The sequence below is a fragment of the Anabas testudineus genome, chromosome 11 (assembly GCF_900324465.2).
Source record: "Anabas testudineus chromosome 11, fAnaTes1.2, whole genome shotgun sequence".
NCBI classification, from domain to species: domain Eukaryota; kingdom Metazoa; phylum Chordata; class Actinopteri; order Anabantiformes; family Anabantidae; genus Anabas; species Anabas testudineus.
This window is the reverse complement of record NC_046620.1, coordinates 6,886,796-7,018,646: the sequence shown is the minus strand read 5'-3', so window position 1 is coordinate 7,018,646 and position 131,851 is coordinate 6,886,796. Positions and strand designations below refer to the sequence as shown.

The following is a 131,851-nucleotide window of genomic DNA, read 5'->3' as shown; positions in this document are numbered from 1 at the left end:
GGAAAAGGTTAAATTGATGCAAGTAGATAAGTGTATTTTGGAAAGGGAATTTTAAAGACATCCAGTTTGATTACCTGTGAAGTACAAAAATAACCACACAGATTTGATTCTGCTGATGTCAGACTTCATTAGTCTTGTATGTTTCCATTTGATTCAAAGCGCAATCACATTTGTCCTCGTTAGACCACGTCTCCGTGTGACATAAGACGTCACAAATCTGCTGCCCTTGCGTTCCCTGCCGCACAGCGGTGATTAAAAATACTCAGAGTTCACAAAAATCGGTGTGTCTCTGTAAATCAGTGAGTATGGGTGAGTGTACAGAATTAATCTGTATCCTATCCTGGCAAACACTCATGAATAGCAGCGATTCTCAATTACACACTTGACGTCTTCCCTATTACCCGATGTGAAAACACAGCTGTACTTTATGTGAAAGTACGCCGATAGATCACGTAAACTGGTGAAGGGACTGACACCTCCCCTCCGCAAACCATTACCACACTTCCCTTCAAGTAAATGCAGCAATAACATAGCTGGCAGGAGTTGTATTGCCTGATATACCTTACGGCGCTTTCCCTAACATAGTAATCTCACTCCGTATACACAAAGCGCTGATACTAAACGCGGATGAAAGAGGATTAATTGGAGTGGAATCTGCCTTTTAAGCTAGAAACAGAAACCCAGACTCATCCTCTATCCTTTGCTCCACACAAGTGAGTCTGAAGAACACCCTCACGGTATGTTGATTGGGTGTAATACAAAACCGGAGAGCTTTATTAGGGTGTGTTGGATGTGCAGCCTAGACAAGGAGTGTTTCAAGTGATGGCGCGCCCACATCCCTTGTCTAGAGGAGAAACAAAGAAGCCTTTCTCCTCCCTGAGCAGTTTACCCAGTCTGGCAACAATAGAACCACACTCCTCATCTGTGTGTGTGTGCACTGTATATGTGAATGCTGTCTGCCTCAGAGAGTTTGTTCAAATGCTTAAGGTAGTCTGGCGCTACTCACTACTACCTTACCTACTGTAACTAACTGTCAACTAACAATATACTCAGACTAATATTCACAGCATCAGTTTAAAATGTTGGCATTAGCACTAAACACACTGGTGGAGCAGTCGTCTAGTGGTTCGATTCCCGGTCTCTCTTAGCTGCTTGTTTAAAGAAGAAACATAAAACCCCACAGTGTTGTGTAACCACCATTTACCCATCTCTAAACTTCAGTTTGCCACGCTGAAACTGCCTCCCATTTCATAACACTGTGTAAAAGCCTAATTTGGTGCTAATAGGCCGCTGTCTGTTTTTATAAGCAGTCGCATGCAACCGCTAGAACTTTACAAGGGAGTGGTTTCTGTAAGTGCCTTTGCAAGAAATGCAATTTTCTCTAAGAAGGGTATAGTTAGATGGGTGTGAGGGCGGAGGGGGTGACGGAGGGTGATTTGGTGCTGGAGCTCAGGGTGGAGTCCAGGTCCAAACATAACCATTTTAGCAATTCCTGACCTAAAACAAACATCAGTCTGTGAGCGCTGTGCCCAGACATGACATGTAACATTCTGACATAAACAAAAAAGGTGGAGCTCAGCAAAGTCATTGTGTGAAGAGACCTCAGCACTAAAGCAGCATGAAATTATTTCTTAGTCTTAGTCACAGCATTGGAAAACGCATATTAATCGTCCTGACAGAAAAACGACCATGTTTCTTATTCAAACCTACAATAACAGACTTTCCGCACACTGGAAAAGGCAGAAACCATCGTGGCCTTCGTCTCTTAGCTCAAATATGATGTCGCAAAGCTGCTAAAAACGATCACATGCTGGCCTCCAGCTTTTGAAAACTAAACCCACGAGGTAAAAAAAGATAAATGTCTGCGAGCCTGTCACAGTGAGCGACCTGTTTTACATAAAAGTCATTTAATCTGTTGTTAAAATAAAACAAAAATGATTAGACGAGCTTTAAAGTAGAAAGATTATTGCACGTGTCCTTTTGGGACACTGACACCCGATAAACCAGTCAGTCAGTGCTCTGTATTACATGAACGTGGTATCACATCATATAAGGGAACAAATAAATAATACTACATTATTACATTTCTTATCAATCTATGGCAGATTTATATCCTGAACTATGCTGCACAGTGTTTTGCCAATAACATCGCTAGTAAAAGGTTTTCATATCGGCTATCTTTGAACAACTTGGCATCCTAACATGATGAGTATTAGAGTCGTTTATTCTAAGAGAGAGAGAGAGAGAGAGGAATGGAGGGTGGCAGAGCATCAGATGATCTGATCTTCCTGTGAAATGAAAGAAAAAAAGTCATATTTTCACAAAAGCAGAAGAATAAAAGCTGATTCACATTCTAACACCCACTCTTTTCCTACACTACAAATGTGATTTACAGTCAGTCATTACGACCAGCTTTGGGTAATCAGAGAACTGGGAACCATAATAAAAAAAGAGAGAGAGAGAGAGAGAAACGCTCCGTACCTGAAAACACAGAAAAGTTGCATTAAAGTACTTGTGAGCTCGGTGACATATCTGAATAACTAGCAATAACGAAGCCAGCAGCACATTCAACTCCCATTCCTCTTCTTTATGAAATGTGTCATTGTGTACAACAACCGCTGCTCGTCAGAGTAATTGTAGAGAAAAAGGAGTAATATGGTCCAATCAGAGGAGACTCTCTTCATCTCTGTGGATCATCAGCATCCTCAGCCTCGCCTAAGAGGTGGACGTATCTATTTTTCATGATGTTTTTCAGGTGAAAAGCAATAAGTCAAAACAGGAAAGCAGCAGTAACTGGGAGTGTGTGCTGCATGTGTATGTGTGTGTGTGTGTGTGTGTGTGTGTGTGTGTTTGTGCCACTTGGTTTGCTTTTGTGCATCTTTCCTGTCTGTATCACTTTGTTTCTAAAGCAGGTTTCCCAAACCGAGCCTGAGGGTATAAGATGATTGTGTAATCCCGTCTCAAAAACCTTCTTAAGCTTTAAAGGCATTGATCAGAGACACGCTAACTCGAGGCATCAGCAGCATTATGTTGACCACCGAGTGCCTTCTTCTCACTCACAGAAAACTAAGAACATCTTAAGATGCTCTACAACCTGCAGGATGAACTAAAATTGGCATTATTTTTTATGTCTGTGGTGGATTCTTGAATTTCAAGTTAGCGTAAAGACATATCAACATAATGTCAGAGGGGAAAAAAGTACATTTTTCAGTTGAGAATAAACTTGCAATGACTTCTTGTGGCTTATATGATACTTTCCTAATGCGTGTCATCAGTGTTATTACTGATTTTTATTTATGGTGCAGCGGTAAGTGGGCTTAATGACGGATTTGATTGGTGTGTAGGCGTTTGATTGACAGGCTTGATTGACGGTTTGCTCCTGCAGCTTTCTGGAGCTCCTGGACTTTGGGAGCATCTTTTAATGTAATGTATAAAAGCTTCTTTAGTACATTTACAGTACACAGGTCGCCCACCAGCCTGTTAATTGGATAGCTGGTTACATCAGGGGCCGGATTTGTAACAGGGAAAGTTACTGTAGGATACTGATGTTAATAACCTGTGGCTACTGTTTGGACAGGACAGGGTTGTTGACCTTTCCTCTTATATAAATGATTAACCTCTCATTGCAACATAAAACCTTTAACATTGTGAACAAATTATATTTTTAAAAGAGAAACACAAAAATTGTTTACAATAAAAAAAAACATCTATATTTAATATGCAACATTATTTTCTTTCATCCATATCCCAGGTTTCCAGGTTCTCTGCCTTCAGATGGTTAGAAATACACAAAGTCAAAGCCTTAAAATAAATATTTTAAAGCATTTAAAGCACCCAAAGTTAAAAAAACTCACGACATATTTATGCCAACTCGAATATGGACACATACAGAACAGCTCACTTGATAAATACATCATTCAAAATGGCTCCAGCCTAAAAATATGACTCAGTGAATCATTTATGTGTTAGCAATCAAAGCTGTTCTCCAGGCATGAGGCTGCATGATGGGACTCCAAACCTCAGACAACTGCCTCGGTGAGCAGCTGAAGAGAGGGAATAGCAAAAGGACCTTAGAAGATAATATTCTCCTTGTGCAGTGTTTTTATAAGTCAGGTTATTTCTGGTGTGATACAATAATTATTACCACATCACAGTTGTCAGTTTTAATACAAGAGAATCCCAAGTAGAAAGTTTTCTTGAATATTGTGTTGTTACTGAGAAAAACATTTTCACTGGTTTTATTTGACTTTTAGCTGCAAAAGTTTGATAACATGCTTCATATTAAGTAGCACGACCTGCAACACGTGTGATTAGGATGTCCTTTAATTCACAGTAGAGGCTAAATCCAGGGTTTCTGAACTCTGCTGTAAACGGGAGCTACAGTGAGAGAGCGGTGAAAAAGGCTGAGGGCGGCACGCTCAAGTTGGCAGAAGCAGAGAGGTGAGCGTGAACCGAAGCACTGCGCTAATGTTTTCTTTCAACCCCATTAATCTCTCGCTGGCCATGCTGCAAAAACAGGGCCTGGATGAGAAGGGGGCTGTAATCACACAGACTAAGCTCGCCAGTGGCTGACTTACTGTCCCCGGCCTCCGTGACCCAGAGTTAAACTCACGCATTCCAGCCTCCAAACACACAACAGCACATGACTGCATTACTGTATATTAAGAAAGAAGGCAGGTATAAACCCCGAGTTTAAAAGTACCCTGCATTTTTCTTATAGATGGACGACCTATGGAAACAAAGTGGGGCCCCACTCATGCAAACACACATAGATTACTCCATGGTGCCTCTATTTCCACAGGATGCCTTTAAGTCATTTAAAGGATTGTGGAAGTGATCATTATCATTATTGGTTAGTCTGGAGATGGCAGATATGTCAGAAATCAAATATCTAGCTGGAGCAGAGTATGTACACTATGTACTCAACACAACACACCTCTTGAACTACAGATTTGCCAGATCCCAGCTCCGGAATTCACTGTAAGCCCTGCATAAACTGTTGCCACAAACTCACAAGCATACCGTTGTCTACAATATAATTACTTGTGGAGGCATTAAGAGTTTCCTTAATTATAACTAAAGGACCAAACCCAAGCAATGGAAAGTACAGTAGTACATGTAGTAAGTGGGCTAAAGCTTGCCAGAGTGTTAGTATGGTCCATTAGATGGTTTCTACGATATATTAATAGTTTACCTCACACTTAAAAAGTATTGACATCTGAACTTCACTTCCCCGCAGTTCAAGTGCAAACCATGTGCAGCACAGTATATATTTGTTTCATAACATGGGCGAAAGATTGCTTCAGGCAGACGTTCCATAACAGTGAAGTACAGATCAATTAGCTTGAGAAAGGGTTATTGTAGGGTCACTGCAAAGGAGAAGGAAGAAGATGAGGATGAGAAAGAGTGTAGGGGGGCTGGATTGATGGGTGGACAGCTGCAAAATCGCCCACGGAGCCACTTTGTTGAGATAACAGAGTAGTATCAGTGCCAGGGGATGATGGGAGGGGAATCGCTATCTCTTTCTGAATGCCAGTGGCAGGCATGTGTTTTTCTGAATGTATGCCGTTGATACATATGGACTGATGTACCCAGGCAACCGAGGCAAAACACGCACGCATTCCTTCTTCAAATACATCTCATCCAGTCTTGAAGTCACGAGCCTCAAAGTCCCGAAGCTAACAGGACGGGACCACCACGGTTAGTTAACTCGAGACATGATCCATGTCCTGATCACAGAGGACAGGAGTGGGGCTGGTGAGAGGGGAGGAGAGCAGAGCGGTGGTGAAAGGAGCCAGTCGTAGGAGAAAGAGGAAGTAAAGATCTCACGTGGAACTGACAGAAACAAAGGGAGAGAAATCAGAGAGAGAGAGATGGAAAATGTGAAGGGAGAAGGAATGACGACATGTCTTCAGAGAGATGTTGGGCCCTTTTGAAGAGGACACGGGTGCTGCTCAATCACAGCAAACTTCAAAGGGTCTTCATTAAAGCCTTGCCTAGAGCCCTCCCTCTCTCCTCTCCCCTCCATCCTCACCCCCCTTATCCTTCTTTTCTTCACCGTCTGTCTCACTCACTCTCTCTTTCGCCCCTGCCTCCGCTCAGCCATTAAAAAACAGCAGGTAGGGAGGCGAGTGAAAGGGAGGAAGAGCAGAGACGAGACAAAGGGACAGAGAGAGAAAGATCAGCCAAGCAGACAACAGAAAGCCGCGTCTGTTGAGTCAAACAGCCAGTGTCTTTCCCTTTTGTTGTTGCTGAAGCTCAATCAGCGGTGTTGTCTGAATGGTTGAGTCACAGACGGATGAAAAGGTGCACACAGGCTTGAGTGAAGAATCAGAATAGAAACAGAGGCGAATGCTCGGGCGTTTGAAGCCGAACGTGGCACTGTGGTGTGTCACCGAACTTATCAGCTGTCACATGAAAACGTTCCCAAAGAGTCAGGCTGAGGAATAAAAACCGCAGAGGTGCTGAGATATTCAAACGCAAAGTGCTCCACCATTCTCACACCGCCGTCAATTACTAATCACCTATTTTGAATTTGCAAACACGAGTATATAGAAATTGCATGTTTGGTGCTGCTGATACGTTTAATCACTGCTTTCAGACATGCCTTGAAAACAAGTCCTTTCTATGTCATGATGAAATGTACAGCAGAGCTCTGAAGAGCGGCACAGCTGATCATTAGCAGGTTGACAGCTGCACACGCTGCAGCTTCCTGAAAACACAAACTTCAGTCGACACATAGTGAATCAAAGTAAAGGGGGGAGTGGCATTTTGCTCTGATTGGACATGCGGGCGTGGAAAACTGTCAGGCAGAGTGAGATTTAAAAAATAAAAAAAAATAAAAAGCAGTTTCATTTGCAGACAGAGGCTCTGTCTGTCACCAATGATGAAAATGCAATCAGCCATGATGGGAGTAGTGACAGAGCGAGAGAGAGAAAATGATATAGCTGAATTGCCAGGAGCCCATTTTTGCATTAGTACCTGATGTTCACCGGCTGTCACAGCTTTAGCATTTTGGGTGTACAATTCAACAGCTAACTGTTAGCGCTACTTATCAGACGTACAGTAAACCTGGCATCCCTCAACATCCATTATATTATTGATGAAATGCGTTCGAGTTGCTCCTATTAAGGAGCAATCTGTGCAAAGTTTGCCGCAGCATTGCATGACACCACTCCAAAGATGAGACACGGAAGAGCTTTGCAAGAGGTTCATGAGATGCTGGTGCTTTGCAGCCTTTCAGCAGCGGGGTGGTCTGGACAGATCATTAACAGTCACCGCTCCCACATGACTGCTAATGATCTGTTCATTGTGTGTTCACCAAGAAATACTGAGGTTGCTTGCGGTGTCAGACAAACATCAGCATGTCCATCGCATTCATCTCCAGCTAATCGATGTGAGCGAGCGTCTTTGGACTCCAGCTGCTACAAAGTGCTGTCAATATGACAGTTTCACTAAAAATGAAGAAGTTGAGCATTAACAAATATTTAGTCTGACTGCTGCACTGCAGCATCATCCGGTTTACTCCACACAGATTTGACTTCAAAGACACATCCCCCTTCTTTGCTGCCTGGTTTTAACGTCCTGGAAAGATGATTTATTTGGAGATATAAGTCTTTCATCATAAAACACTGCAGTGATTTGGAGAACAAAGGCAGTAATGCACAGCGAGGTCTTTAGAACGGGTCTTCCAGAGTTCAGCAACTGAGGAGTATCCTCTTTTCGGTGATGAATACTTAATCAAACAATTGAAAAAAACACAACTTGTAACCTGACTGAACTTCTGACTGGATGTATATGTGTAAATATATAAAAGATGCATCCTTTCTCCTTTACTAGAAAGGTGGAAACCCTGCTTTACATCCATGTATTTGACTACAACAGTGGATACGTGTAGATAGAGTCTATCTTACATGCCCTAAAACTACTGGAAACCATAATTCAAACCATCACGACTGTGTATTCCAGTCCCAGAACAGAGAGCATTCCCATGTACTCTGAGCACAAATCCATATGACTTTCCCTCCCTGTAGCTTCAAATCTAATTAGTATATAATGGTTATAAACGTTCCCATCACAGGGACTCTAATCAAAAACAAAACTTCCATTTTCCCTCAGAGGACCTCCAATGAGCACGCTGCATTTAAATGAAATGATGGTAATATCATGTAGCAGGATATAGCTGTGGAAGATGAGAAGTCTAGTGATGAGAAATGTTTGTGCGACGGTGCTGAGGGAACGAAATGATTTCCAAATCCTATCAAGAGGAAGGAAGGTGGTGCATTGGCATTCATTATCAGCCAGCGTTTAATCAAGAAACTCGGTGATTAAGTGGCAAAGTGAGCAGCTTGTTGTTTCTCTAAATTGAGTTTGTCGTGTGTGTGGAAGGTTATCGGAGCCTTTTCTGTGCATCGTCCCAGCTGCAATTCGACAGTCTTGTTGTGATCACATTATGTTTCTGGTGGTTTCTGAGAGAACTTTGTTTTTTATTGAACATGCCAAACCACAGTAATATGGTGTACACAATAAACAATTATGCCTGCTAAACATCTGCATCCAGCTCATACATGTAGAGCATGTTAGCTCTGCAGCGAGCTGCACCACTGCAAACTCCCTGCTGATTTGCAACGTTCTCGTGAAGAAACAAAGATCGCCTAATTTAAAATTGAGATGATTAGTGATTCAATATGTCTTCATTTGTATGCTCTGCAAATTTGTGAAAAATGGGACGAGGGCTGCGTGTTTATTGGGAGCTTTTCCAACATTCAACACTGTAGCCTGACGGACTCAGGCCAACAGCTCTTAAGTCATGTCAGAAAAACTGGGACAGCTGGAGCTTTTGGAGCAGAATGTTTAGATTTTTTTGGCTCGAAATCTGTAAGAAAATAGTTGAAACTGATACTCGAGCTTTGTTTGAATAACCGAGTAGAACATAGTTTGTTAGGGAGTGGTCATCCTTTGGGGTGAAACACGCTATTACAGCACATACTCACAATAGGCTTTGTGTGCTCATAAGATGTGAAACTGTAAAGGTTATCTTGATAAAGGATTTATAATAATTTCAATATCCATATAGGAAAGGTGTTTGACTGTGAGTCAACAGAATATCTAAAATATCAGGTTGTTAAAATCAATCGCTGCACTGAAATCGAATTGAGTGTGATGTGAGTGAGATCAGTTGTAATCATATAAATATAAAAATACTAGATAAGAAGAAGATACATGGACTATCGTCCTTTTTCCTTCTGCCCTCGCCCAGCCCGTATGCAATACATAGCATGAACCAAGTGGATGAAACTGAATTCTGTCCTTTGGAAATAAGAGTGTCTGTTTTAGTAGAAATAAATCTGCTATTAGTTTTCTGCCCTAAATAATGATGGAACTGTTATAGAATTAAACACCACGCTGTAAATACAGTTTTCATAAAGTAAGAATCATGTTCCAAACATCTCTTGACTCACTACAACCTGTGAGTTGTTGTTTTGCGAACAAACTGCTGGAAAACCTCTCTTCTCATAAACAGAATGTGTTGGTAATAGTCATTAAACCCTCTTTCATACCAGAAATGTTGTACTGGACCAGCTCTGTTTGTACTTTCAACTAAGGAATTTAAATTGTTCAAATTCTCCTGTGAATCATCCAAACTAAGCAAAATTGTTGCATAATTAGTTCATGCTTGGCTGCCTAATGTAAAAAGCATCATTAAGCTTTAAAACCTCAAGACCCAAATTACACAAGACCCACTTTTTTTTTTTTTTTATAAATTAGGTTTTAAAAAGTGGAACAATAATAAAGGAGATGGAGCTTAGGCCCAAACAAAACTGGTAGGAATTCAATGCACTTAAGCACTTTCTTCACAACGTTCAGACATGGTTTACCTCCTTAAGCGTCTTTGAGCACTAAAACCTCTGATCCTAACAAGTACTCAGCAGAGCTCCCTCCCACACGGGGGTGAATTTCACCAGCCCTTAGACTGTTTTGCCTTTTGGAACGGAGAGGAAACACTGATCAAGCACTGTTTTAAGAGACATGTCATCATGACAATAAAGAATTCTTATCTTATCTTTGTTTTAACGCCTAGAAGTTTCTCTCCTGCACAGGATTTTGCTTGAAATTAATTTTGCACTTATTATATTTTCTCATTTTCTCCCAAAGAAGTAATCATGGAATTTAAGGCATGTTGCATTTTGGGTTATCACGTTTCCTCTTGACAGTGAGACAAAAAAGACACAGTTAGCATTTTTTTCTTTTTTGTTACTCATTAACTTGGTCCTACAGTGTTAAATTGTTGTCGGAGCAGGTTTTGTTTTATTTCAAGCTGTAAAGCTCCATGCATGCATCAGTGGCTACAGCTGGTTCAGTAAAATGAGGCTGAGGCTTGTGGCAACGACGACTACGACAAACGCCAGGCAGGAATATAGACTTGCGGTTGTCTTGGACTACGACTTGAGCTCCATCTACTATAATTGTCACCGTTTTATTTGTCAGACTTGGTCTTGGACTGGTGCTATAGCTTAATGCAGGTCCCTGTTGTGCCTGCTGGGGCAGTGAGGTATTGCGTGTCCACCCTAGTCAGGGCTGGACTTAGTCTCCAGCCATGAGCTGACAGCTATGAGGCCTGACAGCCTGTTTACCTTGGACGCCATTTCCTTGATGTTTCTGCATGGTTTGGTGCTGACTACCAGTTGAGGGCCAACAGCTTTATTGAATTAGCTCTGCAGCTACAAAGGGAGAGAGATGGAAAAAAAAAAAGAAGACAGAAAACGGGAAAGAAAGGAAGAAAAGCCACCCAGCCATCTTTGACGAAGTGTGGTTCACATGCATGCTCTCTCTTCTGACGTACGCACATCCTGACCCCTTACATTAACCTAAACAAAACACAAGCTGTATAAACCCTGGTTGAACTCTGACACAAACAGGAGACTGAAGGGCAAACACATGTAGCTGCACAGACAGAGAGGAGCACACAGATTGGGAAATGTTTGTTACTGAACAGCTTCGGTATACAGTAAATGGCTTTCCTCATTGGCTCTGTGCTTCACCACCCACTAAATAGATCCTATCCTATTGGGATGTCTTGTACAAACTGCCTCTGGGCAAATATCACATACCATATTAGAACATACTGACCCGATTCCTTAGAAAAGAGCAGAAAGACGAGTAGTCACTTAAAACAACATATCAAGAAGATGCAGCTTTATCCTGTCCCCAGTGATTCCTTTCCCCTCAGGTTGGTCACGAGAAGAGACAACATGGATGCACATGCACACAGCCGGTTTGACATGCTAACACACATGTGCATGCATGCATGTTCACATTCCCTCTGTCCTTTCTTATCTTCAAAGGGAGCATAACTAGGGGGTTTGTGCACACATGCAGGTTTTGTCGGGGCTCTTTTGAATATAAATAACCCCGTACTGATGAAGCAGCAGGTCAAATCCTGACTGTGTGGATTCATGTCTAAAACCAGAAAAAAGCTACACTCTCAATACATTTCTAGGTATATTGTATTTTGGCAAATAAGTTTATTCATCTTCTTTCCAACAGTTTCCAACAGACGAGACAGAAAAAATCGTACTGAACGTTTTATTGGTGACTGCAGCTCGCCAACAACACTTTTCAGAGAAAGCAGCTTTTCCAGAGTTACATTTACTTTTTTTGTGCATACGGCAAAATGTGGTACTATGATTTAATTATCTGTAAACTGGTTAATGAGAATAAATCCACCCCCTGAGAGTTTTGTTAGAGCCTCACTGGTTTCTCATTCCTCTTCCTTGCACCACTCAAGATGTGCTATGCTGTGCGAGATTAATCCACACCGTTACTCTAATCTCCCTCTGTAACGGGTGAGATTAGAGCATTGAAATGATATAGCACATTGAGATTACTCATCTGCACAGTGATAATCCCCTTAGACTTTAAAGTAATGTTAAGAGAGCACATGTGCTGCAGAGCGTCGAAGGCAGCCCTACATTTGAAATGCTCTCTCTTCTATTTATAGATACAGAAATACACTTTTTTTTGGGGGGCACCTTTGCTGTGAGGCATTTTAGGCCGAAAGGTAACCATAGAAAGAAAGACATAACTTTTAATCCTTAGCTAAATGAGCACTTTGTTTTTTTTTTTAAGTAGCTAATGAGCCGTAAAGACATCCGCTCTCGACTTTTTATACAAAACAGATCCCAGTAGAAGAGTTTGCGCAAAGGTACATGAAGCTGTATTTTCCAGTACATTTTAAAGACATAGTTTACATTTTAGGAAAATGCTCTCTCACTGGAGGTTGATCAAAACCATAAGCTTTGTAGCATATATCCTGGAAACAGATGGCTACAAGCAGCTAAATCTTAATTAGCTGATTTAAGAGAAACAGAAAAGTAAAAATAAGATTGAGCCAGAACACGTTTATCTTAGCTTCATGTTACCCAACATACAGACTGGAACGCTGCCTACCAGCACAGATTAACAGACAATGAATAAAGATGTATGCTATTTACTAATCACAGAAATGTGCTTTGAATAACTTCAAGTACAGTTCATCAGTTTTACTACTGAGTAATCGGTTCATCAGTTTATCTGGAGAGAATACAGATTATATCTCTGTATTTTGTGTGGCCAAAATACAGAGATATTCAATTAATCATTATCCGAGACAGGAAGCGGCAAGAGGCAAATGTTTGGCAGGTCTGCTCGCTAAATAACTTAATCCATTGTATAATCTGTTACTGACAGACTTTCACTTGGATCCCTGAAATCACACTCGGGGTTTTCCATCAATATGTAACTGTAAAAACACCTGATCGGAGATGCTTATAACCGGAGTCACACTGCGTTATTCAATACTGATTTACTATGATATCCTGAGAAGAACGAAAACTACAATTTTGAAACAAGATGGCACAAGCTGTTGGGTATTAGGCCACAATGTTTATTCAGTAGTGTTGTTTCAACTTATAGGTACAATACTGTCAGCTTTTGTAAGACTAAAAAAAAGTTACCGTTACAGTCATCCATGCTCACAGAATGTCAGTCAAGTCGTCTACACCCCTCCTTTGTGTACACACCTGCTACATGCTCACCTTGAGCAAGTACATTTCCAAATTGTAGGCACTTTGAAGGTTTAAAACATTTGTGAATATACATTTATATATATTTATATATCTTTTCATATACTAATAAGCAATTGGACTCAGAGGTCAGGTCTCTAACAGAAGAAAAAAAAAAGTGAATGAGTAAAACAACATGATGTAGCCATGAAGAGGGAGGGGGAGAAGGTGGTGGGAGTAGAAATACTGTGAGTCTTTGGGTTTTGCAATATAGTTCAGTACCTTAGGTTCTATGACAAAAATAAAAAATTTAATGGGAGAAAGGTGGGATGAAAGCGGATGAGCAAATGATGTCGGAGAGACGAAACGAAGGAGAGAGAGAGCGCAGGGAGGATGGAGAGGTACGGGGTTGAACAGCTGCATGTGGGTGGTGTTGCAAGTTCAGATGATGTGACAGCACCTACTGTTTCTACTTCACATTACTGTACAGCTGAAATAGGCAACTTCACAAACCTGCCAGTCAAAACATGCATATCTTCAGAGCAGGTACATGTAGACATTATAAAGAGAAGACAGTAACACTTGTCCTTGCGCTGCGATATTTACCATTTGATGAAGCTACATGGCTATTTAGCAGCAGCTGTTTAAGTCGGTTTGACCTCGTCTACCTTGAGTAGGCTGTAAACAACCGCATCTTTGAACACAAGGTCTTTTGAAATGTCTGCACTGACCACTAAAAAACACAACCAAGCCTCAACATGAGTGTTAAAAGTTATTAAGATGTTCAGAACTTGACCTTCCTTTCTCTATGCAGCCATATTTATCAATCCCTCTGAGAAAGTAGGTTTCTCGAAGGAGGTTCTGGTGTTTGCCGCAGAGCAATGTGCTCTGCATGTAGGGATTCAGCCCTGGCCTGGTTTGTTTGTGCAGACACTGAACTTTTAAGGGACACGCTGGGGATGGAGGTGGGTCCACGAAGAAAAAAAACTTCACCCCAAAACTCTGCATACATGCCACGCTGCATGACAGCAGCGCAGTGGGAAGCAAAAGCAGTGAATGTGCAGCGTGAAAGAGAATCCATTTACAGGGAATAGAAAAGTTCAGCGGGACATAAAACAGAAGTGAGATGTGTGATTTTTCCCTAGCCCTGACACTCTTACTGTATTTTTATCTTTCAAAGACCAGTTTCTGGTATGAAAATAAACTGCTGTCAAAAATAAAAAAAAAATAAAATAAAGGCTACACTGAGAACAAACAAACAAGACATAATGAAATACTCACATTTGCCTAAAAAAAAAAAAAAAAAAAAAAAAAAAACAGATGTGAGAGCAAATAATAAACATTGTAACCTGAAAGGAGAACATTTACATTGACCGTTAACAGCGTTAATATGACCAAAGAGCTTCTTTAAAACTACAAAGGCATTTTTTAACATCAGAGAAAAGATAAATTAATGTAATACACCTTTAGAGATCAACATCAGACATGCTAGGACAAAATAAAAAGAAAAATGAAAGTAGGATTGATACAGAATAATTATATTCAATTATTTCCACTTTAAAATTGTTTTTTTTTTCTCTTTACAAATAACATACTGCTACAGTTAAAAGTAGTCAGCGACTAAAAACAGCTCCTTTAACAGAAGACAGATGCGATCAGTTTCCTCGCCTTTACAGATGTTGTTTATTTTTTCCCCCCAACCTTTTCAAAAGATACACAAAATAATACACTGAGATTTGACATTAAATGAGAAATGCTCGGTTTTCATTTTTTTTTAAAAAAGAAAGAAAGAAAAGGTCTCAATTACAACATTCTATGCAAAAGCTTTTCTTTATGCTATTTTTTTCCTTAATTAACTTGAAAACATGTTGTTTCTTGTTGTGTTTGAACAGGTTTGCTTGAGATTCGTCGATCTGGTGACAAGACGGTGGGGTTTTATGCATAAAACTCCTTGGTTGGGGCTTTCTGATAGGCTGCGCTAGAGGGTTTCCTCTCTCCCAGGTCATAGCTGCCCTCATCCTTCTTCCTCATGCGGTAGACCAGGAGGAGGATGAGGAAGATGGCAAACAGAAAGCCGATCACGCCACCTGCAATAACAGCTGAGAGAGACAGACACAGGGGAGGTAACTATCAATGCTCAAAAGGCAACGTAGTCTTTTTTTATGTCTTACAGTATGTCGTATCATTACTTACACAATTAATTTTAGCAACGTTTTCTGCTATGCCGCAACAAACGTCAAGGAAATGCCACAGCAAATTATCCAAATTGAGGTTAATGTGGTGAAACCATCCTGCAACCTTCGAGGCTCAATGTTCAAACCAATGCAGCCAGTTGAGGTCACAGCATTGGGAAAATGAGTGTTTCAGGAGATGCTGAGTAAATCATTCTCTGCGGTTTATTTCACCTCTTAGTGAGTGTTGGTGAGTTTAAAAGGTAGTGTTCCATTAAGAGGATGTTAACTCTCCAGTCCTTGATCGGTACACAGAGCTGTGTTAATCCAAGTGTAGTTCATTCAACAGGGTCTGTATTCCAGTCAGTGACTGGGGCTTAAGAGAAACAAACTGATGGCATTGTTGACTCCATTGCTCAACAGTCAAATAAATCTATTGGAGACAAACAACCAACCAGTCCAGCATGAGTTTGGTTTCTTGTTCCTCAACTGGCCATTAACACTCATCGTAAGATAAAATATTGTTGTGTTTGAGAAGATGCGTTCAAATATTTTGTTAAACATAAGAGTACTTCCTGTTTTACAAAACACTGCAACACTCAGAGAAAGTCATATTAATAAAAACTATGGTCACAATCATAGTGGCCAACTTTTGCTCTTTAATATGGGTCAAGCTCTGAAGAAGCGGTCTCCTACACGTCCCATAATGCCACCTCAACGCCATTGAGTGTCTTTCACATTCCACATTGAAGTTTGCAACACAGTCTTAAACATTTTCTAGTCTCTATGCCTCGAGACAACGCTATGACTGGACTCTCCTCACTAATGCTCCTAACCCGCGACACAGGCTGCTTTCACTCTCGCTCCCAGTTATGTCTGTACAATTTGTTTATAGCTTCTCATTTCTGCTCAGGGTCTCTCCTGATGCCTCAGCCTGCCCTCTGCTCCACTTTAGGTTTGACTACCCCCAAAGATCCTGGCACACATGCAACAGCTGAGCTCCAGGAAGCAATAATGCAATGCAAAATGAATAAATGAAAATAAGATCATGGCGAATTATTTTTATAGACGTTATAAGAGAAATGAAGAGTAATGATTATATTCAAGAAGGAGATAGTGAAGGGAAAGAATGGTGAAGGTGTACATATATTTCCTACTTTATACTAGCAATCATATTCTTCTATCGCAATTCAAGAATATTATGCAAAAGATTAAATGATATCAATAGAAGAGAGAGAGAGAGAGAGAGAGAGAGAGAGAGAGAGAGAGAGAGAGATGTGAGGTGAGTCTGTCCTGGTTTGTCCTTGTTGATAATGTTTCTGCATATTGCCAACACAAAATGGATATCACAACAAAGTAAAAGTGTGATGCCAATCAGTGTTTGTCTCAGACAAGCAGGCAAAGAGGGACAGCATCAGAGAGAACTGTGATTTTTGAGTCAGATAATTTCTTTTTCACTTTCCTATTTTTCAAAGGAAGCAACACACACTTAAAAAGAACCACAATGCTGTGAACTCTACAATGTCCCACAGAGGGATGCAGACGCAGTTTACTAAAAATAATCATTTTGAGGAAATGGACTAAGGTGAAGACTTCTGGGAAAATATTACCTACATCTTCAGGACTTAGTGATCTACCAGAAATATGCTGACAAGCTGTATACGAATTTGAGAAACACTGAAGCCCAAGAAATCCATCGAAGACATAATGTAATTGGCTTATTGTTCCCTCTGTATAATGTGATGTAGACCAACAGCAGCACAAACTACACTCTCCAAAATGAAACATTTAGCAAACACTGAACAATATCACCTTCACAAAGAGTCTATTGCAGAGATTTTGTATTAGAATGCATATCTTTTAGCTTAAAAATAAAACCCAAACAAACACTTGGAACGCAAATTGGAGACAAATTTAAGAAGTACATGTATGTTTATGCGTTGACGTGGGTCAGGTTTATTGTGATGCATACGTACCTGCTAGCACTTCTGTTCTCTGGAAGAGGTTTTCAGTGCGGACCTCAATGGCTTCCTGTGGAGAGCCAGGAGCACTTGTTGTACTAGTCATAAAGTTCCTCTGCATGTCCTCTGTAACTGGCACTGGTGCCTGCGATAGAGGAAGAAAGACAGGAGGTGGAAGACAGAAGGGGAAGAAGAATGATTAAGGCTTTATTGCCGACAGACCTTCACATTCTGTTATTTGAATACTGTCTGTGTGACTTGAGTTTTTTTTGGGTCTTTTGCTTAATCCCTTAATTCCTGCCAGGAATTACAGTCATGACTATTAATGTTAAAGAAACTGCTTGAAACATAGGCAATTCTTGCTGCACTCGTATAAAATTACAGCCACTACTTATCTTAATGTAGCATAGAGACTGGACAGGGGGAAACTAGCTTGTCATAATGAAACAAAATCTTTCTTTATGTTGAGCTAAGCTAAGCTAACCATGTTCTGGCTGTAGCTTTACATTCAATATTCAGATAGCAGTGTGTGAATCTCCTCATCCAACTCTTGGCAAGGTAGTGAACAAGTGTATTTCCCTAAATGTTTGTATTATTTTGAGGGGGAAAGGGGGTATTTCACTAGCCCACTTAGCAAGAGGATTTAGTAAGAAGAGGACTAGGGACCAAAATGGAACCTGGCCAGTGAAACCTATAGGGGCTGGCCAGCAAAGAAAATGGAACAAATCCAGATTGCCCAAAGAGATCAGTGCAGGGACCTGGTAAAGTAGGCAATGGAAACACAGCCAATGGCCCCGAGTTTATCCTGGGAGTCTAAGAAAGGAAGCAAAGTTTCTGGAATGTATCTGGGCCCGTGCATCCCATGCCCTTTCCAATAACACAACAGAAAAGGCTGCTCAGGATCAAAATGAAACAGAGCCAGTGCATTTGGCCAATGGAGTAGTGACAGAGGTGAGAGGAAAACACATGGAACACGGCCAGGTAGGCTTGGCTTAGGGGTTCGAGACCTTGACAACTAATCCCAAACAGATGTAGCATCCAGTACAGTAAGAGTGCAGCACAAGTGAGATTTAGGACGATTCCTAAATGTGTGATTGTGTGAGAGAGAGGTAATCCTCCATAATTTGCAATGGAGCAAAAACATAGAGAACTGACGTGAGTACTTGATCTTTATCCTGAAAGCAACCCCTTGGCTTCTGGTATTACAGGGGATTTGATGACGTACTGGGTCGGATAAAGACATACTGTGGTGCTCTCACTCTCTGATAGTTACAACGTGATTATAGACGACATTGTGTTGCAATGCCAAGATATACCTGCTTAATAAAAGGACAGAGCAGGTGGTTTTTAGACTCTTATCTAGTGTCCAATCTTACCTCTGTTCTGAATGGTTTCCTGGGTACGCTGTCCCTGGCCTTATCTTTGACCGTGGCTGTGTCCACCCTGGGGGTGAAATCTTTGGTAGAGTCCTGGGTGGGTTGTGCTGCTTTGGGTTCAATATAAACCGTACTGACAGTCACCGTTTCCTCCACCACATCTTCACCTCCACCTAGCAGAAAGAGAGTGACAGGTGAGTTATGTCTCTCAATTAAAGAGCAGTGCACAAAATGTTCTTCACGGCATATAAAAAAGCTGTTTAACTGATGATGAGAATGATCTATGGGCAAGTGGCATAACAGGGGTATGTGTGTTATTGGTATTTTTAAACTGATATTGAGGATACATATTATTTATAATTCTTGTCCATAGTCCTAACCTTTGTCTCATGCTACATCACACAGTGTGGATTCAATTTTTTATGTTTTATTTACAGTCTGAATCCTCTATAGAAGCCACAGTGGCAGAGTAATAGCTGGTATATACAGTATTAGAAGGGCTATTGATCACTGTCCGGTCTCTTTTTACCTAGTATGACCTTCCCTTGCTACAGTTAGACAACTCTCTTGGAAAAGAGTTACTTGTCGCCAAGGAGTGGGTGTTGTAAAGGTGCTTAAAGCAAGTTGAAGAAAGGAGCTAATAAAAAAAAAGACATGTAAAATTTGCAGACTTGCCCATGGCAGTCCGGGTGACAAGGCAATCTCAATTCAAATTGAGCAAGAAAAGGAGAGGCAGTCAAAGAAAGGAAGTGAAAGGAGAGGGATATAAGGATGAGGGAGGTAATGATGGCACAACTTTAGTCTGCTGATGAAAAAGAAAGATTTAGCGTTCATAAAACGTACCTGCAATAGACTTGAAAATGAATGTAGATGCATAATTGCCTGCTGAGCTTGCAAGTCTGCGTGTGTCTCTTCTATTAAGTCTGTGAGCGTATGTGTGTGTTCATATGTCTTACCTGAGCCAGACCCTGAGTTGAAGTCATCATCATCTTCAGGGTAGTAACCTCCTGAGCCTGCATCATCCAGGTACAGGTCATCAGTCTGAGAGGAAGTCTTAGCCGCTTCTGCTATCTGCAAAACAACAAAATGGCCAAGTGTCAACGACTCATATTACTTTTATTACCCATCTATAGTTATAGAAGTGGATGTCAAAGTTTTCATTGTGCACCACATTACAACAAAATGACGAGCTCCTCAGTTTCCACACGCCACATATTCACTATTTTAGTATTCCAAGAGTTAAATATAAATCAGAAAGTCTAGTGTTCGAGTTTTAATTCCAGGCTTTTAAATAATTTATCACAACCTCTTTGTTTTGAGACCAGCACTTCAGTTTGTGATTATTATTGTAATTGGCAAACATAACATCCTCTGTGGTAGCAATTCAAAGCTGTACCATTAGTACATTTCAGATAGCACAAACTGCTACTAAATGTGCCATTCGGAAATGTTCAGAACAGTCCAAATAACAATCTGGCATCACGTATGAGCTATATAATAGGAATTAATGTATGATGGAGCACAAATGTTCAACTGAGTGTATCAACAGATCAGTGGGTTTTAAGCTGAGCTTCATTTCAAACAAAATAGGAGTCAAGGGTCATGCTAGGCGCTCTGTGCGCCTCTACTTAGGCACAGTGGGTTTTGAGCTAACTTACCATGCTAATAATACTAACAATATTAACATAATGATGCTAGGCAAATGTAATGTTCACCAATTTTAACCATTAGCCAACTGGCACTAAACACACTGTACAGCTGATGCCAAATCTGCTTTGCAGAAAAGTAAACTATCCACACAACAGGTATTTACATGTTTCAATCAATGGCTGTTTGTGTGAAAAGCACCTCTCCACACAAAATAAGGAAATACAATTTTCCCTTCAAGTGGCACAAAAATACAATATGTGATATGGGCGTGTGTGTTAAGTGCAACTATTTACATGTTGTGTTAAGTGTGTGTGACTGGAATAGCTGCAATGCAGCCATGGTAACATCTATTCAACAATCTGTGGTCATCTGTACCGTCTCTTCTACACTCAAGAGAGACCCCCACAATATATCATCCTCTTGTCTCAATGTGTCGCACCCATTGTACTGGTTGCTATAGCTGAAGGTCTCCTTATAGGTTGTTGTGCTGATAAACCTGGAGCTGAATGAAGCTTGTTTGGAGGCTAAAAATCAATTGGCCTGACAGGAAATATCTTTTTGTTTGTTTGTTTACTGCAAAGATTAAGTTTGCTGTGTGTTAGCTAATAAAAAGCAAGTACAGTAGGGCTACAACTAAATGTCATTTTTAGTGTTAAATTGTGTTTTTTCTTAAATATTTTAATCATGTTTTATGTGCTGTATATATTCTGCTTTTCCCATGGCTGCAATTCCCCCATTGGCTCCACTAAAAATGAAAGATAAAGAAAAATAATTGACTTCCTAGTGAAAAAACTCTCACAATTTCCCAGAGCCCAGAGTAGAATCCACAGGTCATTCTTTTGTCATTCTTATTTGGTAAGTGACTTCAGCGATGAACTGATTATCCAAGTTGTTGAAGATTATTTTTCTGTTCAATTAATTGATCAATCAAAAAAATAATTTTAGCAATAACAGAGACCAGAGTGTCTTCTTTCTTCAGTTATAACCCTGCCGCTTCACAGCATTTCCAATTACACTCCGCACTCTAATGCGTGTGTTTGTGTGTGTGTGTGTGTGTGTTCAGTGATGCTTTTAAGTAGTGTGTGAATATGTGTGCCTTTGCAGAGTCATGAAAGAAAGTCCATGCACTCTCCATAACAAAGAGGTAGGGAGTGCACACAGCTAACACCAGTGTGAAAAAAAAAAAAAAAGAAAAGACACAGGCGAGATGAAACAGAACAATACATATCTCCATCTACCCTCTCCAAACAGGCTCTGACTTCTGGAAGAAAGACCTTTCACTGCTGAGCCGCCTGATCAAAGAGAGAATTTGTTCAAAGCAACTTTATCTTAACCTTTCTTGCCTTCTTCTCCTCCGAACACAACCCCCCTCCACGACAACAGCCTGGCAAACCAATTCACCACGTCCATGTGGTCCACAGGTCTTTATGCATTGGCGATATGAGCACAATGGACCAATCTGAGGCAGGTCACAGATCAAATGGTCACAAAGGACACTAATGAGATAGAAGCCACACACACATGCATGCATGACTAGACTTGAGGGTGCAAAGGACCAAATGTATGCACACATTCATTGATTCACTGATTACACATACACACACACGCACAGAAGGAACGATTGAGCATATAACATGACACCACATTGACACACAGAAATGTGTAAAAAAGAAAAAGCATAAACAAAGAAACTTTACCTCCCCTTGAGCCTTTTAAACACAGATTCCAAAGACATTATAATTATAATGGAAACCTGACTTGTTAAATTAATAAATGGATGAATGATATGCATAGTGACGCACAAGCAGGCAGCTAATTAGAATTTTAGTTTTTCCTTTGTTAGGCAGAAAGTCCCTTAAGATACAATAGTGCAGAAACTAATGCTCAGTTTAATTACACATTAATCTAGTTATTATTTATTTAATTATTAAATTAATAATTAGGTGCATGTGAATGTTTTGTGTCAAAAACAAATCATCTGCACATCTCAAAATTTAACAGTTTAATAAATCAGGACTGTAAAGTCAAACAGGAGTTTGTCAAAGAGCTTTATTAACCCAGGCGGAAATCAGGTTACCTTTCAGATCAGCACTGCATTACACAAGTGTTTAGAGGCCCAGTTTATTCCAGACTTAGAGGCACTCAAGTCTGCTGACTCCTCTGTAATCTTCATGTTTCAACAGTCTGAACAAAGCATTTGGATTAGAGGTTCAACTGTACGAGCCACACTGCAGCACTAAATCGGTGCAGATCTGAGAGGTGGAAATGGTCTCTTTGACCTTGATAAAGTTTGCTGACTTAGCCGTCACACAGGAACACACACATACTAGCAACACTGTGTGTCTTTGAGCACATGCAATGTAAACCTAAAAAGCTGACTTTCTCTATCACACAGACACAGCAGACCTGATAGACTTTGCTCTCTTTATCAATCCAGTGACATTTACAGGTAGTCTTTGCTTTCAGGCCTTATTACACTTTGAGCAGAAACCAGAGATTAATCCACTGAAAAGTAAAGCACAGTGAACACCACAGACCAGCTGACAGGCTGACAGATGCAGCCTTGCAGAAGTCCTAGTTTTCTAAGGTTCACTTTGACATGGCTGCTGTAGTCTAAAGAGCAATTATTTAAAAACCCTGCGGTGCCATTTGCAGAATAGATACAGGGCTGGAAGAGTTACAATAGATCCTGTTGAGAATATCTAACTTAACAACTCATGTTTTTGGTAGTGAATGTTGGGTTTGGGTCCAGGTGCCTTTCTGTGTGGAGTTTGCATATTCTCGCTGAGCCTGTGTGGGTTTTCTCCAGGTACTCTGGCTTCCTCCCACACAAGTCATTAGGCTAAACGATGACTCTACATTGACTATAGGTGTGAATGTGTGTGTGTGAATGGTTGTGTCTCTATATGCAAGATCTGTGGTAGACTGGCGACCTGTCCAGGGTGTACCCCGCCTTTCGAGGTAGAATGAGGCTTTTATATCTACATGGGAAGCAGAACCTCTTTTATGGGGCTGCCATTTTGCAGCGTCATGTTTCGACAGTAGCCCAGAACGAAACTAAACACCAACTCTAGAAAGGGAATCTTGTTTTCCCTGAATTTGGTAACACTGGAGTTACAATATTTGATACCTTACATTGACCTATTGTTGAACACAGTAGCTAGGTTAACCAAATCCAGTTTCTAAACATATAGCTAACTATAGTAAAATCATCGCTTTACATCTTACTAGTTGATAAGGCCATAGAAGATGACATGACACCTCATGGTTGCCTTAGGCTCCCTTGCGCTTGTTAATGGGGTTGTGGGGTGTGAATTGTGCTCAGAACGTTGCAATCTGCAATCTCACCACTAGATGCAGCTATATCGTTCACATTTTACACTTTTAACTGCACAAAGGAGTAGGAGAATCTCACAATGATTCCCCATCACAACTGGTTTCAAATGCAAATAGTTTTCGGCAAATTCAGTGCATCAAAGAAACACTCGGTACATCCAGTTAACCTCGTGGCTTAACTTTCCACCACTTCTCCTTGAGTTCATTCTTTGAACTCAAGTCGTACACCTTGAAGTGAACTAAAAAAAAATATATGCCCTGCTTCAGAAAAGACGCCTTGAAGCACCGTAGCAGAGGGAGGTGGGTTGGTGCTCTTGAGTTACGGTCAGCGAGCAGTATACAGACGCACAAAAACAACTCAGAACAAAGGGCAAGGATTCCACATGTAACACAGAAAAAACACACCCCATGTTCCCTCTACACCACACATCCAAACACATAAAGAATGACTTTACTGTGCTTGTTGTTAGTAGTATGTGAAAACCAGTCTTCTCCAGTACCTGAAAAATAAGAACGTGCTGACCATGTGCCTGATCTCACACAGCATGAATTTACTTTAACGAGGCCACTGGTACTTGTACAGTAACAGCGTCAACAATGAAACATACAATAATAATCAAAGAAGAGAGAAAAGCAATCCATTAAAAAGAGAGAGAGCGAGTTACAGATTATTTTAACTCCGGTCGCCTTCTCAATGTCCTTGTTGGAACTGTCTCCCTCTTTTAATCATTACGATGAAAAACTGCTAGTGGTATTTGGTGCAGCTTCTCAAGCACAGTGACACATAAGGACGTGAGTTTGCACACACACAGAAACAGGCCAATTTGGACACATTAACAAACTGTCTGCAGTCTGACCAAGACAATGAAAGGAAGTGGGACCGACATGGCCCGAGTGAAAGTGAGCAAGGAGGAGAGCGAGCTGCCATAATGAGCAAGTAGCTAGCGATGTATGCCCTGTATTAGTTGTGAGAGGAGCTGCCGTAACTGGCATCTCTGCCTGCTAATGAATTAATAAGCCAATAGGAGAGCAGCCTCTACACCAACTCTTCCTGTCACTCTGCCCAAATAGGACATGAAAAGCTACCAACCAAGATTTGACAAAACACAGATGACAGAGAAGGAGGGAGTATAAGATAAAAGAGAGAGAGGGGGGGTGGACAAACAAGGGGAGAGGACGAGAAAAGAGAGGGACGGAAAATAGCTCACTGTTGCAGACAATCCTGCAGCCTGGAGGTTGCTTTACTAAAAGCCTTTCAAAATCACCATGTCCATGGCAGGCAGGGCTTGAAAGGCACTGGGTACATGTGCTTACAGTATGTCTGAGAGTTCTTTCTAGAAAAGATGGATGGAGGGAATGAAAGATACATATGGAGGAAAATAGTCATTCTCAACTAACCCAGGGCTCCCGACTTTCTACTGTTGACACATCGTCTTCGTTTCTAACACAGTAAATATTAGCTCAACTCCAAGTCTGGCCAGAGGAAATGGTGTTCCTCAAAGGAATCCAGACACATACACTTGAATATCTGCGTGTCCATGAAAGCACCCATGGGACACACATACAGTATGTGCCAGCACACACACACACACACACACACACACACACACACACACACACACACACACACACACACACACACACACACACACACACACACACACACACACACACACACACAGCAGCTCTCACATCTCAAAAGCGTGAGACGAATACACTGATGCACATCATACTTCAGAGAGAAAAAGAAGAAGTGCAAAACAAGTGCACAGGGGCTGGCAGCGTCTCAGATCCTCCTCCTGAGTCTGATGCTCTCTCTGGTTCTTAACCATTTCCTTAAGTCTACCTCAGAACTGCAAGTAGCTTAGAACGAACCATAACAGAAAGAAACAACATCCCTCTGTGCTTTCTAAGTGCAGCCACTGGTCCTAAAGCATTGTGCTCCACAACTGTCCCCTTTCTATATTTAATAAGAATACCACAGTGTTCAAGTGTTTCTTTGCCCCTGTTCCTCTAGTTGGTTTTATAATCAAGTGAACTCCTCCAAATCCAATCCTGGATTTTAGATGAGCAGATTGATACCACTTTTGTGTCAGTCCATTAAATATTAACTCAGCTTAGTTTAGCATGAAGTTCAAAAGCAGGAGGTGACAGTTTGGCTTTGTCCACAGGTTAAAAAGAAATCCAACTTACCAGCACCTCACTCAAATAAAACGACTCACCAATCACAGCATCCTAGAGGCTCTCTGTGCAAGACTAATACAAGTCACAATATCAAGGTTCTTCATATGCATATTGTTGACAGCATTACTATGCGGAGTGGACTGCATGCTTTGTTCTGACCCATAAATTAAGTCAGTTATTATCAACTAAGCAACCAAATATCTGTGAAATATATGTGAAAACTCAATATGTAAAGGGGGAAGTTTGTGCGAGAGATAGAGACTGAGAGAGCGAGTGAGAGAGTGTGTATGTGTGTGTGTGTTAATCCCTAATTAACAAAGTAAAGGTGGCAGATTGGCCTGCTGGCTTTCACTTTATCTGTTCTACTTGGCCTGCCACAGATCCATATAGAAGGTCAATACAGCCTCACAGCCAGGCAGACAGCAACTGTGCTCTGCCCTGTTTCACTCCGCTGCCGACAAACCCGACTCCCTCCACAAGCCCACACTGTTCTTCTTCCCACAGGCTCCTTCATGATTCAGACTTTATCACTGCACAACAGACAGAGCACTCGAAAACAGCAGCAAAGAGGGAAAATGCATGCTGATAGGAGCATGGAAATGTCCTCCTTTTTTACCTTGAGGGACAGGTAGAAGGAATCGAGTGAACCAAATTATAGATGAGGAGAGAAAAAAAAAATAGAGAGAGCTGAAGAGAAACCAGAACTTGTGGTTAATGTTCCAGCAGCAAGAAAAGGTTGAAAATCCAAGTCAATAAATAAGGAAGTCAAATCCCGTCTTGGAACAAAAACAGTTCTCACCAGCATGTTGTTTGTCTCACTTCATATGTTTAGATAAAAGTGATATTTGTTATAGGAGTATGAATATTTATCAGATAATTTTAATTTTTAACAGTCTCCAACAAATATATCCTTAAGAGGTTAGAAGTGCCTGTTTTTTGTGTTATTGTGATATTTTTGTTATTTGAATTTCTGAAAGTGCTGTTGTGGAGACAATGTCAAAAGCAAGATGAGAGAAAGGTTTAATGAGAGATTGCATTGAGTTACAAAAGTGTTAAACGGACGTTTAATGAACTGTGTTTAATTCTGTGCACTGTAAATATTTAGTGTCAACAAATTTAGGGAGGAAGAGTTGGGAAGAATCAAGATATGCAGCTTCAGCCATTAACTGAGCAGACAGCTGCTGCCTTCCTGGAAAAAGTATGAATAACAGCTGGGCTGGCGATGATGTTATTAGAGTCAGAAAAAAAGAGAGAGAAAAAATAAAACAGGACAGGAGGAGCTGGTGACATCCAAACATTCAATTTGCACCACCAACACCTGCTGATGACTGAACAAGCTGCTGGAGAGACAGGCAGCAAAAAAAAGGTCTGTGTGAGTCATGTACAGTACGTGGGTGGTGAGCATTGTTTGGAAAATGTAAAGAGGATGAGCAGGCAGTAGCAGCCACCTACAGTACAGACTGCACGAGAGGATGTCCTGTAACTCTTAACATGCCACAAAGGTTAGTGTGTGAGTGTGCACATGTGTGCATGTCTGCTCTTTCTGCTCTTTGAACCCACTCTAACTTTTATTGCCCTCCCGGGGATCATAATAAGGAACTAATTGATAGTCTTTGAGCCGCGGGCTGAGGAGAGGGGGAGTTCCTGCAGGAAGTCAACACAAATCAAAACTCTCTCTGAGCCCCTTAAGGTCTGGAGCAACTCCAGCTGAGTTGTGGTGGGTAGCAGTCACTTAGTGTATGTGTGTGTAGGTGGGGGAAAGACAGACTGAGGAAATATCCGACTAAGATAAAGAGAGAGCCCGAGTCTGGAGTTGATGTTTACAGTATCTGCTCGTCTAGATGCCAACTCCTTTTAGTGAAGGAAGTTCAAGTAATGTCTTTCCAAATGTACAGAAGATACGAGATGTTCAAATCCTACCTATCATCATTTGAATTGCTTGCAGTCTTTTCAATCTGATGCATGTAAAAAGTTTAATGATTGGAATAAACAAATAAAACGTCTCTCATGAACTCAACAAAAATGACAAAGTTATACAGCATTATGACAACTTGGCAACTCAGAAATATGTACGAATGCATTTCTCGGACTAAACAGTGCACAGTCCTAAGCACAATTCATTCATCCCCTCTCTTTCATTTTCTCCCCACTCCTAAAGGATTAGATCACGTTGCCTCTGTAGGTGAAAGGCGCCCCTCAACAATCTGAGCACAAGCTGAGCATGTGGGTGCTTTCGGCTCAGATTAATATCGTCTCCTATTCCAAAACAAACGGCCGCCTGACATAGAAAGGCATACGCCACATTCCACAGGGCTCAAGCCTCTCCATAAGGGGCTTGGCAGGAGCAGAAGGGGTTTCCAGCTCAGACTTCCAGGGGTATGTGCACCATAGTGCACCGTGTGCAGCGTATTGTCTACCTAAAACTGTAGGTGGGACACTTTTAAGTCTAGAAATAGCTTTTGTATTTTGAATAGATCAAATAAATTGACCCTTTCAACTAACACATAGTGATCAAATGATGAATCTTACTTAGTTTAAAGCTGTTTTCAGTGAAGAGTCAGCAACAGGTTAACTTCCTTTAGTTAAAATGTTAAAATGTGATCTCTTTATACCTCAGAGATAATAGAAATGTTTTGCTTTGTATTGGACGTGATGCTAAACAATATTTTCACACGGGTGTGAATAGATGAGTTACCCTTTAAGTCCTGTGCCACTTCATTGCACACCGTTATTAAAAGGATGAGACCAGCCTTTTATGGATGTGTTAGCACAATTTTATGTCCTCATAAAGATTAAGTCTGTGGTCAAAGACTGCAGGACAATCAAATGCAGAAAGACCTTTCTGCAAGTGAGTCTGCACAGTGGACGTCATGGACTGAAACTGCTGAGCAAACACCCCAAAACTTATGAAATACATGACAGATCAGCTACTTCTTCACTGCACAGATGATATCTGAGTGAACTAAGACTAGTGGCTGTTTCTGGATGATGCTTAGTAAAAAAAAAAAAAAAAAAAACATTAAGCCAGGCAGTCACCTTATGACAGAATACTACTAACTAGCAAATATTCCATACTATCTTGTGAAACTAATACGGTTGTATTTTTGTGGTTTTTTTTTTCAGTCCTTCATAAAAGCTGCTAGTCAAGATCCAATTTGACGACTCAAACTAAATCCACATGTGAGGATAACACTTTCTAAAAAACACAACAGAGTGCTAATGGAGTCATCTCTGGTTGTATATTACTCTAACTCATACCATGTAAACAGCACGTGGGTGTAGAATTGTATCCCTTCCTATTATATTGTCCTGCCTTTAACACACCATTGCTTTTCCTTCCCACCAGCCAGAAAGACACAACATGGACTGGATATCATTTCCTTCCTTGCAGTATTACTTCCCAACAGGAAGAAAGCCAATTTCATGGTTTCCAAGAAAAACAGACACATGGTGACAGACCACTGATGGGCAATAGGAAACAATAGCATCCACCTCACTCTCACCCTGTTGATTTGGTTGTGTTGAGAGGCTAACTGTATACATACTGTAAAAATTGGTTTAATATTCCCATCTGCAGCTTTGTCTTTCTGTAAAGAATGTGTATTCTCCCACGAGCTTCAAAATGTTGCAGCTAATTTACTCCATCTCACACCACTAAATATTTAACCACACTAATTAAAAGCCATCGGATTCTGTCAAGTGCCTCTCTAGACCCTGACTGCAAATAATGTAAACTTAATGTAAACCCTCTCACTGTGAAATTTCTCCCTTAGCGATGCCAGAACTCCAATGAGGGGAACAATGTGGAGCTCATGTGGCTTCAGCATGGCACCATTTAGAGAATAGCTCAGTGCTGTGACATCCAGCCTCATGGACTGTAACTGGCTTTCTTTCTGCACAAGAACCTCTGCAGACTCCCCAGCCTATAGTGAATCTGCGCTCAGTCCTGCCCTGTTCTCCTTCCTCCACTGCGCCTCTTTGCACGACTGTCCACTGGCTTCTGATACACACGGGAAAGCTAGATTCTTTGTCAGCTGTGAAACTCTAGACACTGGGAAATGGGCTTCACCCTCCAGTCATCTCTGGTGCTGAAGAAGGGGGGAAACAGTAAAATTTGCTGCAGCACGGCAACTTTCCTCCCTCCAGACAGAAGAGAAATATGAAGCTTAAGAGAAATGCTTGAGCTGAGTAAATGTAGAGAAGAGCGAATGCAGTAACAGAGTGAGACAGATTTAAGCGCGTTATAAAAAAGGGCTTCATATTCTGTAACTCAAATACTCCAATAACCCAAAAGCACTGATGCGGAACATGGGAACAATCGGGACTTTCTCCATTTAACTGCATGTGCTAGCACAACTCATATCATGAATACCACATATCAGAGGTTCAGACCACTCATTGTGACTTAAAATGGAGTCAAGCTATGTTTGCCCAGATGTGAGCAACTGCATGAGAAGTGACAGAGAGCGCTTGTGGAACATGAGCTGATTATTTCGGTTCAGCCCTATGCTTTAGGTCAGAACCCTAATTGGCCTAAGATTGACCACCTTACATGAATTAATAAAACCTCAAGTTCCTGTTTTTATCTCAAATATGATCATTAAAAGTTATTTGGAAAGTCTTCCTTCACATGCGTTATCCATAAAAAGCTGTGCAGAGCATGGTCGAGTTTATTGGTGGAACAGGGAGAAGGAGGGCCGGGCAAAGCAGAATAGATTGATTTCAAGTCTTGTGCTTCCCTCTAAGTTGCATACTGTTGCTTTAACTATATCTTAATAACAAAATGATTGTCATTGCTGTTGTTTTGAATATCCCAGGACTTTCAAAGGACAAAGGAACCTATGTTATGTCTCACAAAGCAGTTCACAAACCGAGTTGCGAGGAAAAGCAGTTGAAGGTAAAAGCTGATTCAGCTGACACAGAGGCACAGACGTTTCTTAGATTTCCTCAGTTTCCTCCTTTAATTAATAGACACCTTTGTCTTCCATGGCAACCTTTAGCTTGACTAAAGAGCTCCTCTGTTTCTTTCATATCCCACCTAAATCTGTCCTGCACTGCCCACTTAACCTGTGACAAGAGTGTATTCTCTCAACAAGGTCTCAGTGACCCTCCTCCATTTACTTAATAATATAACACAAAACTAATCATACATCTGGTCCACTCTCTCAGTGCAGCATTGTAAGTTCTCTCTTGGCCCCAAAATAATAGATTTTATCCCTTCACCAGCATCATATTAATACTTACTTAACTTTTAGCCCACAGGTGCAAACTGCATGAGGCCCAAGACTTTCGTCTATGGAAGAGCAGGAAATGAAGCGTTATGCTGTTAAGTTAGCAGCTATTCTCCCAGGAGCTGCAGAGCACAGTAGAGAAAGTAGAGCTTCTATAACATTCCCCGTCATTTAGGTCTTATCTTTCAGCTCTCTTATGCATTACTTAGCTCAGTGGGCAGGAATGCGTGTCTTTACATCCACCTTGATTTAAATGGATATGTGATTGTTATCTACCTGTCTGCACCAACAGGCACCCTGCTCTCTTGATGCAGGCATACGGGGTTCGGTTGGTTAGCGTGTGGTTTAGAAGTGAAGCTCTGCTGTGTTCAGCTGCTGTCGAGAGACAGAATCTTTTGGTTTAGAAGCTGGGATACTTACAGAGGGTGCCAAGACCATCTGTAATGGAGTGTAGGAGAGAAAACAGGTCTCTCTTTATCTTATGTCCTTGGATCAGCCTGCTAAGAGGACAGGAAGAGGACAGATGGAAAACTTTCTCCAACTATTTGTTGAAGCTGCTAAATAGACTGTCAAAAAAATTTGTAATATTAAAATGTTATTCACAATAATTATGTGAAAAAAAAAATCCATCAACAATGATAGTTTCATATTTTCCTCTGTGCTGATAAGACACAACTAGTAACTTAAAGAGTTAAGATATTATTAGTCACAGACATGTACAGTGATTCCATTTTAGAAGCACTGTGTTAAAATGCTGATAAGCCAATGATGGTGTGTAACTAAAAAAAAAAAAAATGCAGTGGCTTTAGTAATTGCAAGATCTGTGTCTCCTGCTGATGAGGAAGTCTCCAATTACAGAAGCTTGTCTGGTTTTCTGTCTATACCACTAGCACCCTGTGCTACACTGGTGTACATTTATGCACTTCAGCCATTTGATTTTGACTTCCTCTTTATTTCTAGAAACGTTCAGCACTCACTGAGCTGACAGAAATAACTACTGCAACTGTAACATGCTGCCAAAACGAGCCTTTAATAGTCACAGTAGAACTATACCAAACAAGTTAATGCACCTGGCCTCAACCTCTTCTGTAACAACCGTCTTAATTTCACATTCAATGCACTTTGTTTTTTGTTATTTGTACTATTTTTCCAACAAGTCGACTAAAGCACCGGATGATTTAGAACTGTCGTTTCTAGTCAGCAGTTGGAAATAAAAAGCTTGTAATGCAGGCTCCTGTATGCTAACATTTCAAGTTCAGTGTTATTAATTAGTGTTTTGCCTGCTTTATAATAATGATATCACCTGCAATGGCAGATTAATAGCGTTATGCATTCTTTGCATTATAAAATGTCTTCCTGAATAAATATAGCCACCATTATTCCACAAAAGTAAAGGCTTCAAAGTTTTACTGGGCTCCCAGCTGAGCTCCATCATGCTGTTTGTTATATAAATCCCTGCTGTGCATACACACACCTGTGTCACAGGCAAACACACACTTTCAGTACAGTGCCTTCCACGAACAAACGCATGCTCGGACATATTTACATATCAACACATGTTCATGAACACAAATTACCTTGCTTTGACCTGCACACTGGTCTGCCTTCGCATAGTATGCACATGACCTCGTCTCCTCCATGTTCACACACAAACACACACATTTCCTCCATCAGGTAGTTGGTGCGTAAGCCTGGGCTGTGGAAAGGGATGAATGCCGTCTTTCAAGCCACAGCAGGCCTGAAATATCAACCATTCCTGCGCAAACACAGGTGCTGCTGCTTCTATAGAGAAACAGATTACAGTAGTAGTAAGGTGGGGAGGTATACGGGGTCAGTCAGAGCCCCACCATCAGCATTGACTGCACTTTGTCAACAATGAACACACATGCACACACACTCACACACTGCTGGAATGTGTTTTGTTTGAACCCCATCACTATAATTAGGCTTTGTGTATGTGTGTGCATTTGTTCCATGATGCCTTTGCATGCTCTGTACTAACACTCTTTGTTCTAGAAACAAACAGTTCAAGTATTAGCAAATCCTGCTCATGTAAATTACACGCTGAATGGCACACACCAGACAACTTTGTACTGCTGGGTTCAATCTGATGGAAGAAATAACGACGTGGTACTTATGGGCATTCTGCCCTTGGTCTGCTATTAGGAGGACTGTTGAGTGCCCTAAATCTTTGAAACAATGGAATGCACAGTGCTTAGTGGCTCAAGTGGGGGTCAGTGTCATTAATTACTGCTCATGTGCTCCAGACTTAGAGCTAAGCTAATCATCTTGTCTTAAAACAATCAAGGTGCGGGGTCGTGCTCTATCAAATGCCAAACAGAAGACAAACAATTCTTTCAACATTCAACAGAAAGGCCAATTAGTCAATTGTCAGGAAACTGACTAATTGTATTCAATTCAATACCGAAGATACCTGCTGAAAGAAAGACTGTCAGTGGTTTCTGCTGTTAGTGGCTGCTGCACAATCCTCTAGTGGTCTGTGTCAGAACACACGTCTTTCACACCTCATACAGTCTGGGTTTCTCCGACACATTGTCAAGGGAAGGGCATGGTTTCCATCAACTCTGTCTTTTAAAAGCTTGTGTTTTTTGTTGGCGTTATAAAAATCCCCAGGGCGCGATGTGTGTGATTGTGTGTTTAGCATGTGTTTGCATACACTGGATGTACACACACTGGAGACAAATGCCTGTGCTTGTGTATATTGTACTACATAACCAGTTTCAAATTCACTATAGTCCAGCTTTTTTCCCCCTAATTTTGGTGTTCCTACCTTGGAATGTGTTTCAGATCAATCTGCTGCCAGAAAAAGAAAAGAAAATCCCTGAGCTCTCCATTGCCAGATCATTAACACTACAACATGAAAGCTCTCTCGAGGACTGTAGGGGTCAAAGTTTTCCCCGTGTCCTCCTTACCAAATAAATTATAAAAAGATATAAAGAGTAGATCTAAGAAGAAGGAGGAGGACAAATTCTGGGTTGAACAGCATAATACGTTATCATACATTGCAGACATGCCATGCTCACCACAACACAACACACACACACAAGTTTAAGACTGAGGTTAATCTGCCATCTTGATCTGGCTTCATATACAGTTCTCTTGTATACTTCAGCCAGTGCTCTCTGGGTCAACTAGGCTGGTGCCTGGCCTAATTGACCCAGTCAAAGGCTGGAGATTGCATCAGCACATATGTTTAGTTATTAAAACAGCTGCAGTGCTTTTTTTTTTTACTTTTAGGAGAATATGTGGTTGCTGCTAAGTCGGGCACATTCGGTACAACTTGCTTCTGCTGTACATCATCCTCTAAAGGTCCAGCTGACAACATACTGACACTAGTTCGGGCTGACAGTAGTTACAAAATTAAATATGCCACATCCCTCCTAATACGTATGGCCAGTTTTGCACTTATAAGCTATGCAGAAAAAAGTGATGATGTACCACATTTCTCCATCCAGGATGCCAGTCTCTCCCTGCTGCCAGCTCTGACAAATAGGCCTTTATCACCTGAAATGAAAGCAAAAGAGGAGAGAGGGGCAGATGGGGCAGAGGCATGCAAGCGTGGGGGAAGAGGGAGGAGAACGATTTCGCTGCTTTGTCGGCTGATCTGGTTCAATCCGTGTGGTGCAGCGATTGAATTCCCATCCAAGCCTTTTCCTTAAGAGGATTTAGACTCAGGGGAGTCAGCAGGGCCACAGAACAACGGTGTGTTAATAGCAACCCGCGATGGGATGATGGGAGTGATGTAGCAGAGAAGCATAAGACAAGAAGAAAGGGGAGGATTGGGAAAATTGCAAAAACTAAAAATAAAAAAGGTAATAGTCTAGGATAAACTCTTGTTCCAGGTTTAGGTTATCACTTCTCGTGGGGGATAGTGTGTTAGCCATTAAAGACAGGAAGGAAACAAAGGTGGTAAAGAAAGGTTAATGATAGTAGCCACACACATCATCACTGTCAGAAAGAGACGAAGGGGACACTAACAATCTAAGGAATGGATAAACAGAAGAAACAGAGGCATGCTAAAGATGAGAAGGCGGCAGGTGGTGATCTCTGATCCCATTATCTGGGGCTAATCCTGATGAGCAGTGACCATGTTTGTATGTGTACTGGTGTTTGTGCGTGGGTTTATTATTGAGATGACTCTCACTGAATCATTCCCTCAGTCAACCTGTAGTCAGATTTGAGGAACGTCCGTAAGTTAGACATGTTGAATTTTTGCCATGCTGCTGCAACTAGGCTTAATTAAAATCTTAAAATGGATCATATCTATTTTCCTTTTAATGTATGATAAACATTACATTTTGTCTAACCAGGAGTTTTACAGTTAAGCAGTATTATGTGACTGTATTATGTTAAGGTCATCTGTTCAGATGATTTAGCCGTCATGTTTGTTCTTATTAATTTTTGCTAGTTCTCCTATGTCTGCCGGCTTTTTTGTCCTCACTCACTGCTGAAAGCTTCATGCTTGTTGATATAAAAATCTCGTACATCACAGCTCATGTCCACAAAATAATAAAACTGAGGTGTAAACTTTTCAGAGACTGAGAAACAGCAGATATGGGGTGACGGAGTGAGAGTTAGCAGTTCCCTGTGCGAGTCTGAAGTGCCATCACCTACAGTACAGTATGCACAGGGTGTTATTAATAGTCGGCTAGCCTGTGAGTCTGGGTCACCATGTGTTTGTATTCAAAAACACACACTGTTCAAATTAACCGTGCAGAATGACGCATACATAATCTTAAATAGCTTTTTTTTTTAGGATTAGTAACCACAAAACTACAATCTGAAAATGATTTCATTATAAATACAATTATAGCCTATCCTATAACCAAAAAGTAACATACTGTTGCATACAGTGTTACATAAGTGTGCAGCAGGTCATAGATCAACTGGTTCATAACTCCACCACAACAAAGCCAAAGCAATGTGTGTATTATTGCTTTAATGATCCACTGAGAATTCATGCCATCAGTATACTGTTATGTTTGAAGTGGGTTTTATCTTTTGGCTCTAATCCAGTCCATCAGGCCACCATGTCACATGATAATGTCAGATGAGTGCTGCAGATGTAGATGTGCAGGTCTTTATTAGCTTCATGCTTAGATGTTAAGCCTTTAAAAAAAATGCCAGTTCAAAGACACTGTTATCTCTCTTTATTCAAACCAGGAGAAGAATGTGGTGTCAAATGCTGACGAGTGAGTTAGTGGCACATCATCACAAAAATGTTATTTATAGCTACTATTAAAAGTCAAAAGTTCACTCAGTTCACTTTGAAGTGACTTATTATCTCTACACCTGTTCTTTTTTACAAATGTCTGAGGTGTTAAAAATTAAGAGAGGAGAAGAGAAGAGAAGAGAAGAGAAGAGAAGAGAAGAGAAGAGAAGAGAAGAGAAGAGAAGAGAAGAGAAGAGAAGAGAAGAGAACAGAAGAGAAGAGAACAGAACAGAACAGAAGAGAAGAGAAGAGAAGAGAAGAGAGTTTCTATGGCAGGACATGTCTCACCAAAGATGGATAAGATGGAAATCATAGCAAAGTTGTCTTTCGTTTGCCTCCAGTATGAACAGTAACTAGACCAAATGTGGGCTAAGCATGACTCATGTAATTGCACATTAATGACACTGTCTAATTATGGGTGCAGGAGCTGAGCTGTATGCCAGACTCAGCGTAGGGCCCACAACCACACAGGTTTTTTTTAATGCCTAGGCTAAAATATATCCAAACACTGACAAAAGAGTTCTTCAATGGTACTGTAATGTTTTCTTAGCATTTTAACTGAGGTACGGGTTTTATTCCAGCACTTTGTTTGATGTACTGTTGGCCCACCAACAAAGAACTTATGAGCTAAATACTGACTATTACACTAATAATGTGCATCTATAAACTCTAAAGCATGACGGGATTTGCTTAAGCAATATAATCTACGACAGCTCTATCTTGCTTTGAAGAACTTCATGCTTCAGGCACGAAGTAGGAAACAAGAAACACAAGTCCACTTTGCCACTGTCCCACTGTATCCTGTATGGATTAATAGTGTTTGAGAGTCACTTGAGGTCTAATTAGCACATGCTGAAGATTAGCCTGCTGAGGCTCGTGAGTACTTTAGATCTTTGAGCAGTGTAGTGCAAATGCCAGGACACTGTCTCTTAATGCTGTCTTAATGCTGTCAACATCAGAGCAGGCACAGCCTTCAAGTACAGAAGAAATGTTTGGTTGATTAATTGATAAGTTGAGATACAGAGATAATTGCCAATGAATTGGCAAAAATATGCTAAATTGTCACCAAAACCTTTTTTTTTTTCAACAATTTCAAGACTGAACAATAATTAGCTAGATAGAAAATAATTAGCAGATAAATCAAATAATTGCTCAGTTGATGCTTTTAATTTTTAAATTTCAAATGAACATATTTTACAACAGCAACTCCACTTCTGACCAGTTAAAGATTGCTCCATATGCTCTAGAGAGATTTAGGCAAAACGCTAGCACTTCATTTTGTTAAATAGAGAGAGCTAATGTTTCGGCAGTGTGAAATAAAGATTTTGTTTTTTAATTTTTGTCTGTCTTAGGGGTCAAAAACCAATTCCGCGAAGACGAGGCCACTGTGATGTACATCCGTGTGTCTCTCTGCATATGTGAGTGATGTTTGACTCTAACACTACGGCTCCATCCTCCACTCAGTTCCTGTTCTCATCGTAACAAACTGCTGTACAACAAAGAGGGGGGAAAAACACCAGCTGCTCGATGCGAGATGCATTCTTCTCTTATCAACCAAATAACACAGTAAGCTCAGAAATATGAGTAAACAACTCACGTCATCCTGGACGACATCCTCCAGGATGTATTACATGTTGCACTTTAGCTTTGATAAGCCCTTAACTGGAAAGACTGTTGAGTGCCACGTTTTAAATTCTGTTGAATTAAAGCAAGACCACACTTTTCCACATGTAAGAATGAGGGGTGCATACCTAATGTTGCAACCAAACAGTCTTGTCTGGCTTTCATGGGGATATTATGTGTCTGTTTTTTAAAGTGTTGTGGCATCTGGCTTATATTTGGAAATAATGGAGTGAAATTCTTATTCATGTTCCATCCCATGTAAATAATTGAATTCTGGCAACTAAAATAGGTCCAGTGCTTCTGCCACAGCTAGGCTACATTTTCAATCTTTAATGACTGTGTGGAAGAATAAGCTGGGACTTTGAAAGCATGCCAATTTATCAAGACAGAAAATGCACTTTTAACTGAGAGAACACACAATTAGCAAGAGGCTGATCTTTCACAGAAGAGACTATTTTTTATGCTATCTCTCCTTTGGATGCAGGACAGAGATCACTAACAAAACTCCTGCAGCTAAAAATGGTTTTTAATGCGTCTGCCAAACCTCTGCTCCCTTGCTCACTACACGGCCTTTCCCTTTTCTTTCCCTGTGCTGTAACACTGCAAGTATGTGTGGTTTTTGAAGTCTGCAGTATTGCTTTTCTAAAAGGTTCCGACACAATACGAGCATGTGAATGCAAAAAGTTTAGACTAATCTCTTAAGTAAAAACAGAGAGATATGCTGAGAGAGCTTGCAGTGGTACATCCCACACTAAAGAGGACCATCTATCAAAAACCCACCAGGCACCAGAAGTTTCTTGCAGCTTTTGCACTGCAGGTCTAAGAAAACCTGTCATAAAGGCTCTTGTGGTCATAAAGTCACACATAACAGAGTGCTATGCTACCACACTAAACTAAAGCAGAGGCAGTAAGAGCAAACAATCATCTTCAAAAAGGCATCTTCAATAGACTCTTCAGAGCTGTGTGTTGACGCAGCAAATGTGTTTCTGTCAAACACATGTCAAGGTCAGTGGAGTTCATTAGATGCACACTGTACAATTTTCATAATGCAACTCAAAGGCATTGTTTGGCAGACTTTTCATGTCTGGTGAGCACTCATGTCTCTTTCTCTAACACAGGCTTTCTACTGTAAGTCCAAGGCGAGATTTTCCAACACTCACTGAAATTTATTTTAAAGTGTAAAATCAGCGAGGATCACCTTTAACTTTGGTAAGATTCAACAGAAACTTCACATCAGCTGATAAAAACACAAATTTATTTTGTTGAAATGGAAAAGCTCTCTTGTACCGCCACATTTAACAAACATTTTCAATTTCCTTCCTCACAAAAAAGCTGGAAAACAAATTTTATTATGAGCTACTCTAACGATATTGTCCTTGTTACACGCTCATAAAACATCACTCTATAGCATTATTAGTGGTCAAAAACTCATTATCATATTGAGAAAATGAAGAATCATTGCTGAAATACTTAATTGCTTACTTGTCTACAGTACCATAGATACATACCAGTAACAGGAGACACTCACTTAAGTTAACCAAAGTATTATGAGCCAATGGAAGTTAAACCTTTTGAAGATCCCACTTCCTCTTAATATACACAGTTCTTAGTGATGAATCCAAAAACCCTGTAGAGACCGTGTTAGGAAGTCAAGAGGCTGCCCGGGCAGAAAGAATATCCTGCTGGGTCGAAGGGGAGCAGCGATGCAGCCATTCCACTGAGCTGTTCAATCACTTGATTAAACAAATTATCATCATGGAAGTAATCACCCTTTGCACTCTGCCTGCCTGCCTACATTATACCATGAAAACCTGTTTAACTATAGCATGGAAACGATACGGATTATAAGTGAAGCGTTGACCTTGGCTGATGACACTGTTAAAAGGGCTTATTTCTGGGGGGTGGGGGTAAACTAAGACAGAGAAAGTTCAAGAGGAAGGATGAAAGACAAAGAGACAGAAACCCAAAAAGAGTGACGCAGAACGTGACTGAGGACAACGGAATAGCTGGTATTTAGCATGTTCAGGCTTTAAGTTGATATTTTAATATTAAACTTAAAAGGTGTGGCAGTATTAGAATTAGTGGAAGTATTGGATTTCAGGAAATTCAGAAAAGCCTGAAACCTAAACACAATAAAAACAAAACAAAACAAAACAAAAATAGATTTCCAGTCAAGAGGTCAGAGGGTTAACCGTGTACCTAACTACGGACATGACACAGTGTGACTGGCAGCCACTGTTTGTTTAGAGATCTCTGTCTGAAATTTTCCACCCATCAAGAGGTCTGTGTGGTCGACCCGAAAGGAGAACTCCGGCAATAAGCGTGTCAGCGGTATTTGCATTTAAAATGAAAATGGATTCCATCTGACATGGTTTCTCTGGTCTAAAGCCTCTCTCAGCTGAATAATAAACCCAATCCCTCGGCGTAATGGAGGACTAACTGCTGGGGTGCTGAATGCAATGCAGCGCTCTGCTGAAAGGTTTTACAGTCAGTGTTGAGAACACAGATGGCTGGTTACAGAATGCATTAGTAAAGATTAACTCGCCTGGTAGGATAGCCACATTAGTGCCTGTGATCATGTTAACAACCGTGGCAGAGAGACTGTGTGTCATGATAACACTTGGGCATAGTTAAATGTGAACGCCAAACTTGGTATCTGAAAATATCAAAATGTAATTTCACGATGAGTATCTGCTGGAGTTATGCATAACATTGTGGTTGATCAGTACAAGTACACTCGTTTTCTTAAAGAAGACTTTAATGGAAAGTTTATCATTAATTGATCATTTTGTCTCTTTTTCACAAAATTGCATTTGATGGTATCAACATCAGGATTGGACACATCACTTTTGGCTTTGAGAAATAGGATTTTAACTGCTTTCTATAAGCCGCAGCACTAATGAGCATGTAGAAACACAACAGCAGGTGCAAGCTCCTCCGCAGCGCATCGTGTCCACAACAATCAGTGAGCTCATATGTGCACAAACTCCAGTCTTGTCCAAGTTGTTGCTCTCTGACACCGTAGTGAACACTAGTGACATTGTAGAACAAAGCAGGCGAAGCCAAACAAGATGGTTCTGAACTTTACAGTTTAAATATGTAAATAAGAAAGTCCCCTGCACCAGAACTGAGTAAAGGAGTAGAAACAACATTAAGGCTTAATGTTTATGGAGGAGTTATGTTCATACTTTTTTATTCATTTATTTTAATTTTTTTTTGCTGTAAATCTAATTGAAAAGGAAAAGAAAAGAGACTGTTTTGTTTCACTTAATTTAGCTTAAAACTTGGTATGAGCCCAGCTGTGTCCCTACAGTATATTTGCCCCATTTTCCACCACTGTTAGCTCATTCAGTATTACTGTGTGAGTCACTGTCTGGACTGGTCTGAGGCTGTGGTCATGGTTTAGACATTGAACATCGGATATCTCCCACAACAGCACACAGGAACATCTGGATTCAGATCTGGGGTCTTGACATCATGGCTCCTCCAAATCAAAACAAGGAAATGAAGCAAACCTCAGCAAAGTCAGTAATCACCGCCTTTGAAATTAAATGGAGATTAAAACCTAGGATATGAAAACACTACTGAAGATTCAAATGTTTATTTTTGTGAGAAAATGAACTGTTGGAGAGAAATGCAAATGTTTCTATGCATGGAAAAAATTACTTACTTTTAAAATTACAGGTTATGTGCTGAAGGAAATTATTAAATGCAGGAAATACTCAAGAGTCTACTAAGGCTACCCATACGGAGAAAGGAAAGGAAACACATCAACTTCCTGTTTTTGTTTCAGATCTCAGTAATGAATATTCATGAAAACATAAATTGGGTCCTTTAAAGGCACTGTGTTTCACCAAAATGAGTTTACACACCAGCCTGCATTTAGAGCGAAAAGTGTTATCTGCTATGTAGGGAGTTCACTAATGAATTCCCCTCTCTAGCTCAGCTTTCACAAATACCCTCTGGAATCTCTGAGTTTTCTCACGAAAACAGCTCTAAATTAAGTGACTGCGTAGAGTATAATTTGCGTTTGGTGATACACCCTGCATAAAAATCATGATTTACATGCTTTAGTTCCTTCAGCGCTGTTTTGGCTCAAGATGCAGGAAATAATGGAAACGCCAGACATTACAAGTGCATTTTTTCTGCGTGGTGGAACGCCAGTGCAGATATCAATTTGGCGCCTTACAGGGACGAGTGTGCTCGTAAATACGAGTGAGCACAGATGTGTTAAATGTGCCGTGCTGTTTTCCACAGCAATCATGGGAGTTAGACGGAAAAAGTGGCTGACGTCATGGCTTGAAATACCTGCCATCGTCTGGACGGCATGCAGATGGGAAGAAATGAACCTCAGATGACTTATGATGTCTTATTCAGCAGAACAGTCAACCAGCTGTTTGTGACAGTTTCACTTCACCCTTTAACAGGCAGACCCACAAACCCTGGTCTGACCACACTTTATGCTAATGATAATAAAAATACAGCTTCAAACAGGAGATATACTGTGTGTCTTGGTTGCAATAATAGATGAAATTGTCAGAATTTCAGAGTCACAGAATCTGACATGATGCCATACAACTACAATTCTCATGATGATTGCTACGCACTTTGTCTTCTCTGAACACTAAATTGCCTGACATAGCATTTCTATAGCTTGTAGTCAGTAAAATACTGAGCTTTCACTTGGTTCTTTGCTCTTGGATAAAACATTTTTGCCTCCATCATTGGATGTGCTGTTCACTGAGATTGGGAAATTGTCACACAATTTCAGAATATCTTTTCTACAGACATTTGCAAAGTTACATTTTTCTATGAAGAGTGACAAAAACTATAATGTGAAAAGGAAGATGAAATCTCTGTGAGTTTTGAAAATTTACAGAACTGAATTCCAATGTCAGAAAGGTAGGAACATCTTTATCCAATCTGAGTCTGACTTTTATGATATGACTTTGATAAAAAAAAGCAAGAACCCAATTGACTGGAGTATTAAATAAGTTTTACAGATCTCATATCCATTCTATAACCACTATTTGCTAAATATATTTACTCCTCTTGATCATTTGTACCGCATGTCTTAATGAGTAAAGGGGACACATGTAAATATTATTCTCATTTTAGTATGTAGATTGTACTGTAACAATATCCAGAAAGCAAACACAAAAGTAGTTTGATAACAGCATGCTACATTTACTCAAAATGATTAGATCATCTTTATAAAATGCACGAAAAATGTAAAAGCACAAAGTATTTCTTATTGTAATTGGACTCTTAAAAGTATAAAACACATTCCTTATGTTCTTACACACAGTCCGCCCCAGTAGTCTCTCCTCATACTCCTTGTCATACTCTGTTTACTTCATAGGTCTGTCTTTGTCATTTCACCCCCTGCTAAGATACACACTTTTCACACCTCACACAGCAAAGCATCCCGCCAAGCATGGGAAAACCAGAACGCCAAAAGGGAGCCAGGGTTCACACTCTTCATCCAGTCTTTTTCCTTCATCTCACTCTTCGTTTCCTCCTACTTACTCAAAGTTGAAAGCAGCAGGCAGTAATGAAAAAAAAAAAAAAAGAGAGAAAGAAAGGAAGAAAACAGACGTACCGACACAGGGTTTTCCCCATTTCTCTTTGTCACAACCACAATCCCCTTCACCACAGCCCTGCCAAGGAAGTTTCCATTTGCTAAGCTAATTAAATAGAAGAAAAAAGGGAAGAAAGAGGTGAGAACAGAGGAAGAAAGAGCAAGAGTAATGTTCCAGGTCGACTGTGTCTAAATATTGTCATCCAGATTGCCACATGCAAAAGGTTTTTTTGTCTCCTGTAGCAGCCTTTGATAAGTCTTCGAGTGAAGGTGGCTGTGGCCCAACATAAACCAGTGCTGCTGTTGCTGCTGATACTGTAGCTGCATCACCCTAATGTGTTTTCCCTATGCGTCAGTAGCTGCAATGACAGTGTATTTCAAACATGTGGCATAAACTCATGCACACACACACACACAACAACAGGGGCATAAAGAGGAACGGATAAACAAACACGTGCATAATCAGAGCCTGACTGTGAGTCTTCATGCATAAATCGCTGCCAATGTAAGAGCTTCTTCCAACTCGTCAACAAGAGAGTGAAGTGGGGGGGCGGCAGTTTGTTCTCTCAACACATACGTCCTGCAGATGTTAGCAAATTCAATGCAAGCAGATCTTAGAAGACGAGGAAGAAGAAAAGGGGGTGCATTTAGTGTGGGAAAACAAATATGCATTACTGTTCCCTCGTTTCTCCCAGCTGTCTGAGAGGAAATATAATGCCACCGCTCTCAGCCTGATCTGAGACACTGTGGCAATGACAGACAGTATCTTGACCATGCTGGAAGAGATATCTGGCAAGCAGAGGGGGGCTTTATACATAGAGATAGCAATAAACAACGAAGGAGGCGCAGGAGACCATGTGTGCAAATGTGTGTTTATCTTCCGTGTGTGCGCTTGTGTGGTGACAAAACAAGAGTTCATGCGTGGACACAGATGGATTCAGTGAAAAAGGATGGTGGTAGCTGCTGCTGTGCTTTCAGTGGTCCAGCAGTCTCTGCCTCCTGCCTTCTGTGGAGTCCATTAGTGATTGCATAATGCTTGGCAGACAGGGACCAAGTGAATGCACCCCCTGAAGGGTCGAACACTAGCAAGGAGGTAGGTTTCTCTGCAGAGTAAGAAACTCAGTGTTCCCATGTTTGTCAGGGGTGGATTTATCAGAAAAAACAAGAAGAAAGAAATGCCTTTTTCACTGACAGACAAAACACAAGCAGTTGCATGCAGGGGAGGAATTCTGTGTTAAAAAATAAAAGACCTTCATTAAATATACAGCAGGAGAAGCTGCATACAAATACGGCATCTGGGCTTTGCTTCGATGTTGCTCTATATCCTTTCACCCCTTTATATCATAACTTTTTACACGCTCTTCAATTGTTAATTTTCATCCTTGCATATTATTTCGAGTTGCCCTTCTCCAGTTTCTCTTCTTGAATAAAGGAGGATAGATGGAGGGTAAATCTTTTGTCCACCCACCACATTTTACTTATTCATCACCAAGTAAATTGGAAATTAAGTGCTCTGGAGGAAGCATACTGCTTTTATTGCTGGAGAATAGACAGAAATGTTTTAATACACATACACACACACACCTTATTCAGCCGATGACAGCCTTGTGCTGTGCCACAAACACGCAAAGCGCCACATTCAGCTCAGTAGTCTTAGAGAGAACGTCAGGACAAGTTCAAAAACACTGAGAGCAGTGGAAATCTGCATGCTTTTAGGATTCATATGACCTTCATATCAATCTACTCAAAAGAAATGACAGTGTAGTATACTAGTGCAAGTTATTTATTCTTGTTTAATGTAGTAGTAAATGATGTGTTTAGATGTGCCTGGAAAGATGTACTACACACCCTGAAGTTGAGAGAAAGGTCAGTGCGTGTGTGTCGATGCTGTCCATTTCATTACCACCAAAATCAGCAGATACAAAACTAGCATTCAAGCCTAAAGATGAAACCTCAATGGAGCTGTGGGACCAAGATAATACATCTCTTACAATACGTAGCCTGCACATTCCCACGTCGCTTAAAAAGTCGTTATAAGGCCTCAAGTTGAAGTCTTGTATTTGGTGCTTTGGCCTTTTTACTCTTGAAATAATATAAGGTATTTTCAGGCTTAGTGTGTCTTTTCTTTTTCACTATTTGAGGAAAGTCTATGATAGCAGCCCACCCTGACTTCCCCTATTGAGGAAGGACTAAGGCAGCTTTCACTCTGTGTCATCCTCATGAATGGAATCAGTCCAGAGAAAAAATACCCCTCAGAAAAATGTAAACATGTGAAATCTTCTAGTTGTTGTTGCTTTAAAATCCCCTTAACTCAGACACAGACACCCCTCCATACTCCCATTTCTCTCTGTCTCGATCATTCACCACATTCCAGTTTTTCTCGACTGGCCTTGAAAGTCGGTGTGGTCTGCTGGAGCAGCAACACCAGGGAGTGGGAGAGGAAGAAGCTGGACATGGTAATCAAAAAGTCCTCCTCTGTCCTCTGGACTCAGTAAGGGAGGTGGGGGAGAGAAGAGTCCTGGGTAAACTATCATCTATGCTGGACCATGAGTCTCACCCCCTGCAGGACACCCTGTCTACCCTGGAGCAGCTTCAGTGACAGACTGAGCCACCCAGTCAGACTCTACAATGAACACTACTAACACTGTACATTTGGGATCCATCTGCTGCAATCAAGTGCAATTATTTATCTAACATCTTTCCTACTTTTGGCACTTTGCTGCGTACTTGTACTGTTGCAACAGGACAAATAAAGATCTGAATATCTTATCTTATACCAAATCCAGCCGTCTTCTAGAGCACGAAACTGAACTCAGAATCCCCTTGTAAATCACAGATGCAAAGTGAGGTGAACAACACCCACGCTTCCCACCAAAACATGACACAAATTACAGACCGCAGCATCTGGTGAGTGGCATGCACCAAAACACAGCAGAGTGGGCCAAGCACATACAGCCTGGCTTGGCCCAGGCAAACTCTTGTCTCGTCATTCACAAACGTTGGTGAGAGAGGAGTGGAAAACGTGACCAAACCAGTATGAAAGAAGAGCAAAAAACAGAGGAGATTGTTACAGTTCCACGTTCACTGTGTTTACCTCATCTAATAAGAGACGGGATAACAACACAGCCGCATGGCTCCACTGTGCTTTGCCTTCTACAAAACAGTATTTTCCTTTAACTTGAGGCTTCAACATGTGCAGGGACCTCACATGTTGCACTACTATAAAAGCATTACTCATTAAGTAACCTGGAAACCAGGCACAAAAAACAAAACAGAACATGTAGGAAAAGAGCATAAATGGTATCTAGACAACAGTGCAAACATTATATTTGATCTTATAGGCTTGCTGGTGACAGAAAAGTAAATCGGCGCTAAGTGCTGAAATAGCTAGTTTACAGAAGCCAAGAGCAGTTTGTTTTATCTGCAAGTTGAAAAGTTTAAAAGTCACAGTATGATAGTGTATCCAAGTGAAGTGATGGGGTAATTAAAAACACACACAGACGTGCCTAAAGCGGGTTATCAACCACTTGTCAACACCAATGCCAATACTGAAAATCAATGCTACACGTCAAGTTCCACTGAGGCCTTCAGGGGACACTGATAAAGCAAAGGAAGATATTGATCTGGTTAAAGTGTGTGTGTGTGTGTGTGTGTGTGTGTGTGTGTGTGTGTGTGTGTGTGTGTGTGTGTGTGTGTGTGTGGTTTGCCTTTGTAAAGTCATACTCATGCAGCCATAGTTCTACAAAAGAGCCACTTATAATTGGCCAAAATACAAAAGGACTGCACCAGACAGTGTAATGCAATTCACCATGTGTTTCTCAAATACTACCATAAACTTTTAACAGTGTCAGAGAAGGTTGGTTCAACTCTGCATGTATTGTTGAAGTTGTAATTTCTGCTAGAGTAGGACAGTATTGATGCCAGTTTCGTACTCTACACAGTCCTGGTGTAGGAATAATAATAGATAACATGTGAAATTGTACTCTGAGCACGACCTCTGCAAAACAATGAGTCATTAAAACAACAGTGTCTGAATCAGCTAATTGGACACGGGGCCCTAACAGAGGAGGAGGCACTGTTCCAAGAGACAAGTCACAACCCACAGAGAAACAACAGGAGGGAGCAATAATGACTGGCTGCACATGAAGGTGCCAAAACCTGTCATCGCAGAATGATGCAGACAAGGAGGCTTTGAATCTGTCGATAATGAGGAGGAAGCACCGATAGCGAATCGATTCGCATATATAGATCCATTGACTGCAATGCAAACCATTCACCGATTCATCTGTGTAGCAAGCGGAGAGGCTGCATCACTGAGGACATGTTGTCAGCGATGGATGCGTCTCTGTGATCGTGGACCTGCACGGACACCACAGATCCCTGTGACCCGGCTGCAGGGGCCGTGCAGCGGCTGCGTGCTCCCCTGGAGTCCGCTGGTTGATCAAACCAGTCTTGTTAGAGTTGATAAAGTCTATAATACTCCGATTTGATGTGACATTTCTAAAGCATCCATCAAACTGTGTCGCTTCTGGTAATTATGTTGCTTCTTAGCTTTAAGTCACAGGTTCATGCATGTGGAATAAACTTTAAAGCAGCTCCACGTACAAAGAAATGAAGGCGCAACATCTCAGACACAAAGATGAGAGCATGAGGAGCTGTGAGGGCTCTTTTCGAGCTGCTCCTAGTCTCCACTACGGCTCTAAACACCGTTTACTGAGCTATTTAAAGAAATCCGTGCAGCAGCCGCGGCCCCACATTCAACCTGATTTAGGTAACTACTCCCAACACTGACAGACACACACAGAGGACAAACTTCCAACTGTGTCGACAGTTTATCGCTCGGTACGTGGACACAGTCTGTCTCTGTCTGTCTGTCTGTCTGTCTCTGTCTGTCTGTCTCTCTGTCCGTCTCTCTACTTCGCTTTAAGTTTCCTTTAACTTTAACTCACCCTTTCCCCGGAGAGGAAGGCGGTCAGCCCGAGGGTCAAAATTATCCAAACGTTCCTCATAATTCCTCAGAGCGGATTAAAACGTGTAGGAAGCAGAGAAATGTCAAACGTCCTCGTCCTCGTCCTCCTCTTCTTCTTCTTCTTCTTCGTCCTCCTCCTCTTCTTCTTCTCGTTCCCTCTCTGTCCTCGCACCCTTCGCTCCGGCTCCTGCCGCGTCTCTCTCTCTCTGTCTCTCTCTCTGTCTCTCTCTCTGTCTCTCTCTCTCTCTGTCTCTCTCTCTCTCTGTCTCTCTCTCTCTCTCTCTGTCTCTCTCTCTCCCCCTCTCTCTCTCTCTCTCTCTCTCTGTCTCTCTCTCTCTCTCTCTCTCTCTCTCTCTCTCTCTCTCCGGACTGGGATCCCACCGGATACGTGTTGCGTTTTGATGATTCCTCCTCCTTCCTCCTCCTCTTTCTCTCTTTCTTTCTTTCTTTCTTTCTCTCTCTGTCTTTTATTTCACCTCTTCTCTTTTTCTTTTTCTTTTTCTTGTGTAAATCTGTTGTTGTTTTTTTTTTTTTTAAAAAAAACACCTCGCGACTAACTCGGTTTTAATGTCGCCTCGTGTCACCTAGAATCTCGCACGAGACACCTCTCTCGCGCTCCCCTCTCCGCCTCTGTGCTTCGCTCGGCAGAAACGTATGAGCGGTGGAGCGCGAGCGCCGCCGACGAGCGCGTGCGTGCCGCTCGTGTCACCGCGAGACCAGACGGGGAGAGAATGTGCGACGAAGTGGCCGAAGAGGAAGCGCGAGACTCGGCACGGACGATGCGGGTCGCTGAATTAAAGTACGACTGATTATTGTTGATGAGGGAGAAACAACTGATCCGATATCATCAAAGACTGAGATGATACGATTAGTGGTTCACTGCAGCAAGGAATGAAATAACGATAAAAATAAATAAAGCACACGGCACACTGTTGGAAATAAACTCCACAACACACAGTGTATGGAATTAAACCCTGTAAGAGTTTCAGTCAAACCATTAATGGACAAAGTCTCCCTCTGCTGGTCCAGATCGATCTCCCTCACCGTGTACTTTAAACTATTGGATGATGAGGGTTCTGGGAAATTGTATATCTACTGTGAGGATGTGCTGAAAACTTCAGATCTGTGCTTTTTTAATATGTTCATTTCATGAGTAAATTCAGTTTCCTGTTCGTGTCCGTCTGCCATCAACACACTGACATCTAGCTTCAATTAGATAATGTTGGATTCTTTTAAGCACATGATCAGGTGCTGTTTGTGGAAAGTTACCAGGAAGTCAGAAATCCCCTTGCTTGACTAATAGTTGTTTTCTTTGGCCACGATAAATGTCTGAGGCCACACATACACACACACTGTTACCTACATTTGATTGGCTTCACATTTCTTTAAATCAAGCTTGAAACTGCAAGAACAACCATTAAACTCAGTTTACTTACAGGAATCCTAATGTTCAGTTAAGGCACACAACTCTAGATGCATATCTCTACAGTTACAGTGACACAAACAAATATGTAGCATAAGTTGATTTAAATAAAATGATGAATACTAAAGTCTAAAAAAACAGCCTCCTTGTCCGCTCATGCCCACCTTGTACTCTAATTTCCAGATTGCTAAAATCAGTCAGGACATTGGAAAACAGCAATTTCCTAAAACAGTAAATGCTGAACCTCTCCTGATCAAAAGTTCCAAACTAAATTCCTCAAAGACCATTTTGGCCATAAAAATTGCTCAGATGCAATGAGATGAGTCACAGCTACGTCAGAAATGACTAATTAACAAGCAGATTTCTACATCTGCAATGAGTCATCATGGAGCAATTTCTAAAAGTCAAGAAAGTTGAAATTTTTATAATTGTACTTTTAAAACTTCAGTTTGATTAGTCTGTTGTTGAATCATGAGTTTGCAGCAAAGAGAGACAACAATCAATGGATATTGACACTCACAGCTCACAAAATCAGACGATCAGAGTTAAGTGGAACTCAGTTCTGTTGTATTTACTGATTGAGACGGTGCTGAGAATTAGTGTAGTGTGTTTTCTTTCCAGCAGGAACATTTTAAGTAGCTGATTATTTGAGTTTATCCAGCTCTAAGTTAAGCAATTGTCCCACAACTGTAAATATACAACATATCCAAAACATAACTCTGCATCTTTAAATAGGCAGTTCGGTTATTTGTGGGGGGAAATGCTTGTTTGCTTTCTTGCAGAGACTTACATGAAAAGATCAAAACCCCTATAAGCACTTAGCTTAGCATAATGACAGAGAGCGTGGCTCTGTCCAAATGCAACAAAATCCTGTTTCATCCATGTGTTATTTTGTTTCTTTAATGTGTACAAAAAAACAAAGGGTAGAAACAACGTGTAGCACTTGGGCCTGACAAGCAGCATGTTGGGCAGCTGGTTGCCTGGCAAATGTAAACTGTTATTTTCCTTTTCATTTTTTATTCTGTGCTGATTCTCTTATCTTTGGACAGAACCAGATGACATGTTTTCTTATTTCCAGTCTTGCAATGCTTCATTAACCTTCTCCAGACTTATTTCTGCTGAACCATCTACACAGTTATACAGATCTGACAGTAGTATTGTCTCATGTAATTCTGGGCAAGAAAGCAAATAATTGTACGAACTATCTCTTTAAGATGGTAGTTCAGATGATTTCCTGTAATACATATTGCATATACTCTTTCCTCCAACTGCCAGTGTGACACTTGGCCAGAGAAAAGAACCTGTAAACTGAGATGGTAGGTTTCGTTCTGTTGTGTCCAACTGCTTGCCTGGTAGTAGACACGCTGCACATTAAGGGACCAGAGAGAACAAGGAATGAGACAAGACAGCGGAGGAAGATGGAGTAAGAGAGCCCATTTGACCTGATTGTTCATCCTGTATGACCTGAATGAAAACAACAGAAGGAAAACTAAATGATGCCAGCCGGTACCGTAGAGGAGAGCACTTGAATTAGGAATGTACGAAGGAATGTACATCAAAACCAAGTGCATTTCAAATTTGTGAAAATAAATTGTGACCCATCCCCCATTCAAAGCACAAGCTTTCTCCTTCTCCTCCTCAGAGGGCTTAACTCCTGTCCTGGTGTCCCAGATTATGTAGCCAATTAGGGCAAAGGAAAAGCCCCTTCTGCTACCAAGCCGGGCTATAGAGTGGTGTGAGTGTGCAGAGCGAATGTGGCACCAGTTCATTACTGTGAGACTGGTGTGAGGCAGTACAAGTACACAGATTGTCGAAATGAAAGCCTTCACTTATCTAAATAAATTAAGCTAAACACTGAGCCTCTGTGTGAAGTCTGTATAATTCGATTACCCAAATACAAATGATGCACGTGATCATCTTGAGTTCCTGCATTTTCATGTTATAATTCACAACATAAAGAAACTGGAGACCTTCAGAGGTGTTATAGATTTCATTATATTTTATTCAACAGCACCACCAGCTGGCAAATAGGAAACCTATTTAAATTCAGATGCAAATCCCAGCAAACATGGTGTGTGTTATGACATACATGAGAAGAACAGAATGAAAACTCAGCTGCTACCTGAATTAATTTTGTTCCTCGCCCTTTGGGCTGTGCTGAGGAATGCATTTGGAAGTCTGAGCACATGCAGTGCCTCTGTTACACCAACAGAAATGCACACTCACACATCAAACATTATTTCTTTCAAACATGCGACTCAGTCAGTGTCTGAGGTCACTACCTCAGTCGTAGCTGCTGAGTTTCTAGTGTCTATGTGGGTCGTGTTGCTGTATCTGTTAAATCCTACTCAGTTTGGTCCCATCAAGGTCGACCTGCTACCTTCAACATGGATGCCAGGAGGATCCTCACTGTTATTAACATCACCGCCTGCCTCGTCTCTGCTGTTCCTCTGTTCCCCATGGGGTATCAAGGTGCTGCGGCTGAACTGTTTCAGTGGTTTGCCAAGAATCCCAAACCTGATTAAATGAATGACAAAAGAATAAACATGAAATATGTCTTATGGCACACAAACACAAAACATCAGATATACCTATAAAATATTCTCCATTTTTAGTGTAGATGAACTGATTAGATGAAGGTAGACCTGTGATGTTATGAACTGCTAACCAAGCTTTATAATAAGCTTGGTTAGCTTATTAACATCATGCACAATTAGAGGTTTAAAGCTCCACTATATTTTATATTGTTTATATATTTATATTATATATTAACAAAGACTCAAATGACTTACTAAGGTTATTAGAGCAGCACTGTGCAGCTCTATGTAGCTTTAAACTTGTGGTTTTCTGACATAGAATTGTCATTCTGAGTATGGCAGTAGTGCAACAGATACATCATATTATGAGTCATGACAAATCATCCAGAGTGTTAAATGTGACTTATTCTATGATGTCAAACACCACCTGACGCTGGCCAGCTGCTGGTTGAGCTGCTCCGTCAAAGCCTTGGTGTCACAGCGCTGAGCCTGCAGTGGGCTCTGCCTTCTGGCCCGGCTCCCGAGGAACAGATGGGGTGACCGTTCTTTGGCCGAGGGGAACAGAGACACCATCAGAGGGGAACGCTGATTAACTATGCTGCTGAGGGCTGGATGCCTCTGGGACTTTCTGGGTAAGAAGTCAGATCAAGGAGCAGGGACAAAAAAATGTAATGAGCACATTGTACACATAAACACATGCAAATGTAAATGGATGTATTGTCCTCTATCACACCCTTTTGTCCTCTATCACACTAAAGGACAGATTACAGATAAATGCAGTATGAAGACATATGTATGTTCATTCATTAACATACATCAACAGCTGTTTAAGCATTTTGAAAAAGAGACATTCCTCACATATTCTGCTTTTTCAAACACACTTATAGTACTCATGATGGAAACCTAAACAAAGATCAAGAACCTATTACTCAGAAAAGTTGCTATAGCTGCTCTCAAGATCAATGTGCTATTCCAGATTAAATACAAAAATCCACAGAGATAGTAGAAGTACACAGCTCAGGATCCTCCTCTCTTTTTCTGGTTTTAAATCTGTATAAATAATGGTATCTCAAAGTGTTTTCCTGTTATTGTTGTGCTCTAGAGAGCTTGTTGTAGTATGTGGCTGTAATCAAGTCATTCTCAAGAGACAGTGTGAGTGGCGTGTGATTACACTCATATCATGTGTTAGCTGCAGGTCTCGAACAGTTTTATATGTTAATGAACAGTGATATGCATTCAATTTAATTCACTTCAGTTCAGTTCATTTATACAGCACCAAATCAAACAAAAGTAATCTCGAGGCATTTGGCATTGTTAGGTTAGGTTTAAGACCTTACAGAATTATGTGGAAAACATATACAGTACAACTACAGATGTGCAGTTGTACTGTAACTCACATGTCGTGTCATGTGTTGGGTACACACCTTGAAAGAGCCTTTATGTTAATGAAAAGCTCTTCTCAAAGTTGATTATCACATGAATGAGTGTGTTTGTCTAATGGTATACTGTGTGTGCTGTAAACATCTATTTCAATATCAGAGTGCTTCTTTGCTTCTCCAGAGTTAGCTGTGTTTTTCCCCCACTGAGTGGGGTGTGACTACTCACATGTCATGTGCTAGGTACAGACCTTCAACAGGCCTTTATGCTAATGAAAGGTTCTTTATATATGGTAACCACATGAGTTGGGTGCATTTATCTCATGGTATATGTTTGATAGCCTTTGAAATATCAACACACTTCTTTGTCACTTTAGAGTTCACTATCGTCATGTACTGTATGGTTGCTATGTTTCTCCCCATTGATCAACGCAACAAATAAAGCAACTGCTGGCTCTAATCTTTTTAATACTCCCAATACCTTACCTAGAGACAACACAGCAGGAAATGGTAATGGGAATTTTAACCACTTTTTGTATTAGCAGCTGGTTATCCATAGTAATACATCACAATTTGTTAGTTGATTATGCGGGGCGGAAGTTACACAAAATACATTTTGTGTGAAAGTAACATATAACACCACTTCAAAATTGTATGTATTATGGTACTTATGATGGCATAATGGTACTTTACTGTTCATCATTTCTTTTCAGTGTATGTAAGACAGCTGGAAGCTGTACTAAAGCTAGTCCAAACTATGTTGTGTACATCCAGCCTCAGGAGGAGAGCAAGCTTCGAGCCCAGCTTTTGATTGTTTGGTCTAAACCTGACAGCAGGAAAGAGCATTGTGCCCCTGACAGCTTACACAAGTGCCAATCTTGCATCAGACACACAGAACAACATAAAATGGGCTGTCAGAAAGTTCTTTCTATTGGACAAAGCTATGACTCTGTCTTCATCAATCAAATTCCAGTTATAGTCCTGACATGGCGTCCATCAAATGTAGACAACTTACCGTCTGATCTGTTAGGTTAGTTGCTGTATAATATGGAGTCATGGCAGACTGGTTAAACAGGCTGATGGTTGGAATTTACAAAAAGCAATTCCAACAGTATTGCTGAGCAAGATACTGAAAACTGATCAGTTTATCATTAAGTGAGTCAGTAAATAAGAGTGATTAATAGTTTACGATTGTTTGAGTCCAATTAAATCGCAACAATAGAACAACAATAAATTTGGGTCGAATAAAAAGCATGACCTCTGACCTTTTAAGGTGAAGTCACACTGTCACCAAAGATAGATTTTAAATTTATCTCTGACTTAGTTTTAAGTTGTAGTGGAAGAGTGGGAGGACAAAAATTAATGGACATCGATGCAAAATAGCGCTCTCCAGACAGACCACCACAGAGTCTTAAAGTACTGTAGGTGACCCTTTCTGACTGGTCTGTAGGGAAAAAACCTTCTTAGGACAAATAAATAATGTATAGCTTCACAGAAGTGAGAACATAAAGAGTGCTGTAACTAAAGAGGCAAAAACGCTGTTACTTTATACCAATCAAAAATTCTTGTTCTCATAAAACATACATGTACAGTGACAGAGAGCACTACATGCCACCTCTACTGCACCTTTACTTTACTTTAACGTACCTATGCTTGAATTGGCCATTACATGCTGTCTGCTTGGAGTCAGCTTCTCCCATCTTCAGTGAACCGTTAAGAAGAGTTGAGGTCATTCCTGAGACCCCATCAGTCCTGTTCCTCGCTGCCATGTTGAAGGTGTCAGAGTACAAAAGACACCAAACCTCCTCCTGGATGTCCCTTAGGTCCTTCCTACCAAACGTCACCCAGGCCACATAGCAGAAGAAGCTGTACAAGCACTAGGTAAAGTGGGTTAGATAAAAAAAAAAAGGAAGCGTGTCACCTGCCAATCTTTATCAGACCACTTACTTTGTTAGCTCATTTTTTCATGTATTCAGTGAAAGAACATTCAGCATCCCTTATCCCGTCTAAAATCCCAGTGGGCCACTTGTTCTTCTGTGGTTTTTAAAAGGTCACAACAGCTATTTTTGTCCAAAAAGGTCACATACAGAGCAGGCAATAAGTTGCTGCTGTTAGTGTGATATTTCTCTCTCTGCCCACCCACCTGACTAAATACTGGAGAGCCTGTCAAAGCAAAGCACCTGTGTTGAGTCAACATCTCCTGCCACTGACTAATTCATTAAGGCCACCAGGCATAACCAGCACTCAGTGTCGTTCTGTTTTCTAGTCATTGCCGTCTGTATTCACAGATGGTGAACTGGCCTTCACTCTGACCTGCTGAAGGCTCCATTTTTGTGTGCAGATAAGGCAATACATTTTGAAATGTTTTAAAATGCTGCTTATGCAAGGAACAAATGTCAGGTCAGTTACTGTAGGAGCCATATTTATCAGGCTTTTAAAAACAAAGGGAGTGGTGATGGAAACAAAATGCAATTATTAACCTGTAACACACATAATAACCTTAAAAACAGGGAAAATACCTAAAATGGAAAGAGTCTACCTGAAAACTACAGTTCTGTAGCAAAAGGTTCTAATTACACCTACCGCATCTAGCAGCCATTCTGCAGCGCTTAACATCGGTCCCCTAAGAAAATACATAAACGATTGATATGCAGTAGACATTTGTGATTGTTCACTTGGTATTTTTCACTGAATGTAACAGTTTCCTTCAGCTTATGTGAGCTGCATTGCTATATGTCTAGCAGGTAGGTATATTTCAACAGTACATAATATTTGTGAGCTCAAAACCTTTTAAACTCTTAATCATGTGAGGGGTCATTGTCCGCTTTGGACATATGACACATGAGAAACAGTACACATTCAGAGAGAAGAATGGATTCCACTAAATAGCAGCAAATTTTGAATGCAAATAACATACAGCCAATCCACTACTTCATGAAACTCTCAGACTTTTTGGAATGAACAATCTCATGACTTGAACATAATTTAAAATCTGAAACATGCTGCCTGCACATGACAATTGTAAATTTTAACAAATACTCACCTGTGATATCTTGTATTTTGATGCTGTTTTATCGCCAAGTCCATGAATAGGCTGAAGTAGCAGACAGCCAGCTTCTTTTTAGCTATCTCCTTTTTGGCCAAAGTTTCTGCCATCTTCTGTTGCTCTGTGTTAATGTCTACACTGACACATCGTTTAGAAAAAAAGTGAGTATGCAAAAAGACACAACAGACAACAGAGAAAAGTGAATTAGAAAAAAACAAAAACAAATATATTGTATTGTATGCAAATGATAACTGCATATACTTTAGCATTAATGTGACAAAAAAATAACATCAATAAAGTAAAGGTAATCAACTCCAGGCTGTACTCTAACATACATGTGTATAATAGACAGGTCTCCTTAGATCTCAGTATACTTACACCATTAAAGGTTTTGGTTTATTCTCAAGAGACTTGTGTTCGAAGAAACAAGACAGGTAAAGAAAAAGGGCAGCAAGAACATCATCCAGCTCTTGACTCCTGGATACACAGAGAGGGGATGTAATACTGTGTAGTAGATCTCTTCATAAGATGTACAACAATGGAATCTGTATACATAAATAAAACCATCTGTATACATAAAATCATGTCCTTGTAGTCCTTACTTCAATAGGGCCAGAAAGCAGAATGGGATAGGAAGTGAATAATTTTCCTGTAGCAATCTGACAGCCACCTCTACAATACAGAAAGTTCTGTCACAACAAGGTCAACGGTCATCACACCTTCACAGAATTATGTGCATAATTATCTGGATAAAAACGCAATCACAAAGGCAAAAATATGAATATTTCCTGATTCATTCACATTTGTAGCAACCTTCTATTTGTTTAGTAATTGCCAATACTCTTACATAGCAGCACATAGCAGTATTATTGTTCAACAACATATTGAAACTTGCGTTTAACATCATCAATGGTGACACGTTCTCCTCGCCTCTTCAGCACTGAGGACATGTATGCTTTCAGATGAGCAGAGCTCAGAGTCTTTGCAATGCTTGGGCGCCATCTATGGTTCAATGTACAGATGTCAGCCAACCTAAGGGGACAGTAGGGATGTTTCAACAAGTGCAGGTTAGTCTCAGCTGTGAAATGCAAAACTTTTAATTATGTGTATTTAGAATAGAATAGCTCAGTATGGACCGTCATTGCGTCTGTACACACAGCTGATTAAAAATTACCAAGTATTAAAGCAAACATAACAAAAGAATAAAACTTTTGGAGGCCTACCACTCGGCACGCTGCTGGAGACCGTTGAAATTGACATTGCTTTGCCTCCTTTTCCTTAAAGCACCATCCTCTGCCGGACTATTACTACAGGAGACGACAAGAACACGTCTTATAAATGTCAGCTAGCATGCTGAGCACCTTTATATTAGCCAGGTTACACTCACCTGACAAACTCCACCGTGTGGGATTCATCACTCCACACCCAGCGGCCTGGACACGGCACACTCACCTGAAAGGTAACTAGTTAGCTGCTTCGTTAAGGTCAACCTGACGTTTAGCTTCACGACAAGTTAAATTAACCCAACCAAATAAGTCATTTTAGCACTTTTACAGTTAATTGTGATAAAGTAAGCTAGCGTTAAAGTTAGGTAGCACAAGACACGGGCAGCTGTAGTCACTGTCAGAGCTTTATAGATAGGATGCTTTATTATTACCGCTTTAAAACTAACTTTAAACCGTTTAAAAGATCACTATTTATGTGTAAACTTACATTTCTCGTCTCGTCGGCACATTTCGGCATTTTTATAGCATTTAGCTAGCACTCCTTTCTTTTTGCCGTTTGCTAATGTTAGGCTCCGTATCTAAGCAACAGCCAATAGGGAAGAAGCTGTCCCTATGACGCAACTAAAGTGAGACGAGAGTCAACATAGAGATTTTTTATTATGTGCATTATTATTATTATTATTATTATTATTATTATTATTATTTTTACATATTTAACAATTAAGATTGTGGTAATTAAAACAACTAGTAAATATAAACTTGAATGAAACTGTAGTTCTGTCAGTAATACACTAAACAGCTGTCCAACTTGTTTAAATAAAACCACAGACCATATTTTGACAAAACTAGTTTTATTTTTGTACATTCAGTTTTTCTCTTGACATGGAACTGTGTCAAGATGATGTACAAGCATTTAAAAACTGCCTCGGACCAGTGTTTGCAATAAATTATCCAAGATCAGCTTTTTCTAAGCTGTCAACGCTTTGTTTTCACTCGCTCTTTGGAGTAATGAGGTGTACGTTTTCAGTCATGTAGTCCAGCCCCCAGCCTCGCTGTTTGTCTGTCAAAGAATCCACTGACTGCAGCAGTTCAATATCACAGCTGTTCCCTGAAGAAAACAGATGCACCATAAAAAAAAAAAAAAAGATTAATATTAATCTCCAGTCTCAGCCATTTTTTTTTTTTTGCTTTGGTTTTTGATTTTCTTTGTTTTATGATTAAGTTTGAGCTCTTAACAACACTCACCAAAAAGACTGTGTACTTGCTCATTAGGCACAAAAAAGGGGGGACCTGAAAAACAAATAGTCAAACAAACAGAGGGATTTGTTACTTTATATTCCTATATGACTTTCACAGTATGTAATTTTTTTAGGCAGAACTATTAGATAGATATTTACCTTTATATAATTCTGGATTATACAGAAAAGTGTCCAAAAGGTATCTACAGTCTTTGGCCATGAGAGAAATGATAAGAGAAGCATACCTGTGGTAAGAGAGAGTAGTAAGATGACATGGAATGTATGGTTACAAAATGTGCTATATGTATAATAAATGTTAATATTATTTTAATATTTATTTGTGGGGTTATTCCATCTTAATTTAGGGTTTAATCTCATCTTACTTTTCTCTGTCTCTTGGGTTGATAGCCACTAGAGATCCTCTGTCCCAGATTGCTCCAAACTGACCTTCGATGGAACTGTATAATTCAGACAAAGTAAGTACGCAATTCACATCTTTTCAACACTTTTTTTTTTCTTGTACAAACAATTAAAGAAAACAGAGGTTATCTACCTGGAGAAGCTGTATAGGTCACATTGATACAGGGAAATATTTTTCTCTGAACTCTGCAAACCAAAGACAGTGTAAATTAACAACTTGGTCTATGTCTATAAATGCAGCATGTAGTCAGGAAGTGTTCTGGTTGGTTAAACAGATGTTCCTCTGCCTTACAATGTTTTCCTGTCAATGTATAGCAGCACATGTGAGCCACTAGTAGTATCTTTTATTGGCAGGGCAGAGCAAGGAAGCATACAGTCTCACATCTTAATTACTGAATTAATTACTGAATGTAAATACACCGAAACAGCTACATTTAGCTGACAAAAATAGTCAACAACAAATAGTATCAAAAACAGGAAATCTTATAAAAGCATAATAAATACGTACAGTGCATTTGTTGCACTCAAAACTTGGTGGTGGTCTTTGACAGGCATGATTAAAAATATGAAAAGCATGATGAGATGATCCTTCACTCTTTAGTTCACCCACCTTGTAAACCTTTGCACTGGGGATGGAAGGGACCGGCTCCTCACTGTACGTCAAGTTGTTCTCTTCAAAGAACTGCTCGATTGCCTTTTCAGATATCTCCACACCGACCACTGAATGGCCCATATCGGCTAGCCTGAGATTCACATGGAAAGGGGAAGGAATAAAGGAGCATTTTATTCTCAGGCAACACTGAGTATGAAATGTAGAAAAGTGTGTTGGTAACTGTTGTTTGTAGCTCATGGCTGCCTTAATAAGAGCTTGGCGATGACTCCTGAAAATCTAAACAACCACCTTCTTATTTCTGAATGGATTAACTAAGCTTCATACCACTTCATATCCACAGCTTTCCCACAGAGAGGGAAGAAGAAGCGAACTGCTGTTCGTCCAGCGAGAACTTTGTCAATACTGCTCTCCAGCAAACTGTCAAAAGTAGAAAACCCCTATTAACAGCAAACCAACACACATTCTTCTGTAATAAGTGTGGTTACATCATCAATCCCCTTGAACTTCTTAAACTTGAAAAGTTTGGATATTTCCAACATGCACTCACAGTGAGCTTTGACATGCAGGTGACAGTGTTTGGATTGAATAAGCTTATTTCTACTCACTGTTCTTTATTGACTTTATAAATAAGGGAGTTGTTTGTACATCTTTTCTACCATTTTCAAGCACGTTCATTACTTGTGTACATGAGGCTGATGGAAGCCAATGTTGTTCTCATGCCAGCGTCCCTCCCATTCTCCAAGTGCCATAACCCGGTCAGCCTGCGTTGCCAGCATGTTTGTTGTGTTTACCTGACATGAACAGTAGGAAAAAAAACAGAAGAAAGAGAGAGAGAGAGGGTGAATAAAAATAAAAATAAAACATACTATAACAACACACACAGCCAAACACTCCTGGAATAAACGCATTTCAAACTGCTGCAGTTAATGCATGTGTGAAAACTATGGCACTGCATTAAACAAGCATGTAAAGGAACCAGTTAACAGGTTTGTAGCCATGATACTGATCGAGGTTTTGACTCAGCTGGTTTATGATTGCAAAACAATCTGGTTTAGCTAGAACAGACAGAAGCGAGATTAAAGGTCATGTGCACAGAATAATGTGTGCATTCTAGCACATAAATATATGTTGCAAGAGTGGAAAGTTCAAGCCTCTGCTCCACATAACTTTTCTCTCATCAGTCGCCTCCAGCTTCTGGAAATACACGCTTCTATTATGTAACTCTCTGTGTTATGAAAATTATGAAGTTCTATAGGCTATTTGTCAAATGGGTAATGTGACGTGAAAGGCCTTGCATAACACAAGTCTTTGCTAATGTAGCCTAAATAAATTAAATTATGCAGCTTCAAGACTACAAAAATACATTAATGCAAACGTTTTTATATGAGGTTATGGCTAAAACATACACAATAGACGGATTACAGTAGATACAACTGTTAGAAAGTCAGATCCATTCTTACCTAGAAGCAAACTGGCATAAAACCAACCATGGTATGTTTAAGGGAAATTTTAAGACCAACATGAATGTAATTTCTAACCAAAAGCTTTCCTAACCTCACTGAAGACGTTTAATGTTAGTGCAGCCACACACTGACTCTGCGTTAGTCATATGACACCAATGATACGACAGCTGAATTTATACAATCTACGGTTTCAGTCAATACACGGGGTCTTTGTGGTTACGTGTTCTTGTGAAATGGATCTGTTAGACTGTCTATTCGTTTCCATTATAAAGTCACGCTAATCTGGAAGTTGTAGAGAACTCACCTGACAAACACCAACATCCGAAGAAACAGGTTTACTTCCGCTTGGGGAGGAGCCTAATATTGCGTTCAGGTAACCTGGGAAATATGGAAACCGCCATCCATTATCTTTTCACTGTGGTTTAGTGTTAAATGTTTAATTGTAGGCTATTATACTGACGTTAAGTATTTTCTGGACCCTATGTATATACATTTAAATTGCAAAAATAATTTAGTGGGTGTGGTATAATCTGATTCATAATATGATCAGGTCCTAATTAACATAATTCTAGAGTAGGGGATAGTAGAATAAAGCTTAATAATAACAATAACATTAATAATAATTCCTTTATTTCTGTTGTCAGGGTTTAATACGATCTATTTATACAATTATTTACTTGCACCATCATTTCCCCCTTTGCTGTAAACACACTGAAGCCACATTGAGAGTGTGACAGCTGTCACTAATCCTCAGAAAGCCTCTGCACGGTTGCTCAGTGATTAGTCTCGCTTGCCCAGCCTGCTTCTCTGCGCACACCGGTGCCAAAAGATAGATCCAGAGATAAAGCATTCTTCCAAAGTGTAAGACCATGTGAAGTCGGAAGGCATGACAGGAAGGGGGATGACTTCTTTCGGACACACAGCGGCGCAAGAGTCTCGGAAATAATGGTTCCTCTCTTGAAACAAGTCAGAGTCGCTCCCAGCTCTGTTTCCAGAGATATGATCATGCCTTTTAAATATGCAGACGTAGGCACTTACACAGCATTTTGAAAATATCCTCTTTGTAAAGACAACGTAGGCTGTGAAGTGCTGCTAGTGATGCGTTCAGTTCGTTTTCACCTCTTATTCTCAGCATCTCGTTGCTTTGCTTTTGGGTTTGTCCATGCTGAACTTTAATGTGTGGAGCGCGTGAGTTGCCAGTATAAAGAAGCCTATTAGCTAATTGTAATTGCATTTACAGTAACGGGCCTAATGCGTTACACAGCTTATTTCCATTACTGCTGGCTTATGTCTTACAGAATTAAACTGTTTAAAAAACCCATCATAAATTAATGTAGCTCATGAAAAATCACCATCATAAAGTGTTGACCGTGATGCACTTATTTAAAAGCATCCGCAACCTATCTCCAACCATGATGAACAGTAGACATGTTTCTAAAAACAAAAAAACAAAACCAGTGGAGAGTCGAAGCACCTCCATGTTGGTTCAAATCCTGTGCGTAATTCGGTGCTTCCAGCGCGCCCCAGTTGCGCGGGGTCGCATCCAGATGTGTGTGTTTTTCTTTACGGTGCGACGAAGACGTCGAGGAGCTCCTGGGCCAATCAGCACCGCCTGGGGGCGGGTCGTGCGTGGACTGTTGTGGTTATGGAAAATGGACAATTTAGCACGCACGATCATCGTTTGTATCCCAACGGGGGGAGACCCGCGCTGGCACGCTAAATTGATGGGCAAATGTCCGGCCGTGGTGTGAAAAGGAAAATAACCAGAGAGGAAGGGAGCGCGGTTCGCCACCCGGTAAGGGCGAGCTCTCTGTCGGGGAGAAGTCGGCGCGCTGCGAGGATCGGACTGGGTGATTTCTGGTGTCTATGTTTAGACGCTGCCTTTATTGTGAAGTAATAATAGATAATAGCACCGTGTTTCTTATGTTTTCTGTATTTAGATCTATACAGTATTCCTCATTTAGCTCGCGTGGATCTTATCCTCTGGTGGAAGGGCATCAGTCCCCATTGTGAGCTTATTTCCATTTAAATACAGCAAAACCCTTAATGATCCACTCACATCACGCTGCAGCGATTGTGAGATCAGGAGCATGTTTGTGTGAAGCTTGTCTCCACTGCTCCCGGCTCCCCTGGTGCCTGCGCGGCGCACGGCAGCGCACCTTTGTCCCTCACGCTGCTTAGATGTTGGAACGGGAATCACAAGTGTGTGAAGCAGCCCTCACGATGCCAGCGAACTAAAAAGCCCTTTGTGGTACTGTAGCGATCCCAAAGAGATCAAATAGGGCCGAATGACCGTTTAACCGAACTCGCTGTGAGTGCAACAGGGTCACTTTGATTCACCTCTGGGTTATCAGAAGCCTGCCGGGGACTGTTTCAGTCAATCCAGGAGGCTGGTGCCGCAGCAGAGAGCGATGCTGTGCGGTTCGTGGTGCTCTGACTGGGAGAGCTGCATGCTGGATAGTGGAGGAGAACCCTACAGTGTGAGGTCTGGCAAATTTGGAGGACAGACGTGAGGGGGCGGCGGGACACTCCGGAGTCACACTCCATTATTCCAACGGAAGGTGCATATGCGCTATGTGGCTATGTTTGAAGTGAGTGTGTGACGTTGCTCGTAAGTCGAGAACGGGATTGCCCCGCGGAGGGGAAGTGAGCATCCACAGCTGGTGTCCTCGGCGCACTCAGCTGTAGCAGCTCCGCCGGAGCAGGACCCTCCACAGTTCAGTGCGCAACTGGACTGATTCTGCTTCAGGGGCACTTGAGAGTCTGACGCTCCCTGCTCGGAACTGGATGAACCTGCTGCTGCTGCTACCTGCAACAGATCTCTGTCTCACTGTGTGACAGGTAGGCTGAGCAGGTGGGGACGATTGGAGAATAGGACGGAGTTGCGCTCAAATAACGAAGCTTTGTCAAAGACTGATGCGTTTATAGAACATAACGATAGTACTGCTGCTGTAGATAATTATTCGGTATCTGGACCGTCTACAAGTTGAGCTTTGGGGGAGAAGAGCCACTGTTTCTGTATGCAAAACAGAAGCAATATCACTGCATTATTATTATTAGTAGTATTGTTGTTGTTGTTGTTGTTGTTGTTACTGTAATACTACACAGTAGTACACAGATTACTAAATATCACTTATTTTACAGAACCCTATTTACAAATTAAACATTTAGAGGGAGTTAGACTGACTAGCATAATCACAGTACAAACCATTTTTACATAACATAGTTATATGTAACAACATCCATATTATATATGAGACTTTTTAAAATGAGTAATATGCTTTAGAGCTGTCACCTCCTCCTCTAGGAAAATGTGTCTGGCTTCAGTGTGTTTTAGATTCCCCCTTCTTTTAAGATGGCAAGAGCTAAAAGCTTGGGAAAGAGCAGAGAATGACCTGCCTTCACATCCTAGTGAAGTGCTGTGTATTAATTAATACTAAAGAAACAAACAAGGTTGTTGGAGTTTAAATTAATTGATAATGCTGCCATTATAGTGTAGTCTCTCAAAGGCTCTCTGATATCAAGGAGCCCTCTCTGGACAGCGTGGATACTGATGCCAATCTGTACATTGGCTGACTGATTTATAAAGTGACTTCATTATAATTGCAGTACCTGTCCCTGAATAGGTTTTTGCATTAAAGATGGTTCTGCAATACTCTCCCCAGTGATTTAGAGAAGCACAGATTGTAGCAGTATTACTACTGGGGTGGAGAGACAGTATTATATGTGTTATATTCCAGCAGTGCATTAATTAGAGGAGTTGAGAATTGGCAGTCTTTTATGGTCACTTTACATAATGTTCTAATATTAATATATAGTGGTTTAATATTAATGTTTTAAATGACACAGACAGAAGAAGAAAAATATTACAGAAACTTTTTCCTCACAAAATGGGCCATCGTTCCAAGCTATTTTCTGAAACGTCTGCTTTCATCTTAAATGTCAGGGACTGAACTAATTGAACCTCTTCTTTCTTATCCTTAGGTGAGATTTTATATCTTCTTTTTCTTGTTGTCAAGGTCACATTGTTTATAGCAAGATCTGATCTAAGGTCTGCGATAGGACAGCCTCCAGGCTGAAGCTGCACAGATAAGATGAGTTGCAGGTAGGATGCACTGTGAGCAGGACCAGTTAATAAGGCAGATGGATTTTCCTACATGCTGCTTCTGCTGTGTGTGTGTTGTCAGGTGCACAGCCAGGCACTGAACACAGAGTTATGCTGTATCAGTACTCTTTAGTAGCCCTTTGCTCACTATTTGCTGGGAGCTGTGCGCTAGTGTTGGCTGTGATCTTTGTCTGTGTTAGTGTGACACAGCCTGATGTGCATATTTTCTGGCCCTGTTTTCTGAGACTGTAAACAGCATTGCCAAATCCAGAGTGTGAGCTTGAACCTCCTAATAATTGTTCCTACCAATCTTGTTCATTCTGTTAATTAGCCCTTGTGGCGTTGGAGTGCAGCATATTGTTGAGACATAATTAATCAACCCGGCTTGTAATTATGCTGGGTTTGGAATGTGTGCGCTGCTGGGAGGCTGGTTGCATTGCAGGGCATTCAGCTTGAGGTAAACATCTTATTAACCGTGTCAGAGTCCCTCAGCCCACGCAGTGCAAGTATGGTTTTATTAAGGTGGAGAGGAATGTACTGTTATCCATATCCTGAAAATGGCCTCATAAAAGAACCAGTGCTTGATTAAGTTTATGGCCATTATGATTCTGAGTTGGTTGAGCTAATGGAACAATACTCAGTAGCTGCATGCACACAGTAAGAGGGATTATTTTTCATACAGTAAAAGGCAGATGGTTCAGCATGCATCAGAATGCGCTTATGCATGTGAGTATGCTCATATGTGCGTGTGCTGCATGGAAGTGTAAAGAGCACCACTGTTTCCAAGTGCAGCTAGTAAGTGAGGACAGAAAATAGAACATGGATCACATCCCGGTTGTAAGCTTTTAATGCAGGCCTGTCAGGAAACACATCCCCTGTTTTTTCACCGCAGCAGGATTTCTTTGGTACACCACAGACAAACCTCACACACTCAGTGACTCTCGCTCAGGTTGTAGATTCTGGAAAGTGATGGAATGCAACCTGTCTATTATACAGGCATTCACAAAAATAGCCTATAAAAACATACTCTGAGTCACATACACATTCCTGGCAGAGACACGTAGACTAGCACAGTTCCCATCATAGGAGTCTGGATCCCCCAAATAGTCATAAGATAAATGTAAGATGTGAGAAGAAGAGAAATAGAAGAGCAGAAAACATTGGTTCCCCAATAGATTTCCCTAATATTTACCTGGTGGAGTTACACACATACTCACAGGAAGCAATGAATCATCTAATCCAGCATGATCCTGTCTCATTGATACTGTTTTTATCCTGTGTGAGAGCCGGATGAAGTTACTGCTGTTACAAACCCGACATTTCTCACTGCTTGTTTCATATTGAAACTGGAAAAAATCTCTTTTGCTCTGAAGGAGCCATAAACTATGGGAAACACTGTGTGTTTGTCTGACTAAGCAAAGATACCAACTGTTTTTACATTACCTATAAAACTAATTGCACAGTGTGCAGCATGAAATCAGATTGCAGTTTTGTTTGGCTGTTCTATAAACAGATACACCGGTAGCTCCTCTTTTGCATTTCAAGTGGCAGTTCAAGGAGTGTTTACTGCTTCCATAATTCAGGGACCTGTGGTATTAAACTGCACTTGGTGTTGCCACAGTAACCATGGCTTTTGCCAGTTAAATAATACACTATAACTTAAAATTATTTCTAGATACATTTAATCTGAGAGGGAAGACGGGTCTGTAGTCAAACAGCACTTCGTTCAGTGGCGTATGCAAGGAGTCACAAATAGGCATAGCTTCATTTTAAGAGGTCACAAGTGAAAAAAAAAATCACTGCAATAACACAAACAAAGCCATGCAGCTATCTGCTGGTCCCGGGTCACGCTGTCACATCTTTCAAGCCTGTAATGACAGAGTCCAGGGTTTAATTTTAGCTTGACTGAGCTTTTCACCTCACCACAAGATTTGTGTTTTCTACAGAGCACTCCATTTTGCTGAACTAATACGTCGCCAGCTTTAGCACAGCAAAAACACAGATGTGTGTTTAAGTATAGTGTAGACAGACGCTCACACACACACACACACACACACACACACTCGCTCTGGCACATTCATACAGAAAAAGTCACTGAAAGGCCTGCTGCCACTAAGCACTGACATTTATACAGTATAATCGTACAGGATTTGTTTCAGAGCATGGTTGGCTTCCCTCCTTCAGGTGGACTGTCTTTGCAAGCTAACCATATCATTTGGGAAGAAATGAAAATCTCATTCTACTGGGTATTTGGCCTATTTGGCCAATTTACAACCTGCTCTATGTCACTACCCAAATCCTTTCAGACATAGTGATGCTTCTCTTACAGTGGCAATAACTCTGCTACCTAGACAATGACTGTAATGGAAGTTGATTTCATTTTTGAGTCTTTACAGCGTCAGTTGTGCTCAGAACTGCTGGTGTGGACAGAAAACAGTAGATTGAACGAACACAGGAAAACTCAAATCTGTCCCCATAACACAGAAATCCCTTTTTGAAAGATATTCAATCTTATGGAAGAGAAACACATATGGATCATTGCTGAATTTTTTGCAAAGGGCCAATATTGGTGGCATCTATTTCAGAGCATGTCAGTTTTTATTTCCTATCACAGTGTTTGTAACAACATATACAGCTAAATAACCTGCTGTGTAAACAAAATTTAAGGAAGACAGATGGGATGACACATTTCAATTTCACATCCCTGAATGACCTAATGGTTTATTTCAGTGGAAAACGGCGTCATATAGTTGAGGGAAGCCTGTGAGGTTCTCCTTCTTGTTCCATTACTCCCTTGCAAACTCTAAACAGGAAATTGTCTTGATAAATATGAAATGTTGGGTTTGAATCGAGGTAATATGTCATAAAAAGAGCCAACAGTAAGCAATATATACAAATAATGCTGGATTCAATTCACTTCTGTTAGGTTTTTGTAATTTTACTGCTACTGTAGGAAAAAATGCCTTCAAAGTGTATTGTTTTGTACTAAATGCAATGCAGGTGTTATAATGTTATTCTTATTACACCTGCCTTTGTTTATGTGAAGGTGATTTTCAGTCCAGCTCAGGAAGGGTGGACACAAAATCAAAACTATTGCATTACAGAACATTAATACACCGAATAGCTATTCCTGAAGAATACCGACTATAAATAGCTTAAAAAGCATGCATTGTGTACTAGCATTCAGCTGAATGTTAAGGGTTGTGTAGAAATGCTTCTTTCTCTCGAGCTGATGCTACATGATGCACCTGTCACTTTAAATTAGCTGCTTTAATGCAGCGTGCATTATTACATTTTTTTCCTCTTTGCCGTATTGACACAATTTTGTCGCCAGCTCAGTACACTCTAAATGAACCTTCCTAGAAGTTTCTTTACAATCACGGCGAGCAAATGATCAAAGAACTGGTGGCCTTGAGGAGTGTATCCATGTCTGTGATTAAGTGTTTCCACCTCCCCCAGCCCACGTTAGAAGATGTTACAGCAGTAACCGAAGAAGGGAAACAGTGCAGAAATGTTATTTTCAAATGGAAACCCTCCAGTGAGCTTAGGACATGGAAAGAATGGAAGGTAGAACAAGTAAGATGGTGAAATTGAAGAGCTCTGAGTCCTGCCCTGACCTTTCCTTGAACCCTCTTCTTCCACCTTCAGACCCATCTATTCAATGAGCCATGTGCTTTTTTTTTTCCAGTGTTAGTCACCCAACCATGCTGATCCATCATTGATCCAGCACAGCCGGACTCTCACCACTTAAAGTCACTTACTTGTGGATGCGTGCATCCATACGTGCGTGCTTTCTTACTTTGCTGATTTGCAGTTCCCGGATACTGTCGGGCCCGTTCAGGTCCAGGCATGCCCCGTGGCTCACATTCGTCATTATTGCTCCCTGTTAATGACCACACACTGCCGTTGTTTGTCCTTCTGCACACAGAAGTAAGATGGTAAAGATCAGCATAGCAGTTGTCAACAGAGGCTTTCAAACCCCTGGGATGAGCAGGCGGTAAGATGAGTGAATGAATTTATCTCAGGTTAGTTGCTGTATTTAAAAGGAGTAGCATCATGTCCTCTCTTCTATAATATTATCTTCAATGATTATGTTCAATTCACATATTCTGTCCCATGCCTCATTGCCTCAGACATTTCTCCGTATTTTCTAATTCTGAAATCAATTCAGTGCTTTAACCGTGAGCGGCTATTATTTGATAAGTTAAATGGAATGAGGAGTGTGTGGAAACTGCTTTTGTTGATCCATCAGTGATAGAGAGACGTCAATGGAGGTAAATCAATGGAAATATCCATAATAGTGTTCTTTTTGCACTGCAACTACAGAATGATGGACAAAAGCAACAGCACCCTTATGTGAAATTGTATGGCATTAGATTAGATAAGGCAGCGGAATAAATTCATCACGCCCGTCATCGTTACTATCATCATAATGATACCCTCCATCACTTTTCTATTACACCTTCCTGCCATTACTAATTATCTCAACAACCACAAATCACGAGGACAGCGCTCGTACACATCTCTCACCAGAGTGTATCCTGAAGAAGATTGAGGTCTAATTGTGTGCGCTGGTGGCAGGGGATATAAAGTACGACAAATATAAAGAAAGGAAAATCAATGCCTTAACTAAAGGAGCAAGTGAATTATTGATGAGGAGTGTGTAATGGGATCCCAAGTGTCTATTTCTCCCTGACTTGGACAGCTTTCTGCTCAGGCGGCTCCAGTAGCAGCCAAAGAAGTAGAAACCCACTAACCTCTCCGCAGGCAGATTAGCTCGTCTGAATTATGTGGTGCAGTATGGCAGACGCACACGTACAGTGAGAATGCACTTCCATTGAGACTTAAGAGGGCTCTCACAACAAATCAAATTCAAATGAATCGCTCGCCTCTGCTGCATCAGTAGACTGACTGTGTGCAGCTGCGTTTCACGTGTTCAACTAAACAGCAGAGTTCGTCCATCTGGGGTGTCAGATCTAAAATGCGTTCTCATGTTGCTCCTTAGATGTTTTGATGTAAAGCCTTGTCAGTTGTTTTAGTGTAAATGTTTGCTCATCACAGCTTGCTAGTTTTCCCCATGTTGTGTTAGCAGAGAGAGTAACAATAGCCGAGTTTACCGATGGATCAAAGTGACAGCGCATGTTAGCAAAGCCCCTAGCTGAAGCATAAGGCTGAATAATCTTCATCACTCTCAACAACATACATTCAACATCCATAATCATGAGGAAAAGCAGTTTACTTTAAGCATTAGTCCTTATTCCCTCTATCCTTTTAAGTTGGTACCTACAGTGCCAGTGTTCTGTTTGTTTTATCCCAAGCAGAGATGGCAGGAATCACTTCTGCTTGGCTGGAGAAGAGGCTGAAATAAGGAATGCGAATGAGAGGTATCGAGAGAGTGTGGCCAGGTGAGACCTGAAAGCTGCCTTTGTGTGCAAGCTGGCAGTAAGAACACTGGCCTTCAATGTGAGATTTTCTCCATGCACACGCACAAACATACGTAGGGGTTTTATGGGAGGGGTGGAGGCAGAAAAACCGTTGCAAGTTTGCTAACCTCACAAAAAAAAGCCTCTTCGTCTCTCCAAGGTGAACGGATGTTGTCGAGGCATAAAGTGGCTCTGTTGTCCTTCTGAATTTCCAGATCTCAATTTCAGATGCTAAATGCTCTTATTTTCTCCTCCACTGCACTTCAACTGTATCTGGCTTAGTTCAACTGGAGCTTGAAGAGCATGATAATATCTAGACCCCTTCTGCTGCTTCGGGTCTAGCGCACTGTTGCAAAAGACTGTTCCAAAAGTTAGCGTGCATCACGGCACATAGGAGCCTGCAAATATGCATCTTTTTCACAGGAATGTGGAAGTAAGACAGGGCAGAGATAGAGAAAGTAAACGTCATGAAGAGATGGTGGCTAATCAGTATTGAGGGGGTTTTGAGAGCGCACTGAGTTGTACCTTTCTCCACTTTGTCTTTATAAGCTTGAGTTGAAGATTTGGACAGTTTAAATTAGCTCTGTTGCTTGTAAAACATTACCCAGCCAAGCTATTTTATTGCTATTTCATTATGTGTTATATTAAATGTGATTGGGGTTGCAGATTGCATGTGTCTTTCCGTAATGGAAAGCTATCGAACTGAAAGCTTACAACCACTGGGTTGTCCAGAGTGTTAGTTGCGGCTTTTCAGCTCTTCAGACACAAGTTTTGCAACTAATTCTAGAGTATGTCTCCATGTTTGTTGTGGAGTGGCAGCCGTTGTGTACTGATGTTTATTCTTGTTTGTTTACTTCTCCCCAGGAGCGGCCCTGCAGAGAGTAGTCGCACCAGGCACCATGAGGCAGCAAGCTTGGCCTGAGAGAGCAGAGAAATCACCCTTTATCACTCTCAACAAGGCTGGGCAGCGGAAGAAATGTACGCAGCAGCAGCACAAGCCACTTCAGAAACAGGTTAATCCACACATCTGAGAATACAGTGGAGAGCAAATGGGGAAGGCAGAAAGAGACTAAGTGGGGGAGTCAGCACCTCGGATTGCATCACTTTAAATGGCATTCTGAATGGCAGAGTGGACTGGGCCCCACTCAGAGGCAGTGATGTCCTTTTTAACACATTGTCCTCTGTTAGTTCCTTGTTAGAAGTCACAAGTCAGTCCCCCGCCCCTGTGAGGCTACGGTGCTGAGGGGCAGAGGAAAATAAAAACAGAGGACGCGAGTGAGACAGAGCAGAAAAAAAAGTCACCGTGACAGGCCCCCATGCAGGCGCGTAAGAAGTATGTTCTGCTGGGCTTGTGTGCGTGCTGCTGGCTGGTCCTCTTTTACTGGGGTGGAGGAGTCCAGCTACGTCTGCTCCGGTTGCTGACACGCCAGCGAGGTGAGGTGGTGCGCCCCTGGCCCAACTGGACCGACAGGGCCTTCCTGCCCCGCTATGCCCATCTGGACGAGCTCCAGACAGACCCTGGGATGGCAGAGTCGCCACGCCAGCGCCGGCAAGCATGGTCTGCCATTTACAAAGACAGCCGCTGTCGCATGGAGACCTGTTTTGACTTCTCTCGGTGTCGCCGCAGAGGAAGGGAAGGATTCAGGGTGTACATATATCCATCAGAAAAAAATGATCATGTGTCAGAAAGCTACAGGAAGATCCTGACGTCCATAGGTGAGTCACGGTACTACACATCGGACCCCCGTGAAGCATGTTTGTTTGTGCTGGGGATAGACACCTTAGATCGGGACCAGCTATCAGGCCAGTTTGTGCCCAACGTTGATGAACGTATCCGTGGTTACCCGTTGTGGAATGACGGGAGGAACCATCTGATCTTCAATCTGTACTCAGGCACTTGGCCGAACTACACAGAGGACCTAGGCTTTAATATTGGCCAGGCCATCTTAGCCAAAGCCAGCCTCAACACAGAACATTTCAGGCCAGGCTTTGATGTCTCCATCCCACTATTCTCCAAGGATCACCCCCAGAAGGGTGGAGAGCGGGGCTGGCTGGTGAGGAACACCATCCCGCCACGAAGGAAGTACCTGTTGATGTTCAAAGGGAAGCGTTACCTGACAGGCATAGGCTCAGACACCAGAAACGCTCTCCATCACATCCACAATGGCAAGGACATTGTGTCGCTAACGACGTGCCGCCATGGGAAGGACTGGGAGAAGCACAAAGATGCCCGCTGTGATCATGACAACCTGGAATATGAGAGGTAAGACAAGGGTCACATGGCCAGCGGGGAGGGCGGTAATGAAGTGATGCTGAAGGTGTGAGTCAGTGTGGCACAAAACTGGGTTTTAGTGGAAATGGAGTGTAAAGTGTAATGTTTATTAGGAAAAACACAGTGGTGTTGTTCCATTTGCCTTCTCATTTGAACTTTACATGCTGTTTTATTTTTTTTTTAGATGTCACTGATTTTCTACAAGCAGCATCAGTGGTAGCTTTTGTGCCCCACTGCTTATTTTTGTCTCTCTTTTATGTCTGTGTAGGTTTTAACTGTTTGAGTCAATGATATTTGACAGTTCCTCTCCACATCAATATTTTAGACACAGATTCGATTGTATGGGAATTTAGATTTAGGTAACTATTTACAGCAAATCTCTTATTTCTCTTATTATATACTATAAGTGCACAGTTAAAAGTACTTAAATAGTGGTTTTAGTGTCTTCAACTTGTGGGTGCTAACCACTCTCCAGCTCTTATTATTCAATAAATCATATAGTATGATAGACAAATAGATTATATGATTCAACAGAATCATTATAAAACAAATATCTCAAAGACTACACAGCTATTGGGAGTTTTTTATGTATTTATAAATCAACTGGATATTGCACTTAAAGGTTTTCAAGCTTTGGTAGTTTACTTCACTTTATTACTAGACTAATTACATGGAGGGTGGAGTCCATGAAAGAGATTGTGAAATAGTAACATCTGCAACAATCCACTTAATTCCAGCATCTGACCTTTCTCTGGGTTTACAAACAATTACATACAAAGATTTCTACGATTAAACAATATATATTTCCACTTTGGCCCATCGTACTGTATAGGCCCTTTCACAGAGTGGCTTCAAGAATGCATGCGCCAGTGTTGATTTAATAATGAAAAGCTTTAGGAAACACACCCTTCTGCAATGTACATGTACAAGCAGAAGCTTGTATAACCTGTATCATCAACCTGTATCATCCTCTGAGCACCTTATATAGCCTCCTACTGGTTAGACAGGAATCATCATTCTTTCTATCAGGAAATTCATCTTGGATCTAATCACAATCTAATGCTACTCATTGCAAATGAGCTTTGGTATAAACTAAACACTACAGCTCAGTGTTGGTAGCTGATGAATTTGAAGGCAGGCGGAGACCCTGAATGCTGAGGGTTGGACATTATGCAAGTCAGAGCTAACCATGATAATAATGTACTTGAATGTTGTTTGGTTTATTTTAATTAATATAACTGTTGTAATTACATAGTTGATATAGACACACTGTACCACAGGCCACTTCCTCCATTCCTGCCTGCTTAACTTTCTCTTTGCAATGAAAGTATCTGAAGCTGAAGTGCTGACGGAGCTCCTTATTATAAAGCCTGTGCCTGTCCATTCATAGACAGATACCAAGAGCAGGATAGTGTGATGGTGCCGAACATTCACAGACAGGAGAAGATGGTTTTCAGTGAAAGCGAAAAGCTGAATAATAAAAGAATGAGAAACAGGAGTTAGATTCACCCCAGTCTGTCCGTTAAATCATGACTATATTGCAGTGTGTGCCTATAGAATAAGACATTCAGTAAGACTATAAACAGCCGTTGTTCCATAATAGGTTCTTCTTTGACTTTTTTCCAGATGTACCACTCACTCTCAAAACGGTAATTTAAATCTTAATTTATATTCCAGCCAGTGGATTTAAATTGACAGAGATTTACTTTGATTTACTTTCTATGTTTCCTGAAGTTTCATTTCAGATGCCAGATGAAAACATTGCAACAAAGCTTTTTAAAATAGGATTCACCTTACTTTGATGAGTTAAATCAGTGCTCAGCAGGAAGGATGCATCATCAGTCATCATTTTTGAGTGAAACATGACTTTAACAATTAATTTGAGTGATAACACACACTCCATCAGTTGACTAATTGAATTCATCTCAAGTTATTTCATCAAGTCTCAGGACATTTGTCTCTAAGCATGGATTGAAACACTTTCCTCTGTTGGGCTGACAGTGGTTTTATCACATTTGGAGTTTGAAGTTTTTTTCCATTGCAAGTAAATGAACACTCAAAGCCAGTGTTTGGAATCAACGGTTTTAAATATTGTTTACCCTGCGATCAGCAGTTAGGTGGCGGTTCTGATCCGTGCACACTCCTAGCTGCTGTGGCCCACAACTACCTTAGGCCTGTTTACTTTGGGCAGGGCAGCAAAGAGGAGCTGCCTCTTTTTCTGTGTGAATGAGCTCATTTATTCCACACAGCCCGCTACTCAGACACCCGGGTGGGCAGGGGGTGTGTGAGATGGGGAGGAGGAGGGGAGGGAAGTGGTGGAAGTGGGGAGGTCCCATGTGGTATTTTGCTGTGGATTTGAATACGGCAAAAGGCTCTGAGGGTGTAAGAGTGTGAATGGGGAAGCAATGTGAGAGACAGACAACTGCCATTTGTAAGAAAAATACAAAAAGCTGGATGAGTTTTTTTTTTTTTCTCTATCCCCTTTTGTATAAAATCTCTTTCTCTGGGAATGGGAGGCTTTTAGCCTTGGAAAGAAAGGTGTGAAGGAGGGATGTGGAGAGGAAGGATGGAGCGAAGGTGCTAGACTCATCTTTATTTTGCACCCCTTAAATCACTGGTTGGGGAGTGAAGAACAGGGGAACTATTAAGACAGTGAAATCAAAATGAGTGAAGGATAATGAAGAAACAGCCTGAGCAAAATCTCCCTGTCTTTTTTAATCCTCTGTTTCAATATTTTCTGTTTTTGGTAAAAATCTAGTAGCTGTACTGAAAACAGTAGTCCCTTAACAAGCATGTGCGAGTGTGACTGTCAGTGCTATACATGCTTGAGACTGGATGTGTGTTTGTGTGAGAAACTCTGTCACAGTCAATGAGGCTCTGAGAAGGTGCTACCAGATTAATGAGCATATACATCTGGTACACCAGCAGATTAGCCTCGAGGGACCTGGACAAGACGACAGCCACCAGACAAAGGGCACAAGGAGGAGGAGGAGGAAGTTAGTGGACAAAGAGTGAGATCAATAGACAATCATGACATCATTTGTCACCAAATAGGAACATGAGAATCTCACCTACATTTTTTTAAACTAAACAGAAAATAAATAGGGTTTTAAAGTGATCGCATTTGAGGTAAGCATGAAATGTTTTATTGATTTTACCTCAGGTGATTTGCAGTTACAGGAGAAATTACTTATGAGCCTTATTTCACAAGCTCAGAGCTTTAAATAGATATATAAATATATATGTGAATGTTGGTAAACCACTAAATATCTCTTTAGGACACATTGTTTTCACTTTTTGAAAGTATTGTAATGCCTCAAGGTTGTGAGCAAAATCTGTGTAAAAACATTAAATACCACTGTCCCCGTCAATTCTCTTAGCGTAATTTTATTCTCATAAAGTACGGAATGGTTGGTAAATGATATCCAAAAATCCCATTAAAATCTGCCATGGGGAAAAAGAAATATGAATAGGAACAGAAGATGGTTGGAAATACTTTGAGTCAACTGAACTGGTGTGTAACATTGTGTATGTGTGTGCATGGATTATAAATGATAGGAAAGAAAACAGGACGAAGCTGAAAAGAGACAAGTTGCAGTTAGGACACAGTTGTACCCAAGGCAATAAGAGCAGCGAGAGAGGAATGAAGAAAAGGAGGATGACATGTGATAAAGATTACGAAAAACATAGGAGAAGGACAGAAAGATTCTGCAGGCATGAGACAGAGCAGGAGGGAGGGTGACAGAGACAAAGAGAAAAAGAGGGAATTGGAAAAGAGGGGATACTTGAAGCAAGGGAGAAGCCGCGCTGCACCCTAATGGCCTAGTTTCCCTCACTTTAGAGAATTCTCTAAGAAAGGGAAGGGAAAGAAGTGTGCACTGAACAGTGAATGTAAATGAGCAAGAGTGTGAAAAACAGAAACGGGAGGAGGAGAGAGATGGATATTTAGAAGGAACAAAGGGTACCACAGAAAACAAGTCCTCAGGTTCATTTTGCACCGAGCATGTGTGTACTAAGTGTGTGTGTGTGTGTGAAGGAGAATCGGTGGTGGTTGAATAGGCATGGACAACAAAGGATGGTGTCTGCGACGGTGTGTAATAGCAAAATGCTGAATTGTGCTTCTCTCTGTGGTGTATATACTGTATGCCTTGGTGTTGGAAGGTAGTAGGTCATTATTCGTGGCTACGTAGCAACTCAAGGTTGCTAAAAGGGAAAGGGCGAGCAATCAGACTTTAAAAACCGAGGTAACAGTCCTGGATGAACGCAGCATGCTAATCAGACCAAACAGAACCGAGGGAGTGCAGGAGAGAGCGATTCAACAGTATATTCGCCATGCTGACAGTTGGAAGGAACTGCTTTAGAAATGCTCCCATGCATATGTAAAGAGGAAGAGGAAATTAGCAAACTTTTATGCTGTAAATACAGCATAATAATTCCCTCAAAGGATTTCAGTGTGGTGCATGAAAAGTGAGTCAGCACAGGAAAGGAAAACAGTATCACTGTTATCTGGTGATGAACATAAACATGCCTCCTCATTGCAGTGTAGTTACTTCTACTAGCTACTTCTGTAGATGCACAATTTAACATTGTATCTGGGTGTTTACAAGCGTGTGTGTGTGTGTGTGTGTGTGTGTGTGTGGATCTGTAAACTGCGTAGACAAGTGTGTGATTTGAAATTTTGGCAAACCAAATAAGAAACACTGCAGCCCACAGTAATTAGGCTCTGTGAAATTGTACCTCTGAAGATGCTGTGGTCTGAGCCTGTGTGTGTGTGTGTGTGTGTGTGTGTGGCTTGTGTGGCTCGTCTCTGCTGTCTCTGTTTAGAATACTTGGAAGTGAGAGGCAGCCTTGTGATTCTCTGGCACTTTGTCCGTTCTTTTTCTCCTCTGCAGCTAGTGTCTTTCTAATCCCACACATCAGCCGTCCTCTCTTGCTGTACTTTTTGTCAAATGTGGTCAAAAAATATTTAGAAACTCACTGAGTGTCTTACATTGCAGCAAAGGTTAAAGCTGCTATCATTTATATTAACATTGGATTAAATGGCATCATGTGATGTGAAATGGTCGCTCACGGGGCCTTGAATTTTTCTCCAGCTATGCATGCATTTTAGCATCTTTCCGCTAATTTGCTCTCATTATATAATCACCATCCCTTCTAGCCATTACACCCTACCCGCCAAGCACCAACAATGTACACACAAGTTAGCTGGTGAGCATAGCTGCAACTAGCAACTGAAGAGCCACATATCGTAGCCACGTATTGCTCTGAATATAGGACTCCTACATCTATTCTGAGAAAAATACTTTTTGGATCACAGGAAACCAGTTGTCCTGTTGGGATAGGTTCTCTGAGAGAAAAACGAAATGCATTAATATGTAAAGCCTACATACATTTGTGTGTCATGTCTATCCTTCGCAGACTCGCACTCTCTCCGGGACTCTTAGAAACTGTCAGAATCATTTCCTGTGACAGTTAGCACTTTCCAGAGTTTTTGAGCTCATCATCATGACAGCTGTAATTCTTGACTGTTTGACAGATTCTCTCCCTGGTTCTTTTCTGCAAAGAGGATGTCGGGAGACACTATGAGCTCATTCCAATTGTCATGAATATATTTCCTTTGGTGCAGTGAAATCTGTGCTAAGAAACTCCTGCAGGTTGAACTGGGATAATGGAAGACTAGATCTAAAAGATGCACTGTAAACGGACTGCTAACCAAGCTACATTAAAGGATACACAATGTGAAGAAGTCCTAGTTACTGTAATTATTCCTTCTGTTTATATTGACTTTGTAATGATGGGATTGCTAAAGACCTTCTAATTGAAGTGACTGGGGTCAACATATTAATATATCCTCTAAACATGACTGATTTGGAGCTCCAAAGGCATATTAAGCCTTTTTTATTTGGCATTACAGTGGATACTGGCTCTAAAAGAGTTAAATATGGCCAGAGAAGTTTTATAATCTTTGTTAGTGGTGATGAGGTTGATTTCAGGGTACATTTCTGTTAGTTTATTACATCCAAACCTCAGTTTTACATTTCCCACCAATATCATGTTTATTCCTGCAAGATACTTCAGCACACAGAGTGATGTGAGTGACTTCCATGAGCTCTGGTGAGAAGATAAACTTTTGGCAAAGTAATAATTTGTTAGGTTTTGGATCTAGTCGGAAATGATCACTATGTTTTAGCCACACCTACGAAAGAAGGAGACATCTAATCTCAGCACCAAAAGTTATGTTTGCACGGTCACAAAATCAATTTAACTTGGCTGTAATAATGACTTGGAAGAACGCTTGGTGTTGGCAGAGTTGTGTACTCTCTGTGAGAGTCTTCAGCTCCCTAGGCGACTCATCTGAAAGGCAGACAAACCACGGATTTCATTCCTCAGTCTCTGGGAAAAAAAAGTTTGTATTTTGGTCAAACACAAGCCAGTCATAACCTGCTCGTCATTTCTCATTAAATACTTGTGGCCCATTCATCATGGCTTCATTGTTCTTTCAACCACTGCTCACTGTTGAAAACCTTTAGTCATATTCGTAGCTCACCACTTCCCCAACGCTGCTATTTCAGTCCCAGTTTCTAGTCAGCCTAGCGTTTCCATTTTTCAATATAGGTTATAATTTATCTGTCTGGTGTGAGTTCATTTACTGTTACAAAAGCTATTGTTTACAAGTGACATTGGCAAAACAAGTGCCACTGGAGCCACGCCACCACATGGCGGATTTGGGCGGTGCAGGCTTTAACAAACGCCAGCAGTGTTTTCAAACATGAATATCAGAAAATGTGACACAGCAATTACATATCTGCCACACCTAGTCTTCAGTTATATTTGGGATTATTATTTTTTTATATAATTATAATTTTTACTTTTAATCCCTGAATTAAAAATGACTGCTAGCCTGTGGTATGGCTGCATGGCTGCATTCATAGATGAACATATTAGGATTTTTGCAGTTTCCAGAAATTCTCTTACTCACAGCTTTATATACAGTGGCAACCTCACAGTGCCAGTAGAAAACATATCTACATCCACTTCTTGGTAGAGTAGCCAAAGTCCCAAAGTGTCTCCATTTGTATATTGTTTGCCTAACTGAAGAATTGCTGAGTCTTTGACATCACTTGTAACCCCTTCCAGCTTTATGTAAATCAACAATTCTTGATCGTAGATCCTCTGAAAGCTCCTTTTGGCGAGGCATGGTTCACATAAGCACATTCTTCTTGTGTAGAAGCTAGTTTCTACCAAGGGTTCACATACTTTTTTAAATACATATGAGGTTTTTATGGTTGTTCTCAATAGAGACATGAAAAATCAAATTTTTATGTGTTATTATTTTAGGCACAGCATATTTGTTAATACTCTTGACTTAGATCAAGATCAGATAATGTTTTATGATAAATTAATGCAGAAAACCTCAAAATTGCACAACTCCATAATCTTTTTCTTAGCATCTTGCCATCCTGCCCTCACTTTTTTCATACTGTACTGTACAGACTCCTCCTACTTTTGAGTGCAAGCTTCCTGCCACATTTCTGAGCATCTGTATGCATAATTTATCAACACACCCTGCTTCTTTGTGAAACAAACTTTTTTTGACAGCACAGCTGTGTCTGCATGTGACACACAATTGTTTTGCACAGCATTGTGTTAGTTACATGCACATGAATGCACATATGCATCCTCACAAACACTGGTGAACAGTCCCCTCTTTGCTGTCACTTAATATATGCAGTCCTTCCTCGACACCATGTTCCCCATCCCCCCACTGACAACCCCTCATGCATGTTTTGAGGCAGACAGCATGTGAAAGGTTAACAGAGGGAAGTTCTTACAGTCTGTGAACCTCACTGTGTCAGTTGAGGTTTCAGCAATCCACTCCCTAAGTGAAAAATCAAGAGTCTTTATCATGAATGCGCTCAAGCATGTTGCCCTTTATAAGCTAGTCTTACATCAGAGAGCCTTTTTTCCTGTCAGTGGCTTATAACATATATAAAGTATTAGTAAATGTCAGTGAAGATTCTTGGTCATTCAGGTGAGGTTAGCTGGAAGTTGAGTAATGTCAACTGGACTTTTTCTTAGGTTGATTTGTTTTTTCTACTCGTGTAAGTAACGTCTGGGGAAGATTGATTAGAAACCTTAAATGTATTCTCCAGTGTGGTTTAAACCAGGAAATGGTTTATAAAAGACTAATAAAGCCATTATTTACAATATGTAAAACCTTTATAAAGGATGCTTAAAAAATCAAACAAAAATAGTCGTCAGTAGAGGTAATAGAGTTGCCTTTATATCCCAAAAACTCGTAAATTCTATTGTGTCTGGCACTTCAAGAACTTCAGGACTTTAGACTCCAACTATTCACAAGCCTGTGGCCACCAGACCAGTCCACCACATCAGCCCCAGAACTCCCTCTCTACCTTGAGCTTCCTAAAATAAAACTTGTTTTAACCAGTTATAGCCTGTCGTGTCCTCCTTGTGTCTGCTAGTGGTTCAAACCTTACAGTACAATCTGGGCACACGGCTACAATGAGCTTGGAGGGCCAACAGGACTGTGAGGCACGGGAGGAGGGAGCTCCTTCTATTTATGAAAATCACTAGCCACCCTTGTCACCTATCCATCTGTCTATTGAGAATCAACATGAAAGTATTTCTTTTCATGTCATCAGATCCACTCAGCTTCTCGTGGTCCTCGGAGCAACCAGGCACCATAAATAAAATCCCCACATTGAATGGAGCTCAGGGAGGATCTTGGGCTGGGGGGTGTCCTGTTTAACCTTTTGTGTCCTGTACCTAGTCAAGCCATTTCCCAGACTAACCAAAGTCATTAACACTATGGCAGTCCACCTTCACCTCCCCAGACCACTCGGCATTCACCCTTCCAAGTTTGCAGGATGAAGCCAGAGGTCGTATGTGCACAGGTGGATCATGCAGTGTACTTTTAGCAGACTGCAAAGGGAATGGGAGGGAGAGCTGGCACTGCTTGTGAGTAACAAGAGTATTACATTGACGGTGAGAGCAGCATACAGCCTTTCAGATCCTCATCCCTCAATTTGTCGTGGATCATGCTTTGTTTTCTCTCTAAAAACTCCACTATGTACTGAGTGGGTGACTCCAGTCTGTCAGTCTGCGTATCAGTTTTCTTAAGGAAAGCCGTTTGGCCCAAGGGCTCTCTCACTAGTGTGGATGTCCTCTTAATGGGTGCCCATTCAGCACCCTAATCGGGCCCTTTATCAACCCCCAGCTAACACCACAGCAATCATAGCAGGAAAAGCCTCTGGCAACTTTGCTTGCTTTTGTCCAGGGCAACTGGAGCGTAAAAGCTTTGACATTGACAATGCAGGTGGGAGAGAAAGACATTTCGCATTTCTTATACAGTTAAGAAGCCGGGTCTCAACTCAGCGGCCTGGATTTCACTTTTTTTGATAGTATCTATTTGACCTTTGCCCCTATCACCACACATGGAATCTATGTTAGTAGTATAGTACTGTAACTATTAGTGTTATTTTGGTATTTTCTGGTTGGTATTCTGTGATATCAGGGGAGAAAACAGAATGAGTTTAGCAAAAAAATGGGATCTAGCATTATGAACAGTTAACTGTTGTTAAAAGTGTGTATTTAAAAAGCACTCAACCTCACCAAAAGAAAGATATACAGAAACAGTTTGGGTTTAGAAGTTCAAATCATTAAGGTGAAAAGGAAACCAGCAGCCAAGTCATTACTTACAGACACAGCCCAGATTTTGATGCAATTAAGCTGCCCTAAACAAATTCTGAAGATTTTTTTTCTAACACCACGCAAAATTCCTAAATTGCCTGGGATATCTGGGGTAAAATTAGGTCAGAAAATATTGTGCAGAGTAAGTTTGCAATAAGATGAAAAGGCTTTTTAATAACAGATTTCTTCCTCTTGCTTTGATGTAGAATTAAGCACTCTGATTGGCCGGTTTTTAGATGAATGACTGATGCATAGTGATAATCCCTACCACTGGAGGGTTCAAAGGCATTACTAATATATGCTTCACTATCAGCGTTAAAATGATCTATGTATTGTGCTTTTTAATAACACAGTGGGGTATTGGGGTTAAACTGGGATTTGGGTGAAGGGGCGTCAAAGCAACCTCTATTATCTTCCATGCAAACTAATTTATAAATCTTTATTATATTGTGTAATTATTTCACTCATATTAGTACACAATCCTTTATTGGAATATACAGTATGTGGTACTGCCTACTTCATTTTCATGAGCTGCTTGATTTAAAATCTGAAGTATCCTGTTTAAAACAATTAAATTGAACATGTCAAATGACAGGAATCATGATATGAGTCGTTGAAATTACAGAAACACTCTAATTACAACTGTAGAGCGGTGCTACAGTGTGGAGCCTCTTACTCATAAAGGATCTTTGGCTGAGTACGAACACTGGCCACAGAGAGCACTTAAACAGACAACAGACAAGTTTGATTATGGCCTTTTATGATGTTGCTCACAGAGCATTGTGCATTACTTAGTGACAGCTACTATGACCTTCCGTTGCTGCCTTAACTATCACTTAAAAGTTGTACTGTATGTGGGCAGCTGTGTTTGTCTGACCTGTGCAGCAACACCTGCACTCTGCATTCTGCCTCCTGATATCAAAAGATAAAATCAAGCAATTTTCAGCCTCTTTCCATGTAAACTGACATAGTTGTTTCTTTTTTAGTTGTGCTGCACTTCTTCAGAATTAATTTGGACTGACAGCTGTGGAGACTGTCTTGTGCTCTTCTCACTTTAGTACCTCTGTGTCACTTTAGTAATGGATAAGGGATGTCTTTCATCCTATTCTCTGAGTACTTAAAGGAGCACACTGAGTACTTTTCTACACGTTATGCGAACAGCTTGGAAAGGTTTGTTAAAGCAGACTATACATAAGTAGAACACAGTCTTTTTTCTTACTTTTTGACATGTACAAAGTTAGAGAGGTTTTGAAACTGGACCTACTGTACTCCTGCTGTTGGGCTGTTCTACTTAGAGAAAGACTGGAAACTACTGCCTAAACAGTACAAAGTGGATATTACAAATGATAAAATACTTACTATATTCATTTCTGTAGCACACAGTGGAGCCTCACCTGTTTTCTTGCTTGCTTTGCAATATGATACACTCTTTGCGAGCTGGAAAGTGCATGCATGAATGTGTGTTTGTGTGCATTACTGTTGCCAAGCCCCAGATAAAGGCTTTTATTCTTCTACCTAACAAATGAAGACGTTCATGAATTACTCATGAGTTCTAGTGTTGAACTCTTATTTAATGATAGCCATGCTGGGACCGATCTGTACCTCTTGCCTGCCTCCTTCCTCATCACCTTTGATAAATTCCAAGTCAAAAGAGGGATTCAAAACTTCCCCTTAGTTGCTCTCAAAGTGTCTTTTTTACTGTAGTCTCTCAAAAACTGCACCATAGACACAAACCCTACAAGGAACAGTTTCACTTAAGAGTGTCTGATGTATGGCCTGCTGCAGTTCCTTGTCAGATGGCCTACTACACTGAACAATCACCTACAGCACACTACAAAACAGCCTTCCTCCAAATGGCACAGCACCGAATATACACACACTTTGTCAGGTCTGTGAAAAATGAGCTTTATGTTGCCTCCGCCTGTTCAACCTGAAAGTTTCCTCTCTAAATTAAAACCTCAGCACACTGAGCCCCTTCACACTACAGCAGGCCCTGACTCATTCCAATCCACTGCTTATTTCAGTCCTCATTTCCTTTATATTTTACACACCATTAAGCGTATTAAGTTCAAAGCCAGCCATTGCTCCGTCTCATGTTCTTAATGATATAGCCATCTGTGTTCATCTCTGTTCCTCAAGATCCAGGTGCTTCAATCAGATTTTCTTTTTTAAAATGTAAATGTGAGGATGCGTCTGAGATTTATTAGAATTTCAAAGAATCAAATAAATTAAACAAGACGTCTAAACAGCCATGCTAACAGCTGTGTGGTGCATAGCAGATCAATAAGCACAGTTAATATTTGTCTTGAGTAACATGCTAACCATCTTAGTTTAGTATTTTAGTAGTTTATCTGATGGTTGAGCTAGATAAAGGGATATGTTATTATTAATCTTGGCAGTGTCTGGTAGGAAGAGGTTAAAATGCATATCACATAACCACAAACCTAGTGATACTATAGACGAAGTCAGAGGAACAGTGAAGTCATTGAACACACCATCTCAGAAGCATGAACGTTTTTACAATTTGATTTTTAATATGTTTGAGTGTAGACCTATACATGTTTTTGTGTTCCTCTTTGTTCATTACTTGACCTCCTGTTCATGCCTTTTGCTCTGATATGTTTACACCATTCCTGCTGTCAGCTTGCTGTTGGCATCTACTACAACGACCTCTAACAGTCCGGTAGTGGCCTTTCACCCAGTACTAAGCACCAGATTACATGCGTACATACATATCACCCTCGTGCCCTTACACACTCTTACTCCCTTTCCTGTCGTTAATTCTGCTGCTCCTTTCATTTGAATGCCCTCTCAACACAAGATGCATGCAGACGCACACACCCCTGCTCATGTTTCTCGCTGTATGCCCGACCGGCAGTGCCCCATGCCCAGCCCTGCTTCTGTGTCCAGCTGTCCCCTGGTTATCTCTCTCTGTCCAGTGGCAACCAGTAACTAGAGCTGTGAGTCTCTGTCTGTTTCTCTGTGTAGTGACCTTCCCTGTCCTACTGTAAGATGAGTCTTCACACACTCCACTCTTCGTTCTCTTTGTCTTGCCTTCCACTTCCAGTTTTATATCCTTTTATATCGTCCTTTACTTTTATTCCTATAATTTATTTATTTTTTGCTTCATCATTTATGTCCCCACTATAATGAAAACAACATGTACTTAAAATATCAACATTACAAATTTATTTTATTCTTTATTCTGTTTTTTAGTGAAAATCTGCATGGAAACATATTGTACAGTTTTGAGCAGAGCTCGCTCTTCGAAACGATAAGAGAATCTGTAATGATTTCTGTTTGACTAGCAAGTTTTTCAGCTTCTTATTTATTGTAATTTGAAATTGACAAATACCGGAAGCACTATCCAGAGGTTAGGCAAGCATAGCAGGAGGTAGAAGAGCATACAGAGCAAGGAAAGGACTGGGCGGATCAGAGTGTCATGCCTGCTCAAGTTTAAGTCGCATATTGTGGCTCTAACCGTGACATATTAGTGCATCAGTAGCATTTTTCAGTTGTAGCTGGTTATATTTGGAGCATGCAGTTAGGTAGTTTAGTTTAGTGGTTCCCAAATTATTGGTCATAGTTTTTTGTTTGTTTGTTTGTTGACTAGCTGGGCGTTGAACAATTATTTAAACGACGTCTAATATGAAGTATAGAATGTATAATATAGACTACAGTAACCCATATTTAATTAAAATCACATACACAGTACAGAAAATGTGCACGACTTTATCAGCGTTAAGCCTTCAGATAGGAAAAGGGTGGCAGAACAATTTGTGTCTAATATTTTGTGCATCCCCGGCGTATTACTCTCCCCTTTGCTTGCACCCACTCAGCCTCTGGCCACTTACAATGCACATGCAAGCACTTAAACACACTGTCACACTCCATCATGGCCTCTAATAGGGTATAGGCTGATGGAGCAACCAGGCCTGCTCAGCAGACAGTGGTAGAGTGAATCTATATTCAGACTCTGCATTTCTTCCTACTCCTCTGGAGCCTGATGAACTCAAGGGAATCCACGGAGCCAATAAATGTCCTGTGATCTATTGAGGCACCCTCCCTGGAATGGAATCCATACTCCACAGGGCATGGACTTTTTTCTGTGTAGGCTTGGTGTATGGATGTGGTCATTTTCTATTTGTGTTCTGGTGTGTACAGTGGAGGACAAGGTTTAGTGCATGTGGGCATCCATTAGCAGTTTTCTGTGTGTATCGTATTAACAGGGAAAGCAGCAGTGCGAAGGAGAAAAAGCAAACACATTAAGTAATGAGTCTTTGTTTGTGGCTATTAGTTTGCTATAGAGCAACTGCAGCATTTGAGTCAAAATGAATAACAATGTCTGTGTCCCTTAAACTGCATCCTCCCATGAGAGTGCTCTCGCTGCCACATCACCTTAACACAATGATGATTAAACAAGCGGTGCTTTATTGATCGCTGAAGAACTATCGTCTTCACTCAGAGGTCAGGGAGAGCGACAGGACAGGTGTCAGCGCTGCTAGCATCCAGTGTCTCACTGAAAGACTTCCTCGTCTGACTCTGTTACATCGCATTTGTTTCATCTGTGCAAAAAAGAGGAATTTTAGTTTTTACGAGTAGATTCAATTACTGTGTATAAGGTTTAACTTTTCCACTGACTGCTGCTTACTCTGTTAATAAAATTCAGATTGGTGACAAAAACAAAAGGACAACATTAAGTGTAGTAGTGAGTTATTGGGTCCACAGACGTCCAGACTACCATCAGTGCATATTAGCATAGATTCTCTGGAGCTCCGCTGAGATTCATCATTTTCATACTCATCAAACCGTTCAGTGACCGTATGATTGAAGGCAAGATTGTTTCCTCCTCACATCTTGATCGTGAATGAGGTTGCTTAGTCGCATTACAATTTGGGACCGACTGCCGTGGTTATGTTTCACATGTTAGCAGTATTATGAGGCGTTCCTGGAAGCATTTTATTTCCCTTTGTGTCTGTGAGGTGGCTCACATTGTGTAGAGAGTTAATGCTGTTTGCACATTGATATGATAACTCTAAAATGCAGTGAAATAAAGAACAACCCAAAACAATGGGTGTATGTGGGCTGCTTACCACATGTAACCATTTCATTCATAATCCTGCCTTTATTTGTATTGAAATTGTTCTGCTAAGTGACTCTTGACCTGCCTGTGATCTCTCTGTTTGACTCGAGGTATCACCGGTGGAATTTTAAAGTGGAAGAACTACAGAGAATGAACGTATGTTTAAGACAGGTTTACTTTTACTTGCTGCCTCTTTTTACTTTTTCTGCCTCTGTTTCACCATCACTCCCTCTTTCCATCTCTCTCCTTTCTTACGGTAATGCTCTATTGATCTATGTTGGGAAAAGATATAGCTAATTCTCTGAACCTTGCTCAGCCTCTGCTCAGCCTTGGGCTGATTGCACAGTGTTTCCTTTTCTCTCCAAGCTTTCTCTCTTCTTCCCTCAGCTCTAACCAGTGTCCCAACTGGACACGTTTTACCCTTCAGCCTTTCAGTGCTGCAGGGTCGCTGACGGCTAATGGCAAGGCAGATTTGTCTTTTCAGCAAGTGGTGCTAATGATGACAGTGGCAGAGGACAAGCAAACTGGGTTGGTTAAAGTCATGATTTGATGTGCAGCACTCTCGGCAGTGTGTGTTCAATGTGAAAGTTGCAAAGAAAAGCAGTTTCACTTCCAGAAATGATGAACTACAGACAAATTAAATTTAACGATGACTCTGAAATTCAATGTTGTTTTTTTCATTCTTTTCATTCGGAGGCGCTTTTATCCAAGGAATCATATAAGTGTATAAATATCAAATGAGGTCTGGGTTCAATCGTGAAGCTGCTCATTACAGTAAGTCACAGGTAGCTCTTGATTAGAGTCCCTCAGTTACAACAAAGCTGTGAGTGATGGAGCAAATCATGGAAATGTATGAAAATAAAGAACGAGGGTTATTATTGCCAAGTTCATTTGACACCAGTAGCTTGAAGGCAAATGGAAAAACAACTAGCGAGGCTATAACTAGAGGTGAGAGGAACAGTAGCAACAAAAGATAAAGTACTGCAAATAGAAAAGAAAGCATAAAATTCATGTCAAAGGGAGAAACACACAATTTTAAAGTCAAATATTAGTTTTTTGGTTTGGAATCGGTTGTCTCTATTTCAATTTCTCACACAGAAACACACTAACTTATAGTTTATGCACAAACAGACCTTAGGCCACGATGCTCCCTCCTCTGCTCAGACGTCTCCTCTTCCTTGGTCCCTCTCTGTAACATAAGGATGCTCATTTATCACCTCACTGTCAAGTGGGGCATTCTCTGAAGCACAGCGGCTACAATTAAACTAAACCCATTAGAATTGCTCCTGTAGTAATTTATCCAAGGTAGTGAGTTAAAATGGAGCTTGCACAGTGGTGACTAATGTGTTATTTATTTTTTTAATGAAATATAGGCCTAATGAAAGTGTTTCTGTACACCGCAAAATACTGGGCACTTTGAAGACAAATGAAATTATGCAGGTAAAGTACAGCAGGTACAAATAAAGAGGAAAGGTGTTTAATTAAAATTTTAACATTGATCAAATAAATGTGGAAGAAAAACTCATTTGTTCAAGCCATACAAAATCAATCAAAGTGAAGGCAGATTATTTTCCCTTAAAACTGTTCACCCCTATTTTCAGTATTATGCTAAGCTAATCTAACTGGTGTTAGCTGTTACAGAGATGACAGTGGTCTCAGCAAGCAAGAAGGCTAATTATTATATTTTCCAAAATATCTTTTCTAATAACAAAAAAAAAACAGTGTTGAAAAACTACATTATATCAAATGTTTCAGTAGTTTTCAAGGAAAACATGAAATGGAACCAATGGAAAATAATTTCATCATTCTGACCTCACTCAAACCTGAACCTTCAACTCTCCTGTGCTTTTGATGGGATTTTCACAACCTGTTTGATGTTATTGAATGGCTATTTGCATGTCTTTCAGATGCAGAAGGTTCTCTTTGATAGAGCCGTCACAGGGAAAACTGGTAGTGTTTACTAAAATTGCTCGGTGTGGTTGGGCCTTTATTTCTAGAGAAATTCAGAGATTCACGTGTGCAGCTGGGTGGCGACATCTGAGAATGGTGTTTATGGTCCAACTGAGGCGTGATATTTTAAAAGCACAAGTCTCTTTTCCTTCTTCTCCTTTCATTCCGCATTTCTTATGTGTCACTTACTGTACTGCATCGTCCTTTCCTCCCTACTCCTCTCATCCTCCTCTGCATCGTTCCACACCTGAAAATGTAAATTTACACGGCTTTAAATATGCACATAGTGAACTAGGTGTCAATCACCATTTTGTTTTCATTACATATTCCTTATCTAGCCTCTCCAGATGTGTGAGAGGGATGACAAACTGGGGAGTCAGGAAGTATTCGTGCTGCTTTTGGCTACAGTCTACTTTCTTCCAGTGAGCTCTCCCCAGAGGCTGCAGCAGTTCTGCTCTTGTTTTACGACCAAACGAAACTCTGATTGGCTCGAGGGCTGTTCCCTGCATGCCAGTCAAATCGTCTGACTTAATTAACCACTAATCTCTCAGCTGTCAGCTTCTGAGGCGGGAGCTGGAGTGACTTCAATCTCTTGCTCTTCTCTGTACTTTTTCCCAAAAGCTTTAGGGTCCCTGCGGAGGAACCCCAACCCAACCCACCCCTCTCAAACCAAACAACGCTAGCGTCAAACACCCAGCGTCATCCCACTCCGACAGCCAGCAAACACCAGCCGACCACAGGAAATTGAAAGCTGAGGTTGGAGAGAGTGACAGGGTGCTCTAATTTTTTGCTAACGTGGAAAAAAAAAAAAAGAATAGTAAGACAAGCTACTCCCACCAGGCGGTAGTGGTTGATGGACAGCCGGGGAGGAATGTAATGAATTTCTGTAATGGATTGAGGGAGGGGGTAAGAGGGATATTGATGTGCCTCTGTTGTCTTTTATGGAGTCATCAACCGAAGATCTGTCTCTATTCTCTTTTTTAGGTTACACAGGATAATTAGTCTACATGTCACCCAAAATCTTTTTCCAAATATGTTCTACTTACTAAGGGATGGATGAGCTTTTTGCATGATAAATGAAGCTGCCACACATGTTGCTTTCTGCCTGCACCTTCAGTCTCTTGTCTCATGCAGGGCTGCAACTAAAGATTATTTTCATTATCAGTTCATCCTCTCATGATTTATTCATTGGACCAATTAGTTGTTTGGCTTTTAAAATGTTGTAAATGTTCAACAAACACACATCAAAGTTGAGGTCTACGAATGTCTGTCTTTGTTTGATCATCTGTCCGACCAAAAAATATTCAGTTAACACTAAATAAAACCTAGAAATCCTCCCAAAAGGAAGAAAAGCAGACATTTGGCTTCATAAACTGTCTATTTTCACTACCAGTTGGAAAAAGACAGTAAAATCAGAAAAACAGACCTACAGTATTCACACAGTACAAACTGTAAAACATACAACCCACCACACAGTTCCACATAAAACAATGTACATGAGGTGACAGCATAACAATAAAATCATAACATAACATAAAACCTGGAGGACAAGCTACTACTTTTATGTGAAAGGACACATCATGGGTGTTTAACAGTCGGGTGACAGGAGAGATAAAAGACTTTCTCAGAGTGTCAGGCCTGGCCTTTGATAATCAGAACCTTCATCCAGAATGAGGAGCTTACGCTGTCGATACAGAAAATGGAAAGGGCACTCTAAAATGATTTCTAGTGATGCCTAGTGAAGGAGCGAGGACATTATTCTGGTGTTAATTATGGAGTTCAAAACAGTAAGTCAGAGTCATATGTTATAGTTAAGCTTGGCATTAACAAAGTCCCATCTTATGTTTGTAGTTTTGACCATCACTGTTGTTGGATTTGATCAAATCTTATTCACCAAAGTGCTGAAGACCCAAATAGCACAAAACACAATAACGCTTTAATGCTTTTTAGTGAAAACAAACTGTGAAATGTTTCGTTCATCTCCTGTCAGGTTGCATTTTCATTGTTTCACATTGCACATAATGCTTTCTTATTAAAAATAAATGTATTCTTGTAAAAATTGTTGGATTGTTTCTGTTTCAGCTTTCATAGCAACACTATTACTTAAACCAATTAATTGCTCACATGGCCTGTTTCAACCTGGCATCACTGAGCCAGCATGCACCCTACACCTGCACTGTTTTAAGGGATCAAGCTGAGAGCAAAATAGTCCCACAACAGGTCGCCTGAAGATAAAGTCTGTGTTTCCAAAACAAACATTATCTTCAGCGACTGGCTATGAATGGCTTAGTTAGTTCCATGCAGTTGCTTCTTCAGTTGCTTCGTCATTTCGATCTGAGCATTTACATCTGTCCTCTGTACCTTCAGGCGAAATACGAGCTGAAAAATATTCGCACATTTGTTGGATATGTCTTTTTGTATGCTTGTACATTAGTTTCACACCTCTGTAAGCTTACTAGTTAAGTTCAGTGTGAATCTTAACTCCAATATGTTGCTCTAATTAGATGTGATGTGTCATTTTGAATGAGCTCAGTGGGGAGCAGTATAAGGCCTTTTGTAGTGGGGCCACACATGCTGCACAAGTCTTGTTGTTTAATTACTAGATATCACTTCCCCCGAGGTACTGCTGCCGCTCTTTTCCTCACTCTACTTCTTTCATCCCCTCTTCCTCAGTCCTATCCTTGATCATCACAGCCAAACACCCTCACTTCCTTCCTCCTCTTTTACTTCCTCTCCATATTCATCTTTGAAACCCCACCACTGCTCCTCATTTCTCCCCTGCACATCTTCTCCCTGTCTCCTATCTCCCCTCCCTTCATGCACCTCTCCTCCTTCCTTCTGGATAGACTGTTATCTGAGATAGCTGCTGGCTCATCCGTGGCCCAATTAGCTATAAACAAACATTTGGACATCTCCCTCCTGATCCCTTCCCCTGTTGCTTTATTCTTTTCTTTCCATTTTTCTCCTCACACAAGGACAAGACAAGTTTTTCTTTCCTCCCTCGTGTTCTCAGTGACCCTGACTGTCTGAACGAAACACGAAAAGAATAGCATATAAATAAAATTAGGCAGTTGAAAGAGAGAAATAGGTGGAACAACAGAAAACATGCATCCTTACACAGGGAGCGCGTTTTCAGAGAGAAGGAATAGGTAGGACACCGAGGGATTAAAGGGGAGAGGGAGATTTATCAGTTGAAACAGTGTCTCAGCAGCAAATGGCAACTTATACCTTCTAAGAATGTGCACTTAGCCTACATAGCCTACTTATTTCAATTAGATTGATCTGAATGTTGTGTATGTTTATGAGTTTGCAGACTAAATTCAGTAGCTCTGAATTCGGAGCTTTGGCTAAACTAAGGCTCACCTGGGCTGAGGATCACTAGATAACACTATCTTAAGAAATGTGTGTGCACGTGTGTTCACGCTCAAATTCAACCAGGAACTTGTTGGACAAAGCTTCTGTGGTTTCAGTTCACCTGGATCCAGAGAGAGAACAGGTTGGTGAAGAGGGAGAGGTGGAGAAAGTCGTATCTGGAATATCCTCCCTGCTTTGTTTATGTATCATCTGAGAGCTGTTTGTGGGATAATGATTCAACTCTGCGTATTGCTATAATTTAGGTAGTCTCACAGCAGTGAAGTGAGGCTGAGAAGTGAATCACTGTTTGTTCTCTGTGTGTGTATGCGTGCCTATCTGTCTGAGTGTCAGCTGATTTATATTTGCTGCTTCTGTATGCGTTTATGTGTGTGTTTAGATGTATATAAGCTTGTGTGTGGGTGTATTTATGTGTATATTAATGCACAAACACACACAACACACTCCCAATCCCCCTCTCCCCTAGAGGTGCAGTGTAGATGATTGTGCAGGAAGATGCTCTCTCAGCTCCATGTCTAATTAATTTTACGCCTCATTTTGTGTGTTTGTGTAACGCGTGTGTGTGGGCTCGACTGCACATTGTGGCCTTTGCCAATGCTAAAAATGAGAGCGAATAATTTAAAACGAATGTGAAATATTTAAAGGAGACTGAAATATTGGCCTGGTGTTACTGCAGAAGGTGGAGGCGGAGGATTCAGCAGCAAAGGAGCGAAGGAGCTGTGACAAGTGTGTGATCCTCTGGGTTTAGAGCCAGAGAATTGGGGGGTTGTTATTTTTGTGGGATGTTGATGTGAATCTCAAAGTGACGATGAAAGTTGTCACTGTGTGTGTGAGAGCATCACTTTTTCCTAGACATACCCCACCGACTGCTAACATCTATAATAAGACCAGGTGTTTTTGGTAGGTTTTGCCATTATTTCTAGAAAGTCATAACATGCTAGGCGTTCAATTATTTTGATCCAGTTTTTTAATTATAGCAGTTTTGTATATGATGGTATTGTTAAGATTCTGGTGGTTTCATATCTTTATTTATGCATTACCTGGCCTTTATATAAAGTTGTGGCTTATTATCTCGTCTGTGCATAAAATAAAAAATTAATAGTTAAATTATTCAAAGAGATTTAAATGTTCTTTGGCTGGGTAAGCTAATTTCAGTGCTAACACATAGCTTTACGTTGGTAGAGAACTTTTTTCGACTGCTAGCTGACTCGTTTCACTTTAATTATAATTAAACATCCTGCACAGCGTGCAACTGTTTACAACCTCTTATATGCACAGAAATGTAACTGTAAGTAAGTAAGTGTGATGTTGGGGTCACAGCTAAAATGTCAGACAGACAGAACAGATGTTTGAGTCGTAAGGGTAATAATGAGAACACGGTGTCGGTGTGTTAGTTGTGGAGAGTGTGTGTATTTGTAAGCACATGTGCATTTGCGGTAGTACAAGTGGGAGGTCCTGTCGATAGAGGGATCACGCTGGGTGGGATTATATCCTCAGTATTGCTTACTGAGACACACAAACACGGGCCATATATATCAACAACAGTAAACTCGGTGGGGTTCAGTCATTCTGTAGCACCTCCTGTTGTCACTGGTTTATTTACTCATCAATCAAATGACATGAATTCACAAAGCACCTCAAACACTGTGCTACAACACATCACCAAGTAATAAGGCACACACACACACACACACACACACACACTCCTGAGCGCCTACAAGCAAATAATATAAACACATTTTCTCACATCTACATGCATCTTGAAAAACAGGCAATAGAGACGGAAACACTCATTTACATACAGATATAAGCCTTATGACAAATAGTAGCGCAAATGTAGATAAATACCCACCAGTTTTAAAAGAAAAACAAAAAAACATGAACCCATTCCCGTGGATTTTAATGTGTTTTTGCAGTTGCACACACACGCACCACACTCCAGCTTACCATATATATATAAAATCTAAAGTTTGGATTAGAAGCTGATTTTATAGCATCTAACTGATCATATAAACACATATATGATCATATTGGATCTACATATAGTGTAGCTATAATTAATATTTGTTTTCCAGTTGCTGTGACTCATCTTCCAGATACAGTGTTATTTAGCCACGTTGTTTTTCGAAGCTGAAACTCTCCACCCACTCTGTTTTGTTTCAGCACATAATGGCATGATTGATGTGTGTGGACTAGTAGAGTTTGGTGTGGAGCTCCAGTCAGTCAGACGCTGTCAATCACGCAGAGGTCAACGAAACTAGAAATGGATGGGCGAGTGTTTGGCTCTTAGGGTCGCCTGCATTACTGATTAGCTTAAGCTGTGGAGATTTTGAGAAAATCCGCTGAATGCACAGCATTAACAAGCCCATGAATTACATTGTTTTTTTTGTTTTTTTTAAGTGAATGAATTGTCTATGTGCACTATTATGCTCATTAGATCTTTTTGATGCTGTGTAGACCTGCATTTGTCACAAAAGCTGTCACTTCTGACACAGTTGCATACTGCTGTGAATACTGCAGTCAGAGCCCCCCCGCATAACAAGCCCCCATTTACCCCATACCGCTATATCATCAAATTATCAAACAAATTTGCAGGAACTGCATGAATTAAAAACAGAAATGTGCGATTAAAGAAGAAGCCGACTGGAAAGCAATCAGATGGTGTCTGGTCAACAGCTGGCACTTGTGGAAAACACTGATAATTTATTCTGTTAGTGGCTGTGCGCTGTGTTTTTTAATAGCCTTTTCTTACAGGAATACAGCTGTAAAGTTCAGCATTTGTAAGTATTTAGAAGAATTATGCTGCTCAACTGAAAAACCAGGCAGAGTTTCAAGATTAAAATAAGCATAACATTCATTATAGTGCCTACTGTATGGTTGGGGACTGTAAAATGACTACTTATCCTGTGAAATTACCCTAAACACTGTAATAAAATCAGCACAGCAGCTCTCCACTGACAACATAATCAAACCTTTTATTGTATTTGTAAATTGAAGCAGAACTGTCAGAGATCATAGGAATAATTTGACATGCGTTAATCCTTTTTGAGACTGGAGTTTTTTCTCGCGCTCTCTCCGTTGGAATTGTGTGGAGCCGGTGTTGTTGTTTGTTGTTTAGCTTGTTTACCAGCAACCGGCTCTCCAGCCATCCAGCGGTCTCTCAGTGGAATGTTCTGGAGGGCCTCTGGAGCGAGGCCAGCTCCTGCACACTGCACCCACTGTCTCCCATCTCAATGCACTGAGAGCCACACAAGCTGAGGATGGCACGGCCAATAAGGAAGCCTGAGAGTAGGTGCATGAATATGAGTCTCTGTGAGTGAATATGCTTTTGAGATATCTGACGACCACTGTGTGCAATAAATGTAGGAAGAGGGAATGTTTATCAGAGAGACCTGCATAGAGACTAGTGTTTTTGGCAACCTGTGAATTCCTAAACATTTACAGTAGTCGGAGCTGGCTGCCTCTGAGCCTGCAGTGACAGAGTGCTGATGGTCTGCATGAAGAGAGGCTTTGAGTGCAGGTGAAAATTATTGGCTGTAGTTTGGTAGTAAAAATTGTTACTGTGATGTAGGAAAAAAATCTGCTTGTGCATATAAGGAACCTGGTATGCTAAGTATCAGCTACAAACCTCAAAGGTAGAAATCTGAAATAAATCTATGCAGAAAATTTAAAAATGCCCTGGTCATGCTTCTATAGCTCTAATATAGAGCCAATGCAGGTTCTAAATATGTTAGCTAAGGACATAAACCCTCCAACAAGTCTTAAAAACATTCATTTACATTTAGAATAATTTTTCCTAGCATTGTACTTCTTATTGTTGTCTGATCTAATTTTAAAATCAATGAAAACTTCACTTGCAAAACCAAATATATATACTAAACTACTACTAAAGTTTGTATATAAAAATCATTTCTAGCAGTAGACAGAACATAAAACCATGTTGTTGCTATTCTCAGAGGTCCTGAGGTAGAAATGAGAGCATATGGTTGAGTTACCACCAGGCTCGGTTTATGTCCGGGGAACTGACCTTTTGCTGTCCTCGAGGAGACAACATGTTTCAAATAAACTTAAAGCACCAGTGAGCTGCTACAAGTTGTAACCATAACTGCATCTTGTTGACTAGTCTCATTAAGTAATGCTGACAGTGATCATCGAGGAAAACATACATCCTAAAAATGAATCTACACAGAGGGGCGCAGATGGTTCATTGTTGCTCTGAAGTTTAGTTCTCTATAAAAGGACAGACACACGCAGAAGGTTGCAGCTGGACCCTGAAGCAAAGGTTCAGTCAGGTGGCAGAAGGTGACCCTCACCTACTAGTGATGCGACTGGAAAGAGCAGAGATATCGTGAGCTTCCACGAGTTATGTAGGTGGACAGATTAAGGGCTTCTGTGAAAAATCGTGGGGGTAGGTGGGGTTAGAAAGGAAGCTGCTTAGGGCAACCTTTTGGTTTCTGAGTCATTATAATAGAGCTGCCTGACACTTGTTGTTGGCTGTTGCATGTATGTATGGGTTGTACACCTGACAATCTGGGACTGAGAGTATGATACATGTTACTTCATGCACTTTAGCTTAGCTTAACATAAATATCTTGCTGCATTTTTAAGCGGATGTATGTGCCAGTATGTTTCTAGGGTTGGGGCAGTGCCTGCAGTCTTGTTAATGCGAGCTTGCCGGGCAACCAGTGGAGACTTTGGGATGGCAGCGCTCCCTCCTGTAAAAATCCAGTTTGGTATTTTTACCTTCAGTCAGAGTCAGGTTGTTACACAGGGTAGCACATTCACACAGAGAGAAATAGCTACTAAACACACACATCCATCCACACACATTTCAGTCCACAACAATGCTCTCTGCAAGTAAATGCTTGGCATTCCATAAATGCCTCCCAGAGAAATGTGTGTGTGTGTGTGTGTGGAGGCTGCTGATATATGGCAGGGTCGCTGCAAAACAAATAAAGTCACAGAGTCAGACAGTGTGTCCAGCTCAGATAGTTTGTATTTACTTTACAATATGTTTACTGTGTTGGTGTTTGGTTTGATGAATGAGCCGTTATATAGCTGTTTACTAGTTCTTTATCGTGTCTCGATTTGCACAGTGTCTTCATATGTTGGACTGTTTAATCACAGTGCATTGGGATTTGTGTGTGTGTGTGTGTGTGTGTGTGTGTGTGTGTTTTGTTGAGATGTAGATAAGCGGTGCCAAAAAAGTCTGAAGTGGATGGTGTTTGTACCTGGAAGTTGTAAAACTGTCACACACACAAAATCCAACTGGCCACACTGACTTGACCTCGTGTGTCAACTGTTTATCTCAGTAACGTGTGTTTATGTCAGCGTGTGTCACACACACACAGCTGCACAGACTCCACATGGCCATTCTCATATTTAAGTACACAAGCAGACAGCGATTGCCTCCTCTGTAAGAATGCCCAGACTTCAGAGAGAGAAAGACATGCATGAGGACACATTAACTGCATCACTGAATTTGCAGCACTTACTGATCATCTGCTTCAGTGTCTCTCAACCTTTCGTCAGCAGGGTCATGAAGCACACAGCAGGACATGAAAGCAGAGCAGATTTAATGCTGCAAAAAAAAAAAAAAACATCTTTAGGTTCCATAGATTCTAATCTTTAAGACTCAAAACGGTTGGGGATATGTTGATATTCTAAGTGCAGTGTGTACTCCACCTTAGGCATCATGTATACAATTTGTATGTATACAGTGATGTGTCAGGTTTCATGAGAAATGAAGTGAGAGGCTGAAAATGAAGAAGAAAGTGTCATGACAATAGCTGCGGTCTTCATATAAGTTGAATGTGTTGTTTGTTTTGTGGATTTAGAGCACACACAGCCGCTTGCAAGAGTTGTCCATTTTTTGATGTATTTTTTATGATGTTTTTACTTTATTCTACTTGTTTGGAAAGTTTCTGGACTAACATGATAGCGAGAGTGTGGAGTCATGATTTGTAGTTGTTTCTGTCTTCCAAAAATTAGAAACAAGCACACAGTCAATGAAAGATACATCAAGGATTGTTTTCTGGCAACAGGCGTTAGTGACACTGCTGTTACGCATAATTATAGTATTAATTAGTACTTCTCTAAGTGTCAAACATGGTCAAACAACTTGTATATGTGGCCTAATAAATAATTTTTGGGGGAATATTTCTGCTGTTCTTTGAACAGGACGAATTAGTGTTTGAAATACAAACTACTAGGAGCTGCAAGGTGTGTGCGACAAAGAAAAATATAATCTGCCACACACTGAGGTTCTTATGTAGATTACTAATCAGAGGCATCATCATGTTGCAGTGTCCAGCTTAGTATAATTTATACAATCTCAACACACCCTGCATCATTCACCACAATGGGACATACAGGTAGAGGCAAACGAGCAGCAGCTCACACACACCCACACACACACACACACATGCAGATATGCATGCAAATGCAGTAACCCCTTCACCCACACGTATGTCTGTTCATGTGTGACTCCCCAGGGTGGTGTCAGGTCCCTGACTGATGAAAACACAGCAGCAGTGGCAGTGTCAATGCCATAAAACAAAAGGCTGCAGTGTAGATGAGCTGCCAGCCGTACCTCCAGTGATGGATTTCACCGCCAGCAAATTTGCTGTTGAAAACAGACCATTTAGTCTCCCTACTGCTCTTTCTTCTTCCCTCTCTTGCTCTCTTTAATTCTTCCACTTCTACTTTGTTCTCTTTCGTCTTGTATCACAGAGCAGTTTATTTATCATTTGCCGTCCTCCCAGTGCTGTGCAGTGATTTTTTTCCCCCTCTATGTCCAATCTTCACAATTTTCTTTATAATTCTCGGTGCCCTTGAGCTGTCTTCAAAGTTGAATGACTCATGTTTATGACCCTTACAACGGAACACATCTGTTCTCTGCCCATCCCATGCTGTCTGTTTCGCTGTTGTTGGTCTTCTCTCTTCTCTGCTCTACTTGTCTGCACACGTCTGCAGCAAACCCTCCTCAAACTGCCTTTTGTCCATTCAATATCCTTCACAGGTGAAGGGGTCACCGTGAGCTCCAATATCCTCTAAACCCATCTCTGAAATAAGGGCTGTGTGTATCTAGTGAATATCTGCCACAAATGGAAACTGTCAGACAGACAAAATTGTCACATTTGTGCTTTATTTCAACAGAAATGTGTCTTCTGTGGTTCTGCTGCAGCTGGGGAAGGTCATTTAAAGTTTCATCAAACTGAAGTCATTATAGATTCTGTTGTTTTCTGCTTTTGTATCCAAGCTTCACACTTATGCATTAGTCAGACAGATTGCTTATTAATATCATTGTAGGCCAAGAGATCGGTGTTAAGCCAGACTCGATCGGGACTCCGTTGTTTTGATGTTATTGCAGGATGCTGCTCGTAGAAACATGTAACCCCGCCCCTAAACCGTGGAACTATTAATAGAAGGTGAAATATCATGGAGACAGATTATGTTCGCACCAGGGAGCCTCAGCAGAGAATTTTCTTCAACAATCTTTAGTAGTCCCACTCAACAATGCATGACAATCTTCCCCCAACAACAATCTGGGTTAATATCATGCAATTACAGTGCATATGTTCCACTTTGGTGTTTTGCAACTTGAGAATCGTGGAGGATGAATATAAAAAAGATTTTTTTTGTGAAGCATTAATCTTTCCTAAATCCTTCTTATGCCGCATGTGCAGCCGGATTTCTACTTCACAGAACACTAGCTACAACAAACTGTCTTCACAGTCCTGCAGTGTAGAATCACAGTAGTGCAAATTCAAATGACAACAATAAATCAATAAATTAATTACAGCAGATTTAATCTTTCACTGACCTTATACCCCCTTACAAAGAAAATGTGTCATTATATTATCATTCATTTGAATTGACGGTTATGGTCATTTCAGCTCTGTTTTGGTCTCCACCAACTTTACTCCTTAGCTGCTAAATGCTCTGCTGTCTTCACCAGGTATTATTTTGCACTTGTGCCATTTGCTACAGACCGGGTAGCATGTACTGAGTAAATCATCATTGTTTGTGTCGAAAACAGCTGTCAGCCTTGGTTGGAAGTAATCATTACAACAGTGGCGAGAGTGGAACAATCATACTCTTGCAAGTCATAAAACCAAATTATTGTAAATGGTAAGTGGGCTGCAATTACACACAGGAGCGCTTTTCTACCTCACTGGACAAACACTCTACAGCAGGCCCCTCATGCACTTTTCAAAGCAGAGTTGCCATGTAAGGTGCAAGATGCTCTAGCTGTGCGTCACTAACAGCGACCCTGTTTCACATAACATATTGCATCCTTCGTCAATAATTATTTCTGTTAAAATATTGATTAGTACAGTTTTTTGTGATTTAGATTTCTGCGACATGTCAAACTATTTACAGTGGATAGCCTTCTCTAGAAACAAAAACCCCCTTTATAGAACAGCCAGCAGTGATAAATGTTTAATCAAAAGTTCAAGTCAGATGGAAGAGTTGGTTTTGACCATGAAGCTTTATGATAAATGAGCAGACTTTATGAATAGAGGCTCTATTTAGAAGTGGCTCCATAAAACATGCAGCCATCCACTATTTTATGTTTTGTCATAAAACTTAAGGTCAGTGCAGTTTGAAGTTCAAAATGAGATTCATTCTCTGTTTTTGCAGGGCGACAGTTAATCTTGTATGACATAATGTTCATGAAGGTGTAAATAAGTCAGGCTGTGTTTAATCTGCATCTGGAAACTTTTGTGGTTGAGTTTTAAAATGCCGTATGTTCTTTAGGGCAGAGAACACACGGTGTCGTGGCCTTTATGTTTAACAGAAGCACTATGTGAGGCTTTGTGAAGGCATGAAAAGAGGGTTTTATATATGTACATACATTTATATATACAGTATATATATGACTGATGGATACACACACTGATCCTATAGTCTCGGCAAACTTTCCCTCTCATTTGACTTCAAAAGAAGCCACTGCATGGCAGCCATACCTATTGTAGCCCCACCTGTGCATGGGTGTTTCAGCCACTGCTATTAGCACAGCTGCTTGTCTATATGTGCCAGTATTTGTTCTGAGCTAAAATAGCTTTAATGACAGTGCATTTGACACAGACTTCTCTAAAGCAGCTCTATTGTCACTGATGCAATGTCGGTTGTCGTCTGTTTAGCTTAATGGCTCATAGGTAGTCCAGCAATGGCTGTGTGGGATTTGTCTTCTTGTGTGTGTGTGTGTGTGTGTCAATGTGTGTCTATATATGTGTGTGTGTGTGTGTGTGTATTTTTGTTAATAGACTACCCGGTGAGCTGCCAGTTGGCTTGTCACATCTCAGGGACCAAAATCTGGCAATTGTCAGGCAGGCAGGAAACCAACAAAAGATTTGTTGGCACTTTCCTGTGACTAAATAATTAAAGGCACACAAAGACACATGAGCACACATTTACATTCATACGGACACAACTGTACATACCTTGTATTTTCAACATGCAGGAGGGAAATCATAAGAGAGTGAAAACTGTCATTGATGTGTAAATTCCCTATAATTAATTCCTGTCTCGTCTCACCCAAAAGACCGTCTTGATGTGTGTTCCCTGCTCCTGCTTCCACCTTATGCCTGGCTCTCCGTCTCTTCTTCCTGTAGCCAACATTATTACTTATGAAGCACAATAATGAAAGACTCTCTTTTTGAGTGTTTTCTGAGACCCTGTGTTGTTCATCCTTCTTTCCTCATACTATGTTGGGTATATTGGATAAAATATCCAGGCATAGTGGGAAATGAAAGCAGGGTTATGGCCTTTGCGCTCGCGCGGTGTGAAAAACAGGAAAAGTGGAAGAGTCCTCGCCTTGCTCAGCTCTATATTTATAGGCAGAAAACCTGATTTCAGATCAGTCACGCTAGACTTGCAGCAGACACCTACTGCACGCGGAGGGAGGCAGACAGACAGTGAGCTCTTTCTCGTTCTTTTTTTTTTCAGTCCTCTCTTGCAAAGAGTCCATGCTGTGCTTTATTTTCTGTCCCTATCTACTTCGGCCTTCTTTCACTGTTTCCATGTCCTTATTTACCTCTCACAGCATTGATGTCTCCTATCAAAAAAATACAGATAGAACCCACAAACAAATGTTAATCTATATTATTAATTTCTTTAATGATGACTACTACACTATTTAGCAAAATGTACGCTTAGTTTCTTTCTTTATGGGTTAAATTGAAATCACTCTCATTTAAGTAGGAAGCTACAGATCCTGTTACTTTATATTTTATCAATTTCCCTAAGAAAGCTGCAGTTTCATGAAATTACAACAAATCAGTTGACATGCAGTGAGTGGCTTTTGGGGCCTATTTGAAAGCAGTTGTAGATTTTGCCAGAATGATATTTCAGTCTTGATAACAAGATGAGGATGCTTTACCGTGCATCAGCTTGAGCCAGTTCCACACTTTCCTGGCACGCATCGTACGCTCATTTACCAGCTTGCCAAAACATTTGATGACGTTTGCAATTTTATTTTCCCCCTTGTGCTTCCTCTTTACTTTCATCCTTTATTTTCAGATTAATCTTTATCATGTTACACAGATGCCTGCTATCCTTCAGATCAAACCCATCCCTGTCCACCCTTCTTATTTTACATCTGCCCTTTTCCTCCCTCTCTCTCTCAAGTCTTCCGTTCTCTCAGCAGTCGTGTTGAGATCTCTTTATCCTCCTTATCTCTGTCTTGTCATACAGATACAAGCAGGCCACTGCCTTCATGGTCATATTCATGTGCTGCTGTGCTTTTAGCCTAATGGACAGACAGCTGTGCTCCCATTTCTATATATAACCAACCACCCCACATGATGAATTTTGTCACACCCTCTTTCCTCTCTGGCTACTACATGCAGCTGACCGCTGTGTTAATGCCCAAGGAATAATGTGAGAGAATGTGTGCTGGGTTTGTAGTGATAAAGCCTAAATGCCTAAATCTTAATCTGCCTTATTTTTTGCTGGAGGCTTTTTGCTAAAAACCTTTACTGCTTTTTATTTAATCTTTTTTTTTTATAGCTAAACAGGAAAAATGTGGGTTTTTGTAAAATGAACGCTACGTTAAATAGATTTAGTGAAAAGCATTTTGATAAGCCTAGCTGGAACTACTTAAAATACTTTATTTAATGTAGCTTTAATCTGCATAAAACCACAGTTCTGTCATTAAATAAATGCAGGATAAATCAGACTATTTTTATTCGCGGCAGTTCAGTTTCAGCAGATAATCTATTTATTTTCAAGGAAAAATAACGGAAAATTGGTGACATATTTCTGCTGCAACATTAATAGTATCCTTGGATTCAGTCTTTCACAAGCCTTGAAAGTTAAGTATGTTATGACACATTCACTCTTTTTGCCTTTTTTTTCATCTAATGATTCACTTTCTCATTCATTTTTTTTTGTTGTATATTTCCCTGCATATTTCTGTTTGGCTGTAGCTCTGGCTGTGTGTGTATCTGCATGTGTGTGTGTGTGTGTGTGTGTGTGTGTGTGTGTTGTGCGGAGTGCAGGATTGAGGTATAAATAACAGTGTTAAGGGATCAGCTGGCGACGGGGTCGTGTCCGTTCAGATTAGTGAGAGCTTTGTCCTCCTGTCGCTGTGTAATTAACAAGAGATGGAGGGAAAGAAGCAGATAGAGACAAAGAGGCAAAGAGGAGAATGAGGATGCATGGAGAGTGGTATTAAAAGAAACCGGCTCTCGCACAGGAACACACTCGCAGCGCTGGAGGGACTGTGTGTAATGACAGGGTGCCCAGTGGTCAGAGTATTTGTGTACATGATGAGCATGTACGCAAGTCCATAACCAAGCATGCGTAGGCTATAAGAGTGCTGAACTGAATATGTGGTTTGTCTAGCAGAGTTCAGGACCTCTATAATGTCAACAGAGATAATAACTAGAGGATAACCAGAACGCAGCAGTGTGGAACCTTAAATGCAGTGAAAACTAAATCATGAAGAAAAGAGATCTGAGGAAGGTTTTTCTGCTTCACAATGACAACAGTCCTCTACCATGGCCGAGTGAAGGCGCTGATTGTGATACTAGTGTAGAGTAAGTTGTTTAGTTGATTTTATGGATTGGGCATGATTCTGGTTAGGCAACAGATGGTGTCCTGGGGAAATCTCCTATCGACCTGGATCAGCCCATAAGTGAGCTCCTGGACAGTCTGTGGTGGTACTTGGTGGTGTTGGATGCACCAATACATAATGTCCCATAGGTGCACAATTAGATTTAGGTCAGTGGCTTTGTCATCCAGGAACTGCTTACGCACTCGTGAGGCTAGGCATTGTCATGCATCGGGAGGAACCCCGGGCCCACCGCACCAGTGTGAGGTCTGACAGTTGCTGTGAGGGTTTCATCTTGATACCTCACCGCAGTCGCTGTACTGTTGGCTCTGACATGGAGGTCTGTGCAGCCCTCCAAAAATACGCCTGTCCAGGATGTCACTGACCTACCACCAGGCCAGTCCTGCTCAGTGATGGTAGAGGCTGCATAACATTCATCATAGCACTTCGAGACGTTTCCACACCTGTCACACATGCTCAGTGTGAACCTGCTCTCATCTTTGGAGAGAACGGGGTTCCAGTGCTGAGTGCAAATCTAGCTGCACCATGCTGGGCTCTGAGCATGGGTTGTTCTAGAGGATGCCACCATCGTGGATGGCCCTGCCTGCTCTCTTGGTGTAATGACTTTTTACCTGGCTTCCCTCCATGCTCTTGAATCTGTGCGATGAAACACTGCAAACCTTACGACTGTTCATATAGCTGTGCCATCATGGACTATCTGTGCAGCCCGATTGGGCTGCAGGTACTGCCTCATATTACCAATAGTGGGAGTGGCTACCAAAGCACATAAGAAGAATAACTCAGGAGTGGTGAGAAGAGAGCATTTGTCTGTGGCCCCACATGCAGAACTGTTCTCTTATTGGTGGTTGTCTTTCTTTTGCCTCTCCGTTGCACTGGCTGCTACTTTCATGTTCACTAAAGCTAGGTGAAACCAATTCACAGTTACTTGGGTTTTATAAATGGACAGATTGATATCACTAGTGGTTAACTGATTATTCATGGGATGATTAAGTGTTTCCCTAATTTCTTTAGCAGAGTATTTGCAGTTCAGTACCCATCCCTGCTTGCAACCCTAATCTATGGCTAAAGTAAACTTTCACTTAAATCATTTTAGATGCCAGCAAGTAGAGAAAACTGATATTGCACAAAAAAGGAAAAACCTTTGTCTAGGGCTGCACAGTTTACCCCTAGTTTTCTGGCAGACTCAAAGAAAGCTAGCAGAAGTTTGCCTGCACATCTAGTGAATAACTAATATAAGAGGGTGAGAGACAGTGGGGAGATTGCAGCAGTGCTTTCTATCATAGTGATTGTTGACACATGTTGACAGATATACCAGTTACCAGTTTCAGTATTTTGCACTGCTGGACAGATTGATATCCTCAAAGTTTACCTGACCTGGTGTTGTATTGTGATGATTAAGTGTTAAATCTGGCAACACAGGAAGTACATTTGCAGAAAAACAGGTTATCTCTTTTCATTTTACATATTTATTCAATCAAATCAAAGCTCTTTGCTGTTCTGTAATGACACAGACTGCCATCACAAATCACAACTGACTGAAATCTGAATAAACTGGATAATGTTTGTTCAGTTATTTTCTATTTCTGTTATCCTGTGACCCCTGAGATATGTCACCTCTAGCTCGAGTCTACTACATTTAGGTGATAACAGCATCGAGACCAAATCATAAAACTGTGAGGGGGGAATATTTCTTAGGCTTTGTGACATAAGACTAGCCTCAGCTCTGCAGGCGTGCATCAGGTGATTCTAGTGTTGTTTGTGTTGTGAAGTCTGTTAATGTAATTAGTGTTAATTTAAAAGGTGAAAATGTGAGTTGACACCAGCATAAATTATACTGTTAACTGATTAATACTATACCAGAGTTATACAGAGAGAGAGATTACCTCATTAACATCCTGCATGCACTGCATGTTGTTTTTTTGCTAATGAATAATGTATGTTTCTCTCATTAATAGATATTTCTGAACTAGACTCTAAACATTTTTAGAGACAATCTGAATATTCCTGTCATATTTCAAAGCGGGTTAGAAAAGAAAAGTATAAACTGATTTATTATTGCAGCTGAGTAATTGTAACTCCTGAGGAAACAATGACTCACTCAACACATTGTCACATAGGGAAAACAAAAATGAGCTAAATGCAAAGGGAGAAAAAAAAATAACTTCTTTTCAGGCTGGCACTCGAGCCTTCAGCAGTAATGACTCTTGGTAACAGAGGAAGACAAAGCTGTGTGGCAGAAAATCCATTAGTGAGTCTGCTGCTAGATAGAAAAGAGACACAGAGGAATGGTGGCTTTTGATACTGCGAAGCCGGCTGCACTGGAGGCATCAGAAATAACTGCCTTGCCTTTTTTTTTTCTAAGAGAGTCGGAGAAATCTGGCAGAAGTTAGCCTGCAAGTCTGAACCCCAGCGGATAACTAATATCTGAAACACTGCTGAGGTGTGTGTGTGTGTTTGGGTCGGGGCATGGCAGGAGGGTGAAGGACAGTAGGGAGAAGGGGATTGAGACACACAGTTGAATATTTGGGGAGTGCAGCAGTGCTGTCCGTCACAACGACTCTGGACGCATGTTGGCAGGAGTATCGGTACGCTTCAGTCCCTGGCCACAAATTGTGTTTTTGCACTGCTTCACATTATCTGCCTATGTCCTTTTAGCTTCAAATATAAATGCATTGCGTCTATATTATTTTTAAGATGACCAGGACAGTTTAAAAATGAAGAAACCCTCCTCTCTGGACCGCCAGCCCCAACAGCTAAATATAAATTCCACTTACGAGTATATGTGCACTAGATTCAGCTCAAAATGTGGGAGACGATATATTTGAATTTCATGCTGGCTCTTTAGATCGTATCATAGTCATTTCGGCTTAGTGAAAGAATTTTACTTTTTGTGATTAGTCACACCGGATCACCATCAACGTGCTAAAAGATGAGGAAATGGAAACAGCGTAAGGGAATGAGAAAATAGAACATGAATGAGAAGGAGTGATTGACGGAGATGGCTTATCTGTCCATCTGTTAGGAAACGAGGCTGCAAGTTAACTGTGTGTGTGTGTGTGTCTGTGTGTGTGGCAGACGGTTCCTTACGTGTACATTCTGCAGCTGCGGGATAAGATTCAACATCTGGATACACCTTCTCTTTCTCTTGTGGACACACAAGCAAACACCAGTTCCATTTGTTTTCTCGGTGTAGAGATTACTGAAATGAGGGGAAAAGATAAGGAAATGAGGGATGATTAGAAAAGAAAAGGAAATAAAGTGAAGATTGTGAAGATTGTTGCATCACAAAGCGTTGTCCACACAAAGATGAGCATGAACACGTCTCTCCCTCCATCGGTTTCTCTCTCTGTTTAATGTAAGTGGATACTGGAAGACCTCATTTCTCTGCAGACTGAAACTTGAGCTGTCTGTAGAGCGCCCTGCTGTTTTTTTTTTTTTTCCTCTCTCCAACCTTTCGAATTTACAATTCACTGTTCATATTTCCCTCTTGTCTCAGACTCTTAATTCAATTAAAGCAGTCCTTTAGCGACTAAATAAAACAGTTTTCACTAAAATACAGCATTCATTTCTTCTCTGCTTCTGTCTGATGGCATGCTTCGTGAAGGTTATTGCCCAGTGCCTGACCCATCGCCTGCAGACACAGCTGTAGTTTGGGACTTTCTCTCTTCCAACCCCCCTCTCCTTATGAGTCCCAGTAACTGCAGCCAGCTACATGCATATTTCTCTTTGTCTGTGTTATCTCCTTTTTCTGACATTTGCTTTTGCTTCCAAACAACCCTTTTTGTCACTGTTTGTCACATATCCCAACAACCTCCTACTGTCTGTCCAGTAAAACGTTCTTTAGGCAGCTACATACAGCTGGTTCACATGCAGCACAGTTATTTTATCGTTCTCATTTTGCTTCCTCACTTTCATACAGTTGATATTTGTTCATGATATAACTGGCTCATTATAAGTTGCTACATCAGCCAAATACTAATGACATAAATATGAAGAAGGAGAAGCAGCCTTTATTTGTGATATGTCAAATGTACATGTTACACTAAAATTTCTCCTCTGCATTTAGGGGCAGCCTCATATAGCACCTGGCAAGCTAAAAGAGTAGTTCAATACATACAAATCACATACAGATACAAATCTATCCACTTTAAAATGACCTAATTAAGTCAAATTAATCTCTGAATGTCTTTATGTAAAAGTGTAAAGGGATTTCTAGCAGATGGAACATGGAAACAAGAGGGCTGTCAAATGAACTGATCTAATTTAAACAAACAAAACAACATTTAAAGCTTAACCTGTAAGAACGAGTTGGTGATGGAGGAGGACTAGTCAGCAGCTGATGAATGAGCCAAGCAGCTTATGGTAATCAGTCAGTCAGTTTAGTTTAGTTTTTTGTGGCAAGAAACATAAATGAATAGTGTAGTCCACTACATCATACCCGTCACTTACAGTCTATAGCTGCAGTGAAATAGTAACAGTACATCTTTGTTTGAGTTTCTAGTGTCTCTGCTGACGTACAGTCACTTCTGTCATTCAGGTCTTGTTGTGCTTGACGAAGTGTACACAAGAATGAAAAGTATTGACAGTGGACTGTTAGCATTGTGGCGGCTAATCTATAACCTTGGTCTTACTACACACTGCCGTGCACACCAGGACACACACACACACACACACAGGAACACACTCACACTCTGCTGACACCTGACCTTTACAGGAAGCAGAGTGCAGATCAACTAACCAGAAGCTGCTGTCAATCAAGGACTATCTACCCCACCTCCCCTTCCTGGTTCCCTCCATCCTTCGCTTCTCTGCTTTCGCTTCAGTCAATATTGATTAAATAGTCAGGGATGAGTGAACATAAAGGGGTGAGGCAGTGAGGAAATGGAGTAAAGCTGAGTGAAGAGCACTTTTGTTTATTGTAGAATATAATTAAATAACGCTCAGACAAAATGGAGGGTAAGAAGAAATGTAATGTAATGTCATATCAGGGAGGGCGAAGCTTTATGCACATGTGAGAAAAGGATTTTGCTTATCAGACAACACAGAATGCACACATGTATACTGTATACGCACACAGTTGGCAACTCAGTGTGGTGCCATCTTGGTGCACACAACTTTGATGATAGTGGTGTCACACTGTGTTCAGTGCCTTGACATGAAGAGAAACAGCCGCCTGTGCACTGTGTGTGTGTGTGTGTGTGTGTGTGTGTGTGTGTGTGAAACACTAGGTGGGTGTAAGAAAGTCTTTGGCCTGTATCTCTGTTTATGTCCTGGTATGAGATTATAGCTACGCCAGACAAAAATATGACAAATAATATACAAAGACATCCAAAGGCCCGAATCCATATGAGAGAGAGAAGAATGTGCGTGCGTGACGATGTGCTGGCAAAACACAATCAACTTCTGTTATCCTTTTACATAGATTGTTAAATATTTAACATTCAATATGAAGCCAATCTATGTCCCCCTGGGAATCCGGGGAATGGAAAAAGGTGGGAGGAAGCATTGTGCGCACAGACACACGCTCATACGAGCGCATACAGTAGATAGAGAGTAATGTGGATTTCTGTAAGTATAAGTGCACACATAATCAGAATCTTTCTTCCAAAAGCACAAGCACTCTGTGTGCAATCAAGAGCACACAAATGAGATGAAAATGTATTCAGATAGCACCGTGTGTCAAAACGTTAAGTACACCAAACCCAAACGTAGCATTGTGCGGAAATAATTAGCTGATTAATCAAATAGCTAATTGAAAATCAGTTAATCCTTCAACGCTTCTAATAAACAAAAAAATCTAAAAAAAAGAAGCACACAGAGACAACAAATAACAATAAATAGTTGGAAAATGGCAAAAAGACACACGTGGCATGTCTCTTTCAGTCTGGGGGTCCCAAGACAAAGCCGTGAGGGACCGTTTGTCTTTTAATGAGAGAGAAGCAAAACAACAAAGCTACTTCTGGAAAACCTATCCAGCTCTAAATTAATAACACACGTTAGTTGCAATCCTGCGACACGTAGCATTGTACTGTAAGGAGCATGCTTACCTCTTAAATGTCATGTTTATATGCACTTAGACTCAATAATAATATAATCTCATTCATACTGCATCTACACAGTGTGCCCTGTGCACATTCACAAAGAGGTGAAAGTGCAGGTCCATGCAAGTTACACGTTCTGTATCTCTACTTTCCCACATGAACACGTAGTGAGTTTACTGCGGTACAGACTTCACCACGCACAATATGAAATGACGCGTTTGAAATCACATACACATGAACACACAGTGAGTCATAGCGGTTTAGCATGGTCTACCTACCAGCCGATTACACACTCACGCTGACTCAGTTATTTGTTCCATTTTGTCACACACATGCAGCTGGTGGGTTTTTTTGTTTTGTTTTGTTTTTTCTCATGCACATAAACTACCTTTCTTAAATGTGGGGTCACTTAGCGAAGCGTGTGTGATAAGAGTACAGCAACGAACGAATGCACGCTCAATAAGAAGATGCTGAGACGTAAAACAAAGGCAGAGAGGGGAGACTGAGACTTGTTCGTTGTTGGAAACAAAGTGCTGTTAAATGATTTACTTGCATTTAAGCACATTCTCTCATTAAAGAGCCGCAGCAGGCAGACTGGCCTGCCACACAGCTGGATTTGCTCAGACCCTCACACACCCATCTCGTGCACAAGCTGCCTCGCATTTACACACACAAGTCACCGCTTACAACTGTCCACATACACGACTCTCCAAAGTGTCTCACTGGCTCATATTAATTACTACTACAAATGCAAACAAGCACATAAAACCAGACAGCACTTGCAAACACACACAAGAAAGAAAATATGACGTATTCTCTCACCCACATGCCCAAACAGCATGTGTTTACTGTTCAAAGACTTTCAGCTCCACATTTACTCCCTTTGCTCAGACACATTAATATACAGAGGAGCTCTGTGACGCAATCTACAAATTAATTTACTCATGCATAGCTAAACACATGTGTTAACCTAAATCTAGAGCTCAGAACAAGATTTGGACTTAAAATCCCCCAGAAATACATTGTAGAAATCTCTTTAACTTGTGTGAGGGATGTTTTGTGTCAGAGATTGAGTTCTGTTTTACATCAGTGCTCCATGCTGGAAAGTTAAACTGCTGCAGTTGAACACAGATCCATCACACGCCCACGCAAAAATGTATATGGGACGGCGGCAAAGCTCTATCAACAGGTGGAGGAATATCAGAGCAGAACTGGAGCCAACGCCAAACAAGCCTGCCTCTCAGTAAGCTGATGCCAGTGTTTGTGTAATCGTGTGTGTGTGTGTGTGTGTGTGTGTGTGTGTTCGTTCGCCATGTTTTGACACATTCATATTTAATATACGCTCACATAGTGACATCCATTTAGATCTTGATGTCCAGGACTGAGTGCAGCAGTGTCAACTGATGCCAACGTCAGCAATGAACTCCCAGTTTTCTCAACCAGCCTGTGTCTCGTCACTCATGGAGGGTTAAATAAATGACTAAAAGACGGAGAAGATTAATGGCAGGCATGTTTCACACTGACGTTCCTTCAGCAAATAAACAAACAGAGAGCTGGATGGGGTGTGGGTTGAGGAGGAAGCAGAGGAGAGAGGTGGAGGTCGGGTGGAGTGATGAGATGAGGAGGAGCAGAGCGAGGGGAAAGTTGAACTCTCGCACAAGAGCCTGTTTGTTTCCTAATCTGTTTACTTCACTGCTGCATTTATTTATTTTTTAAACCAAGAGACCGTTGCGCCTCTTGTCCGTCGCCGTTCCGCTCGGCAGATGACGGAGAGCATTGATGCAGAGGGTTTCCATGTGGCTTCTTTTACATAGCACGAGTATGAAATACGAGTATGAAGTGGTGGAGCGCACTCGGGTGATGTATGACAGCACCCAGCGGGAGCAGCGCACTCCAAATTTCTTGCTTTGGCACGAGTTCAGGCCACCTTGTCTACAACACAAATCAATGGAGAACAGAGATTAGGGCATATTTAGTTATGAGCTCAGTGATGGATATAGTTTCAAACATACAGTAGCTATCTGAAGCGGTGCCAACATGTCTGCGAAGGGCAGCGACTTGGAAGATTTATGACGGCACATAATCTGAGCCATTATGACTAAATATCAGAAATCAAAAGCCACAAAAAGTCTGGTTTGTTTTATGTGAGATATTAAATATGATACATAAATATCATACATCATGAGGAGCATGTGTCGCCACACTGGCAGGTTATTTATTAGATTGTGTTATTTGACTATTTCAGTGGATTAGGGCTGCTCTTTTCTCTGTTGTGGCCCCGTGTATGCAGAGATGCTTCCTGGTAAACAAGTGCATTAAATGTAATAATCTCTTGTCTTTGTTAGGTTTGATTACCAGGAGCTCCTCCACAACTCCACGTTCTGTTTGGTGCCTCGAGGCCGACGCTTGGGCTCCTTTCGCTTCCTGGAGTCATTACAGGTAAATCTTTATTATTCTGTAAAATAGACACCATCAGCTTTATTCAGAAATTTACTTTTGCGCTTTTAACCTTAGCAGAGATACAGAGTATTCTGCTAGAGCTGACACCGAGCCCCACGTCAACAAACAGCTAAGCTCTACATGCTATATTCCCACTCTCCAATCATCATTAGTAGCAACATTTCGCTCTGCATAATACTGTTAGAGTCTCGTTGAATGAGATCCAACTCATATACAGTTCAGTGAACAAGGAAGTGCACAGGAAGCAGAATGTTTATGTTTCAGCGTTGTCCACCTTATTGGCAGTTGACACCGTAATGGTTACATCTGCAAGGGTTTTCCGAAGGCTCTTTTATTGCGTTGAGTACACATGTAGGCGTAAAGGCTTTATTTGCTATTTGCTTTTACACTAAATGGATCCATTAAAACACACTCGCACCAACTGGAATCACTCATTAGTTGTTCATCAGTGAAAACAAACAACGAAAAAGCAGAGACACCATAGGCAGCGAAGTGAGAGAACACTTTAAACCAGTCTGGCTGCTGCAGTTCTTTCTCTGCCACCCAAGTCGACAGTCTCGCACCAGTGCAGGAAGCAGTAGTGGCTGTTTTTAGATTTGCCAAACACTGAACTCTCAGGCTGCTACAGTGTTCCCTGGCTACATGCTCTCTGGGGCTGTGTGTGTTTCTGAGTGTGTGTGTGTGTGTGTGTGTGTGTGTGTGTGTGTGTGCATGAATGGTCCGGAAGCATCCGTAGGAGTAGCAGCCTGCCCCACTGCTGATGTCTGCTGAATGGACAAATCCACATACAACCCACTTGGCTGTGCAGCAGGCAGCAGTCATGGTCCCTTTCTCCTCCTGTCTACTCTCTGTCCTCTCTTTCTCTTTCCCGCTCCTTTCTCCCTGCTGCCCGGTCTCCTTTGCATTAAAGCTACTTTTCAAGATTTTTAGTTGTTGTTTTTTTTTTTTTTTTTTGCTGTTTGTTTTTTTTTGTTTTTTTATTTGTCTTGGTGCCAACTAAACCCACAAAAGAACTGGCAATTACCAGTGTGGTAGGAAATTCACTGCCAGCTTTCCAATATACACACAGACACACATTTGCTCACTCCTCCGCATACATATTTGCTCAAAGCCTCCTCTTCCACATCTCCCAATGCAAACAAACTGAAAGCATCTACAGAGCTCATAGGCGTTCATACTGCCTTACCTCCAGGCAGGAGGGACTTGAAATGTTTGAAACTCACCTTCGAAGTGCCTCATCTCTCGGTTAGAAGACTCTAGCGAGCCTCAGGCTGCATTTCAAATTTAGAGGCCTTGAATAATCACTCTGGGAGCCTCTGTGTGACCTTGTCCTAACCTGCAGCTTAGTCTGACACATACACGTCCTCCTAGTTGCACGGGTGTCCTTCAGCAGATCTATTCTCAGATGAAATGGGGGAGTGTGGAAGCCTCAGTGGGCAGGAGAGGGTGTTTGATCTTCACCATTTGGGCTGCTGCTGCTGTTCTCTGGTGGATTAATTAGAAAATAGCAGTATAACATGAGGGGGGATCAACACTCCAGATCACAGTGAGTAAAAAGAGCAAGATAGAGGGATGAGATGAGCGTGCAGTGGATAGAAATGGAAAAAGAAGTACAGGGGAAAGCAAATATGCAGTATAGTATGTACTGTATGGTCTTTAACAAACCTCCAGGAATCCCTGAAACAGAACAGATAAAAGGTATTACTCACTGCAGCCATCGTATGAGGGTCTTAAGAACACAAACACACATTGCACATGTATTGACACACAGGAGGAAGGATCATATTGTCTGCCCTCCCTGGGATATCACAGTGCCAAGCAGCTGGGACAGAAAGCATACGGATTGTATTATATTCATGCAGCTGTATTATATCATAATATGTCATTTACTGCCAAAGAGGAGCTGGCAGCAACAAGGGCGGAACTGGAAGGAACCCAGTCAAGCTGCAGCTGATTAGTGCTGATGTATATGAAATTCTTTTACTGTCTCTCTAAGGCCCTCTTACTGTGTGTGTGTGTGTGTGTCCAGGCGGCGTGTATCCCAGTGTTGCTGAGTAACGGTTGGGAGCTGCCGTTTTCTGATGTCATACAGTGGAACCAGGCGGTCATTGAGGGAGATGAGAGATTACTACTACAGGTAATACACGTTTACACACGAGTCCAAGCAAGCACATCCAACGTGGTGTGAATACAAATGGTAAAGCAGCTGCACTGAACACCAACTAAAATATATTGTAATATATAAATAAAAATGACAGTTGTTATGGACTTATTGATATTAATATTGGTATTAAAAAAGCAGACATCTAATCAACATTAAGGTTCAATGTTTTTAATAAAAAATATAAATAGGATTTGGGAAGGAGCAGTTTAAAACAGATAGATTTTATACCCAAATATTATGCAGAAGTGCTAATTCAAAGACAAGGATGATTTGCTTTGGATTCTTGAAGATGTTTTTCATGAGGTTCTTAGTTTTAATACTAGACATGTCATAACCTGGTTGGTTTATGACATGCCCGCTTGACAAACATACAGAAAGATTGCAGCAAGAAGAGATTTAGGGTCATGTTCTATTGGCCAAAACAGAGTTCAGGCACAGTGGTTGCATTTGTCACTGACAGCAGAGTAACAGGATACATGGAGAGAGGACATAAAAGTCCTCTAGTGGAAATAAACTGTGAGCATTGCCACATTATGTTATGCATCAGCAGGCCAACCCATTTTGACGTTCTATTCTCTTTTTTAAATAGTCAAAATAATTGTAATTATGTAATCCTGCTCGAAACATCCACCATGCAGCGCTACAAAGCTGGCATTACCAGCATCAAACAGTGTGGTTACAGGTTAGGACTCTTTGAGATTAAACACCCATAGAGGTCTTAATCCAGCTTCAGTTCAAAAGCATTTGCTCGCTCATCCCGTGTGTCTATGTCTCCTCTCACACATACAGAAAAATAAACACAATGAGCGAGCAAAGCCGGCTCCCTCTCAGCTGCAACCGTTATCTCTCTCCCCTCACACAAATTACATCATGCCTTCAATGCAATGATCCGCTTCGATCTCAGCCAGCAGAGGACATGAATTGGCATTCAGCTAATGAACGAGCACACAGGCCGAGAGCTCGGAGCCGGGGAGACATTTTCAAATTAGGACAGAATTGAATTGAGTGAGGTGACCTCACCAGCGGCCTGTCTGCACACCTGCAAAACTTTCACACGGAAACACACATTCAGTGGAAGGCGCGCGCAAACATTTACACAGTCTATGACATGAGGTTAAGGAGAGTCAGGCTGTTGCAGAAACGGCTGAGAGTGGGCAGACACTTTAGAGAAGATGCGGACAAAGAGATTTCGCTTCTTTAACTGGTTCTCTTTAGAAAACACGTTGTCTGTGTGAAGTCTAAAGGGGTTAAAAGAGTCAACTGCTCACACTTTCTCTCAATTCAACATGGCTTTCTTCCACTTTGATTGAGCCATTGAGCTTAACACTCTAAATGATTAAATCAATTTCGGTGATTCACTCGAAACCGCTAATTCAGTCTAGCTAAATACGGTCTAATTATCTGAACAAACAGGGCCCGGATCAGCTCTGCATCAAATGTTTTTTTTAGGAGGGGGTGCAGATTAAGCAGCTACTTGATTCAGTTTACACAGTTTTGCTCTCTTAACAGCTATTTTCTTCCTCTTTTCTAGTCTAATTTAAGACTCACAGCTCACTTAAATAAACACATAAAGAGAAAATGATCTCGTTCTCGCTCTCTAAACCTTTTGTTCTTCTCATCCTTTCTATTCAGGTGCCATCCACGGTGAGAGCAGTAGGGAATGAGAGAGTCCTGGCTCTCAGACAGAGGACCCAGATGTTGTGGGAAGCTTACTTCTCCTCGGTGGATAAGATAGTCCTCACCACACTAGAGGTCAGCCCGCAGCATCAGGACCATCACAGACAGGGACACAAAGATGTTGCTTGATGATGGTGTTGTTGAATTTAATGTTAAAATTGGTTATTAAAGTGTAGAAAAAAGCTTTCTGAGATATTGTGCTTGTTAGCACAAAACAGTTTTCAGCAAAGGAAAATCGAAACCTCAGTGCTAAAAGTGCAAGTAACCAAAACAGAACGAGAGGAACTCTTGTTTTGCCCGGTGTTGATAAATGGAGAATTATGCTACGTTACTACTTGTATGGCTGTAGGGTGAAGTACTGAACCTGGCAAAGTGGTTTCCTGATGATGAACTGACAAACTCCAACCTACACGGCGTTGTAAAACCGCCCACTCCTTTTAGCTTTTGCAGTTCTTACGCACTCTGCAACAGTCAGACAGCTGTAAAAACCAGTAGGAGTTTAGACAGAGGGTTAAATAAACTGGTTCGATACAGCTATGGTAGCTTTCCTTATTTCAGATTCCCCCGTTCCCACAAAGGTTCACCGTCAAAACAGTTTGCTGTGTGGAAAAAAAATCACCTGCCAAAAAATCATTGGATTTGACTGACTCCAAAATGGAGCCGTTTTAAATGTCGATATGACTGTACGACTCGACATATCATATAAAATATCACTCGCATCACTAAGACTAGGACCAGTGATAATGGATAATGTTGCTTTTGGCTGCCGAGTACCTACTATAAAGTTAATTAAAATGATTTATAAATAGCCAGCAGTTCTGTTACCATACCGCTCTGTTCAGGAATGTGCAGCTCTGCACCCTTTCCAATGAAAACACCTACAAAAAGAAGCTGCAGCTGTAAACACAGGTTTTTCTGTTGAGCGCACAGCCACAGTTTCTGCCTTCCTGCGGTTTACTGCCTGTGTGCTATCATCAGTCCTCTTTCAGAAAGGCTTTCCAACAGAGTTTTCACATTTGAATCAAACCACCCTTATATCATTTTGATTATGGGGTTGGATCCTCTGTACGCTTCAACTCTTTTACTATCTCAGCTCTGTGTTGTACTGTTTGCCTACTGATCATTTTCAAAGCACAGTCCACATCTGATCCACCTGAGGTCTCAGAGAAACCCCCTAATGTATGGAAATATATCATTATGCTACAAATATCAGTCCCAACCTGCCACTTTATGCCTTATTGCTTTACTATCAGGCCGACAATGTTTTTCTTTCTCAGATCAGGTTAAAAAAAGAAGAGCTTCCAGACAAGCTCATCCAGAATCTTTTTTGTTTTCACCTTTCTATCGTTGAACGAACTGAGATGAAGTGTACTTCAAAGGTAGTTTGTCCAGCAAGAGAAAGTCATTTGAGGGTTAGCCCAAGGGTCAGGCGATGCATGAAAAGAAATAACCACCTCTTTATGTGGGCAGGGAGTTCACACACTGCCATGTGTCAATTTTAGCACATACAAAAACAGAGTTTACCCCATTAAATCCTAAGAAATCAGGCTGTGAGGGGGAGGTTTTGCACACTGATGTTTGTAAAGGTAAGTCTGGCGTCCCCTTGTGTGTTTGCTGCTGAGGATTTATGCTAGCGATAACAAAGGAGTTCTGGAAATTGGTGATAAGCTGCTTGTACATATGCAGCAAACAGAGGGGAACCTCTGCCCTTGAGACAGCTGTGTAGTCAGCCTGAGGTCAGTGAGGCAGGGGGCTTCTGGCTGGATGGGGATGTTGCTGCTGAATGGACTCCTCCTGTTGGCATAAAATGGGAAGTACAGAGAATATATCATCCGGGATTGCTGTAATATGCAAACACAAATGTGTCAGCTCTCAAATTGCAGTGGAGTTACATTAAGTACATTAAGCTCCAAGACTCTCATTCACCAGCTTAGAGGGGGGAAAAATGGATGTGGTGCAGGCTTATAGTAGACGAGCAGAGCCACTTTCCTATGCAAAGCCAACATGTTCTCTGTGCTTCTCACATTGCAACCCACGGCCAACGTCACATTTTTTTTTCTGTCTCTCCTCAGATTATTAAAGACCGGGTGTTCTCACACATATCGAGGAACAAATACATGTGGAACTCCCTACCTGGAGGTCTGCTGGTCCTACCGGAGTACTCAACTCACCTCGCCCATTTCCCGTTCTACTACCTGGGATTAGGTAAACACACGCTTGATTTAAATGAGTCTGCAGAACATGCAAATTTCCATTCCACCAAGCATAATTATGTCAGAGCTGTGAAGGTAGAGATGAGTAATCAACACGGCAGCAGCAAGTAATAATCAGTCCATAATATGCAGTCCTGCTAAAATGAAGCTTACAAATGAGATTTCATATTATTTCCTAAGATCCAAACATTGTTGTTTTGATAATCCTTGATGGACTAAAACTACCACACTTTATAATAATAAACCTAATAATACAATAAATGCAGCATGTTATACTCTCCCTTTTATCCTCATATTATTTTTGTGACCTTGTTCAGGGGTAAGTCCAGGTCAGGAGTTTACTGCTGTCATCCATGCTGTCTCCCCATTGGTCTCCCAGTCTCAGCCAATCATGAAGCTGCTTCAGGTGGTTTCCAAGTCAAAGTACTGCTCACAGGTAAATACACCAAACTCTGAGTAAACATACAGACAAAATAACAAAGTATAGTCAAAATCATGACCTTTGAAAGACATGATGTGCAGTAAATGATTTGTATTTAACCATATTTTAATAGGGAGTCACAAATGCTTCGCCTTCCAGACGATTGATGTTACCATCTTTTTCTGATCAACATGATGAATCTGTGTGTGTGTGTTTTGTGAAATGCCTCTCTCCTGCTGCTACAGATCATCATTCTGTGGAACAGCGAGAAGCCACCACCCAGTCGGAGCAAATGGCCTCCGATGCCCGTCCCCCTCACTGTGACAGACGGCAGGAGGAAGGTAAGGTCCAGTGCCACTCACAGCTCACACTGACGCCTGCTCCGACGTTTGAGTGACAGCAAGACAATCTGTCAGTCGCGTCAGAGTGTTTATGTATCTCTCACTCTTCTCATTGATGTCTATTTTATCCTGTCCTGTCCATGTACATCTGACATGTTCACCGATCCATGTGGCATTCACTTACATAAATGCCACTCATTCCCACCATCACTGCCCGTCTGTCTCTTTTTTCCCCCTCACAAGACAAAATCTATAGTGATTCACTCTTTTCAGTCAGTGAGCATGATTTACTGTAACATAATCATCTCTCACTCATTCTTAGATTCGCTCAAATCACAGGCCAGACTGCATATACCCTACAGTACCATAACTAAGATTTACTACTGTATTTCTCTCTCAGACCACCAGTCGGTTTCTACCTCACGTTGCCATAGAGACAGAAGCAGTACTGAGTCTGGACGAGGATACAGTACTACTGACCAGTGAGGTGTGTGTCCACGTGTTGGGAATAAACATACAGCAGACGTGTGCTATAACTATAAAAGGCAATATTCCTGAGAAAGTAGCAACAATATTTAAGTGTTCCATGTCTGTATGTGTAGGTGAACTTTGCCTTCTTGGTGTGGCGGAGTTTCCCGGAGCGGATTGTGGGCTATCCTCCCAGGAGCCATTTCTGGGATCCCTTGAAGCGCGCCTGGGGCTACACCTCTAAATGGACCAATGATTACTCCATTGTCCTGACTGGAGCTGCCTTCTACCACAGGTACACCAACTCAAAAACTGAAAAACGACATTTATGGAAATAAAATCTTTGTTTTTTGCAGTTCTGAACTTATATATGTAATATAGTGATCAATACAGGAAGTCCATTTACCTGAACGTGATTTGAATGAGTTGTGCAAAGGAGTAAATATGGTCAATGCCACAAATTTGCTTAAATTTGATTGCTGACACAGAAATAGGTCACACACAGGACTCCACATTGGTTCATCCAACTAGCAGCTATGCAGAAAAGCTTCTAAGTGATGTATGAAGGGGAAGTTATGGCATGAATATCAGCCTGAAAAGCAACTAAACACAACTAAATAGCTAATAATAATGATACTAATAGTAACAAGAAAAATTCAATAAACCTGCAGGGTTTGGCCAATTAAAACTGAAGTTGATTTGTGCAGAAATTACATATTTTGAGACAATGTGCTCATTTTCTCCAGCAGTTTGAATGAAACACTTTTTCCATGCCGATTGCTATTCTTCTGTACGTTAGGTCCACTGAAGACATCCCCATTAGAACCATCTCAAAAACCCCTCTTCTCCATTAAAATGGAGAAATAACAATGAGTCAGTCAGTAAAAATATGCCTTGCCCATTGTGTGAACCCTCAGTTTGGTCTTTTACACGCAAAATTACCTAATTGCTAACTATGTAGGGTATTAGTAAAATGATGTGACAGCGCAGCTAATGGCGCCTCACAATGGACCCGATTTCAGAGAGAGAAAAGTAATGCAGAACTACCAGCTGAATAAAAAGTGCTGCACTAAAAGTCTATTGTCTCAACACCTGAGGGAATAAAGAACATGCAGAACATTGTACAACAGGGGCTTAATTTGTTTTGCACTATAAATATCAAATCCCACTGGTGGTGAAATGGTTAACTTGTCCCAGATACATATCATCAACATACATCACACCATCTCCTCTTTTCTGAAGTCTAGATGTTACTGCACAGGCACTGACCTTCACCTATGATTAAAATATGCAAAGATTTGATGGGTTATTACATTTGGATTTAAGGTGTTTTGCAGATGTGCTTTTCTAAAAGCATTTACTGTACTGTACGTGCAAACACCGGAGCCTGAGGCTGTGATAAGAAACTAATAATAGTGATGGTAGAACATCACGCTTTGCACATTGGCAACAGATGTGACAAAATATTCTTACAAGAGGACAAATGGAACTTTGTGAAATGGGGAGGAAATGCTTGGCAAGGTGAGAAATTTGTCAAATTTGTCACACTCTTCCTTACAAATAATTACATAGGGACTGGTTTATAAGACGGGGCTGTCAGCTGAAGTGTCCAATGATCGCGTACATGCTTGATTTCTTTTTTTACAGGTGCCGAAAACTTAATAAAAAAACTGCAAAATGTTTCACATCTCAAAGAACTTTTACTGCACTGCTGGTTACTTGTTCTTTTCCCCTCACGGTTTCTATTTTGTATTTATATGATGAGCTGTATTTAACGTGTGTTTTTGTGTATCTGCTGTGCAGCCTGGGGGGACAAACAAAGTGATAAATTGACAGATCAGCAGCTGTGAAACTGAACCTGATCTTTGTGTTAATTATAGACAGTGATTTATGGCTGCTACTGCAGATCCGATGTCCTGTTTTAATCTCTGAAGCAACATAACCTGTTACATACAATCATCCTCTCACATGTTACGTGTCCTCACACTTGAAATTGTCCTGCAGGTACTATCACTACCTGTTCTCCCACTACCTGCCCCAGTCTCTGCGGACTCTAGTGGATCGCACCTCCAACTGCGAGGACATCCTGATGAACTTCCTGGTCTCTGCAGTAACTCACCTGCCGCCAATCAAAGTGGCTCAGAGGAAGCAGTACAAAGAGCTTCCCAGTCCGCAGGTAGGTGGTCATTTTTCTTACTCGCTGCAGTCTGTGGATGTTGTTTACTGAAAATGACACGATTGACAGGATACTAAATGATACAATCATGTTTACCCTCCCAGGGTACGAAGAGCGTCCCCTGGGCCAACCCAGAGCACTTCAATCAGCGGCAGGAGTGTGTGAACACTTTCGCCAACTGGTTTGGCTACATGCCTCTGGTCCACTCTCAGTTTCGCCTGGACCCAGTGCTCTTCAAAGATCAAGTGTCTGTCCTCCGCAAGAAGTACAAAGACCTGGAGAGGGCGTGAAATTGAGCGACATATGGACAGAAAGACTGGGGAGCATGGGAGGTCTGGTCTAGTCGTCTTTTGGACAGCCGATTTGGACCAATCAGAGGTGGAGATTCATGATGTGGTACTCAGTAACAGTCTGACAAGTGGACAAAATGGTCCATTTGCTACAGGGACAAACTATAACCATCAGACAGACCCTGGTGGACTGTTCTGCACTAAACACACACACACATATATATATATATATGAAGACAAAAGGGTCTATAACATTGCAAAGGACTTTCAAGTGACTCTCCCACCTCTGTGAGTCCGGTGAGGCAATGCAGAAAGACTCCGTAAGAAAGGACAATCTCTACAGGACAGTGAGAAACATAACGTATCAACGCTTTGGGTGTCACTGCTATTGCCGTGACAGTGAGAAGGGAATGGCAAGCTTATGCCAGAAGCACCCAAGGGACTGGTATTGGTGCCATGCACTCCAGCTGTCAATGTGTGAGTCTCAACAGTTCTGTGCAGGGACTGTTGCCAAGGAAACGGACCATTTCACATCAAAATGCTAACTGTAAAACCAATAAAATGATTTATAAATGCAAACCCTGGCATGGTGCTGCAGACCATTCGAGTTGGGTTTTTTTTTTCTTGACACACACCTTCTGTTCAAACAGGCCCTGGATATATATTTTCAGCAGAGATGAAAGTAAACAGATTGCTACATGTGAGGCTTGTTGGATTTAGCTATTTTCTTAAAAGCTGAAAAGCAGAGCTCTCATGCTAAGAAGAGACTACACTTCGTGTTTGTCCTGTATACATACTCATTGATTTTGATAAACACTTAAAATAATCTTCACCTAAGAATAAAGAAGCTCCCAAATCTACAGTCCAGCAGAAGAAGAGCTCTTATCCAGCCAGTCTTTGCCGTGATGCAGTCTGTGCATCTGTGCAGGAATTAACAGTGGATCGATCTAATGAAGAATTAACTGTTTTCATTTTCGTCTGGTGTTGACGTCCCACAGCTGGTTCGTCGTGTGATGCATCAGAAATCTTAACGTCCTTGTTCTTTTCACGTTTTAGTCACAAAACTGAACCGAGTTCTCTCACTATACACAAAGATTATCTGAATGAATAACTGACACAAAGGCACAGTTCTTTTTGGTTCATTGTTAAAACATTGTAATGTTAGTAGAAACAAATAAGTTTTAGCATTTAGCACCTGTTTGAAAAATCGTCCCACCACAATAATCGCTCTGCTCACATAAAAATCAGATAAAACCAAACTTAATCCTGATCTGAAAATTGCAAATGATAAAGAAATTAAGATGCATTTCCTCAACAGCACCAAGAGGCCAGTTTAGCCAGTGTCTTCACTGCCACCTGGAGGCTTTTGCAGGAATCGTTTGCAGTTGTGGGTATTGTTGTTGTAAAATCTGAAAAGTGACGTTCTGCGATCTGACAGCAACATATAATGCTGGGACCTGTCCTCATTACCTTTAGGCTAAAAGATGACATCTTAAATATCTGTTACTTCTGATCAGAGGACACATGGAAAGAGGTTTTAAAGTAGCTCCTATATATTTTATAGAGATGGTGCAGGAAAACAGTGAAGGACACGCTGACAGTGTTGGTGTCAATCAGTTCCTGAAGAAAGAAGAAGCAAAGAGCATATATTGGCCTCGTGTGATGGTGTATGAAGTCTGAGTAAAAGGCAAAACAAAACAAGTCCACGGTCCTGATGATGCTACTGTCTCAGTTTTCAGTGCAGACCAACTTGTCAGTGGAAGAAGTCAGTGATACCCTGAGATCCACAGTGAGACACAATTAGAGACACAGATCAGGTGGAGATGGGAGCATGAGTAAGACAGATGCCGACTAGCATGACAAGTGGATATGCCAGAAAGGAAGACGGGACAAATGGAGAGTGACAGAGGCCAGAGGAACCCTGTTAGCTAGAAAACGTCCACACACAACGGACTAGAGACCAGAAAAAGACAAACCGAGTGCTCTAGAAGTTTTCTGTTCAACAGAAGATATGTGGAAATGTTAAATTGGAAGAATAATAGCAGTAAAAACCTATTAACTGGTAACTGTAAATTTACACCACAGGCATTTGTCTCATTTGTCTTTAAAAAAAGATTTAACAATAAACAACAGGAAAACACAATAAATTCATTGTTCTACTTAGTTTTAGCTTTCTCTCAACCTTAAGTTGAAAGTTTAGTTTAACCATACTAATAATAGTTAGAGCTAGGTGAATCGGTAATTAACACAGACTCAGACAGTGTAATACATGCCAACGCAATATCAAACACCCAATCAACACCCCTCCAACACGTTACAGATATATAACACCACAAACTAAACCGGTTTCACAAAGAGGAAAAGGGAATGAGTAGGTTAAAGGGAAGGTAAAGGTGACTGCTTGGTAAAGATTAATAATGCACGTTAAGACAAAGTGTTCAGATCTTTGCTTAGGTAAAAGTAGAAAAGCAGCTGCTAGGAGTGATAGGCTATTATACTGTGTGTGAATCCTAAATACGACATCAACCTCCACCCCATAACAACGGCCCAACACAGGATGTTCTCCCTGAGGCAGCCGTAAGAAGCTGTACTCTGCCACCGTGGAGTCCATCCTCACATCATGCATCAGTGCCGCAACCAAAAAACGCATCAGCCGAGAACATCTTTGGCTGCAAACGCCAAGTGTCCAGCCCATCTCACCCTGGACACCCCATCTTTGAACTGCTCCCCTCAGGAAAAACCTCTGCCAGCAGATACAGGAGCAGGAGCTTTACAGAAGCAGTCTGTTGAACTAAACAGGTTCTAACCTGACCCCTCACTGCACACAGCCCAGCTCCACTGTCATTTCTAGTAATACGTCATTTCAAATTCAAATTTACATTTCAGAAAAAAAAAAAAAAAAAGAGATCACAATACCATTATGGTGTTAGACCAAATCTGGGGTAAAGTGAAGGTTGTGTGAGTCAGACTCGTTTGGCTCCCAGTCTGCTCAGACCAATAAGATTCAGTGATGATCACTCGTCGTACATGTGTTCCCTTCCTCCTTCATTTGTTAAATCAGAGCGACTGACTCCAGTAGTTTACATACGATCACAGGCTGCAGGTTTTAAGGACGTTCAGGTGTAATCAAAAACTCTTTAATATAGGCTGAGGATTTAAAATGTCAATAAATATAGATTTTTAAGATTTTTTGATGAAAAAAATGTCATATTTAAATATTCAGCACTATCTGATATAACTGATTAGTAATCACTTACTAATATAAAAAGCTACCTGAACATTTTAGCGCTAGCTGTGATGCAGGTATCAGTCCCACCTACTCACGTGCCCATGCTGAGCAAAAAGAAACCAAACAAACAAAAGGAGCCGTATCAGAACATAAGCAAATATTGGTTATAAAAATACATCCAAAGCACATTAAACATTATCTCTAAATTTCTCTTAGGGGAATCAAAAAAACCCAGCTGAGAACTGCTCGTATTACTGTCACCACCTACGACAAGAAGAGGAAGAAGAGCATCCCCACTGGACTAGTAAAGCTGAACCCATGACTTGCATCATTGATTCTTTGAAGAAAAAAAAAGTGATGCTTTAATGTGTAAACAAAAAACAAGTAAACAGACAGCTCAACATGCACAGTTTATAATGGAGGCTAAAAATGTGGGACATCAGAAACCTGTGATATTTAATGTCAGCTAACCGTGTTAACTCCTCTGCACAAAAGGTCAGATCTCCATGAGTTTCAATTTACAAAAATAAATTCACAGAGAAGCAGGTTTCCACACCCAGAGGGGTGTTGTCTAGCATTGAGGAAGCTAATCTCATTAAGGACATGCACACACAGACGCACTCTTACGTACAAAGCACCTGAGATACATAGCTGCCAGGGGGCTAATCTGAATCCAGAACCCATAATGTTTATACAACCAGCAGAGCATAACAAGGGCAGTTGTTCCTTTTACAAACACGGCCAGTTTCAGCGCTTTCTGAAATCACAGCCTGCAATAAACTGAAGTCTGACTGGTGCGAGACATCGTGAATATGACATTTTAAGAAAACGTACTTGTGTTTACCTGAGGCGATACAGGTTTCAACTCATTATTTAGACAGTATAAAAACAAAAGCTCATTCGTTATTTGAATAAACATGCAAAAGGTAACATCTGTTGAGCTCTTGGCAATCAAAATAAAAGTTGCCCGTGGCAACTGTGTCAAGAGTTTGTCAGATTGAAACAAAGCTTTCTTATCCTCTTCCATTAACAGTTGTTACTGCATCAACACAACAGATAATCAACAAAAGATGTTGGGAGAACTTGTTATTTTCAGTGAACAGTCACAACAACAGAGGTGCACCAAAGTGAACGGCCCCAAATCCAGCAGGAACGCCCTTAGTCACCCAGTCTTTGCCTCGACACAGTCTCTACATCTGTGCAGGAGTGAGTCTCTTAGACGGAGTGGATACGATGAGGAATTCTCATTTCCTGAGCGTCAGCATGGCGTTGACGTCCCACAGCAGGTTCCTCATCTGATCCATCAGAATCTTCATCTCCTGGTTCTTCTGACGTACTTTCTGCACGTGAACCACAAAACACGGGCACGTGAAGCGGAGCGTTACCATGCAGTCGCAAAGCTCACAGAGAAGATCTTAATAAATCTATGACTTTATATGATGATATATTATGTACATTGTAGTTAGTAAAACAAACTTCTAGCTTCAAGCACAATTTTTCTTGCCTGGAAAAATGAATCCTCAACAGTAATAACTCTACTCCCTCCGACAATAACAGACAATGCAAAAACCACGAACTGATGGTGAAAATTTACTCAAGCTGCAGATTATGTAAAATGTATGATGCATTTCTTCAACTGCACCAAGAGGCCACTTTAACCAGTGTCACTACTGCCACCTGGAGGCTTTTGGAGAGCACGTTCACAGCTTGGTAATGCATCTCCCTAAGTTCATTACAGCCGAGTATCATTGTTCCTACTTTGTGAGGTAATTTCGTATTTTTTATGGTGGAATCTTTCACTGATCCACATCATTACCTTCATGTTCAAACATGACACCTGAGCAGCTGCTACTTCTGATCATTGCTTTAGAATGAGAGAAAGCACAGACACACCTCTAGAACTTCTTTTTTCTCCTGGTTGACAGCGGCGCTGCACGGCTCCGCTCTAGCAGAAAGCGGCTCCTCTCCAACATATGGCACAAGCTGTGGACACAGGACGCGTGTAAGAGGTTTCAAAACAGACCGTGCAAAGAGAAGTGAAGGACACGCAGACAACTGTGTTCTCAATCGATCGCTTTTCAAGACAAAGCCTCCTGTTCAGAGTAACGATAGACTACTGTACGTAGCCCATAAAACTCATGTGTAAGTGGAAGCTGAGGGCTTCTTCCTGACCTCAGTCGGTCCCTCCTGTAGGTCAGCGGTCATCTCTACACATCGTTCATACAGAAGCCGAAGTTTTCGGAAGAGGAGGGTGAGCTGCCGTAGGTGTTCCTGCAGCTTCCCGAAGCGGTCCTGATACAACCCCTGGCTCTGGGTCACACCATTAGGAAGCTGCAACAAACACATTAGCTCACACTCTGAGTTCAGACAGATTATTAACAGCAAACTGACTGTTTAAGATACAGCTGTTCAGTACCTGCGTGGCACGTGTGATCTGGAAAATCTCCATGGTACGAGTAACAATGTCCTGGACGGTCTCCTGTCCGATTCGACAGAGGAACACAGGGGAGATCTCTCTCAGGGCTCCCTGAGGGGGTATGGCCTGCTGGGCTTGGGCTTGGGCTGAGGCTGAGCTGGGGGGCATGTGGGGCTGCTGCTGCTGCTGCTGCTGAGAGGGCATCCCTGCCATCCCTGGCTTTGGAGGTAAGGATGCAGCCATCACAACACAGGCCTGAGGAAATGAAACCAGATGATGATGAGTAGTTTAGGGACCATTTGATAACACATAACTATGTGTTTACTTAGATACAAGTAAGCACCACAGCACTGATATCAAACTGTAAAAACACACCATTACACGTTCAGCACTGAAAATGTTGAGTTAAACTACATGACTTTAGTTAAAGTATGAAAAGTAAAAGCACTCAAAACAGCTCGAAATTAAAAACGAACTGTAACGAATTGATGTAGTAACGTAAATTACGTTATTCCCGTGAACTGTAGCTGATCCACTGTCTGCTGAAGATGAATGAGTTTTGAAAACAAAACCTATCAGTTCAAAACATACATACTTTTACAAAGTTAACGCCAACTTACAACGTTAAATAAACACTGCGTTTATAGGTAATCGATGTTAATGTCGATGGCAAACAAGCTAGTTAGCCTAAACGACACTGGAGAGCTAACGTTAGCTAGCTACTACGCTAGCTAACTAACGTTAGGTGGCATAAAGTCCAACAACTCGCTTACCTAAATTAACAGAGTCCTTTTCCTAGGTGATGTCCAGAGGCTTGATGTAACAGTAGCGAAAACCAATGTCTGATTAGCCGATTTATTATTTTATAAAACACATGATACGTCCTTCCCACTGATTTCTTTTACAAAGCTGAGCGCGTTCTTGTTTTCGTTGCGTCACTTCCTGGTAGAAATAAATCTTTCCCGACACAAGATGGCGACAGTTGTGGTTGAGTGAGCAGTCCACTGCACGAGTTAAACAATAACTGCACTAAAGCAATCATATGATGAAGGAGGAAATGTCTGGATCCTGAATAAAAATACAGCTGCAGCAGTAAAATAAAATAAAATAAAAGTTCTGCTTTCACATTACATTCTAATATAGTAACTGGTGGGGGGGGGAGGGTACGATGACCTACTTTATATCCCTGTACAATATATAGTTCCCTATAGTGGGACACAATTAAGAATTCTTCATATTTTATAAAATGAAAAATGTGTTTTCTTTGCAAAGTGCAAAGTAATAACAGTAGCTACTACAGGCATCATATGGATATTGTCAAGTACAATAAACTGCAAAGTCACAAATGTTAAAACAGATTAATCCAGTTAATATACTTTCTCACTGCTGTTTATAAAGATATTTTAAAGGTATTTTTTACAATTTAAAGATCATTTCATAGAATAACGTTGACCAAATCAAGCGTGCATGTGATACCAAACGCTTGGGGGTTAAATGAAGGTCATGTGAATCAGACTTGTTACCAATCTAGCCAGACCTGTAAAGATTCAGCAATGGCAAATCATTTGTCAGCCACGTGCTGCCCTACATCCTTTATTTGTTAAATCAGTTTGACCAAGTTTATTTATGCTTTACTTTGGATCAAAGGTTGAAATCCATGACTTTAGAGGAAGTGCTTTTATTTTTCATGTGACGTAGTTTAGAGTTTAAAATGCCCTTTGTTAACTTTAATGATAAGTAAAAATGACCACGTACATGTAGGTGTCACGATGATGATAAATGAAAATCTGAACAATGAAAACTATATTTATTTGTGGCCAGGAAAAAAAACGTATGTATATTTGCATATATTTGCAGAATGGATCAAATTCAGCAGTGTGCAAAGATACTGGCATTAACAGAAACAATGCCTGAGGGCAGAGCTATTTTACTTCCCACTGCACTTTGTTATCACCGTAAATCATCTGTCTCCTGATTTAACCCTGAACTAGTGAGATGTTTTTGTCTTTTTTTATTCTTCTACCTCCTTTTCATTGTGCGCTTTACCATTTTCATTACTGTTGTGTGTTCACTATAAACATCAGCTTTTGCAGTGTCCCAAAGGAAATTTGGTTTGCAGTCAGGCATTAAACTGAAAGGTCACAGGGAGACAGTGATGGCAAACAGCAGGGATCGTGAAGCATAAAGCACATCAGATTTTATCTTATTTTTAGGTGACAATTTTATTTGATTTGGTGGAAATGTTCACAGTAAAATG

General features: G+C 41.0%; 5 protein-coding genes across 8 annotated transcripts; 1 reads left to right on the top strand and 4 right to left on the bottom strand.

The window, feature by feature from the left end:
• Positions 1–13,973: 13,973 nt before the first annotated feature.
• Positions 13,974–48,594, bottom strand: sdc2 (syndecan 2). The gene is made up of 5 exons (XM_026349512.1): positions 48,339–48,594; positions 19,508–19,622; positions 18,552–18,724; positions 17,191–17,320; positions 13,974–15,142 (listed from the first exon to the last, which is right to left on the bottom strand). Exons 1-5 carry the CDS (start codon positions 48,396–48,398, stop codon positions 14,979–14,981), a joined length of 642 nt encoding a protein of 213 aa, XP_026205297.1. The 5' UTR covers positions 48,399–48,594; the 3' UTR covers positions 13,974–14,978.
• A 3,178-nt stretch (positions 48,595–51,772) lies between these two features.
• LOC113155486 (protein phosphatase 1 regulatory subunit 36-like) lies at positions 51,773–58,610 on the bottom strand. Its single transcript, XM_026350254.1, has 11 exons — positions 58,454–58,610; positions 58,128–58,192; positions 57,964–58,047; positions 57,636–57,772; positions 57,343–57,412; positions 57,119–57,217; positions 56,738–56,878; positions 56,278–56,317; positions 55,342–55,571; positions 52,746–52,946; positions 51,773–52,298 (listed from the first exon to the last, which is right to left on the bottom strand). Exons 1-11 carry the CDS (start codon positions 58,481–58,483, stop codon positions 52,130–52,132), a joined length of 1,266 nt encoding a protein of 421 aa, XP_026206039.1. The 5' UTR covers positions 58,484–58,610; the 3' UTR covers positions 51,773–52,129.
• Positions 58,611–58,797: 187 nt separating this feature from the next.
• LOC113155489 (probable thiopurine S-methyltransferase) lies at positions 58,798–62,044 on the bottom strand. Of its 2 annotated transcripts, none has more exons than XM_026350255.1 (9): positions 62,005–62,044; positions 60,916–61,028; positions 60,562–60,654; positions 60,235–60,367; positions 59,758–59,810; positions 59,588–59,662; positions 59,364–59,449; positions 59,212–59,256; positions 58,798–59,074 (listed from the first exon to the last, which is right to left on the bottom strand). In XM_026350255.1, the coding sequence occupies exons 2-9, from the start codon at positions 61,011–61,013 to the stop codon at positions 58,956–58,958; spliced, it is 702 nt and encodes a 233-aa protein (XP_026206040.1). In that variant the 5' UTR covers positions 61,014–61,028; positions 62,005–62,044; the 3' UTR covers positions 58,798–58,955. The 2 variants fall into 2 exon arrangements, with proteins under 2 accessions (XP_026206040.1, XP_026206041.1); XM_026350256.1 differs by lacking the exon at positions 62,005–62,044 and adding an exon at positions 61,698–61,911.
• A 1,307-nt stretch (positions 62,045–63,351) lies between these two features.
• Positions 63,352–124,502, top strand: LOC113153158 (exostosin-1c). 3 transcript variants are annotated; one of them, XM_026346633.1, is made up of 12 exons: positions 63,352–63,495; positions 72,093–73,491; positions 114,085–114,178; positions 116,229–116,336; positions 117,996–118,115; positions 120,113–120,245; positions 120,571–120,689; positions 120,920–121,015; positions 121,416–121,502; positions 121,618–121,778; positions 123,488–123,659; positions 123,764–124,502. In XM_026346633.1, the coding sequence occupies exons 2-12, from the start codon at positions 72,545–72,547 to the stop codon at positions 123,947–123,949; spliced, it is 2,223 nt and encodes a 740-aa protein (XP_026202418.1). In that variant the 5' UTR covers positions 63,352–63,495; positions 72,093–72,544; the 3' UTR covers positions 123,950–124,502. The 3 variants fall into 3 exon arrangements, with proteins under 3 accessions (XP_026202418.1, XP_026202420.1, XP_026202419.1); XM_026346635.1 differs by lacking the exon at positions 63,352–63,495 and adding an exon at positions 64,167–64,261; XM_026346634.1 differs by lacking the exon at positions 63,352–63,495 and adding an exon at positions 64,297–64,541.
• Positions 124,503–127,513: 3,011 nt separating this feature from the next.
• Positions 127,514–130,543, bottom strand: zgc:114119 (Med30 domain-containing protein). The gene is made up of 5 exons (XM_026346759.1): positions 130,368–130,543; positions 129,595–129,849; positions 129,351–129,509; positions 129,072–129,161; positions 127,514–128,518 (listed from the first exon to the last, which is right to left on the bottom strand). The coding sequence occupies exons 2-5, from the start codon at positions 129,835–129,837 to the stop codon at positions 128,423–128,425; spliced, it is 588 nt and encodes a 195-aa protein (XP_026202544.1). The 5' UTR covers positions 129,838–129,849; positions 130,368–130,543; the 3' UTR covers positions 127,514–128,422.
• Positions 130,544–131,851: the final 1,308 nt, after the last annotated feature.

What these genes read in the sequence shown, in the direction of transcription:
- LOC113155489 (XM_026350255.1), bottom strand. Translation starts at nt 61,013, where the DNA reads ATGCTGGCAACGCAGGCTGACCGGGTTATGGCACTTGGAGAATGGGAG. An exon ending in AACCCAAGAGACAGAGAAAA is followed by an intron (nt 59,450 to 59,587) that starts GTAAGATGAGAT and finishes CTCTTACCACAG; the next exon opens with GTATGCTTCTCTTATCATTT. An exon ending in TAATCCAGAATTATATAAAG is followed by an intron (nt 59,257 to 59,363) that starts GTAAATATCTAT and finishes TTTGTTTTTCAG; the next exon opens with GTCCCCCCTTTTTTGTGCCT.
- zgc:114119 (XM_026346759.1), bottom strand. Translation starts at nt 129,837, where the DNA reads ATGGCTGCATCCTTACCTCCAAAGCCAGGGATGGCAGGGATGCCCTCT. An exon ending in AGATCACACGTGCCACGCAG is followed by an intron (nt 129,510 to 129,594) that starts GTACTGAACAGC and finishes TGTTTGTTGCAG; the next exon opens with CTTCCTAATGGTGTGACCCA. An exon ending in AGAAAAAAGAAGTTCTAGAG is followed by an intron (nt 128,519 to 129,071) that starts GTGTGTCTGTGC and finishes GTTCACGTGCAG; the next exon opens with AAAGTACGTCAGAAGAACCA.
- sdc2 (XM_026349512.1), bottom strand. Translation starts at nt 48,398, where the DNA reads ATGAGGAACGTTTGGATAATTTTGACCCTCGGGCTGACCGCCTTCCTC. An exon ending in GGAAACCATTCAGAACAGAG is followed by an intron (nt 17,321 to 18,551) that starts GTAAGATTGGAC and finishes CCTCTATCGCAG; the next exon opens with GCACCAGTGCCAGTTACAGA. An exon ending in GAGAACAGAAGTGCTAGCAG is followed by an intron (nt 15,143 to 17,190) that starts GTACGTATGCAT and finishes TGTCTCTCTCAG; the next exon opens with CTGTTATTGCAGGTGGCGTG.
- LOC113155486 (XM_026350254.1), bottom strand. Translation starts at nt 58,483, where the DNA reads ATGCCGAAATGTGCCGACGAGACGAGAAAT. An exon ending in TGCTTTCTGGCCCTATTGAA is followed by an intron (nt 57,218 to 57,342) that starts GTAAGGACTACA and finishes CTGTGTATCCAG; the next exon opens with GAGTCAAGAGCTGGATGATG. An exon ending in CAGCAGCTGGCCAGCGTCAG is followed by an intron (nt 52,299 to 52,745) that starts GTGGTGTTTGAC and finishes TCATTTAATCAG; the next exon opens with GTTTGGGATTCTTGGCAAAC.
- LOC113153158 (XM_026346633.1), top strand. Translation starts at nt 72,545, where the DNA reads ATGCAGGCGCGTAAGAAGTATGTTCTGCTGGGCTTGTGTGCGTGCTGC. An exon ending in CAGTACTACTGACCAGTGAG is followed by an intron (nt 121,503 to 121,617) that starts GTGTGTGTCCAC and finishes CTGTATGTGTAG; the next exon opens with GTGAACTTTGCCTTCTTGGT. An exon ending in GGAGCTGCCTTCTACCACAG is followed by an intron (nt 121,779 to 123,487) that starts GTACACCAACTC and finishes ATTGTCCTGCAG; the next exon opens with GTACTATCACTACCTGTTCT.